At 39.0% G+C, this 144179-nt stretch overlaps 3 protein-coding genes across 8 annotated transcripts in view; 2 read left to right on the top strand and 1 right to left on the bottom strand.

Moving 5' to 3' along the window:
- The window catches only part of LMO3 (LIM domain only 3), a 64713-nt gene extending 57466 nt beyond the window's left edge, over window positions 1-7247 (top strand). For all 5 annotated transcript variants that reach the window (XM_064654384.1, XM_064654382.1, XM_064654383.1 and 2 more), the window contains one exon: window positions 2810-7247. In XM_064654384.1, coding sequence (XP_064510454.1) covers window positions 2810-2915 — 106 coding nt within the window. In that variant the 3' untranslated portion in view covers window positions 2916-7247. The remainder of the gene's footprint in view (window positions 1-2809) is intronic.
- Window positions 7248-68447: 61200 nt separating this feature from the next.
- MGST1 (microsomal glutathione S-transferase 1) lies at window positions 68448-76071 on the bottom strand. 2 transcript variants are annotated; one of them, XM_064654379.1, is made up of 4 exons: window positions 76051-76071; window positions 73585-73732; window positions 71450-71544; window positions 68448-69064 (listed from the first exon to the last, which is right to left on the bottom strand). In XM_064654379.1, exons 2-4 carry the CDS (start codon window positions 73708-73710, stop codon window positions 68818-68820), a joined length of 468 nt encoding a protein of 155 aa, XP_064510449.1. In that variant the 5' UTR covers window positions 73711-73732; window positions 76051-76071; the 3' UTR covers window positions 68448-68817. The 2 variants fall into 2 exon arrangements, with proteins under 2 accessions (XP_064510449.1, XP_064510448.1); XM_064654378.1 differs by lacking the exon at window positions 76051-76071 and adding an exon at window positions 75829-75940.
- Window positions 76072-109018: 32947 nt separating this feature from the next.
- Window positions 109019-142413, top strand: SLC15A5 (solute carrier family 15 member 5). Its single transcript, XM_064654377.1, has 9 exons — window positions 109019-109454; window positions 111117-111339; window positions 115834-116003; window positions 119833-120053; window positions 122526-122715; window positions 127445-127633; window positions 131991-132122; window positions 140076-140184; window positions 141936-142413. Exons 1-9 carry the CDS (start codon window positions 109085-109087, stop codon window positions 142078-142080), a joined length of 1749 nt encoding a protein of 582 aa, XP_064510447.1. The 5' UTR covers window positions 109019-109084; the 3' UTR covers window positions 142081-142413.
- Window positions 142414-144179: the final 1766 nt, after the last annotated feature.

Genomic DNA, 144179 nt, shown 5'->3' with positions numbered 1-144179 from the left:
GGAAGGTAAATGATTTGTGGAACTGTGTATGTTTAAAGCCATTCATGCATAAAGCTGTCAAATGCCACGTAGACACAGGTAGAGCATTTCTGGCTCGACATATTAACACTGCACAAGCAAAAGGCATTGACAGTTTTTATTAGGAAAGGCGTCCTGACACCCCCAAGTAGCTGGTGCAGTTTAATTCCAACTGTGTCACTTCTCTGAGGGCTGAGAAACGAAATCCTCCAGCCAGGATTTTGCAACATTGTAGGAAGTCACACGTGTGAGTAGTGCCGGGCAAGTGAATTGCACTTTAGCAGCGTCTTTTTCAATTTGCTAAATATTTTAAAAAAATTAGCCTGCTAAGCTTTTTATTACTCTGGAACACAAAGGAATACATAGCTGAATAACGTTCACAGTTCAGAGTTAGGGTTTTCTGCTGCATGCAGAGGTGGTTTTGTCTCCCACTGGTGACTGACCCAGCAGGAGAGACACCTTGCTGTGCAGTAACCCTCTGATGTGGTGGGCACTGCCAGCCTGGCAGCTCCTGCTCAGTCTCCATCATTAATTCGTGGGCAAACTGTAGCAGAGTGACTGATTTGTCACAATACAATAACTTTCCCTGATTTTAGTCCATATTAATCCATATGTTTATTTAAGAGAAACTAAGAAGGAGTGGGTTTAGGGGTTCTTTGTTGTAGTTAAATATTATTTCTTTGGGAAAAATAAATTTACATATGGGCACTAGTTAAGACTCTTTTACTTAATCTTGTGAGATACACAAAAGAATTTTTTTTGGCATTGCTGTCAATGGACAAAATTACAAAAGACGGGAACTAGAAAAAATGCCAAAGAATGACTTTTCTGTATGAGTTCTACATTTCAACATAGCTACTCAAAATCATTTGTGTTGTTAGTAGTCTGGTACACCAGGATTGGGGTGAGAAGAATAACAGGAACCTTTAAATTCTGTAAAAGAGTCTTGACCACAAATAAGTTAAAGATTTCGGGATCATTCCCTAATCTTTATTTTCAATCATCATCAGCAGCAGGCAGTAATTCTACACAAAAAAAAAGTCCACAAATAAACAAACCAATTTTCCTTTAAGAGCAGAGCTAATTCTTTTCAATCCACTTTTTTATTACACTATTTTCCCTCTATCTATTTAGCTAGCATAAGGATAAATTTCCAAAGCTACCCAGTTGGAAAATAAATGGGTTCACTGTTTGTCTAGCATTCCAATCTTCACAAATGTAAATCAGTCCAACTGCTACTCATTTAAACCTCCAACTTCACAAAACATTAAAGGACTGCTTTCCATACACAATTTAATCTGTGACAATTCACCAAGATTTCTGCTTGAACATCATTAGAGATTGACTATCTGATAAAGACAGACCGCTATCAGAGGTCGGGTGGGTCAGCCTGTGTCATCTACAGAGTTTTACTGGGTCAGCTACAGTAGGCACCATTGTTTGAAGGTTAAATTGTTACAATTAAATACATATACAGCTATTCCCACAGCTACTCTGCTGTTAAATCTACCGTAAACAACGCAAGCATTTATATCTGACCCTAATTGTGTCCAAGATGTCACCATTTGGAAATTATACAAAAAAGGACATTATAATCCATTACACATTAAACAATACTTTATGTAGTGAGATCCATAATTAGCTGGTAGAGGCTGGTTTCATTTATTCACATCAGTGTTAAGGGGTTCATTTAGGTTACTTTCTTTCATTTTAATTGGAATAACGCGAGCAGTGCCTCCCAATATATTTTATAGCTGGAGAGTTCACTATAAACAAAGGCATGTAACCCTGCCAAGGCAGTCACTAGGGAAACGTTTTCTCTGTGTTGGCCCTATTCACTTATTTCCTAAGTATCTTCAAGAAGACTGGCTTTGTCAAGGGGAAGGGTTGAGGGCATGTCAGGGAAGAGCCTTCTTAAATTCAAGTATACTGCTTAGCTGGGAAATCCTACTTTACTTGAAGTTTGAAGCCAGCCAGCCAGGAGCATTAACACTGTGTGACTTTCCTAGTCATCAGAGAAAATCAAATGAAATCTCTCAGAAGCGTTTTGTAGCAATCAGATCATTCTCATGCACGTAATAGTATAACAAGGTAGGTACACTGATACCACAAGAGAGAGAGTAGTTAGCTGTGTAACTAAATTTATGATCAGCTCCTAGAGGAAAAAAAAAAGGTTTCTCTGCATGCCTGTGTGCTTCTGGTTTGCACCACAATGTATGTAAAAGTTGTGTGCTAGGAACGGTTCTCAGAACCACCACTTTAAATCAAATCTAGCGAAATATCCAACCGGAATGTAAGGAGAAACTCTCACTGGCACGCCCTCACAGGGCAAATATAACGTGTCTCAGACAAGCTTTCTACTGCATATGATCACTTTGTTTTCTTTGCTTTTCTTCTGATTTGTACGAAAGCGGGACATTTACTTTTCGCTCAACTCAGTAGCCTGGGATATTTGTTGTGTTTTATCTGCGTGCCAGCGACCCGATCCAAGACTCCCACAGTCTTCGGTGGGCTTGGAATGAAGTCTTTGGCCGGGGAAGCAAAAGTGCTCGACTGCACTAGGTTTTGCTGAAAGCACAGGATTAATTCTGGTACCAGAGCAACTCCTCTGCTGGGCTTTCAAACGCATGCACACGTCTGTGTGTGCTGTACAGACAGCAGCGGCGTGAGCCGGGCAGTGCAACACTGTGAACACTTGCTGTACCATCCTTACGTGTAAGATCGTATCACACCGTTCATCCTCAGACTATATCTCTTCTTTTTTTTTTTCTCTTTGTTGTTGTAATTTCAGATTTTGTGTTGGAGACAAATTTTTCCTGAAGAACAACATGATTCTCTGCCAGACAGACTATGAGGAGGGTTTAATGAAAGAAGGTTATGCGCCCCAGGTTCGCTGATTGGATGCCACACCACTAAGAATAAAAAGCACTATGTTCTTTTATCTTTTTTGCTCAACATGTATATAAGAAATGACACAGGAACCTACTGAATAGCATAGATATAGGGAGACTGAATGGTTGCGTGACATAAAAGGTGGACTGCATCTGTATGTAGTGAAAATTGCTCCAGTTCAGAGTTGAATGTTAATTAAAAAAGTACTGTACATACAGCTGGATTCTTTTTGCTTGCTCTTGGGGGTTTTTGTTTGTTTGGGCTTTTTTGTTTCTTTTTGTGTCACTTGGCATGAGATGTTTATTTTGGACTATTGTACATAATGTATTGTAATATTTGAAGCACAAATGTAATACAGTTTTATTGTGTTACCATTTGTGTTCCTGTTTGCTTCTTTGTATTGTTGCATTTAGTACAATCAGTGTCTAAACTTACTGTATATTTATGCTTTCTGTATCTACCAGCTATTTTAAATGAGCTGTATCTTTCTAGTAAAAAGCATTAAAGAGCAAATCCCAACCATTATGCTACACTTAGAGCTTAAGAATACTGTTTACATTAAAACTATTTAGAAAATTAATAACTAGCAGCACGTGCTGCTAATGATGCTATGGTTAAGGGTCTATCAGCACTTCTGTTATAAGCCTCTATTTTTCAGGGGTTAAGCATCTGCTGTTTAATTGCATAGATTTTCCTCAAAGAGCACTTTTATTTTACTACAAAATTTTGAAAAGCAAATCTGACTGGTTTGGGATATATTATAAAAGGTGCAAAAGTTAATGATTTTGGGTGCTGCTTTTGCACCCTGTAGGCATTCCAAATGCCTGGATTTGATTTTTAATTTAGCTGGAAATTAAGCCCTAATGCAAACCAGTGCCTCTGGGTATCTTATTTTTTATATATATATAAATATATATATGTTATTTTCTGAAATTATTTAGTTTGGGGGCAGGGGAAAGGAAAGGGAGAAGACTTCTGTTTACATACATTTAAAAAAATTCTTAAAATTTGACAGGTCTCTCTCTCCCTCTCTCTGTTTCCTTTTTCCCTTCTTTTCTTTTTCTTTTTTTTTTTTTTTAATCAGGGCTTAACCCTAAAGTTTTCTGGGGCTGTGTGCTCAACAAACCCTGGAAAAAAGTGAAAGTAGAAGGCACTGTAAACAGCCCCCTCTGAGGGTCTATTTACATTAAAGAAATGACCCTGAGCTGACACTAGGAGAGTGACTGGTTACTAATTACCCATCTCAGTGAAAGCTGAAGGTAATTTAAATGCTGATGTGGATGGGACAAAACTTTGCAATACCAATACAGAACGGGAGAGTTACCTCTCTCGACTGCATAGGTACTTTGCTGTCCATGTCAACATCCTACAGGTTTGTCCCATCAATACTGGCAATTAAAATCCTTTAGGCAGAGGTGAAATCACTGCTGACAGCTCCTGTTGGCAATCAGTCCATTTTCTAAGAGAGGTGGACCTCTGTTTTTAAAGCCATGAAGCTATTGCATCAGCAGGATGTCCCCAAGTGCTCGTGCCCTGACAGAGCTTACAGGTGTTTAGCAAAGGAAGGCAGGATGAATGTGTAAAAAGTTGTTAAATACATAATTAATTCTTGTCTGTTTGTCACTGTAATCTGGCTCGCTGGAAAAACAACCTGTATTAAAAGAAAAAAAACCAAAACAAAAACACCCAAACAACAAAACAGTATTAAGAAAGAAATATACCTGAAACCCACTATACCCTGTGTTGTTATGAAGCTGAGCTCTTGTTTTAATTTAGATTGAGAACACTCCTCTCTGCTCAAGTTGAGTGCTGTCCTTCCCTGCTCTTCCTGTCCTACTGCTCATTCCAACATGTTTTTCCTGGGGATGGTGAAAGAAACTTTGTAATGCAGTGGGGTAATTCCTCTAGTGTATGTTATGAGTACACTGCACAGTGGCTTGACTTAGAAATGGATATTTAGTTCTAATGACTATTGTTACAGTGTGGTTTTGTTTCTGGCTGTGAACCCTTTTAAAAATAAGCATGGCTTACAAAACTTGACTTTGACTCATACAGGACCAGTAAGAAATGCAATGACTCCTCAGGCTGTTCTTGCTAATTAGACAAAATAGCTCCACATAGCTTTTCAAATTAAATTTAGCCCTCTTTTGTGGACTTTCTTCCTTCCTAACCTTGAGCACAAGTCTCTTTTCCGCTCCCTTCCACAGTCCCTTAATGTCTTTGGGATAACGAAACAGTTGGTGTCAGAGGTATTATTAGGCTCTTCCAGATCTACTTCAGTGCAATAAACAAGCTGTCCTTTCCATGAAGGTCAGGATGGACAGAAAGGGAAGAATCATATTATCTTATTTTGAGTCCAGTTTCAATTTTCTCCTCCAGCCTCTCTTGGGTCTTTCTGTTTGAAGTCAGAAAGATATCTCTTCTGATTTCCACTAGTAGACTACAGAATGGATAGAAATCCCTGGTTCAGCAACAGGGCCGGAGAATAGGAAAGAAGGGACTTGGGTTATGGTTTTGACTTCCTGTAAGCTTAGGCAAGTCATTCAGCTTCTCTGTGCCTCATTTGTCCCTGTCTGTCAAATGGGGCCAATGCATACACTGCCTCTGTAAAGCATTTTTGGCTCTTCAGGAAAGCAAGAGCCGTGCATGCAGGTGTTACAGGCAGCGTTAGGACATCACGGGAGAGGAGGAGCATTCACAGTAGGTAACCACAGATCTGAGAGCACCAGGACCAACCAAACCTGTGGAAGGCTTTGTTGGGGGCGATGGCAACTACACACTAATAGTGCTGTAAATGCTAAAGTGCTCTCTCATTAACACAAAGTGCCACTGCTCAGCTCTCTGTAGACTAAATTAAGACAGTGCAATGGGAAAATAGTGGTTTGTTATAACACGCCATGTTGCTCATATGTGCATGTGTGTGTTTTGTAACATAGGCCAAAGTGCAGAAGAGGAAGGTGGTCCTGCTATGAAGAAATAAAACAGTCTCACCATTCTATCAACCTTACCTGATGTAAGGAAAAAGAAATATTGATATACACATTTGCAGTGCTGCAATGGTATGGCACTGCTTTCAGCACTTTAAGCTCATATATCTTATTCACATACATATCTAAAATTTGTATGTAAAGGATACAGTATAAACTTAGATTTGATGTAGGTCAAAGATAAATTACACATTTTCCTGTATTTCAAACTTCCATCTTGCCTGGCTGTTAAAATAATAACTGGGAGTTGAAATATTTAGTGGAAACATTTACAACTCCAATAAAGTATAAGAACATAAGACAACACTGAAGAGAGATTATCTGCTAGGCCACTTTATTGATCTTTTTGACAGAGGCCTAGACCATTCTTTTGGGTTGCTTTTAGTTATCTACTTTGGTTCTTCTTCTCCATCACTGTCTGTGTCAACATGCTCTGTCTTCATAGAGCAGAATGTTCTGCTAGTGACCAGTACTCAGTGTGTGCTCATTTGCCAGGCAGGAATGCTTCCACTTGTGTCTCCCATCTTTAGAGTATTTTATCTCAATATGTACAAATATCTAAGTTTAGCCAGACAAAAAATAATAATAACAATAATTTAAAAAAACCCTACTATTCTTGGGTGGCTGGTGTTTGAGTCACATGGAAAAGTACAAATTATCAAACCTACATTTTCAACTGCAAAAAGCTCTTCTGTCAACCGTAACCTGCTGTGTCTGTTATCTGCCACTACTGGTGATGAACCAAGACAGCCTGGATTTGGCAGAAGCAGTGACCAGGGCTAAAACTTGATCTGTTTCATAATTGTGTTTTTATATTTTTGGTTTGTTTTTTTTTTTAAGCACACCTTCTTCTGTTTTCTTATCCTCCCAAGATGCTCAAATTTTTGCTCCTGTAATGTAAATAAAGGAAAATCATCCAACAACCCCTGAAACGTTCCTAATTGCCTACATATAAAATGACTTGAGGAAAATAAATTGAAAAGTGGTCAGTGAGAAGGGAAACTGTGGGGAAAAGAAACAAACAAGGACTGTGGCAAGGTTTCGCCTGTATAGACTTTAAAGTACTTTAAAGGCTTTTTTCAACGTAATATGCAGCAGCTTCTTATAATTTTCTCAGCAGTAGGTAGTTTACAGTCATCGGTACCTAGAACAAATCTTGTCAAAAATGAAGGTCTGTAGTGATTGCTGGGTATAATTTTATACATTTAGCTGATTTTACTGAAAGCTTCCACTGTGCTGCTGTTGTCAGACTAAATTATCAATTTAGCCATTTGTTGTTTAATGAATAAAAACTCCTATGGCATTGGAGATGTTGTGGTTTCAATAAAGCAAAAGCTTTAACAACTCAAACTACAGAAAGCAAAGTGTGTACTCTATATAAGAACAGTGTTTTTATTCTTTTAAATACCACTTTAGATAAAAAAAGCCAATTACATATTCACTTAACACATTTCTCCTACTTCAGGCCAATGATGCAGACCAAACCTGTTTACTGTTCAGTACCTTGCAAAAGGAAACCAAAATACAATATGTGCAAGGTAATAGGCCATTAGCACAAACATGCTCCCAGTAAAAATCTTTTGTGTAGGCACCTTTTAGAAGCTGCCAATTGTGGGTGAGAGAAAGGAAATGATTTTAATACTATTTAAGGCATTAAAAGCTGAAGAGTATCTGTTTAAAGCCTTAAAGTAAGAGCTGCATGTATCTAATACCTTTCAAAATGCCCTTCTGCTGATTTATATTCATCCTGAACCTGCTAATAATGAGTGTACATAAGCAAATACCATCTTCCACCTATTCAGCATGTCATTGATATGAAAGCCCCAGAAAATATCTCACGTAATCAGTGTGTTCAGAGAGTTATCTAGCACAAATTACTCATTAACTCAATAGCACATAATAAAAAAGAACATCAATTAATTAATGAGTCACCCTCAGATCACTTTGATTACAACACAGCTCTGTTGAAACAGCAGTTATAAATGGGGCTGCCTCTCTTTATTCATTGTTTGCAATTGGCCCATTATTTTGCAGAGACCAGTGTCATATTTAACACATGCCTGCAGGTAATTGTGTGATAAGTTTCATAAATGAAGATGCAGAGGGAGAACACGGGAGTCTCTTGCTCTGCAGCTGAGTCTGAAGATGCAGGAATCCACCTTACCTCCTGCAACCTGCCAAGCCAGCAGACCCCTCTGCAGTGGCCACAAGGCCAGCCTGCCTCCTGACTGCAAGGTCCTAGTGGCAGGACAACACTCAGAACCAGTCATACTTAGCTCTACTTTAATCTAAAGATCTCAAAGCCCTCAGCAAACACTTTTGATTTGGGCCTCCCCCCTCTGTGGATGTCAGTCTCTTCTCCCAAGCATCAAGCAACAGGACAAGGGGAAATGGCCTCAGGTTGTGCCAGGGGAGGTTTAGATTGGATATTAGCAAAAAATTCTTCACTGAAAGGATTATCAGGTACTGGAACAGGTTGTCCAAGGAAGCGGTGGAGTCACCATCCCTGAAGGTATTTAAAAGATGTGTGGATGTGGTGTTTTGGGATATGGGTCAGTGGTGGATGCGGCAGTGCTGGGTAACAGTTGGAATCAATGATCTTAGAGTTATTTTCCAGCCTAATATATCCTTGTGAACAGGCCACATTGATGGTATTTCAGCTTAGAAGAACAGGGAACCAGGGAGATAAGTGGGCTGCCCAAGGTCAAGCAGCTGCATTCCTTGAACCCCACTGTTAGCATGACTTGTAAGACCTCACACAGCCGCCCCATCCTGAGCCTTGCCAAGATAGGCTCCAGTGCCACGCTTGGAGCAACACATGCAAACTGCTCTTCCACGCTCAGGGATGGACTGAGGAGCAGGGAAATGCTCATCCAAAGCTTCATTGTGGTGAACTGTGCTTGGTGAATATGAGCCGGGGAGGCTAGTGAGGAGGGCTGGTTGGTTGGGTATTTTTTTTTTAATTTTTTAGAGGAAAGATGAATGAAAGAACACAAAGTCACCACCTAGAGTTCCTAAACTATCTTGGTTAAATGCCATTCCAATAAGCGTATAGTGTAATTATAACAGTTCCCTTAGGTAAGTAAGAAACATCTGTTAGTAACACATAGCAGGTGTTAGCAATTACACATACTGATTTTTTTAAAGTGTTTTTAATTAAAAAGAATTCTGTTTTCTGAAAAGGAAAGCACGGTAAGTCCAAACAAGCTTTTGTTTGCGCGGCTCTAGATCATGTAATATGCAAAACGATAAAGGCAAAACCAACTGAAATTAGCAAGAGTTTGCACGTTTGACTCCAGTTTATTGCAATCAAAACCAAATTGGGCTTCACTGCATTACTGCAAAGCATATAAACATTAGTATTCTAAGCAAGGTCTCGTCAAATGTATGAAATCCATACAGTTCGTGTAATCGCTGAACGCGTCTAAGCAGAGCGTTTGAACCTGGAAGATTGCTATAGTTAAGCAAAGTGTGATAGGTATTGTAAGAGAGGAGCAAATTGCAAGAAAATTCTGTATAATAGTTTCTTCCCAATCCCTTTGTCCCACTACTGGGAAACAATGTTGTCAAATTTTTTGAAAAACTAGCCAAGAGCAATTTACATCTAGCAATGTGATAGGCTGTGCCACTGAGAAATAACAAGAGCCACACTAGAAGGCCAACTATTTAGAGGAGTTTTTAATCCAAATTAGAAGATAATGAGATGACAAATTTGTTTCCCTGTCCTGACACTGTCTTTCCATGGATGCCAAGATGAGGATATCACGATTTAAATCTTGCCATAAACTATGACTTTCATTTTATATAAAATACATAAGCAAAAGAGTTGGCAGGGAAAAGAGAAAGAAGCACAAACATTATTACTACAAACTATGGATTCGTCTTTGTATCCAGCTGGGATCCAGATTGTGCTTGTTTGTAATATACAAGACTGTGGTTCCTTTCACAAAACTCCCTACACTCCAACGTGGAAAAGTAGCCTTTCTACCTATAGTCTACAGCAATACAAAGGAGATTATGTTCTTCCCAAGAGTGGGAGATTTATGAGGAGACACATCTATAAAATAATGGGTATGAAAAGCCTTATCAATAGACTGTTATGCCAAAGAAAAAAGTAATACATACATATCCATGTAACTGAATGCACAGATCTGGAAATTAAGAACAGATTTTTAAAATTTTTCTGCTTTCAGGAAATTTAGGTTTTGTCCTATGTTATCCATAAGTATTTTTAAGCATCTTTATTTCTTTTTCAAAATATATGATATCTTTTTAAGTCTTCTTTTATATCAAGGACATTAAAACTACTCTCAGTGGCATCCAACCAATACATTGCTAGTGTAAACAGTTACATTAGTAAGAAATTCTAGGTACATACTACATAGCTTTATTAGTTATTCACAACTGCAGTATAATATCCAGGTATCCAAACCAGATGCCACGCTGCTAACCAAATATATGAGCTGTGAACAATAATCATATATCATTAGCCATAAAAGTATTTTGATGGGGTTTTTTGTTCAAGTTGAAGCACAGCATTTCAGTACTTATTGTACCCAACGCCTTTCTGGAGTACAGTAGCCCTGTGACAATGTGTGCATATTAAAAAGGAAAAAAAAAAAAGAAAAAGTAAGATAAATGCCTAAAAAATGTCTTTAATTTAGAATGACAGACTCACATTTGTTCCTACAGTCTCTCAAAGATCATATAAGGATAAAATATCACCACTAAGACTGTAGCAGCGAGGAAATTTCTGCTTTGGCCTCTCATCCCAGTTTATTTTGAGAGCATTACAACAGGTTTTTCCACTCTCTTCCCCTCACAGTCCTCTTAAAAGAAGGGAATCACCTTTTCTGTGTCTTGTATGGCCAGCTGGAAGATCTGACAGGTCTACCTGGAGGCTGTGAAATGAGCAGGACACAAGACACACATCTTTCTAACTCAAAGTCAAGCTTAGAAACATCTACTCACAAATGGCACATGGTAACCCTGGAGACATGTACCTGAAGGTGTCACATTGTGGTATCAGCAGTGCACACCTGGACCCACCAGTGTGGGCTTTATTCTCTTTATCCTCCTGTCCATCTAGAAAATAGTGCTCAGGCCACCGATGCATCTTGGAAGTGGTGTGAACACAAACACATTAGTGATACTGAGATGTTAAATTAATAGTGATGGAGAGGGCCACAGGTTAACCAAGCAGGACAGAGGACTGAAAATTTTCCACAGACAGAGCATCAGAACTGTGCCAAGGCAACAAAGTCCAAAAGAGAAAAGAAATCACCTTATTGCCTACAATCAGCTTAGGCCTCCTGGCATATATTCTACCATCTATCCAAAGTCTTTCTCACCTATAATTGTTTTAGCAGCATGATGTCACAGTGTCACAAGCTATTGACATTTTCAACCATCTGAAAATCCCTTTAAACAATCTGCAAATTCCTGATGAACATCCCACACATCCATACACCTTTCCTTCTTTAATTGGGAGTACCTGATCTTGGAGTCTGAAAGTCACCTGAAGCAACTCTGTGGACCGCCTTGCTGGCATTTACTGGGAAAGTGAAGCAACACAGAACTATCATAAAATTTCAGGGTTGCATTCACCCTTGTCTCATCGTGTAGTATTGTAATAGGAAGTTTATAGAGAGGTTGGATTTTTAAGGACAGGCTGCGTATCAATTTGTTCCCAAGTTTTTATTGTGCTAATGAACTGTAACAGCTCTAATCTATTTTTAGGTGGTGGCATTTCAAGTCTCTCTGCTCCTCAGTTCAAAATCCATAATGTGGAGATAATATACCACTTTTCTACCTCGCAGGATGTGTGATGGTAGTAATTGTGGGATTTTTCAACAGCACCAGCTAAGCATATAAAATACCTAAGCAGGAGAACAGTGATATATACAAATTGTAGCTTAGGAATTGTCTAAAACGCTAATTGCTAGATACTAGAGAAGTGCTGGGAAAAAGATTGCTCTGCCTTTACTTTTTCTTATCACAGTTCCAAACCACTTTTTAATAGTCCCTGTCAAAGGCAGATACTTGGCTAGATGAGAACTTTGCACAGATCCAGAATGGCCATTTTATATTATATTCTTCCCTGAGGTACTACAAAGACTAATATGGTGAAAAAGAACGAGAGGCAACGAAAACAATTACAATCTCTACAATTTATTTTCACATTCACAATTATTCTTTGACAAAGCATATGCCAATTATCCCTGCCTGCTTCTCAAGCCATTATTAATTGGTTGATTACATAAAGCAGAAGTGGACGAGATGTGATCTGAAAGACCTGAAAGAGAGTGAATAAGATCCTTCAGGCTAAATTCACAGAGGAAGAAAATGTTGCAGCTGTAATTTAAAAAGATAGTACCTTTAGACCTGTCATGGCTGTGCTTCCTTATGGTCCCTAGGAAAAAGAAAACCAAACCAAACTGAGCCCATACCGCAGGGGTCCTTTGTGTCCAACCCTCTATGGACAAAGAACACTGGGAACAAACAGGTTTTGGCTCTGTTGGAGAACGAGTACCCACTACAACAAATCTTTTTCATGTGCTCTTTTAGCCAACTCTACTATTCCCAAAGAGATGATTTAGTTCTTTGCCCACTATGTAGCATCGCCCATAGAAGCAACTTCTGCTACCTCCCTGAAAAAAATGAAGCTTGTTTAAGTTCAATTTTTCCAACCATATTCACACCACATTCTCACCCAAACCCCAAGCTGGCAAATCAGAACTCTGAAGCTTGCTCTTTCTTTGTTATTGCTCCAAATTAGTTAACTAATTCAGATACACCAAAAATCAGTTACAGAGACCTGATTTGGTACACACCTCTGATCATACACAAGGCCCACATAAATCAGATTCATTCTCGCTAAAATCAAAAGAATTGCTGCTGCTGACAGCAGCAGAGAGATAGGATTTTACCTCTGGGAAGAATAACGGATAGCAGGAGGCAGCCCTCTGCCACTCTACATCAACTGCTTTCCACAGCCCTGGCTAATCTTCTTAGCCAGTCAAAGCACAGGCCCGTTACTGAAGGTCTCTGAATGACTTGACTGGAAGCCAGCTCAAGATATGGCAAACTGACTTTCACTCAACACCTTAGCCAAAATTCAAATATAGATTTTGAGCACTGAAAATGTACTCTGGTAACCTATAATGCCCCCTGGTCTCTCTTAAAGACACTGAAATATGGTCTTTCTTGAGGCTTCCCTCCTGCATTCACATATCTTGCTCTCCATCAGGTCATCAGTCCATCAGGTATTACTAATCCACACACATCTGTGAATGGCAAAATAATCTATTTCTACAAGCAGCAAAGCAACCCAGCAAGAACTTCACCACAAAAAAAAAAGAAGCACAATCAATGCAAAAAGGGGGAATTTTACTTTCTTACCCTTTAAGCAAGCAAATCAGTGAAAATAAGGTCTTTCAAAACCAAACCCTGACAGACTTTGCTGTAGCAGTTCAAGATCTTTTCTGTCCATAGCAAAGTCTTCTGCCTTTATCTGTCAGTCCTCTACCACCAGACCACAAACAGCCCAGGACCTCAAGCCACCAGTGGAAGTGTTGACAAGAAAGCACTGCAGAATGGATGGGGCTACCAAGGTGAGGCAGAGATGAGGGGCAGACTGCTGGGTAGAAATGGGTAAAATGCAGCACTATATCCAGCCTTGTTCCTCTCTCAGAGCCCACTTATATACCTCATGGTTTCTTTGATGGGTTTTTGACCCTTTCAGCCCAGACAGGCATGCCAGCATCTCACCATTTCATCCACAAGAACTTGAAAATGCTGGGAGACAGGTATTTGTTACTGATGCAAACTCAGAGTCCTGTAATTGTTCCATTTTTGGCCTCAAGATATTAGTTTGGACCTTTTCTCCCGAAAACACTGGTTTGCACCTCTGCTTTTTTCTGCCTTTTATCATCCTTCCTGATGTCTTTTCCCAGCAATCCCACAGTTCTGCCAGCACACAGGTAAAATGCTTAGGCAGTGTCAGTGGCTGTTTAAAATGCAAAGGGACAGAAATGATTAGTGCTATCAAACTTTTTATTTTAATGGAAGTTAGACAAGCCCCAGGCATATTTGCACCTGCAATTGCTTGCTCCTTGCACTGTTGTGCCCCATAGATCTGCTTGTTTCAATTGACCCTAAGGCAGTAACCTGCAGAACGTACCCATATCATTCTCTCCTTTCTGCTGACACATTTTCAAATCACAGATTTAATGGTCATAATTTTCACATTTAAAAACTCAGACAGTGCAGTCCAGTCCTGTATTTATTTCCAGACAGAAAAACTAAGTCTTGCATTGTCCAAATCATCTAAGGTGCAGATAAATTAGCTGAAGGAGTGTGTGGGGCTCCTTTTTCCCCCCCTAAACTTTAATATTTTTATTATTTACTAGCAGCAATGGATTTACATGTGCAGTTGTGTTATTTAATCACCAGCAAAAAAACTCCAGGTAAAAAGAGTTAACAGAAGACAGGTTTGGTGCGGGAGGTGATGAGGGAGGAATCATCATCACCAAGGGGGTGAAATGGTTTCCCCCAAATCATGTAACTCAATACCCATGAAAAGCTAACTCATGGGAATCCCTTATCACAGACCGTGGTAAAGGTCCTGCTTCTCCCAGGGTCAGATTGTACAGAATTGTCCTCAAATAAACAGAATAATCCCACAATTTATCATTAAAGACATAAATTCACCATCAGTGGGATCATATACAATCATTATTTGCAGAGCAAATCTTTAGTCCAGTATTGAAATCAGTTTTACTCTGTCAAAAATACGAGTCATGCAAAAGTTCCTGACTGATTGCTTTGTACCTGTCTCAAAGGAATCTGCTGTACAGACATTTCAACCTTGAAATCCCCTTTCCACTCCTTTTTCCCCAGCTTTGCTTCACTACCATGTGTGAAACCTCACCTCTTGGTCAGAATTGCTCCAGCTGAAGAGGACGAGAGATGACTCTGCCCCTCTGGAGCCAGTTAAGAGATATTTTGACTGGAGCATCTTGTAGTACTTTTTTATTTTTTTAACTGTGCCTCTGCATTATTGATTTTGGGGTTTATATGTTACAAAATAGAAAGGAAGAAAGGATATTTTTTTAAATGCCAAAAAGATTACAATGTTTTTTTAGTTTGTTTTTCCTTCGTCAGAGGGACAAAAGTGCACGTTCATTTCTTCTGTTTCTTGTGTTACAATCTGCTATGTTGTTACTGAAGGCTCAGAAGAAGCTCCTGTTTGCATTTCCTTAATCAGCCTTTAATTTTTGTGAAGGCAGAGAGAAAAGATTTCAGTAAGTTTTAAAGACTGCTATTTCTGTGGTAAGAGTCATAAACGAGGAGTACACAGGTGACAGTAGACCTTCAGAACAGATGTGTCCTCTGGAAAAATAAGCAATGGTTTTAGTGCCAGAAATTATTTGTAGGAGATTTGGGAAGGGTTGCCCTTTACCCATATCTTCAAAGGGGATTGTATGTGAATACAATTGATTAATAGATGGGCATTTGATGGAACTGGTACATTGTTCCTTTTCAGAGAAGGCAGTCTCAGAGCCTAAGGATAGGAACATCCTAATTCACTGTACACTCAAATAACACTTATTGTGGATTCTTATTGTGGATTCCATGAATATATTCATTTAGGCCATCAGGCAGCAGGGTATTTAAGTCCTAAATCAACCTTACCATGTGAAAAGTAACATTAGCTAGGGTTTTACTGATAACATCAAAGTAATGTATAAAGTGATATAACTGGCACAAACTGGAATAGAGAAATTCACCATAGTGGACCAGATTTCCTCTCTGCCTTCTATCCTCCCCTTTCCAGCTCCTCTCAGATGCTTTCCAGCAGTCTTTCTCATAGGGTCGTTCACAAATCTAAAGAAGGTCAAGAAGGATAAAAAAAAACAAAACTTTTAAAAAACAATTATAAAACGGAATTCTGAAAGGAAAAGCAAAGGATAAAACTTAAGAAAGTTTATTGCTGACAGTAGGTCAGTCCTCACGGGTGGTGGAATGAAAAGTAGTTGCAATTATCAGCTCCACATGTTTGCAGTCATTAGGGATTGCTAAATACCTTTAATCATGGCTATGGTTCAGTTCCCCCAGGGCAAGGGAGCAAGCATTTACACCTGCAGCCAGTAATTACAGCGACTTTCACTCCCCTGCCATGAAGGGACAGAGCTGCTGCTGGCAGCGAGCAGTTGGGAAAGGTGGCTCTAGAGAAGCTGCTCATACAGCCCAGCCCAAAGGATGGATGCTTGGCAGAACGGTTGGGATGCAGCGCTCTAAAACATGGGAATAATGTAGGGATGAAAGAGTGAGACAAAACATGCCTCACCATAAGTCTCTTCAAAACCTCTGAAAATTAAAGACAAGCTAAAGCTGTGAATTCTGACATTGTTTCAAACAGTGATAGGCTATGTTCCAAACACAATATTCTTAAAAAAAAAACACCAAACCCCCATAAACCCAAGAAACAGAAACCCAAGAAAAACAATAACAACAAAAAATCCACAACCAACAAAATTCTTGCCCAACAAAATTCTCGTGCCCTGCACAGTGTTTGATAGTTGTGTACACACAACCCTTTGTTGAGGCAAAAAATGTTAATATATTTATATTAAAAGATCCCGTGAAAACTGCTATTTTATTTTTCACATAAAAATAACATTTAAATGAAGTTTAATATTCCAATTATGAGATTTTCAATTTAACTTTTTATCAATCAGTGGGTTTGATTTTCATCACAATTTAATTATTATTATGTGGAAATCACCATGGGTTAATCAACCTTTTGTCTTAGATTTCTAAGTGCCTCAAAGCAAGGTGATGTCAGTTTAGCTGTAAAAAAACCGAAAGCATATTGAAAAGTTTTCTCACATAAATTGGCCAAAAAATTTTCCAATCAAACCTCAATGAGCTGAGTTGAGGTTTTTTTTGCCTTTCCAAGGTGAAATGGGCAGTCTTCTGCCTCACAGCTGAGAACTTCTGGAAGTGATATGAGTTAAAATGTGCAGAAGGGAGCAGCTAGAAGAAACAAGACAGGTGATCTTATTTAAGGTACAGGGACCGTTATGAATATGTATGATATGTATATGTGTACCTATATTTATTCATGTATACACATACATACTGTTATGCATGCAAATACATACCAGCGGTGCCTGCGGGATCCTACGCCCATGTCACAACTGTCACGACTCTGTTTGATCTCTGGGCTGTGTGTGGAGGGGCAGGTACACTCCTCTGTCTGCCAGAGATGGACTCCTGCTGCTGCTCTGCTGGGGTCACTGCTGTGGAGGACCACAGGGCCACGATGGATCAAAGGGAAGGATCAAAAGGCTGGATGGAGATGCTGAGCGCTATGAGCCTTCCCTTTTCACAGGTGGAGGAATTGGTGAGGCAACAGGAGATCCACGACATGACTGGGAGTTAAACTGCCTTCTCCAAGTCAGTTGTGGGTTAGATAAGAGGACTGTGAGCAAAGTTAGGCAGTGGCAGCCAGTATGTGTTTTTCATCCACAGAGGAGCATCCTGCTGAACTGCAGCACCCGCCGCTGTGGTAGCACTCATACCCCTACAGCATATGTACATCTTGTGGTAAAAACCACCAGGGAGGGTTGTGCTGGTGTGTTGCCTTAGCACAACCAAGCAGGCATGCTGCAAGCTGAACTGTTATGTCATTTCCCGGGGGATTTGGGCAGAAATAAGAACTGGTGTGACTCAACCCCTTGCTTCCCATGGAGTTCACAGGAGTACCATGACTGCAGTAGACACCCTATGCATACACAATAGAATGAAAGCACTTATCACACTGATCTGCTGAACAGGAGGAATAGACTCCTCATGGTGTCTCTCTGAGTCATCATACAATACATAAAGTAGGCCTTCCTGGCCTTGAGTCTAAGGCAATATGAAATTAAAATATTTCTGATTATTACCAATGGGCTATTTGGAGCCAGTGTGATGCAACAATAGTTTAGCAACTTCCCACGACAAGATAACTTACTGCTTCTAACCATCTTTCACTAGTCACCACAATATACAAATATTTGTAAGTATATACATATATGTTGAGTCAGTAAAAATTAATAATTGCAAGATTATTTCATAAACTGTTCAGAGTTGGGCCAAGGTTAGAGGATTCCCCTTGAAATGTAAAGCAATAATGTATAAACCTTTAGCAAAGGTTAAGTAAAGTCAATTTTAATTTGAGTGAAAGCCTTTTATTTTTTATTAGCAATATACTTGGCAAAATGTTCACTTTGCTTCTAAAACAAAAACAAGAGGAAAAAAACACCAGCCTCCCCAAGAGAAGAGCTTCCCAGGCAAGTCCAGAATGCTGTTATTAAGAGCTGTTCCAAAAGCTAAACACATAGATCACAGCTTATTGAGGAAGGGGACAAAAAATGAACCATCCTGAGCAATGAAGGGGTTAATTATAAGACCTGAGTTAAAGGTGTCCTCACAAGTAGGCACTTCATCAAGCAATGGAGTCAGGAAACAAGGGAGAATAGATGAAGGTGCTAGGGATAATAATGATGGCAAGTAATGATTTCCCTAGAGATGATCTGATCTATGGCCACAAGCAAAGAAAAAAGGTTAGAAAGTACTATAACATTACCTTGGAGTACTTAACAGACTCGAAAGCAGTAACCTGGTGTCAAAAAAGGCCCATCACCCTGCTCATTTTAGGTAAAAGAGTTATGCCAAAGTACAAGAGGGGAATGCAAAATTCACATCTGAAATTAAACAGCTGAAAGGTATGATTTAACAATGCTCGAAACTCAATAAGCCAAAGATAAACAGCAAATTAGATGACTCAATGTCAGGAGGAAAAAACATCTTCCATCGATCCCATCGTCAAAAATTAATCTGCCTGAGAATGCCCTCTGCTCCAATCCCAGAACTGATGAAGAGTGGAGGAATAGAGTAAAACCTATGTACTAGTGCTTCACCTTCAGGCTAGACCCTGATTACAATCTCCTGTGAGACATTTCAGCATGAAGCGCCTCTCATGTTGGGACTGCAAAATTAAATTGCGATCAATACTTTACAAAAATAATTGGGGAAAAATGTTCAGAAGTCGGAGCTGTGCTGTGTGGCCAAAAAACATATGAAAGTTGTTGGCTTTTTTTTTTTTTTTTTTTTTTTCTGCCTTCCTTTCCTCCTCACCTTATCTTTCTGGGGGTTATTCTTCAGGATAGATCAGTTCAAAGGTGTCTCTTGATAATAGTGTTCTTAGAATAGTTTCACTCACCTTGTTAGGGAATTTCAGAAGCAGCCAAAGCATTTACAGTGTACTAAGTACATTATACTAATGCTGTGTTTTGAATCTTTCCCTTGCCCTTTATTTCTTTATTGTTGTTTCAATCTAAATTTTGTATGCTTTTAATTACTTTTTAAATGATTGACTATATTTTTTATGGAAAAACAGTTTTTATTTTTAGTTTATACTGTTAAAAAGAATTAAATTCAGGCAGAAATAGGAACGCCTAAGAAAACACTGAATATGCCTTGTGTTTCAGTAAAATTTTTCAGGAGATGTTAACACTTTCATCAACCTAAATGTCAAGATATGGAGTTAAATTTAGAGTAAAATATGTGTAAATAAAGCCATCCAAGTCTTCAGCAGTTCCTGCTACAGATTTCTCTGCTTTTCCTTTTTTGAAGTGTCCCTATCTTTGGTTATAGGGAATACTAGAATCCAAACAAACTGGAAGCATGCAGTCATTTTTAATTTCTGGCTCTTACAATTAATAGAAACCGAGAGAAAGTGTGAGCAGAATATGATGCCGTTCAAATTATTGCAGGATTTGGTGTGTGTGCACAGTTGGCAACAGATACTCTAGAGCTTATTGGCAGGTTTAGAAGTGTATTTAGGATAAGCCAAGCAATTTAAGTCTTAAGATGTGGTACAGGATGCACCAAAAAAGGAAGTGCTCATAATATGTTGCCGTAATGTTACTGCCCAGCAAAACACATCAAAGTGGGAAGGCAAGGCGAGGCAAGGGAACAACAATGTCATTAATTCATGTTGGTGAAGGGTGCTCAGCCTGGGATGGATGCTCAAGAAATATTTTGAAGAAGTCATCGGCCGCTTGTTTTCTCCTGGCCCTGAGAGCTCCTTCCAAAATGGGAATAAAACCCCTTTGGTTTCTTTAAAGGCACAATCCAATGAAACAAAATAACTCAATGTAAATAATATCTGTACATTACAATCACAAAACCTGTATTTTTCAACTCATAAAACACAGCAGGAGGTGTGGTTATCTTAAGGAGGAGGGAAAGGGGGAATCAGTCCTGAGGGATTTTATGAATCATAGCCAGATGCCTATAATCCCCCAGAGGTGTGATTATCTCATGACAGCCATTTTCATTGGAGTTGTCTTATTGCAACCACCAAAGAGAAAGGAAGGGGGGGGGGGGGAAGAGGGGGGGAAAAAAAGGCATTATTTTAAGGGAGAGAGGAGATTTCATGTTGGGGAGGGAAGGAAGGAGAAAATGGAGAAAACAGAAAAAAAAACCACAGAAAAAAATGGCAGATTGAATGCTGAGCATTTTCTTCAACCCCTCAACATAATATTTTCCCTCTTCTTTTATCCTTGATTCCAACAGACAAAATTTTGCCTAAACCTAGCTAGATTTATTTGTCTCTAAGAAAAAAAAGTAAGTAACTAAGTGTCACAATTACCCCAGGCCTGATTCTCAGCCAAAATCTTGAATCAGAGTAAGTGGCACTCACACCTCTCAAATCCTCTGGTTGCATCTAGCAGAGATCAGAACTGAAATAAAGTTTGGTAACACTTGTATCCTGGGGACAGAGCTCAGCTCAGCAATGGAATTGGGTGAAGATTTCACATAAAATATACACGTAAAGAGCTGTGTCTACTCAGTAATTTTGTTAGAAGATCAGAATTCATCAGAAGAGTTGAAAATCTTTTGAGAGTATCTGGGCTTCATTCTTTCTTGACTTTTATACTTTTGTAAGATACTAAAAGACACAGGAAGACCTTCATCGTTCTGAGCTACCCAATGCTAAAAAATGCAATGTTCATGAACTTATATATACCCAGAATTTGGGTATGTGTTTGGAAAGAACATTTTTGATTATCCCTAGCAGATCCCAATGACTCATCTTCTCTTTGCCAAGAGAGAATGCACAAAATCTTGTCATAGAATCATAGAATGGCTTGGGTTGGAAGGGACCTTAAAGATCATCTTGTTCCAACACCCCTATTATGGGCAGGGACACCTTCCACTAGACCAGGTTGCTCAGAGCCCCATCCAACCTGGCCTTGAACACTTCCAGGAATGGGACATCCACAGCTTCTCTGGGCAGCTTGTGCCAGTGCCTCACAATAAAGAATTTCTTTCTAACATCTAATCTAAACCTGCTCTCTTTCAGTTTGAAGCCATTCCCCGTTGTCCTGTCGCTACATGCTCTTGTAAAAACTCCCTCTCCATTCTTTCTTGTAGCTTCTTCAGGTACTGGAAGGCCACAACTGGGTCACCCCAAAGCCTTCTCTTTTCCGGTCTGAACAATCCCAATTCTCTCAGCCTTTCCTTGTAGGAGAGGCGCTCCATCCCTCTGATCATCTTGGTGACCCTCCTCTGGACTTATTCGAACGGGTCAATGTCCTTCCTGTGCTGGGGACCCCAGGGCTGGATGCATTTTACACATTTAAATGAAGTTGTACTTACAGCCTTCTGCAGAAAGGCAAAAATCTTCGCAGATATCTGAGACTGAATCTTTTCTGTATATTAAAAAAAATTTTTTAGAACTCAAAGGGGACAAGATCATTTGGCAATGCCTGCCAAAACATAATTATTTAATGGATATTTTATAGCTGTACACAGAGGTCCTAAATGATAGCTGAGCTTCTCTGTGGTAGGTGTTACATGTACTAGGAGATGATCACTGCCTAAATAAATAGGACAAAGATCAAGTCAAGAGGAGCATTATTATCTTGAGTTTACATACGGAGAACCGAAACACAAAGAGATAAAAACCTCCAAATTCCACAGTAAGCCTGTGGCAAAGCAAAGTTCTCCTAAACCCTGATGCATTGCTGGCTCCTTCCTCTCAGCCATGCTCTTTTTCAAAACAAGAAGCCACTTGAATTCCACATGCAAAGCGAAGCCCGGGTAGTGAGTGACACAAAGAAACATCCCTTTATAACTGAAATACGTAATTTTCAACCACAGATCTCAAAGAGCATTAGAGACAGATAAGTCTCTCCTTTTCACAGGGTGGGTTGCTCAGGCAGAGGATATCATCTGTAGCTTCACAGCCAGTTTAAAAGCATAATATAGGTGAAGTCTACTGTCTCTGCATCTAACTGGGTAGTCATGATCTTCACCACCTTGCAGAGTCTCACAGCAATAAAACAGCTTAGCCGTGGTGATTCCTGTAGTGCTTTCAGTAGTCACAAGATGCAGCCCAGAACTAAGGAAGAGGGAGCAGAGAAAGTAATATTTCACATCTCCTGGACACTAGATCTGTGTCTTTCCCCTTTCCAGTATAAATTAACACTCCTTGGAATGGCCTCCCTAATTTACCATGGCTTTGAGTGACTTGTGATCAGCCGGAATGGTGGAGTGCTCTGCCCTCTCCCTCTGTCCCAATCAAGGGAATAGTGTGGGGTCACCATGCCAAACATATGCTACATCCTTCTTGTGAGGTGTATTCCACACGGGGTGATCAATCTAACTCTGTGGCTCCTTTCCAGCAGCTGAGCCAGCACAAAGAGAGCTACACCAGGGCCCAAAAATGATGACGTCTCTCATTGTGGCCAACTTTTGTTCAAAGGGACACGACAAACTTCTGGATTTTCTGTCTGTGTTACACAGGGACCTGATCTCATCTACCTTGAATGGTCTCTGTCTTTTAAGTTGACTATATTCTTGATGTTGCTAGAGGCAAAAATGGTAACAGCCAATTTATTTACTATAGAAGGTACAAATTAGAAAAAAATCCTGCAACTTTCTATTTAGAATACTGGATATAATTACAATTCATTTTTTGAAGAAGCCACTGCTATATGCCTATATCAGCTACAGTTCTCAGATGGAGAGATGTCACCTCTTGGTTTATTTTCCTTCTCATTTTTCTTCCTAGTAAAGAGCTTTTATGTTCTGTATAAGCTGAGATCAGAAAAAAAAAAAAAAGGAGAATCAGAAAAAAAAATCAGGAAATAATAGCAGCAAGCATCACTCCGTATTCTTTCCTCAAAATTAGCTCTAAGTCACACATTAGCCATTAACTCCTTTGACCTGTTCCTCTTTGAAAGATAGGTTCCACTTTAGGTTTCAACCTCAAACTTCAGTATCTTCAGCACTGACATAATCTTAATTGGTTTCTATATTTCTAAAAAGACATAAATGGGTATTTAAAAGCAGACTATAGAAAAAATAGATTTTCAAGGTAAGCCAAATAATCATAAAATCAGCTCTTGAAAACCCCCAGAAATAAGATAGTATTTGGTAGCTGCAGTAGTAATGATCTGAAACATTTAAATTAAATATATGTGCTCGAGAAATCACTGTATCATGTGCTTAAAGTGTTGGGATCAAATGCTAATTGGAGTATAAGATGAGAAATCCAAACACAAGTCAATTTTGGTAAGAACGTGAATGCATTTATCAAAAAGATTTCAAAATGTTGATGTGAAGCCTCCTGGGATTGTTATGGATACACAGAAGATATGAACATAAAAACATAATTCATCTGTTCAAATTTCGATTCCATTCTGTTTATTACAAGATGCAACAAATTTCTGCTCCTTTCCACTCTTTTCTTCATTTTTTTCCATGAGCAGTATCTACTTTTTAAGTGACCCACACAGGCTTTCTGAGTCCTGCCCCAGGGAATTACAGTGAGGAAACAGTCAGGCAAACACACGGGAAGCAGAGGATCACTTCTCTGATGGAAAGGTTAGAAAGAGACAACAGACCTGGAGTGTAGTCATGACCAGCACTGCAGTCACAGAGGAAGGTGCAGTTTGGGCACTTTCCAGGCTCTTGCCTCCAGGAGAGGTGGCAGCTCACACCTCTTGCTGGGTTTGGGACTCAGCCCATTTGCCACCCTCAGCCGGACCGCTCAGAACATTCAGCGCCGCAGTGGATGTGCCAAAGCTTCAGTGCCAGTGGCCACATCCTGCAGAAGCAAAGAGCACCACTGGCCACATCCTGCAGGGTCCGGCAAAGAGCCTGCACTGACCTTTGTGCTACCAGTGCCAAGACTGATACTGCACATCAGCTGGCAGTGACTCCAGACTGGTCATTCCCAAACAAAAGTCGTTCGCGAGGCAAAGATTTCTGTGGCCACACTCCTAAAAGTAGCTGCTTAAAAATGGATTTATCCCCCTCTACAGCCCTTTGCTTCTCCAGAATATGTTTTTCTTTCAGAATGGGACAAAGTATGAAAATGGCTGCATTTCTTACAGAACAAAGGGCATCCCAGATTATTTAACTGCAAACACCAGCTAATGTAGTGCAGCATGAAGGTCACCTCTAGCTGAAGAGATCAGCATCCTAAAAGCTATATGGTGGCTGTGCAAAGGCAGAGAACTTTTACCCTAGCTGGAATGAAAAGCTTACTTTAAGGTTTCCCAGTGGAAAATTCAACTGAAAGAGTGTTTTTTGTTTTAGTAAAAAGATATATGATTAATATGATTAATATTTTCAAGAAAATTATGTTTTTCAATTAAAAAATGTTTTGAATTTTTTCAACCAGTCCTACAGTTATGTGAACACTGCTTGGTACCTCTGTGTTCTTTCCATCAATGAAGCAGCAAAAGTTGAACCCAGACCTCCAAGCCACAATAGTAACTGATGTATTTCCTGGAAATACACATTGTCCCCTGTACATCTAAAGGATATCAGATACAGACACTAAGCAATCCAGAACTACCTCCCCATTGAATAAAAGATGGTATATGAGACACATCTTTAGGATATGGATCAATGCCTTCATGTGAATATTCATACTCATTCAGTGACTACAGTACATCATTTCCAGTGAACGAGGAAGAGCTTCCATGCAAAAACTGATGTGATCAAGCCCAGAAAAAAACACTTCTTTGTGACATCCATCTATTAGAGAAGTAATGGCTGCATGAATTTTCACAGAGTCCAAATACAGAGCACTTGATCTTGTAGCTTTAAAGTTCTTTCATGCAGGGTTGTTGGTGGTTTTTTTTTTTTTTTGTCAGTGAATATGTATACATAGCTTTCACAGGGAATACAGGATATAAGGGACAGTAAGTATGCTTCAGCATATGGTGAAACCATATGGTTGGCTGCTTTTCTGCCTATACCACTTTTATTTATTTATTTTAAAATATGTGATTCACATTATTAGTTGAGACCTTTCTAATTTACATGGCTATAAATATGATAGATTAATTATGCTTAATTTTTAAAATATTATTTATTATTGTCTGGGGTTAAGGAGTGTGCACAAGACAGGAAAAGAAACGGGCTGAATTGCCTGCTGATGTAAATGAACAAAGCAATAGCAGTACTTTAGATCAAAGAACTACCATTTCTATCGTGCAGAAATCTTTGATTTGTCAGACAGATTCTGAATCTGGATTCCTTCTAATACACTCTGCATGATTCTGCAGGAGTTAAAAAACAGAAAGCAATGAACATAGAGATCTGGCTTCTTGGTTCCTTGTCCAGTAAGTCACCAAAGAGTGAAGAAGCACAGAAATCCTGTCTACATGATGCTGAGGAGCCTGCAGAGAGACGCAGGAGGAAAAGGAAAAATCGTAATTCCAGAGAGACCAGCGTGTTTCTATATAATTGTCATATTTTAGAACATTCCCATCATAAGAGTTGAGAGCAGTGATGCAGCAGAATTTTTTATCTAATTTTCAAGCTATTTCAAATTCAATTAGAAACACACTCCAAAACAAGGGATAGTCACATGGCAAAGAATTATAAAAAACATGCTAAGTGTCATTATTTACTGTCCTATAACAAATAAGCTTGTTTGATCACAGTCCAGTTGCTAACACAATGGTGTCAGCCACCTCACACTACCCTCTGTCTTGACTCTTTTCTTATTGTTTCTCTCCTGAAGGGCCAGGGACTTGATCGAACAGGGAAATCTCCCGTCCTTTTTGATCAGAGACTTTCTGTCTGTCATCACTTTTTCTGTAGGAGAGAGGTGACAGCTCCCATTTGGATTGCTACCTAAGGAGATCAGATGCCTGGTCTGAAATCCCCGCTTCAGCACAGACTTCTAATGTGAGCTTAAATATGTCGCTTTGCCTTTTTGCACCTCAGTTCCTCAATGGTAGCAAAGGAATCAGAGCACTTCTCCACCCCTGAGGGCTAGACTGTGGGGTGCTCCAAGGCCAAGGGGACATGTAAGTAGCTCAACCAGCTGTAAGACTTTGATCTCCAGAGTTATCAATCCAGCATTTCAAAAGCACTTAACTCACAATGAGACATTTAATATTTTCAAGAAACAGTTCACTTTTTTTTTTTTTAATAGAAGTTTTATCATTATTTCCTTAAACAGCTTACAAAATCCCACTTACAATTTGCAGGACTTGATCTTATTATCTGTCTTTTACTGTAAACTCTCTGTTTTGGTGCAACATGAAGTTTGACCAAGAGGCATTATATCTATGCTGGCAGCAAGTCTGTGGATGTTGATATGCCAGGCAGGAGGTAGGTGATTTTTCTGGAGACATCGCTCACTTTCTCTAAGGGAAAACATGAAATAAAAAAGTATAGAATGACCTTGCACTAATAAGCCTCTGCCTCGAGACAATGATTAAACCTGGTAGCGCAAGGGTTGGTTTATGAGTAATATCAGCTAAGGCACTAATGAAAGTATCCCATTAAAAAAATGTATAACTTAGGGACTCGTCTGCACTGAGAAATTTGGTCACTGCTGTTGCTGCATTAATATGATCTGAAGTACAAACAGGGAGATATATCCAGGTATTTCTAACTAAACTAATCAGCTGGAGGTCCTGCATAATTTGTCAGGAATGAAAATCTCTATGTGAAATCTGCACTTCAAACCTAGTTGTAGCTCAAGGACTTCATTGTCCAAAGGTTTCTCATCATCAGTGTAGCTGTAATACTACTGCCAAGTGCTGTGACTGGTATGTTATGACTTGAACATGTTTGTCCTGCACAAATATCATTGTACTCATCCAAAACGTTATCCTTATACTCAGGAAAGCATAGGGAAGGATGCATTTGAAAATATGTGCACCAGCCTGGGTCAGAAATTAAATCGTTTATTTGTTTTCTTCATTAGAGTTATTCAGAAAGCAAATTAATTTTCCCCATTGCATTTGAAAATTTCCATAGGAAAAATAGACATGGATACTTCTGGTAGTGACTCACACATACCCACAGATCTGTTGAGCATGCACAGCAGGTGTGATGAGACCAGTCCAGGCCAGGGTTACTGTGCAACGTGCAAATCAGCTGCTGTGCACATGTACAGCAACTCTGACGCATCCAGTACCTCTAAATTGGGAAATTCTGCCAGCTTGTGGGCAACAGTAAAATCAGACAGGCTGCAGAGAAACAACTTGAATCACAACATACTCATCTATGAGAATAAGAGCTCAAGATAGGTAAAGTACAGTTCCTTCAAGGTTTGGTGGCACCATGTTGAATTGTAGTATTTCAGTGGCCCACTTAAATTTTTTTAGTGAATGATTGAAAAAAAAACCCAAGAAAAATATAAATCCATTTTCATATGTGCAGAAAATTAGGGGTTTTTACTTGGGAAATTACTTCTCTCTCTGATTTTATTATTTTTGATAATTTTGGTTTTAATTAGAAAACTTTTGGTGGGAAATTCCAAGCAGTTGCAACAGATTGCCTCTAAAAACTGTTATACAACTGACAAAAAGAAATAAAACTATATCATTAAAGGTAGCAGTGGTCTGTGCTATAATATAGGTTATGTATGTTCCTTCCCCATTGCAAAAGTTTAAAAAGATTGCTGTAACCACCAAATACCTTTTTATTTTCCAAGCTATATTAACAATTAGACACCAATGAAGGTTATTGAGTGGTTGTTTCCCCACCACACCACATTTAACCATAAGCATGTTAAAACTATATTTGGAGGAGGGGAGTAAGAAAATAAAAATATTCATTGCAGGAAAAAAAAAAGGTACATTAAGCTCTTTTTTCAGAAACTTGATCTTCTATACAGTAGAGTTCATATATTAATTTAACAGGGGAAATTTGATGTTATCTATCCTTTGCTAAAAATATTAAAGCCATTTTTAATGTGATCTGAGATACAGCGGAGTGGAAAGGCATCTATTTGAAAAAGTAAATGAAAAGCAAAGAAGATTTCTCTATATAATTCTGACTCTTACCCATGACTTGGACATATCTTTTCAAATAGTGAAATGAAAGAATCTGTAGTTTCTGAGATTTTCTACATTCAGTTGCAGTACTAAATTGCTAAAGTAGAAGAGTATCAAAAAAGAAAGAAGATCAAATTTATTTTCTGACACACACAAGGACTCTTTTTTGCTCCTGGCCATGAAAGTTAAAGCAAAGCTTCAACAAAATATCAGAATGAGACACAAACAGCTGCTGCATTTCAGGCCAATCTTACAAACTGAAATCAGTGGTTTTCCTACAACTATATAAAATAAACTTCAGAATGTGGATTTTCTGTGTTAAAATTTGATTTGCAGGCAATTCCTCATGCTCTTCTACTTGCTAAGGGAATAAACTTTAACTCCCCTTTTTTAACTTGGTCCTCCACAAGGTATGACTTCATATTTTTATTTCAACAAGAGAGAAATTTCATCAAGAGATATTCCATCAATAAAGAAATTATCAGATAAACACATTAGTTGGTACTTTGTACATATACCCCTAGGTCACTATGAAATGTTTCTTTCTACCATGAAACACTTATGCTTTTCCCAGCCACTGTGAACACACCAGATCATCCTCGCAGGGTCACTGAACACAATCCATACCTTGGAGAACAGGCAGATTATTGGGATCTGTGTCATACTTTCCCCTTTACCTTCTTCTCATCCCCACTGGTGCTTGACAAAGATTTGATCAGTGGGACCAAAGTGGGTAAGGGCAGAGCAAAACACTCTGGAGTCTCAATGTAAAGCCAGAGCCTCAAGATCTCCCAACAGAAATCAAATACCACTGAGTTGGAACAGTTTTGGCTGCTGCTGGCTCCTGGTGGGCTGCTCCAGGGACACCCACATCTCCTCACAGAACTTGGCTTTCACACACAGCCCTAAAACCTATGAGAAATGGGAGCTTCACAGCCCAGTGTGGGCTGCCTGGTCAGAAATCCCATCCAGATAACCTGGAACAACAGGAAGGAGAAACCTTTGCCCATGTCATGTTGTCTGTCAGCTGGAAAGGGATGCAGAGGGAGTAGTGGTGGTGCAGCCCTGGGTATGGCACCACAGGGATGCAGAGCTGCACCAGTCCTTCACTGCATCCCTGTCACCCCCATGACCTGCTGCAGGGATCAGTCCCATTCCTCTGGCCAGATGGCACAGTGTGGCCCCCACACCACTCACAGTTAGTGCCATTTACAGGACTCTGCCCACATGTACATTTGAAGGCATCTCTGGCTAAATATTTACCACACAGACATTTGTACCTACTATCTTTCAGGTTTGTAGCAGACTCCTTGTGCTGTGCTCAACACTTGTCCATGCATTGTTTGCCACATGGTCATAGCCTTCATATTCTGACCATGACTCTTTATCTAGGCTACTTTATTTTTATTTCTAGCACCATACAAGACTGTGTTTCAACTTCTCAGCGTGCAGAGGGCCATCTCTACATATGCCCAGGAAAATTCCTGCAGCTCTAAGTGGTCTCTTTCTGTGTCTACAATGACACAAAAGGGTTAGAATCACAGAATATTCTGAGTTGGAAGAGAAGGATCATTAAGTTCAGCTCTGAAGTGAATGACCCATGCAGGGGTCAAACCCACAACAACCTTGGTGTTACCAGCACCATGCTCTAACCAACTGAGCTAATCTCAGGCCCAACATTTCTGGATGCACGTGACTGTCCTTTCGGTCTGGGACTCTTAAGAAATAATATATTCACTGAAAATGACTGTGACAATGAGGGAGCTCTTCTGAAATCCAAATGACAGTGACAGCCCTTGCAACAGAAGGGTGTGAGATGCTTTCGGGGGTGCTGCGACACTACTAAAAGATTGGGTTGGGCAAAGGGAGTGAGGTGGTGCCTTCACACCACGTGTATTGGCTCAGTCCCCAAGCTAATGCACCTGCCAATCCATTCCCAGATTTTCTCCAGAGAGAGATCTAGTTGATCCAGAAGGGATCTCGGGAGCAATCTAATATGTTCGTGAGCAGTGGTGTTACTTAAACTGGCAGCATAAACACACTCTTCTGCTAGGATAAAAACCTGAATATTAGTCAGCTAATAATGCAAAACCCTGGCAGTATGCCACTGGAAAGAGGAAATATATGCCTTCTCCTACCTAAATCTTTTGACTGCATCTGCACATGGCTGTTCTGCTTGAAAGTAATGGCACTTGTTTCAGGAACTCAATGAGAGCCAAGGAAAAACTAGATCAAGCCCACAGCAACTAGAACTAGTAAAGTACACATACATCATGCAGAAATCTCACTGACAGCATGTGCTCTGCTTCAGTGGACCTGCACCCCACTGCAGAAGTTGTTTTGAAAACCCAAAACAGATAATTGTTGATTAACTGATAAAAAAATATGAATTAGCAATTTTCAACATGTGATTGAGAACCTGGAAATCTGTGTACTAACAAAAAAATGCCTAATCTTGGCAGGTTATCAGTCCTTGTACAAGAATCTACAGCTTTATCAGATAATTCTTTGGGATACACTAATTATCAATATTTGAAAACGACTGCCTAAATATGATATGAGAATCCAAGCATTTAGAAATTCTTCTCTCTATGCTACAGTTAAATATAATAAATATTAAAACTTAAAAATACACCTCCCCATAGATAAGAACTTTGAAGCTATTGGTGTAAACAGTAGAATTCTTCCTTATCTTTAGGAGACAAAATTACAGCCTTATTGTTTCTGGCATCCTTCAGGCTTCTTCAGTTTTTCCTCTGTTATGTTTTGCATACATGAACATCTATAAGAGGATGCATATGCAGCAGGAATGTTTAGGAACATGTAAGAACATGTTGTAAGGTGGTGGTAGTTACATCATTTGAGGCATTTTTTCCACATGACTTCTGTGGGCTTCTTGTTTTGGTTTATAATTTATTGTCTATATTCAGCTAACAGGCCTAGAGGCCTCTAAGTCTTCGATGTTACAAATATAAAATTAGGGTACATTTTAAATGCTTTTCCATTCCGATAGTTCAGAATATCAGAGCCACTGGTGAAGATTATCAAGATTATCAAGAACAGCAAACTCCAGCTTTGCAGGAGGATCTGTCAGGATTTTTTTAAGCCTCCCATTTGGTCAAAAAACTCCCTGAGACTTTTTAAGTCCTGTTTAAGGAGTATAAATCCATGTAATGAAATCAATTCTGTTAACAACCACAGCAATTATTTTTGTATTTGAAAACACACAGTACCCTCACTGCTACCTGAACTGCAGCCACTTCTGCACTAGGATTGCTTTTTGTTTCAAAAGAAGGAAAATGCAAAAGGGAGTGGAGAACTATGGTCATGTATTACTTTTTTTGCACCCAAAATGAAAATGCTATGTGCAGGCAAAAGTAAGTGACAACTCCCATTCTCCAACTCCCAATTTCTGTCTTAATAGTACACAACGGGTTAAAAGAGTATGGAGCAAATACTGTATTATTCAATCTTGTAATAAATTTCTGCAGGCAATATTCAGTAGCTCAGTTCAACCACCAGCCCCACTGGAGAGTTTTATTGCTCTGAAGATTAAGATTAAATTCAGAAATAGCAAAGCAAAATTTTCTAGTTTTTCCAAGGGGCAGGAAGAGGATTATATATCCCTCTTACGTGTACAAAATAAGTTTCCATTATTCAAGAGTTGTTCCATGGATCAGTCACAAAGACAAGAGTGTTTCTTCTGCAGTAAGCACAAACACTACCCTCATGACACAAGGAGGTTTTGATAAACAGAAGCCTTTTAAGTAACATTATAGAAGTAACCATTTTTCCTCCATACCCTTTCAAAGGGGCACTGGCATTTTCAAAATGGCACACATGAATTACATACCAATCTAATCATCATACAGCACATTGGAAATTTACTCCTAAATGGCTTCTGTTGTAAAAAGGCAGTCAATTTACATGTCAGAGTAAGGAGGTCTGAACAGAAGGAAAGACTGAATATCCTCACTTACACCACTTTGCCACCACAGACTTCACTTTACTTACACCACAAACTCCATTGATGTTACTCCTGATTTGTGCCACTTGAAATGGAAAGAAAATCAGATATGAGGCATTGTAATGAATGATGATGTATTGGTGATTAAAGTTGAGTAGCCTTCCATCAAACAATCATAAGATCATTTTGCTGTATTCAATTACTTAATTCTTAGAAGAGGAATAGTTCCAACCCAGAGAGCTAAAATCAGTTCAAAAGTACACAATAGATTAACACATACAGAAGAAAAATGGAAAAAAAAAAAAAGAATAAAGATCTGGCATTTTTCTCTCTCCATCTAAAGATCTCAACACAATTTACCATCTTGAATTATGTCAGCCCTATCCCATTCCTTTAAGGAAAGCATTATATCTATTTGGAGATAATGAGAAGGCAAGATGTAAAGATTAAGGACATAATTTTCAGAATCACATAAATTATTTGGGAGCCCCAGTTTTAAACCATATTGAAAGAGCCAGAACTTCAGAAGAGCATTACATTAAAAAAAAATCCAGCAAATTAATGGGAAGAATGAACATCCCCAGTTTCTGAAAAATCTGGCTAACAATTCCCCTAACTGGGCACCACGAACTTCAGTGGCTACTTCTGGAAACGCTAATCAGATCCAAACAGGCTGCACCACAACCAGGATGAGGGTCTGGATGTTTTGATCCAGTCTTGCATCTTTATCACAAGATATTTTATCATTCTTGTTCTTGTTCGGAGATTTGAATAGGGCAATTTTAGAATTTGATGGACAGCTACCACATAGGTAGAAACCTCAGCAAGAGTAGTTTGATCAGCAAATGAAAAAACCACAGTTTTCCAGTTAGCTATTTTCTCTGTTACTTTTTGTAAATTGGATAAATTCATTATAAGCTCATGATCTCATGAGCATGTACTTGTCACTGACCAGAACACACAAAACTTCCTGTTGTGCAGAAGCAGATGACTGGACAAAGCCTTCATTTAGGCAGCACCAGAAAGGACTGCAAAGCCTGTTTTGCCTCACTCATTTACCTGTAAACTCTGCTGCCTCTGTCATCACACAGCTCTCAAGTAGACACCAGAAGTACATGATGCTACGGGGTTAATGGACTCAGTTGCCAAGATTCAACAGCCAGAGATGGGTGTCAGATCTCTCCATATAACCTCCCATGCATCCAGAGCTGGAAAATGGAATGTGTGCAAGTGAGAGAGAGATAAAACTAAACTAAATATGCCCTTTATGTTAAGAGCCTCAATCAAGACAATAATGCCTCCGTTTCATAACCACAGGTTTTACTTTACTTTAGCACCTGTTTATTAAACTCTTTGCCTCTCAAGTTCTGAAATGGAAATAAGGCAGTTTTTGAAAGCAGTGGTAAAGGGGCTCTAGGCATGGATGAAGAGAAGTATGCTGATTGCATAGCTCACAATTTCACTTCATTTTCTATGTGCTAATTGTACTGCTCTTTCCTGATTTTGAATGGTATAGTTGCTTTGGAGATGTTTGAGTCCACTGCCTCTGAATATTGGACCCTGAAATGCTGTCACTCCTCTCAGTTTAAATTATCAAGATGTAACAAAAATAAAATCTATATCTGATGGGGAAATAAGATAATCATTGAATCTTTCAGAATTATACTGGACAACAGACTAGAAAAGATTACAATGAACAGGAGTAATTCTTTGCTGGCAGGGAGATGAACTAGGTAAATGAATCAGTCCTTTCTGTATCTAAATTCTATGATGGCAAGGCATGAACACTCTGACCAAGCAATTTACATTGATTTACAAGTATAATTTATAAATCTGTGGGTTCATACATCAGGATTTTGTATCAGCTTATATAATGTGTATAAATACATTTTCACTTTATTTGTTAATGTATTGCAAATGAGGATATAAATCTAACATGAACACAAGTTTACCTTATTTTATTCATTTAAAATGACAATCATTCCTGTACAAATGGGTAGCAGAGGACTACAGCACGGGCTTTGCTCTGTACTTTAGCTCAGGCTCAAACTTGCAAACTAAATTTGAATCATTTACTTGTCTTCTGAGATATTTCCTCTTGACTGCTTTCTTACCCTAAGAATGCATGCATTCTGAGGGCCAGATCCTCAGCTTTAATCCAACTAGAGCATCCTTCAGCTTAGTTCATCATCTTCAATAAAGTTATGCTAGCTTTCAACATTTGAGGATTTGAGGTGAAATCTTTGTTCCAATTAAATCAATAAGAGTTTTCCTACTGAATTCAAGGATTCAAGGATTTCATCCTTGGCCTCTCTATGTATACACATCTTTTTAAGACTAAAGTGATATACAACAGCTCTGCATAACATGCATGTAGCAGATCCTTTTACGGAAAGAGAAGAAAGCTCCTCAGACAGTGTACATCCTGTTTCCTCTTGAATAGTTTCAGAGTGTTTATAAAACAAAATATAGGGTGAGTTATGTCAAAGATTCATATAAATTTTCACCATTTATAAATATTTTGGACATATTTTGGGCATAAATTAACATTTAAAATTTCTTTAAGCCTATCAAGTCTAGTTTTATATCAGCTAACCCACAGAAAACCTTTTCTTCAAGAGTCCTTCTTGTCTGTGATCATATTTTTTAAACGAAGGGTTTCACATAAAACCAAATGACAGTGGACATTTTACAGGAAAGGGCTGTAGCAATAAATGTCCAAAGACCAGCTGGACTCTGTTTCAGCCTGCATGAGCTCCACCATATAATTGACAGTCTTATTGCCTTTCCATTTTACACAAAACTACAGTAAAAAAGTGGTTTCTTCTGGAAGCTATTCCATGTGGAAAGTAACTCATATTCTGAGCAGAGTGAGATTTTGTTCGAATAGCAGATGGTGGATCCATAGGTGTATATTTTGAGATAAATGTAGTTGTGGAAATTAAAGACAGGAAAATTACATGTAGGATCCAGTTCCACTTAAATCCATAACAGTTTTTCTATCTGCTTCCACGGGACTTGGAACAGGCCTCCTGGGGAGAAATCCTGGTTCCTTTCAGCTTCTTTTAACAAAAAATCTCCAGGACTGTACTCTGAGTTTAAGCTTGACATAATCATGGAGACACGGAAGGAGTGCTGTATACTTACTTGTTTATCAGGTAGTGTTAACTTAAAGTTGTTTTATAAAGCACAACATTTCTCATTTAATACCTTGTTTATTTTATAAACTTTATATCAATTTTCTAGCTGCAACGTGCTTTTCACCCCTCCTCTTCTGCAGTTCATATTTCTAGGGGTGTGATGTAGCAAGAATAAGGACTTGATCCTGTACGACCAAACACATGGAAGTCTTGCCCAGGATCAGTGGGTGTTTAAGACCTATAAACATTTACACATGCTAGCACCTCCATAGATTTAAACAACCTTCCTCCCTCCCTAATTTCAACACCTGGCAGAATCAAAGCAAGCTGGAGAGAAACAGGCCTCACAAATTTTCACCTCTGCGCTTCCGCTCATATCTTATTACTCTGCTAATTTTGTCGTGAAGCATAAAGTAAACTCTGCATTCCAGTGTAATATAAATGATATCATTTAACGTGACTAAGAGATATACAGATGGCACTGCATTTCCTCCACAGTGTGGAGAGGTCAGACAGCAATTGGCTATAACACAAACTAAGCTAATACAGAGTTACAAGCTGCCAGATCTTGGTCCCGCTCGCTAACAGCCCGTGCTGTGTGAAGTAATTGAGCTTGCAGCAACTTTCTTAACTGTACTTAAGTAAGGGACAATGTTGGAAAATGTCAGCACTCCCACTTAAAATATCTTCACATTCATAGGAAATATTTTAGAGGATTTTAATGATAGAAGGTTCAGAAGGAGCAATAATTTTCGTTAAGTGTGCCCAGGTCTATGGCTCATCCACAGTGATTTTGTCTTATCTTCCTTAAAAAGCTGCAAAAATTAATCTTGAAATTAAAAATAAGCCACTTCCACTGATCACTTTGGTACACAAAAAACTTAACAATAACTAGTTCTCTAGTTTTTTTCATCTTTTAAGTGTCCACAATATAACCTGCTACAAAATTATCTAGTTTTTAGTATAAATTCCCTCTTAGAACATGATTCTAAGTAAACTGAATTTAATAATTTTTCAATGCAAAATACCTATACAAACTGGACTATGACTCCATCTACAAAAGATTCTGACTGGTTTGTTTTTCTTCAGAAATGTAAAAAGAGGCTTTAAAGCTGCCCCATCCATCTAGCTAAGGGAAATCCTACCTCACAACAAGTTGTCGAGCAAGGTGACTCCAAGCAGAGGGAAGGAAGAGGGTCTAACAATACAGATGACCAAACTGTACTGCTCTCCCAAAATCCCTAGCACTATAATGTACTAGGATGTCCTTAGGAGATGCTACAAAATAGAATAATAAACAAACACTTCTCTGAGAAAGGAATTCAGATTAAAATGGAAAACAGCATGATTTAGACCCAGTGTAACCACATCTTGATTGCTGCTTGCAATTCTGTTTCTTTCCATGTCACACAGTAGAACCACATAAGATACCAGGAAGAACACCTATCATTCCTGCGGTTATGAAACACCTGATTCACAAGTCTAAGTGAGGTTGAATAAATATCAGGTAAAATTAAAACATTTCCTGAAAAAGTTAGATGGATTTACCGTCACATTTACCACTTCTTACATGCAATTTTGTAAACATTGACAAACACATACAATAACTACAAAGTTTTTTTAGATAAACAGTCAAATCCTTCCCCAATGCTTACTCAAAACACAATCTAGAGTTATGTACAATTTACTCATGCCAGGAGTACTTTTCATGCTGCTCTTTAAAGAAAGAAGCCCTTCTGCATGATTTTCCTGACCCATCATAGCTCAGATAGTTCCAACTTTGAGTAACAGTTGGAAATAAAAATATATTTTCCAAGTCATTCAGGCAAGAAGTGTGGGCAGTGTTTCACTCCTGAGGAGTGGGTGGCAGATGAAATTCTTAAGTGGAACATATGCTGTGCTTTCTGTAAAAGCAATGCATGCTGCTTCCGTGTGCCAGACCGAAGTCCTTGAGGCACCTGGGCCACCAAACTCCTTGAAGGCATTCAGGAATGCCTGTCAAGGATACAGCTGTAACAGAGCAAATCCTCAGTCAGCTTGGTGGACAGCAAGAGTTACACACCACGAATCTAAGCGGGACAGGTTTGATCCTTGCCTGTCCCTCATTCTATTCGTCTGCACACACCAAGTGGCAAATTTGACTTCTAGTTCTCTTTTTTCCTTTTGATCTTGTTGGTCATTTAATGGAAGACATCAGTCCACTGCCTCTTCCAAGGTTTCATTTTGCTACTGCGATTCCCCTGGTACAGCAGTTTTGTCTTAAACCAGAAGCTACTCAAGCTAAATGCTAGTCTTCAATTTTCAAATTTAGAATCTTTTTGAGGTGCTTGCTCTTAGCCTGCATTAGCTGGCTGCACTGCTTGATTAGCAACGCTTTTTCTGAGTGGTGTATTTACTCCCAGGAGCACTTTATCATTTATCATACTTATGTTCATTTTACTCTTATCCCAATCACGCCAGCTTTCATGTAAAATAAAAAAAAATTTAAAAAAAAGAGAAAGAAAACAAGATTAAAATCTATTTAGTACACCTTTAATAACACCTTTAATGCATGCACACACTTCAGAGACAAATGTGTTCTGTGGCTTCTTTATGTTTGGGTCTTTAATTTTCTTCATCAGAGTTATCTGAATGTAAATTCTAGGCAATGCAGTGAGAAACTATAAAGCTATATAGAAATCTGCATATCACTGGAGAGCCAAGAGGAACAATGGAAATTCAGGCCAACCATCTGGTCCAACACAATGCTCCATTTCAAAAGGTACCTCTTGGAGAATCCTGTTACTGAATTATAACGTGATTTTGGGTCACAGTCGTTCTGACAACGCTGTTGCAGAGATTGTCTGTGTATGGTTGGGTCAGATCTCCAGAATGTAATCTAACTCAGACAGACATCTTCTTTTAATCTTTTGTCTTACAGGAACAATTGACACCATCTGTTTTCATAAGAAAGTGCTTTAGTAGGCCTTCCATCAGTGCAACTAAATTTGTTGTGTGTGACAAGACACAGGAATCACAAAGCTATTTAAGCATCACAGAAGACAACTGAGGAGAGGTACCTCTTCATATAAATGAGTAAACATTTAGAGGGCAGGCTGAAAAAAAGTAATAATATTAATTTCTCAGAAATTCCCCTAACAAAAAGAAAACAACATTTCAATATTTAGGGGAAGACCTTGTTTCATTCTCCTGAGTTTGCAGGAGAAAATTTTGATTTAGAAACTTCCCATTGAGTAAATTCTAGGGTTTACTTATTATTTCAAATCTGAGTTTTCTGGGGTCTTCTTTTCTTGTCCTCCAGGCTGGCAAGTTGTTAGAATACTATAATAATGAATTATCATTCATTAACAGCTATCTAATTATGTAAGTCATCAAGTTATATTTCAGATTTATGACTTACTACAACTAGCTTCAACAAAAACTGTGTATCTTACTACCTAAAATAATGTCGTGGATTGGTATTTTTTTACATATAATAAAAACAGAATAAGTGCTCAGCAAATGGAAAGAAGGTGAATACAAAATAGTTATTTTATGACTGTGAAATACAAGGGTGAAAGTAATCAAAGTAGATTTGGGAAAATTTGTCAGAGAAGGGCAGCCTTGTGCTTAGGAGAATCAACAGAACCCATAAAACAGGAGTTCTGTGGTTGTAATAATCACTACTCTGTTCTGGCAACCATTGCCAGAAAAAGATGTTAAAAAGCAGTTAAGACAAAAGTAATGAATTTTACTCTTCAAAGGACTGCTGTTACACAAAAGAACATCAAATAGGTTATTAGGCCTATTTCATGGGCCCCAAAATTACGTTCCATATCGTCAAAGGGCAGAAATTATCACAATTCCACGCAAAATCCGTCACAGTGTGTACCACTTCAAGTGTTACACCACTTCAAGTCAGTGGAAAATCATAACTAATATCTCTACTAAGATATGATCTGCACTATGGAAGAAATTGTGTTTTCATTCTACTTCACCATCCTCTTTGTCTTTCTTTTAGACATTGGTTGATTGGAGAGGATATGACATTCTCCAAAGTTCGCTCAGCTTGTTTTATTTTCCATCCTCCTAATCTTTCTTACAGCCCTGAGGTCTACCTTAGGGGACACTATAGTGACTAAAGTAAATGACATAAAGACCCCGCTAATGCTGGCAATTTCACCTTCAGAACGTGCAGCCCCTCTGGTTTCTTAAACTTGGAGGTTGAGGTACATATCAGAGGAAGCCTGAGTGGCTGCTGAGTGAGCCAGATGGTCCAGCACTGGGGGATGAACACACAGGTGGGAAGTCATCCTCACAGCACTTTCCAGATGCTTTTGTTGGGTTCCCCAGCCTCCTACTGAACAGAAAGCACCAAAATGTGGATCTTGAGCCGTACAGAAGTTACTTGGAAATAAAAACACCTATAAAAATCCACACCAGCTGAAAGTTGGGGCTTTTAGAACAGGCTCAGACTTTCATTTTCAGAATTTGATATATGTATGTATATATAAATAATCTAACATCTCATATATTATTATTTATCTAACAAATTATTAAGTGTTTTATGTGAGGTTATTCACAGTTATTCATATACAGACACAAGATTGTTTTGCCACACAAATCACAGTACATAAGCAATTATATATTTTAATATTTCCATGTATAACCAGACACTGTGTGGCATTATAACAGAAAATAGTGCAACAACATCACAAATATATTCAGAAACTTCTACCTGGTTGGAAAAAAAAAAAGCAGCAATAAAAGAATGGATATTTCTGCTCTCAGAAATATTTATCCAAATAAAATTTAACTCACTGCAGAAAAAAAAATCAACTTAAATTTTAAAAATAAATCTTTTTATATATTTCTAATAGCAAGAAAGAAACCCTCTCATGCCTGATTATTTCAATCTGTTAAATTCTGAGACAAAAAAAAAAGAGTTCAAGAATTTACATGCTTATGGTTTGGTCAATAAAATGAGAGAAGGCCTGTAGGTTATACTGAAATGAATATTAAAAGTGAACCTACTACACAAAATTCAGTGTTTCTGTGCTTGATCACTCCATATTCACAATCAGTGCTCTGGATTATTTAGATCCATAATTTTGTTCTGTCTATTATTATAAAAGAAAATAATCTTCATCTGGCTTCAGACTTACAACACATCCTTCCAACAAAATGCAAGTAAGTGACCAAGGATTAAATGTTAACTGAGATCAAACAGGAATCAAACACTGAAACACATCTGAAAACAGGGGTTAGATGGATGCAGTCCATGAGTGTTTATGGGAATTTTCAAAATAAGTCCAGTAGCTTAACTGCTGTTGCAGTGGCTAAATTTGAACATTTTAACCTGTAGTCTCAACTGATTAGACTCCTTAATAAAATACTAGCACAGGAGGGAACTAAACTTGAATGTCCAAAAGACTATATACAAAAGCCTGTACCTTACTTTTCTCCAAAACAAGTATGAAACTTGGTTTTTCCCTGGTCTGCCTCTGATATTTTCTAATGACTTGAGTGAAAAAATTATGAAAGCAGTTAAATTTGACAATGGTTCAATTGTGGGAAATTTCAGTTCTGACTCTGAAGGGAAAGTAGAGAGGAGATGAAGCATGGCAAGCTTACGGTTGCTGGCCAAAACAAATCTGGGTTCACACACTGATGGTCCATGAATGCAGGCCTTGGACAGGGGATGTTGTTGAAACCTCTGAGGAAGATGCTGGGGAATTGATTTGAATGCTATAATGAATATATCTGCCCAGTTCCATGAACAGTCAAAAATAAAGTTAAAAGAAAGCGCAATCAAGAATCTTTAATGATAACATAAGACTACGACTTATCTTCAGTTTTGGTTTTGCCAGAGAGTTGGAAGAAGAAGAATAGACTAGGACAAATGAATAAAATAAAATGAATCCACAATTTGAACCTTATTTCTCTTTTCCTCAGAGTTATTTCTTGTTCAAAATTATTTTCCCCAATGATTCTGGCAAATCTTGATCTCTAGATTAATCACAATGTTAATTGTTATGAAATGTTATGTACACTCAAAATGAGGTGTCAGAACTCACAGATCAGATCTTTGCTGAAAATTTTCATGTCACCAACTTTTAAATTTGCTGATCAAGAATGCTTTCTATTATACACCCATGTTTTGTTGTTTCCAGGAAATTTCTGGTCAACAAATAGAATAATGGGAACATTTACTGAATGATAGTACAGACAGAGTGGAGTTTTAAAACACCTAATTAAGTAGCTGGAGAGGGATAAGTAAGCAGTCAGAAATTCAGAGGATTACATGGCATACACCAGCCTCTTCACTTTCCCTCCTGCCCTCAATACTTGGGAGGAGTTTTAGGACCACTTGGAATGTACGAGTGATCAGAATGAATCAGATACAAAACACTGGTTTGCAGTCATACTCAGCTGAGGAAAATTACTAGCACAATAATCAAGTGTTATGGCCACACTTAAAACAATGTTTGATGATTTTATAGTTGCTACCAGTGCACTCAGAGCTTTTTTTAAATTTTCTTCACTCTATTTGTATGGTCTTAGTTCTGCATTAAGCTCATACAGACCTAATAGAGTCGACAAGAATTTTGCAGGTTGAACTGTTCAGATGAGGTCATTTGCTCATGATGTTTCAAATTTTGCAAGAACAAACGAGCTTATGAATTGATTCCATTACAGAGGTCAAAAGTCTCATGAGAAGAACAACAGTAAATACCTTTCTTTCTTTCTTTGTCCATAAAATGCCACCAAAAAGTATGCAATATTTTGAAGGAAGCCAAGGCAGGAAAAAGATAAGAAGAAGAACTTGTCTTCCCTTTTATTTCTACCCTCACCTCTTATGTCTACCATGTAACACTGCTGCAAATTCACAAGGGAAAGGCTTAATCTTTATAAATTGATTTGGAATTCCTGACATATTAAAAAAATACACAAGAAGTCTGTAAGGGAGGGAGCACAGGTTGCAACTCATGGGAAGGAGGTTCCATGCATACATTGTGCTTTTCAGAGAATGACACAGAGCTCATTTTTATTTTGTGGATGAGTTAAAAACTGAATACAATCAGCTCCCAGACCTGAGGTTTCCAGTACTATCTACAGAGGGAAAAAGAAAACTTTTTTTTTTTGGTCCAGGTTAATAAATGAGTTAATTTTTGCATTACATATATCCGCAGAAAATAGGTGGAAGGAATTCTATTTTCTTCTGAATGGTCTAGGTGTTGGTCAATGTTATGACTGGAGGCCAAACTAGACTGAAGATGGTTTGCTCCATTATACCTGCTGCTGTATTCTTACCTTGAAATGACAGCAATTACTCTATGTATTTTAACTGTATTCTTCTATTACGGCAATACATGATTATTTGAATGCCCTCAATTTCAAATTACTCCACTGGAAAGTACAGCAGGGAAAAGTATCAAAGACAAAGAACTTTTAAATAAATCTCATCTTCCCACCTGCCATATGAACCAATTTCTATGCCAGGTGGCAGATGTTCATGATGGTGCTCAAAATAAGTAAAAATTAAATGGATCTCAAAATTTAATTGTTTTTTTTTTAGTGTAAAGGGCTCTCAATTAAGGGAAAATTTATTTTATTTTGTTGGTTAGAGATCCTATCAGAAATGACCTGAAAAACTCTTTAACATAAAAGAGATGACAAAGAGATCAGAATCTCAAGCATTAAAAGAGAATCTTCTTTTCTCAATGTTAATTTAATATAGAACATCTCATAATTGATGAGACAGAGAAGACTCCATCTCTTCAATGTAACACTTAGACAGTACATATGAAATTTTCTTGATGCATGACATTTTATACAGGATATAGATCAGATATGGCTTTCTCAGATTTTCTGCAATAAATATATTAGCAGTAGAAACCATATACAAAAATGCCTATTGAAAACTGAGTATGTATCTGATTATCAATTTCACAAGTGATCTTATGGTTTATAAAATACTTAAGTCCTCTTCTAATTAGTATAATTTCTTATCTGAAGAATTGTAATTTCCACAAGGCAGTTTTCACTCGTAACATTTTTCTTGCTGATGCTTCCTATATAAAGATAAACTCTGTCTTTTTTTAGGGCGTCTTAGAGTTGTAAACATGTTGCTATACTTGCAAGTGACCATTCACATTAAGCTTTTTATGAATCAATGTCATATCATACCTTGTTCTGTGTCTGCTCTGAGTCAGAAGCTGGTATGGAAATTACATGTAAGTTGTATATAGTTTTGTTCCACATGATTTCACCAGGATAACAACGCTGCCTCAGCTGAAGGAATGACAAAGGATTTATGTGTTCTTTGATTCATCCTCTGCATGAGTTTCATAAAGCAGATGTGGGCCCGAGAAAGGTCCTTACATAAACCATACCAATTGAATTGCTGAATGAGAGAGGAATTCCAAGAGCTGGATCATGGTACACATAGAATCATAGAATCATTAGGGTTGGAAAAGACCTCCATGATCATCAAGTCCAACCTTCAAATGAATGACACCATGCCCACTAAACCATATCACAAACGCATTACTTTGAATCCTTGAGAAACTAAGATCTGGGGAAAAAACAGTTTACCATCCCAGTGAGGATACAGCAGAAAATCTGGAGAAAATAAATTCCTGAGAAGGCAGCAAAAATATCATGAAGTTCTTTTACACCTGTAGGACAGACTAAATTATTTGATTTTTTTGTTATAGCTGCAAAGAACTGTTTGAACTTTCCTACACTAAAAACCATCTGATATAAAAATTCAAAAGCCTATTTCTAGAAAAGTGCTGAGTATTCTCTTCACTGTGGGATACCTACAGCCTTTAGGATGCATGGTCTCACTGCTTCGAAGTATACGTCCTAGACTACAAAACCTGACCTACTGCTAAATTTTAAGGAATGAGCCTTTATTGCAAACATAGTTATGACAGGCCTGCATGGATATAGGTCAGGCATTTTGACTGTGGAGTCTTTACAAGACCACAAATTCTGTAGTACCGAGGTGCTGAAATTATAGTTCGTGTTCTACAAGGGTTATTCAAGTCAAGAAGGGTATAATGGTTGCTCTCAATTCTGCTACGTAACGTCATGGCCAGAGCTGATGGCATTACCCCTCTTCAGAGGCATGTGAATCCTTTCACTAAGAGAGAGAAAAAAAGTAACTATATTTAACTGCAATGGTTTTCATCAGTGTCTAAACTAGGCCCAGTAGTGGCTTTCATTTCTTCATGAATGTGTTGCCACTAGAATTGTCTGGGATAGTATGAAATCAGCATTGCTTTAAGTTGTAAAGATAGATAAATATAAATAATTTTTCAACATAAAATGGATCTTCTACTATTATTTTGATGAATAAAAAGATAGCACTTTTCCAAATCCAAGTTTACTCAACTAAAACTACTCAATTAACACAATACCACTGCCAACTAAGTCAAGCAGTATTGGTTCATTTCTCATTTAAAACTTAGTATGGAGGGAAGGGAGACAGCCTGTACTGTAGCAAGAGCTTTGAGATACTACAGTAAAGAAGATTTTGAAAAGAATTAAAGTCATGACAAACTAAGACAGTAGATATAGTAAAAGCAGAGATAAAGCACGATGGAATACATGAAAGATTTAGTCCAAGATATTTCTGTGTTTCCAGCCATGTTTTACTTCAAATGGACCAGTTTGTATATCTTCTTTCCAAAATTTTGATTCACAGGAAAAAAATGTTTCACAAAATCCACACAGATCTACATCCATCTCACTAACCCCTCCTGTGTTGCTTCTACTTTATGTAAGAACAACCAGGCTTTCTCTGGTCACTGTTCAAATCTCTTCAGCAATGCTGAATTTTGAAACTTGGAGGCGGGGAGGTTGTCTAGGAGGCTGATTGCTAAACTCCACTTGGAAGTTCCAAATATATATAAATTACAAACTCACTATGTGTCTGTGTACTTGTTTGAGACGTGACCTTTTGTCTGAAACCCACTAATAGCGAACATATGTCACGGTAGAAAACTCTTTGGTGCCCAAGTTATTTCAGTGCATCGCAGTTAACAAATTGTAATTCCACTTCCATAGTTCCTCTGCTCATAATAAAGCAAATCTGCCACAGAAAAAAATAATCTTTCTTTCCCATAAAAAGACTCATAGTTGAAGCATACAGGATTATCATTATGCAAGCTCATTAGGCGTACACAAGCTATACTTTTCCCTGTACAACTGAAATTCATTGATAAAACAATGAAGTGAACTAACACCCTTCCTAAATAAAGTTTCACCAGTAGCACTGTATGTTAATGGAGCTATTTCATTGTTAATGTGACTGACTGCTTATTGATTCTTGCAGTAATCCAGCAAGGGCTTCAGAGTACAATTTAGTTTGGAGAGCTACGGGTCCAACATCTATGCTCAATTACAACTTTCAGAAGGGTAGATCAATAAAATTTAAATTGCTTATGGTAATCACAACTTCAAATCATTGCGATCAGCATAAGCAATCTGCTGACCTCAGCCAAGCTCCTAAATTGAAACTTGTAATGAGTGGTCATTTAGTTTGGGTCCATTCATATTATTTTGGAGGCAGGTGATGAACAATTAAAGATCAGTCAGCACCTTCCCTACCCAGCAATCCCCTCTGAATTCCCAAAGTACTAATATGTAGTAACCCTAGGGTATAGGCCTTTGCACTTCTTTAATGGGTATTCTGTATGAATAAGCAATTATATTTTCTATTAAACAATTTCAGTGTAATTGAATTAGCAGTTATAATATTGCTCGGGCAAGCAGAAGCTTTCCTAGGGAAAAATTAAGTGATATTGGGTAATTCAAATTAATTTATAAGCCTGAAAAATGTAACCATTAAACAGAATTGTTCACCCTCCCAAAAAAATTACAATTAATGAGCATATTGTTTCAATACATAAGTTTCCTAACAATTTGCTTTTTGGTCATAATAGCTTTTTCCCAGTTCATTATAAAAACCTGTCTATTATAATGAAAATTTCATAGGCTGTTTTCTTTGACAAAGCGGGTTGCAAGTTTAAACAAAGATAGCCTGCAGATTACTTTCACGATAAGGAGTCACCTTAGAATTACATTTTAATAAATCATTGACAATAAATCTTCTGTATTACAGCACTAGGGTTTAGAGAAGGAGGAAAAAAGGCAAATACAGAGAAAACGATCAATGAAAATCCCCTTCTGCCAATATGAGAATAGATTGACCAAGTCTAATGTAAAGTTTGCTACACACAAAAATAAAAGCTCAAAAAGCTTTAAAAAGATGCAGAGCAAACAGCAATAAAGTCTGTAAACGGATGCAGATTTAATTAACATATTAATTTATTAATACTCACCTAACAGCTTTTTGCAAATGGTCTTACTCAGGGTAGAAGTTACTGAATATTTAACCAAGCTAACAGACTCTGATTTGGGAATATTTTCATTAATAAAATGCCAAACACACGTGATTCTGGTTCATGAGATTACGTATTATTCACAGGCATTTGAAAGACGGATGAGCATTTCTATTTGAGATTCACAAAACGTTACATGGGTTTGAGCACAAACAGTGCTTTGCCTGAAGACTATTTAAACTGGTTTAGTCATCCAAACAGAGAGGAATAACAATTCCTGTACTTTTACTTGGAACAAGAGGTCTTAAGGCCAGGAGCATCTATGCTACATGGAGTATCTCACCGTACTAACAGTGCAAAATACACCTTACTTATACCAGTTTTTGCACAGCTATGCAGAGAAAACTCATATTTTGGCAGAAGTGCAGGGAGGGAATCTAAAATAAACTACCCAGACAAAAGACTTCTGAATGTGTTATGCAACACATGGATGGTTTTCTGGGACAAATCTACCACAAAATTCTTCTGATCACAACGATGTCTCATAATGTCCCTCACTAGCCTTCACAACCACGGGATGGTCGGAGTAAAAGGCAAAAACTAGAAGTGGTAAATTTGGAATTCTTGATTTAGCAGAATCCAGAAGAAAACCCATGCCTCTGCCTATGAGTCTGAGGGTTATTTACACGGGAAAGGGCTTCTCCCCTCCCGCCTGGCCTGTCATTTTATATGCAGTGTAATGCTTCTTAAGAATATCAATCTTAAAAAGTATACTGATGTTTTATAGCTGCTCCTGTTTTGCAATACAAATGATATAATTACTTGTTTCTCGCTGGAGGGGGTCCGGTTCTTTTAGTTCATTTTTTAAATGCAAATCTTATTAAGCATTTTATCCTAAAATGTTTACTGCAAAGAGGGCAGTATGATCCCAGACAAAGATGGACAACATACCTCCAAAAATAAATGCTAGGCAAGGAATGAAACCTGAATTAAAGCAGCATACCAAAAACTGAATTGATCACTTACTGAAATATGTTAACATGATGTAATGGGCAACTACTAAAATCAGATGTGCAGGAATATTCCATGAATCACTGCTAGCTAGACCACAACGAACAAAGACATAATAAAGAGCTATGCTCACCAAAAATCTCAAATTTTATAATAGCTCTGAAATGTTCTGTTTACATAGTGTAACAAATTTCTCACCACCTACAGCTTCACATTTGTTACTGGGGGCAGACTTCAAACTTTCTTACAGTGGCGAGCAAAGCATTAACTCATTGCTGCGAGTAACTGCTCACTCGTTTGGGCTCGCTAATGACACCCTACTCCTGAGCTGGAGACCACAGCCACTCAGAAATTCCTGGCAGCAGCTGAGCTTGAAATTAGATTCTCCAGACCCAAAAGCACAAGCCCTTACTATTTAAGTTAAAGCAGATTCGGCGTGAGTTGTGCCCTATGAGACATGACAAATGACTGAACAGTTCTGCTTCCATCCATTAGAGGTCAGTGGTACTTGTAAGCCAGCCAACTCATTACAGAACAGCAGAAAAGGGATTAATTAGTGTCCTAGCTTAGCTTCGATTATGGAACAATCCATATTCAAATTGCCTGTTGAATATGGTGGCCACTACATGAGAATTCTGGAAAATTTAAAGAAAATTATGACATTGCATTTAAGGGGAAAAAATGCAGACCAGTGACACTGACAAAGTAGGGAATGGCATTCATCCTGTGTCCCTCACATACTTTCAGATCAGGAAGATGTTTCTATCCTCTCCAGCTCCTCTGCTGGGAGAGATTTGTTCATGTCTTTATGGAAGAGAACTGAGACAGTGTTGCCCTGTTTGTTCTAGCACATGAAGCTCTCTTGGAAATGCTGAAAGGAAAAAGTCATTCTCCCCTACTTCTCCTAACACAGGGAAGAGCACACTGACAAACAAGAGAGATATGGGTACGTAACAGAGTCTTCATATATAGACGTGTCTGTCCAAAATAATCCTAAAAGGCAGAATTTTCAGCCTATATAATTAGCTCATAAATTAGTCTATAATTATCTGGGGCTCATTGTCACCACACTAACAGATTCCTAACCTGTAACTTTCCTTTGATTTTTTAAGTCCTTCAGAAACCACAGCTGTCTTTTTCTTCCAGTAATTAGTAGATTTAAATATTTGAAGTCAAGATATATAGGAAAGTCATAAATAAGATGCATCCTTTCCCTAGGTAGATCTTCAAGACATTTTACAGCATAAAAGTAATATGACATTTTAAAAGTTTGAGAATTTCTTGAAAGAAAGCTGCAAAATTGGCCTGACAAATCCTTAAGCCATTTATTCAAAGAGTGAAAATGTAGCATTTCTATTTGAAAAAGAATAGCAGAATATATCAATTCTCTGTGTGAGCAGAGTGGATAAACCAGTGGAATATTCAAAGCTAGGTTCTGATACAAGTTGTGTAGCTATATATCAGAGATAGATTGATTTTAATAGTTATTTCAGATTTTCTGTAAAGAAAATGTTTATGAGAGCTTTAGGCTTCCTATCAGCATTGTGTCTAAAAGGACCATTTTCCATGAAAATTTGTATTTGCTTACTTCATTGTACTTTTCACTTGTCGGGAATCTTGCAGTGATGTCAGCTCAACAGAATTTTTGAAGCAATTACCTATGAGTTGAAAGCCTTAGGTCATAACTAAAACCAGTGCACCTAAACCAGGTCTTAATCAGCCAAGGACAGTGACATTACAATAGTGTAAGGACATCACTTATTGGCCTCAGGGAATATCTAACAGCAAGAGGTACGACTGGCACTGTTGCAAAAATAACTATGCAATAGGATTGGCAGTTTATTAGAAACTCTCATGGTTTTAATTAGGATGTCAGAGGAATGGGGGCCTATTGACACCGTATTCTGTTGCCCTGTACAAGTGGGAGAACACGACGGGACAGAAATTGGCCCCCCTGTAAAGCTTAACCCCGAATTATGTCATTACTGGGAGCATGAATGAGCTGACCCACAATAGCTGTGAAATTGCACAGCAACCTGTGCAAAACTTAAGAGAATTATTATTTATCTTAAAATTCCCTCTCTGAAATTTAAACATTGTCACACTACTTTACATTTTCTTATGGGACAAATTTGCTCCAAACTAGAACGATCAGGCTCAGCTGAAAACAGTAACCCTTTTAAAAATGCAAGACCTGGTTTAGCCTTAAAATTCTTCATATAACAAAGCTCTTCATATCAGCAAAAATATATGGATAATACAGGAGATGGTGAACCAAGAACAACCAACTGATTGCCAGGAACTCTTCTAAACATACTTCAAATACCACAGTACTCAGTGGTACCTGATAAATCCCCTGCATCATTCAGCCTCCTCCTATGACATCGTGATACTTCGTATTCTACATTAAGGCATCTTGGAGTCATCTGCATAAATAACAAAAAATTACAAGGGAGGAGCATTTGCTTTTAGTTATAGACAATAACAGGAGAGGGCTGAAAAACTGGAGAAAAAAATATCCCATGCCGTGGCTGGGTTTCTTTGCCCTTGAAAAAAATGTATTGAAAATGTCATGGATCTTTGGTCATGAGAGTTTTCTGTGGACAGAGGCCTGATTTCAGCCTCAAGACACTGCATCTGATAGCCCATCCCCTTATATCTGCTCTATTAAAAACTACCCCATGGACAAATCATGATCCTAAGAGTTAGTTGAAAGTAACCTCAAACCTTTCACCCTTTTTGTACTCTCAAAGTAATCTAAACCCAGCACATTAAGAGAGACATCAAAGAGTTCCCACTGTTTTTTGTAGGTGCAACTTCTGAGTCTCTCACTTCGTACTTTAGAGATAAGCCATGCAAAGACTTCATCCTGGCCTTTGGCCCCGAAAAGAGTTTTTACTGAAATGTGTGTTGCAGCAGAGAGATAAATAGTCAGAGTTACAGAAATCAATACAGCAAAATTCAATAAATAACAACAAACATCCACTAGACAAGACCTAAACTTTTAGTGTGAAAGAAGTCGCTTTACTTTCTTATGCTTGTACAATATAGACACTTCTTTTGTACATTTGTGCTCATAAAGAATATTACATTTGATTTTAAAGATTCCAGCAAAATGTGAGGTATGCATTCCATTGCCATCACTGTTTAAGAGACCTTTGAAACCAGAACCAGCAACTCAAATGATATTAAACTCCATCACACATATAAATTTAGATCTCAAATTCACTTTAAACTATGGATGCAAGCTACAAAATACAGATCCAGATCTCATTAGCCTGAAGGTCTGCAGCTATCTGAATCTGACATTTTGACTTGGAGCCATTTCTACTGAAAGTCAGAAAAAAATTTTCTCATTTTCCATTTAGTCATTCCCAGCATGTTTTGCTTACAATTTTTTTCACTCTGTCCCTGCACTAAGAAGCCATTGAACCATCTGTAGTATTCAGATAATAATTTTCTTAGCTCTAACTATATAATTCCACTAATGAGAGCTACTGGAGAGTCTGCTATCATCCATTTCCAAAGACATTATTATAGTTTGATCTTTTGCATATGCAGACATCACTCCACCTTATAGATGTAGCTAAATGTATGAGAAACTATTTCTCAAAGAAGCACTGTAGTGGAGCAATGCATATAAATACCAATGGCATAACCACCAAGAAATACCATTTTAGAGAGCACGAAACTGTTTAACAGAAAGACAGAATTCAGATAGCAGTTTTGGGTATAAGAAAATAATTTTAAAATAGCCTGGAAAAATTAAAAAAAAAAATATAGTTTTAAAATTTTTCAACCTTTTGTTTAAAAGTTATATTTTCACTTTAAAATTCACCAACTTTTATTATTTATTATAAAAACTGAAGGAGCTAAATTCCTTTTTAAAAAGAAATTGCACGTCTCTTTAATTTTTTCTTTATAGTAGGAACACCCGAATAAAATTCCCTTTGGTAATTAACCAATATTTGTTTCCATTTCTCAACTGACACTGTGAACCAAAAGACCACCTTTAGATCACAACCATCCAAAAAGGCAGAATTACTAATCACAGCAATAGATCAGACTCTCCAAAGGGCCAGACCTCACACTTAGTTTATGGAGGTCTATAAGAACTTAATATGATCTTGGGCCACAAGATCAAGATAATTATTCAGCTAGTAGCTGGACAATTTTCCAATGTAGTCTTCACACTGGCTTTTACAGGAATTGCACAGCGCTCCCTCCACAGAAACAAGGAGATGCAAGAATCTGCTCTGCAGCCTTCCCAAAAGGGTCCTTGAGCCAGCACTCTACGCTGAGTTCATGTTCACCACCTTCTCAAATAAAAATTATATGTTACACGTAAGAGATTCCTGATAACTCTTCATAATATGACCTGACTGTGCCCTTTACAAGCACGCAGCCTCTGTCATCAGCCTCTGCCGACACAATAGCCTCTCCATTCATGTCTGAAGTCCTCCAGCACAGAAGTGCCTTCTTAAATGGAGAGAGCATTTTGAAAATGCATTCTTCAATTTGATGATGAAAAATGAATATGAGAATAAAAGAATTCCTGGTCTTTCCTTGTATACAAGACTCTCCTTGCAAAAATCAATCCGTGCCATTTTGGAAGAGTATCACTAATGAAATTACCATAATCAAGAACTGCAAAGGCATTGATTACTAAACACTAAGCTAATAACAGCCTTGAACGAGATTCTGATGCCACTGAAGACTCACAGAATCTGGCCAGGATTTCACTCTCTATCATTAAAAAATCCCACTGAAAAGCTAAACTTCTCTAACTATAAGCAAATGATAAATCTGAGATCATGGTTCTACAAGACAGACTTCTAATAACATAACAAAAATGCTGTGGTCTCTGGACCCAAGATTAACTTGTCCTGCCAGTTAAGGTGCACTCAAAAAATCATTCCACTATACGTCCTGCCAGATCACTTGTCTTTTACCTTACAACCAGCATGAAGCACAAACCTGGTAGCTCTCACTATTTTATCAGAAATAGCACTGATTGTAGTTTTGTGATGGATCCAGACCAACTCTTTACTGACAGACAATTCAAAGCTGTGCACAGCCAGTATGGATGAAGCTGGAACTATTATTACCTCATTGCGCTGAGATGATGAGTGATGTTAAATTAAAACACTCATAGGTTTACTGGTTCTAAAAAACCAAGCAGGGAATTTTTCTTTCCTCTGCATCACCATGAAAGAAGGATGCTGAATGGGGGAGGGTGGTTTGGCTAGGGTGATCGACACACACAAAAGAAGCTGCCAGAAGCTTCTTCCCCCATGTCCAGCAGAGCTAATGCCAGCCAGCTCCAGGACAGACCCATGGCTGGCCAAGGCTGAGCCCATCAGCGATGGTGACAGCACCTCTGGGATAACGGATTTAAGGAGAGGGAAAAAACCCCACAAAATAGCAACTGTACCTGGAGAGACGAGTGAGAATATGTGAGAGCAACAACTCTGCAGACAGCCAGGTCAGTGAGGAAGGAGAGGCAGGAGATGCTCCAGGCACCAAGCAGAGGTTCTCCTGCAGCCTGTGGTGAAGACCAGGGTGGGGCTGCCATGCCCCTGCAGCCTGTAGAAGTCCGAGGCTGAGCAGAGATTCACCTGCAGCTCATGGAGGACTCCATGCTGGAACAGGTGGAGGCCTGAAAGGGGCTATGACCCCATGGGAAGCCTGAGCTGGAGCAGGTTTGTTGGCAGGACTTGTGACCCTGTGGGGAACCTACACTGGAGCAGCCTGTTCCTGAAGGACTGCACCCCATGGAAGGGACCCATGATGGAGCAGTTCATGAACGACTGCAGGCAATGGAAAGGACTCATTTTGGAGAAGTTTGTGGAGGTCTGTCTCCTGTGGGACAGAGCCCACACTGGAGCAGGGGAAGAGTGTGAGGAGTCATCCCTCTGAGGAGGAAGGAGCAGCCAAGACAACATGTGATGAACTGACCACAGCCCCCATTCCCTATGCTGCTGTCGGGGAGGAGGTAGAGAAATTGGGTCTAAAGTTAAGTCCAGGAAGAAGGTTGGGGGGAAGGTTTTTTTTAAGAGTCAGTTTTATTTCTCATACTACTTTGATTTGATTGGTAATAAATTAAGCTCATTTCCCCAAGCTGAGTCTGTTTTGCCCACAACAGTAACTAGTGACTGATCTCTCCTTGCCCTCATCTCGACCAAATGAGCATTTCATTACATTTTCTCTCCCCTGCCCACCTGAGGAGGGCAGTGATAGAGCAGCTTCAGTGGGCACCTGATGTCCAGCCAAGGTCAACCCACCACAGTCCTTTTTGGTGCACCAAGGCTCACTGACCTTTTAATGTTTAGGGAAGTCTAATATTCCTGGAATTGACTGTCCCAGATGGGGAAGCCCTACCATTTGCCATGGGCTAATCCAAACTGTACTGGAACAGGGTGAAGGCCCCAAACACCTACAATACATAATGATACAATCATGTGGGTAACAAGTCAGAAGAAGTGTTTGAAAAGGGAAAATTTCAGATTCTTCTGAAATCTGGTTTGGCCATAAAAAAAGCAAGGTCAAGGCATCTGCACAGGACATTACATTCTTGAGAATAAAACAGCAGGGTGAATGCCATCATGTGCCTCTGGATATGGTCAACATGAGAGCAACTTCATCTCCACCAGTTAACAGGATGGAAACACAAGCTTTTCTAGGCCTTGTGGGATTCTGTAACTTCATCTAAGAAAGAACATGCACCGATGATCCTTCTAAAGAGTTCAGTCATGCAACTGCGTGTGTGGGTAGATTTGTACTTAATTTTCATGTGCATCTCCTAGATTCACCTGTCAGGTGCCTGATAGCTTAAATTGCACAGTGTCAGTAAATGTGCACGTAATTTTAGATGCAATGTTTTTGCCCGGAACACTTAAAAACTTCACAGATTCAAACCGTTTCACTGTTACTGGAAATTTCAGGGGTCCAAAATGTCTAAATCAACGTTCCTCTGCTTTCACATATTTTCATTTTGCGAACCCATAAAAGATTAGCACAGCTGAGGCCCCTCAGCCCCACATCTCAGGGCCGTACAGTAAAAGCTGTACCCCAGTTATACCCTGATTTAAAGCCAACCCACATGCAATGAATGTGGATTCACTTGAAGTATCAGGGCTGGATTAGGTAAAGCAAATAAAATGGAGTACGTAATTAAGAGAAGGATGTATTAAATGAGACCCTACAGGTATTTTCCATCTCCAACAGCCAAGAGTCCTTCCCTCTCTCCCCCCAGTAAGATCTGAGGCAATAAAAAGCCTCCAAAGACCTCACTCTTTCAGTAATGTCCAAAATGGTCTTTGTTTGCGTAGAAATAACGTAGAAAGATATAAAAATAGGCTTAAATTAGCATATTGCCAAATTGGTCTACTGTAACAAGTGCTTTGAAGTCTGGCATGCTGACTGATTCCCCACAGGAAGTTGAGTACTCTGAAAACAATTAAGAACAAAAAAGGGGCGGGGGTGAGGAGAGAAGGAGCAGGCAAGTACAGGAGTTAAATTAAGCAAAGTGAGCCTTGGAATAGTCAAGGGACTAAACAAGCCATCGAATCACTTAATAACAGCTCTTCTTTAGCAGTGGAGATAGAAAACACCAACTGGATTTTTAGAAGCTGAGACATTAAGACTTGAAAAAGCAGAATGACAGAAGTTTAAATTAAATAAATGAAAATTACTTCAGAATATAATAGAAGGTAATAAGGCACCAAAACTGCCAGTAGTTATAGTAGCTAATCCTGTGTTCTAAAATTGATCCTAATGTAAAAGCATTGTGCAATTTAAAAGTAATGAACATAATAATCCCTGCCATTTTACATAATAAATAAATCTTAACTACGTTTCCTGTTTGTATAAAGCCTAGTGAAATGATGGGTTTGGTTGTTAAAAAAATCCAAATGTTTGTTTCACAGGGATATTATGGTGATGCAGTGGAATATATTTTGAGGGGGAAGGTTAAAATATGTTTTATAGGCAGTACCGAGTAAACATAACTATATCTGAAAAACCCCACATGCTGCACAAAGACAGACCTTTCAGATTTTACAATAAACCTTTTACACTGTGGAATACCTTCTCTATAGCATTTTGTCTACACTGAAATGCATAATCAGATGCTGAAAGATGGTTACTATTATTATCATTAATGTTATGGTAGCGTGCAGGGGAACTACTGCATAATTAGCAATAGTATCTGTTCCAAAGATCCTGTGATGCAGATAAGCAAAGCAGGTAAAGGTTTCACCATGTGTGTTTTACCAAATAGGAACGAGGTGCAGAGAAGATTAAAGGCTTCCTTCAATTAAGTAGTGAATCTTCAAGTAACTGATGGTTTCTGGATGAGGTCCTAAATTACTGGTCTAAGGGAACAGAAGGCTGTGGTTCAGCTGGGACCTGAACCTACATCCTTGTCTTCCCTATGCATGGCTTAGCACAAACTCAGAATTCTGTTCCTTCAGACCCTCTCTCAACAGGCCTCCCCAGCAGGAACTCCTGTACCTCTGTGGTGTGGCACCCAAGAGGGATTACAAGGAATGTAGTCTCCATCTCACAGCAGTGCATCTCAAATGTCCAAGACAGGGCTTTAAGCCTCCAAAAATTCACTGGCTTTTCCCCCTACCACCTTCTGCCCCCTCCTTTGTACACACAAAGCGGTGCCTCTATGTTTCAGTCACCTCCACTACAACTGTTAGGACAAAATTACACTGGTTTTCAAAAACTTTGCTAACTAACTTTTGATAACAAGACTTCAGAAGCTAATCCTTCTGGTTGCCAATGAAAGTGTAAAGACTACATCCTTTGCAGCTGTTCAAGACTGGCTGGACAAGGTCCTGATCTGGCTGACACAACTTATCTTGCAACTCAAAGCCCATTCAGTCTGTGAGAACTCTAAACACTCAGGTTGTAGGACAAGACAGGAGACCCATGCTGACCTCAACAGCCTAAAGAATCACCCTCATTGTACAGTAACTGTTCTTTGAGAATGTGTTATTACGGGTGCTATTATAGAAGATCAGTAAGCATTATCCTGTCAGAATAGCAGCTTTGAGAAAATCCAGCTGCCTTGAATACTGATTTATGGTTCTGCATTCCCAAATTTAGTAACCAAGGAAAAGCTGGAGAGCTTGATACTGACATTCACACTTCTGGCCAAAGTAACAGGTATCAGAAAGAATAATTTGAAGTGGGAGAGCTACAGAACTCTCTTAGAAGGGATTTTTTCACAAGTCTTACTATATTTCAGTTCCTCTGTGGACTCTCTAACCACTGCATAGACTTTAAAACAGCAATATTATAAAATGAAAGAAAACTAAGTAGTACTTCTCTGTAACTAAAAAAACCAGTCTATAAAAGATAAATGAGATGGAAACCTGCTCAAGGTGAGACTGGAGAAGGTTGCGGAGATTAAATCTTATGGATGAGATTCCATTCAAACTTTTTTTGGCTCCCTATGTCAAGAACCTTCATTTTGAAAAGTATCTTCTAACTTTCACGCTTTATCTCAAGATATCCTTGTCGTCTTGAATCAATGTTTTTTTCAAGTGTTCAGGGTTTTTTCACAGGTGGGGAGAAAGGAGCAGGGTGTGGACTAGCCATGGTTCTGCGAGCTTTGGTGGAAGAGATCTGAAAACAGAGTAAGTATCTAACAGACTTGCACTATTCAGTTCAAAAGCCACCATGTCCCCTTCAAGCTTAAAAATCAACTCAGCTGGAACTGTCCTTAGTCAGTAAAAATCATCAGCATTTGCTACCATTCATTTTATTGATTGTTCTCACATTTTTATTATTGCCTCTTCTTTCTTTAACATTGTGTATTATTCTTTTATATTATGTATTAATATTACAGTACCACCTATAGCAACAAATTAAAATTGCAGCTTCCATCAGAAATGTGATCCTGTTAAAGTAGGTTCTGTATAAAGATAGACTCACTTGCTCAAACTGGCAAAAATAAAGTTGACAGAAACAAAATCAAAGCAAAAAGAAGTGGCCCGGATCATGTCACATGTCAGAAGTAGAACAAGTTTCCTAATTCCAAGTTCAAGGTACCATATTGCTTTACCTTTTTCTCTGGTATTTTGCCTTTATGTCTCTTCTTCTCTTACCTCACAGCTGAACATTTATTCCTGACTATGAGAGTGTGTGTGATATACAAGTCAGCCACCATGTATACAGGCAATTTCAGTAGTTAGCATTTGTTTAAGCTTCAATTCTTTTATTAAAAGGAATTTTGAGAGTGGAAACAGAAGTACAGAGATATTATCTGACTTGGTCAAAAATAAAATTCAGTGTTCCAGTTATAAAACTTTAGTTTTTATTAACAAAGGCAAATAACTGCTACTCTTGGTCAGAGCTGTCTGTAACCTGATTCTCACACTGTCAAGGTCCTGCTAATAAAACCTATCTGGCAGCATTTGGTACCTCCCCAATATGTGGGCCAAATGATCCTACATGTCTGTAAAGAAGCTTCAAGAGCCCACTGGATAAGGCTTCTTCATTCACTAAAGTTAGTTATTGTCCTTCTGGGGGGGGGGAAAAATCAAACAAGGTTCACTTTGTATGCATTCCTGAGCAGCACTAAACATCGTTCTGGGTAGCAAGTGAAAATATAGGAGATTTTAAATGCTTTCTCTGAAAGTAAAAAAATATATCTTTTAAGCAGTCAAGCGTTAACTGCAAGAATTAAAAATATCTGTTCCATATGTTCAAGTTCCAAGTAAAGTAATATTAAGTATGTAGAAGAAAGTTCAGGTAGGAAGAGCAAATGATTAAAATAAAAGTCCCTTGGGTCAAAATGCAAGAGTAGCAGACATAGATAAAGTACCAGGGAAAGGAGATGAAATACAAACAGGATGTGCTGTGGTGTCCAAATGAGACACATTACTAAAAAAAGTGTTGCATCATTAACCACTCCATCAACTGGCTCTGCCAGGGCTGCAGCAGACTTTCTATTGCCCACACCTTGGAGAATATGAGGATCTCGGATCCCTCTGGTGTGTCTGCTGGCCTCACTCTAATGCTTCAAAACAGAGGAGGGAGAAAATCCGTGATCAAACTTGAAGAGAAACAGCAGTTATATTCAGGAGTTGAAAAACAATTTCAGTTCTGTGATGGGCCTCTCAATATATGACTGAGTAGTCGGTACTTTCTGCATTGGTATCTCTGTGATCAGTTAGTCCCTGCTCTTCAGTGGATGTGACACGTGCTGTCCACAGCTTGGGTTGCTTTTGTCGCTGGTGGTGGGGCAGCTCTCCAGAAGTCATCTAGTGCTCTGAGCAGAAAACAGCCCAGAGTCTTTCAGTATCCCAAATCACTATTTCTGACCTGAACCACACCGAAACTAAAGTGCTGAATGCCACCAATTTGCCCTGCAGCCCATGGAAAACAATGATCTTCAATACCTCTAGAAATCAGTCCCTCAGTGACGAGCCCTGTCTGGCCTCCATGGCATTCCCCAGTACATAGCCCACTGTGTGACCAAACACAGACCAAACAGCACCTCCAGACTTCAATTTTAAGAAGTGTTGGAACTATTAATTCAGATGGAGTAGTCTTAGATAAAACAGAAGTTTGTAAAAACTGAATTAGGTGCTATCTGCAGGTTTAAGTGGACAAAAAAATCCATTGTGTCCATTATAAAATATAATTATGTATCATGTTTTACCAAAAAAAAAATTTATTTCTCCAATCAGAGAAATTTTAATGATTTGTTTAAAAAAAATTTGTTTAAAAACATGTTTAAAATGTTTATTCAGATCTAACAAACTTGATTCAATTTCTAAAATTACTATTTTTAGAAGTTGCCATAAAACCCACTCAGTTTGTCTCTTCTACTGCTAAGCTCATTCCATGCAAATTTTCAGACAAAACTTTTAGTAGCCGAAAGAGTTAAAGGAAAAATACCTTTTATTCCCACTTTCTGAAATGCACAAAGCAAATGTGGATTATTTGCTTTGTGTGCTTTGGCTTTAGTCATCTTCACACTTTTATTTCCATGTCAGTGAAGTAGCCAGTGACTCCTGTAGCATGGTTTATACTTTTATACACACACCAAAAACCACCAACAATAACGAGAAAAACATGGTTAAAAACAAGACACTCTTCATTGCAATCCCACAGGAACTGGCAAAAGGACTTGGGGACATGGAGGCTCCTATTAGCCTGTTTATTTTTAATTGACCAGGTTTCAAGTTGAGAGTGGCCCTTTTAGCAGTGTACAGAACAAAACAGCACCACATGGCCAGCAGGATCCATTTTAAAGTGGTGCTCTCTTGTGTCCCCTGCTGAGGATTGCACCATATGAGCCATCAGTAATGCCAAGTCAAAGGCCAACCATCAATAAAGCTCTTGCTGTGATCAAGTGTATGTAAACAATGGACCAGCCACTTCTAGGGTAGTTGTAGCAGAGTTAAAGCTCAAGTAAGGTGGCACCTACTTGACACGTTTTTTCTCTGCAATTTTACAAAATACAATATTTTATCTGGACACTTTTGCCTGCAGTAAATATTTTAGTGCAGACTGTACTCTGCACATACTTAATTAAATGACTGGAATATGATAGAGAACTATTTGTCCAGACACAAAGCCTGTGAAAGGTAGTGGGAACAGTTCTGTTCAATTCACTGGTTGCTGAACTAAGTCTCTAGTCGATTCATTGTAATACAGATATCATAGCAATGAGAACTAAACAAATAACATCCAGGTGTGTCCTCTCTCATTACATACACTTGTAAAAGTACACTTTTATTTAGTACAGTTCAACACATCAGGACCAAACCTTTTCTTCATCAGTGTACACGCGTCTGGAGTTAAAAATTCCTACAATGGAAGTTCGCTAAGAACAGGCTATTATTTCAGAAGGAAAAGACCTATAGAATTTCACAGGGATTGTTGCTTTATTTGTCCTTCTTACATTCCTGCTATAGGATGGATTAAGCTTTCAGTGGGAAGGCTTTACTTATATATATCCTGGAAGAGTTTCCCTAAATCTCGTTAGCTCCTTTTGCAGGGTGGATTTCTCCATAATGCGTGTAAAACCCAACTGGATAAATTAACAAAATCACATAAAGCCCCTTGCAAGGACATTACTTTCTCCGACCTTAAGCAACTCTTTGTTGCCACCAGTCCCTGTACATGATTCATCCCAATCTGTCACATTACCATTGACAAGGACATATAAAGCCACAAAAGAAGCTGATGGACATTCGCTCCAGAGCATTAGCTACCTTGCTCCGTGCTCCTGAGATCTGGCTGAGCCTTTTGACAGGTCTCCAAGCACATTTCCCCATTTCTAGAATGAAACTGAACCTTTGCACTTTATTATTATTATTATTATTGTTCTCTTTCAGCAAAAAGGTAATTGGGCATGAAAAGTTCAAATCCATTAAATAAAAACTCAATTTAAAATATTTTCCATCCACCAAGCAAGCTCCTATTCATTATGCTGACACTGTACTCCACCTCTGTGCCAAGTGGATCACTCAAAGATGCCCCCCACCACTTCCCTGGCATTTTGTGTGACAAGTAAATCTGCTGTGCACATATTGCTTTATAGGGCATCACAGTTTTTTTACAATTTCAAGCAACATTTTTTACAGCACCTTTAAATTCCCAAGTTGAATTTTGTAACTGTTGAGCTAATTTCAAGCAAACTATTTGCACTGAGTCTCTCATTGGATATTGTGGCAGACAGACACAGCTTCTGAGTTTTATTTTTGCTTCTTTACTCACTTCAAGTTTTTGAACAGCCTCAGTCCTGTACTGTTTACTCTACTGCTAAATACAAACCATAAAATGTGTTTACCTATCAAAAACAATAGCAGGCAATTAAAATATAAATTGCATAGTTCTCTAGGAACCTCAGTGGAAGAATTCAGATGTTGCAGCTACCTGGTGCCTTAATAATTTAGAAAAGCAAAACAAAACAAAACATTCTAATGCTTCAGCCACAAGTTACATACTCTGTTTTCACAAAGGTCACTTTTTCCATAAAGCTTTTTAGCACAAGTTTACTGTACGGAGACACTCTTTTGCCTTAATATCCATTATAAACGTCTTCTTTAAATCTAGCAAAATATTTTCCCCTTACAACTTAATCTGCCAGCGATGCAGAGCACAGCTACTTCATTTTTCACAGGTCCAGTCCTGAAATCTAATAAAAAAAAGCCAAAGAGGGACATCTAGTGGTACCATGCATGAAATTATGACTGAGCAGAAGGATCCATGCCCATGGATCTGAGAGAACCACTGGTTGGTTTCTCATCAGGAATGAAGAAAGGTCTAAGGGAAGACTAAAATTACAGAAAGGAAAAATCTGGCCGTTTTATTCTTTTCTAACACATCATTCACAATTGGAATAATGTAACTAAGATGCATTTGGTCAAAGCACAAAGATGAAACGAACCAAAAGGATAATTAACAGTCGTTCTTCTAATAAGTCTGATTTGTTTGAAGGACGCCAGATTCCTCAAAATGAAGTGAATCTAAGCAAAAGTGCCATAATCAAACAACACTGCCACAGAACCCCAGACTCAAAGAAGAAACTGCATCCCAGCTTTCACTTGCAAAATAATCCTGAGGAAAACCAAGAGGACCCACAGAACTAATTTCATTTACCTTGATAGTACACAAGTATGTCAAACTCCAGTCAAGGCCTGAGCATCAAATGAAATTACATTCCAGTTTGACAAAACCTCTGAACACTCACCCAATGAGCAAACTGTAAGATATAGTGCTTATCACTTATACTAGCAGTGAATATTTTATCATAATCATCCTGCAGTACTCATGAAAAATTAGTGGAATAAGCCATCTGTCAACTAACAAGGCAGATCAGCAGCAATGGACCCTTCTCCCAGCTGAAGACAAGGAAAGACCAACAGCAAACAACAAATTGCTGGAGAGACAACAGAAGAGCTGAGTAGCATGAGCTGCGTGGTCCCAGGTAACTCTAGTACCAGAGTATTCTCAACAAACTGAGCCTTACTTATGAAAACACCCCTTTAAAAGTACAGAAGGGACACTCACATGAAGAGTACATAAGTTGCCAGCCCTGCTCTCCGAGAAATGCAGCCTGCAAGGTGGACCACACCTCCTTACAGGCTTGATGTCAAAATCCCACAGCAAACGACTTTGTGTTGAACAGATGCCCAGCATTAAATAAATGAGGCAGTCATCCACATTAGAACACTCCTCTTTGAGGAAAACTGACTTTTTATTGCCATTTTCTATCAAAAGAGGAAGCAGATGAAGTTCTACCTTTATAGGAATTATATAGGTCTCTTAGACACTCAAGATCTAAACCTACCTTGAGCACTTCCGTGGCAATTCCACATACACTGATCCCTACAGCTCATACAGATAGGGTTAAAGAGATGAAGCTCAGAACTTCTTCCGTGAAATGTGGGGCAACCTACAGAGCTGAGCCCTTCCTGCCCAGGTCCCAAACTCACCCCTCTGAAGGTCCTTTTGATTTCCACTAATGTATTGCAGTGAAAAAGGACTCTTTTCCACGAATTTGAAAACAAGTGTCATATATGACTTTCCATGCAAAAAAATAATAATCCTCCATGTTGTAGGTGTGATTCCATTTGGGGGGAAGTTTCATAGGCCATTCTTCATAGTCACACAATGTCAACTCTCACCTCCCACTGCATGTGCCACACATGCCTTAAGAGGCAACTGATTAAACAGAATTAGTTACCCAACCTGTAGATCTTCTTCATCCTGATTTGAGGTATTTTTAATCCTCTTTGCAGATATTTAATGACTGCATACATAAGGAAAAACATTGTTAAATATTACAGTAAAGCAGTTCTATAAGGCAGGAAGCTACCTTCCTCTCTTACAATTCATCTACTAGTCCTCATCCAGTTTGCTCCTTGATGCTGTGCTAAGCTATCATTAAAGCATTTCCCTCCTTTCAGTTCTCCTTCTTTTTTTCCCCCCACCTTATTGTTTCTGCAGGTCTGCAGTACTGACACTACCTTCTGAATTTATTCCCTCTCACCGGACAAGCAGTACCCATGAGACAAACACTCTTCTTTTTTTCTTGTTTTGTTTGTTTCTGTCTGTCTGTTTGTTTGTTTGTTGTTGTAATAAAAAGACAGGTTTCTTTGAACTTCACCTTCTTAAGCACATGTGAGACGTAGAATACAAGAAAGATGCTGTCAGTGGTGATGTGCACTGGGGTCCACTAGCAAAGAACTAAGCGTAAAAGCATTCAGTTGTGGAGATCATATGGCCACTGCTAAATAATGTCCTTTAATGTATAAAAATAAATTACTTTTAAATGTGTTTCCACGGTAAATGCAGCCACCTGGCATGCAGGTCAGTACTTGGAAATGCTGTGGCAAGGAATGGAGCTGACTAGTTAATAGAAGTCACCATTCCCTTGCCCACGTTACAGCTCAGTAGGCTTTGAAGAAAGCATGCTGGAGATGCCATTTTCCACGGTTTTTTAAGCATCCACTTCAAGACACTTCACTCCAGGCTAGGAAGGGATGCCCTCCATCGCTGTAGTGCTACTTACAGAACTTATGGCACACAGTTGTGGTTACAACTTCATACACTGCAAGCATTTGTGCAGAACGGAGTCCAGTGTGTGCATATTCACCACAACATATTCCTAAGAATGCTCAGTTATCATCTCCATACAGAAAAAAACTTCAGGCATTATGCCTTGCATTTCTCACGCCTACTTTTAAAGCAGAAGAGCAGTATGTTTTTACATGTGGAAAGAGGCTCTAAATTTTTCTTTTTTCTGAGTAGAAAAGAGTGTTTTGTGGGAGGAAAGCTTCTGACTAAAATATTTCATATTCCTCCTTGCCCTGCAATAAGAACTGCCTCAATTAAAAAACAAACAAACAAACAAAGCCAACAAAAACAACCTATGCTGGTTTTAAAGCTTAAGTTTAGCGAGAACATATTCCAGTATTCCAGAGAGAAACAATGTCATAGAATCAATGGCTACCTCCCAAAGTTTCTGAATGAGGATCACATACCTTCCTGGAAGTCATGCTGTGATTAAACTAACCTCAGCAGAAGGGCAGCCAATTCCATGGCAACTTTTCCACTAGAGGTCAGGCTGAAGGAGCTAATGATCTATTTTAGCCTTCCAAATCTATGAGTGAAGTTACTAATCGAGATTTGGAAGTCTGAATATTACTTAAAGTGAATCACAAAGAGGTATTAGATTTCTAAGTGTCCAACAGCCAGAGATATTTAATCATGAAAGTATTTTAATGCCTGTCAATACAACCTTTCACAGAGCACTTGATGTGCCATCTCAGTTGGCAGGACAACATTTGGAACAGAGAAAAGTTCTTCCTAAACTTCAACCTTGAACTGAAAACTCCAATAGCTTGAATAGTAACAGACAACCCTTTAAAAAGGGTATTGTAAAAGTTTTGCTTCTTATTTTTTTGCTTTTTTGTTTTAAGTATTTTCCACCAAAAATCTAGATTGAATTTGTTTCTTTAAATAACTAGGAAGAAATGCAGCTAAGCATGGAGTACATGACCACAGTGGGCTTCAAGCAACTAGAATTTTTCAAAAGCCCCAAGTGATTTGAATTCAGAGCCCAGGCTTTTCTTTTCCTGTATTTTGGTGACATGCAATTCCATCACTTTCAGAAACAACTGACCCAACTTCCTGAAATAAATACCTTGAAGGCAGTGAAGTTCAGATACACACTTGTTTCTGAAAATTCAAGGAAACATTTCAATGTATCATTTATAGTTTTAAACACTCACTTCATTGCGACAGGAGGAAATGTCATGCTGAAATGGCTAGTCCTAGCCCAGAGCTCTTTGCCAGTCACCAGCCCTCTCAACAATCCACTGCCTTCAGTGTATTTGTCTGCAGCCATGAAAACCAGGACAAAGTAATTTTGGCCAAAGGCACATAAGCATTTACCCATACAAACAAAAACTAAACCCAGGAATTGCCCACATTTACACTTCTGAAAACAAAGAATCCCTTTAAATTCACACAGACATGAAGTCAGCTAACCAGGTCACCTTATATTAGCTGGCATTTTGAAGTTCTTCATGGCCAACTATTAGAGCCACTTCAAAGATACACAAAGTACTTTGGGAGAAGAACACAAAACACCAGGAATAATGAGCAGAGAGAAGAAACCCTGTAAGTTTCTCCAGTCACCTAAGATTAGTGGTGGGAATAACAGGCATAATGAACAGAGATGAAGCAGAGAAGGTGATAGTTTGACCTCTTTAGATGTCTCCCATGGACTAGCCCTTTCTGTACTTTCACCAACCAGGTCAAAGGCAGCATACCTGTTGATAACAGCCAGTTGCTTCATCAGTTAGAGGTTACTTCATTTAATGATTTTGTAACAGGACCTGGCAATAGCAGTGTGAAATCTACACGTGCATGTTTTAAAAGGTGAAAATTCACTTCAGCTCAGTAATAAATTCAACTAATACACCCTTTTTCCTCTGCTAGTTCTCCTGAAATATGCTAACCTTTTAAAATTAACAGCTGTACAACAGGTAGAGTGCACCTCCCGAGGGCATGGACTGGAGAAATGCAAGAGCTGTTTGACAAGGACCACTTCAACACACTTATGTGGAGCTGGCACTCGGAGTTTGACTGAATCTGGTAAGGCACATTTCCCAGATTGAGCACGTACCCCGCCCAGATGCACAGATGGTATTTGTGGGAGCAAAGGAAAATAAAATATAGGTTTAAAATAAATGCAAGAGAAACACAGAATAATATTGAATCACTCTAGGTATTTCTAAGGGTTTCCATTTATCTTTTCCACTTCTCAGCACATAGCGAGTGTATGTTCGGGGCTTTGAAACCACCGAGCAAATGGAAAGGATTTAAAACTAGTTTTGTTTCAAATGTAAGATCACAGAACTAAAGACAGGCTCCAGGTATTTCTCTTCAGAATGAGATTTCCATACAGAAATTTGATGCAAAAGGAGTTAAAAATGCCGTTCCTGCATATGTCTGGGAATGACAACTACACTTGTCAGAAGAGCCTTTTTGATGCTAAAGGAGAGGACTCGCTCTGCTGCTGAATTTCAAATGGGTCCCTCTCCGTGGTGGCTACTTCCCCTTTGTTTTGAATGGATAGAAAGACACACAGCTCAGAAAAAGAGGCAAGCTACAAAGCAGTGAGAGAAATACAGGTTTATCATGATATAAGGAAGCAAGAATAGACACAGACCGAGTAGACACAATCTGAGTTGGCAGGTTGACTACAACAACAGCTGGTTTGGGCCACAGTTCAAGGCTGCAGCCTCAATCCTTCACCCTCCATCACTAGTCCTTCTTAAGCTGGAAGAGCTGATGGCCTTTCTTACAACGATACCACCCAAGGTAGCTGTGTCAAAACCCAATAAAAAGCTAGCAGAGGAAGAAGGAACAGGTAGAAAATGGTGGAAAAAGAGAAGAAACATGAAAGCTCATATTTCCCACTGGAGTCTCTGCTAACCCAGAGGTGCTGACATGTGCATACTCTGCCATGTCAGGAGTTAAAGCTCCACAATGCTCTGTCTTTAATCCTCCTCTATTAAGCATCCTCCTTCTAGAGGATGCAGCTCTGCATTTTGTTACTTGTTACTTAGATTTAACTTTTGGTAAATCAATGTTAACTTCTTGATTTCAAGTCCCACGCTCTCTTCTTTAGCAGACATGACTTAAACTTGAATTGCAATAAAAATTCCTTCCCTGCACCCTTCCCGACTCCTGCTGCTACCCTTCTCAGCTGCAGACTAACACAGCACTGCACCAAATTCCACCTCACAACTGTGGTTAGATAGGTAAGCCCTCCAGTATTATTTCTTGCAGTACAACTACTTCTCCTATGCAAAAAGCAAAACAAAGTCTTTGGCATATGGAGGTGGTAGAGAGAACTCTGTAGCTCCTGTCTGGGCCATCCCTGGGGTAGGAAAGCAAATCAAATGTGTTGTGTTCTGACTTCTGCCATTTAAAATGTATCAATGACCATCTCACTGGATATAGAGACTCTTTTGGGTCACTTCTTTTCCTTGAAATCTGTGCTGTTATTTGACACACAGCTACCAAAAAAACCCAAATCAAACCAAAACAAAACCCAACAAACTAAACAAAACAAACAAACAAACAAAACTCCCCCCAGGAAAAGTCTTTAAAGAAAACATTTCAAATTAACACGTCATAGAAAGACACAAGCAAAGAGCAAAACTTCCCATCACCAACATGTTTAGGACAGTATGACACAAAACACTAACTACATATGCACATGTGAATTACCTGATATCTACATTTGCAAGTGTCACTCATTTTATGCTGAATTTATTCAAAAACAAAAACAAACTTCTTCAAAGGGTCTAGGTTTTATCCAGTCAGGAAAACTAAGTTTGCAGTAATTTCAACAAAAACAATTACTTCAAATTTTCACCAGTATGTCCAAAGAGAATTTAGCCCAAATATTTTCTTCTTTTTTTTTTAATCTATTCAACTGAAAGAAATGGAGCTGCAACAGTTTAGGTTTTTTAATCCCAAAGTGGATTATACAAACAACATTTTCATCAAAGACTTTTTACAACAAGCCTAGCATTACTGGTTTTATCTTATTATTAAGGTAAGCATTCTTCAAAGAACTGTATGATTGGAATCTCTTCCTGATACACAGTGACATGCTATTTGCTGGCTGCAGTGAGAAGAGTCAAAATGAAAACGAAAATACAAACAGGTTTTTTTTAAACCTTGTCTTTATTGATTTAGACTTCAGAGCTACAGCCAAAAATAGTGCATCTGTAGAAAATTATCACACATTCTATCAATACAGCATCATCACATGTTTAGAATTGTAAGCACTTGACAAATTGCAAAGGGAACATCCAATCTAGTATTCGGCAATGGAAGGCATGAACAGGGAATACAGGGAGAAAGATTCTTTTTCCTCCTAAAAGAAACATTTCTGAACAGGAATGAAAAGCTTCTTTTAAAAGAAAAGAATTCCAGTCACCACAGAAGACTCATATTGGCTCAGTCAGGGCACCACCACACACCGCTGCAAACTTTGTGTGGAATGTCGAATCGTACAGAGCAGCCAAGACTCTGCTACAGGAGCAGCACTGTCTTCAGCACTCTGTATGCCATCGAGAAGGTCACTGCATAGCCAACTGCCCAAGACAAACCTCTGCCAGGCTGGGGAAGAGGGATCAAGTATGCAAAAGTGTGAAGGATCCTCGCCCCAGTGAAGATCCTGAAATGCAGCAAGGCCGTGGACAGCTCAGGGCCACTAAGGGCATACAGCAGTCCAATGCCAACAAAGGGGACAATGTTTTCAAGGTCATTCAGGTGGCCTCTGGAGAAAGAAGAAAAGTTTTTTACAGTGTTACATTCTGTTGAATAAACCACTTCAAGCCTCATTATTTTTTCAGCATCTTCAGAGCATGCTGCTGTTCAGGCCCTAACACAACTCTGCTTCCTCTGCAGTGGGGACTCTATCCAGCAACTGAAACAATTTTGGCTTGTTCACCTGACATCCCTCTGGTCTCTCTTGCTTCTGACCTTCTGTATGAAAGGTCTTAAGTTTTCTCCCTGGATCTTGGGGATATTAGAGACTTACTGGGTGTACAAGAATGCAAAGTCAGGGAAGAACAGAGAGAGCTGTTATTTTCTTGCAGCCTCTCTCAATAGAACATCAGCTGATGGATGGATGACTGTGACTAAAACTACTGGACTTCATGGCCCAATGGTCTATTCCAGTCCCACAAACTCAGTTTGTGGTCTCTGCAAAGAAAATATGAAACATCTACATATGAACCACTCTATCAAATCTCCATGAAGTTCAATCATCTCTAAGGTTATTTTTGAACATCTAACAGGTGTGACAGTTACGCTTTTCGTTCATTTTCTTCACTCTAAGCACTAAAATAGCTGAAAAATGTTTGAAATTTTGAAACCATAACATAATTTACTAAAAATGTGTTGAGACTGAACTCCATATCTTGAAGTATTCTTTCACACCCCTTCCTAAACCTTCCTATCTTACTTCACTTTAGATAAATTGTACTTTCAGCCAAATTTACTGATTGAAACAATCTCTAAGCCTTACTAATTATGTCATATTTCAGAGCCAACTGGAATCAGAGCATGGCTCTGTCTTACAGCTGCCTTTTAAATCTATTTATCATTACAAGGAAACATAGCCCTCCAGCTTTTTAATTCCTGTTCCCCCAAAAAGTACTCTGAAGAAAGTAATCATTTTCCCATACCCATAAACAGAACACATTCCAGTCACTTATACAGAAGAGAAACCATTCTAAATCTATGCAGCATTGTCTGTTGCCAAGAAGCTTGCAAAATACAGTACACTCCCATTAAGAACCACTGCTGAGAGGAAAGTATGGATGCTTCAACACCAATGGAGTAACTAGAACCAAGCTGACTTACTAGGTCTGGGGATGTATGAAAAACTCTGCTAAACAGAAACACAGGATTGGATAATACAGTGTTTTAAAAATCTAATCTCTGTAAATGAGTGAGGAAGTTGTCATTTTTCTAATGTAACAGTCTGAGTTAAATGGGCATCTGGTCATAAAGTTAGTCTCAAGTTAGCTGGACTTTTAGAATCTACAAATAGGAAGGGATTACCCCTCACCAAAAAGTTTCCATTTTTATGTAACATCCAGCAAATTAAGCAACAACTTCCTGAACTATTCAGGGGCAGAAAAGGAAAGAGCAGAGCATCTTTACATCACACTGTGATTAGAGTCTTCTTTTAGAGATTTTAATCTGTAAGACACATACAGAAATATATTTCATGAAACCACAGTCATCATTTGCAAGGATGCAGTTCTTAAATCAGAGCTGGTACATACTTTTAAGATCTTCCCTACTGCTTGTTTAAATGAGAAGAGTTCATTCACATTCAAGTTTTTGCCATAAAAATAAATTTAGCTTCATTAAGGAATTATCATATGGAAAGCACTCCATTTCCTTGTTAGCACAGGTGTATCAAACAGCATCTCAAAAGTTGAGATTTTGGCAACAGAAAATTTTGCCATCGGCTGAATACAATTAAATAAACTGCAGTATTTAACACACTGAAATACAGTTTACATTCTGCCACGGATTTTACAAAAGAAAATACATAAAATGCAGGTTGCACATTGCCATTCTACTGAGAGAAGAAGGCTGGTCAACTCTCCTGTACTCCTGAGTGAGCGACCTCGATTCAATCTGGCAGAAAGAGCACAGGCTCTGACTCCCACTCTGTACAATCTGCCAGATTAAAGCTCTCATTACAACTCTGGAGTTCCATGGCTTTAACATAATTTTACTTCTCCTTCCCCTGTTATTTCCTTTACACTTTGGGAAAAAATGTAACTATTCCAACTGGTGTTCAAATTAGATAGAAAGCCAATTTAACCTAAATGGACACTGCTTCATATTAAATCAACTTATGGTCATATTTTACAATCTTCTCACCCCTTCCCCCATGCATACAGGACACTACCCAAGAGTTAGTTATTATAGCCAGACAATGGCTTATCATTTTTAGTATGCACGTTGACCACTTGAATGTGGAATGGTTTGTTCATTTAAACTAATTAATGTATTAGATTACTACACAAAGCAACACAAAACATCCACAGGCTTGCCAGAGAGAACGGGGTGAAATTAATTCCTAGGTTTAGTATTACTCTGCTACTTGAAATAGCTTTTAAAGACTCCTCTGCAATACCTGCGTACACGTTCGACATCCGCATCAGTCCTCAGGTATTTCTTGGCATTGTCACCTTTTCCAAACGATGCTGTATCTTCTGGGTTCACAAATGCCTGTTTCAAACAGAAGCACACAAGAGACATTAAAAGCCAAAATGTTTTATCCAGTCAAGGCAGCTCGCTATAATGGCCACTCTTTTAACCAGTGCCTCCATAGCCTCACATAACTTACCTCAGGTTAAAATGCACAGGGAATAGCAGAACATTCTCTGCATTATTGCTTTCTTAAGCACAGCCTGCATGTAGCTTGCATGCTGACAAATTAATATAATGCAATTTATGCATGTAGATAAAGCCTTCTTGTAAGATTACCTGAAGTAATGCCAGTGTGCAGAGGGAATGTAGGCACCTGGAAGGGAGAAGGTCTGTACTACCCAAGTCTGTTTTCCACCATTCCTGACAAATTACCTGAAAGCCCTTTTGGATGCCTTCCTTCTTCAGAAGTTTATACAACAATACCATCCAAGAATCTTATTCCCAACCTCATTTATGAGCAAGTAAGTTTCTCCCTTTCCTCTTAGGTACAAATTCTTCCACTTATATGACCCATTATTATCCCCAAATACTGCAAAACACTACTTGAAAACAACATTTAATCCAGGTAGTGCAGACTACAGTAGATCTCTCCTTGCTGATACATGTAGTAACACAGGTTCTGCAGACTGTCCAGGCTATGAAGATGTAAGTCAAGAAAATCTTTTAATTTTAGGAGAGCTACATGATTGCTTTCCAGGGCAGCCTTGATCCCTATCTGTGAAATATCCTCAGCCTCAAAATTCTAGACATGTTAACAGTATCAGCAACATTTTACCCTCTCTTGCTCCACTAACTGCTTTCCTCCATTTTTTCTAAGCATTTTAAAGACTTTTTTATATCAAATAGAAAACTATTAGTACTAATTTTTCTGGTTGTAATATTACTGTCATAAAAAACCAAAAATTCCAAATTAATGAAGGTCCTGTTGTAACCTGCACCCACACGGATCATAACACGATATCAGCATTAATACAGGACTCCTCTGGATCCACATATAGGTCCACTACAGCTGATGTGCAAAAGGAAGCAAGGTTATGACACAAACATATGGCTCCTATTTTGAACACACAGGACAGGTTTTGTGCTCTACTAAATTTTCACCTGCACCAAAGACCTTAAGAGCCATTAGAAACCAGCAGCAGCTCAAACGCTGTGCTTTTAGGAACTCATGAACAACAGAGTGGTTCAAGCCGGGTTTTCTTGCAAGCAGCAAGAACAAAAAGCAGCATTTCAGTAAAAGGACTGCAACAAAATCCTTGAAGCACACACCATATTGCAGAAGCAGATCTCACAAGAACATGGAGGCAAACTCAGGGCTCTTTCAGCCCAGGAGCAAGTGTTTCCAACAGTGACCATGAGCAGATGCCTAGAGAAGATCAGGAACAGGGCAAACACAACACAAAGGCTTCCCATAAGCACTCTAAGACAGATTATCTTCTGCAATATTTAGTAAAGCTCAGTGGATGTTTCACGTTCTTATCTAACCTACACAACAATCTATGTAAATTTTCAGCCTGTCTCTCATGCTAGAAACAATTTCAGTTTTTTTAGGTAACGACCTACCTGCAATGGGAAGGCTAAAACAATTAGGGAGCATAGAAAGCTTTAGAATTACTGGATTAAAGGGTTATAGTTGCATAAAAATCTACCCCCTCTTCTGACCCTTAGTAGTTGGTTATTCATGTAATATGGCTCCATATCACACTTTATTTGCTTTATAAACTGGGTACCCTGGACAGGAGCTTTCTGCAGAAGACAGTGGAAATTATAGACCTGAAAAACTTTTATTTAAAAATAACAGAAATATTTTACAAGGGTAGGGTTAGTCAAATACAACTATAAGATACAGTCTCATAATTATCTCATAATTAGGTTAAAGATATTATCCATTTGAAACCAACAGGACACCAGCATGCCAAACTCAGAATATCTTTAGAAGAAGGAGGAGGAAGAACACGAATAGCAGCAGTTTTGAAAGCTGAAAAGAAACACGTGATATTTCTGTATTTCAATAGAAATTTCAATTTATTCTACCAGACAGTATTCCCAAATTCCTACCTTTCTTGTCATCCTGTAGTATGCTGTTATAAGACTCATCAGCATCATTTTCAGAAGAACAATAGCTGCGTAAGTGGCGTAAGCCCTGAAGACTTCATTGTCAGCTAACTGGGTCGATTTAGCCATTTCTCCACTTCTCACAGACGACCTTTAGAAAACATTAAAGTTAGGCTAACATCATTGCAATCCAAAATTCTGACAACAACATCCTCAGAATAGCCTTGTTTTTCAGCATCACAGCAATGGCAGCACAAGTTTGCCACTGTGGAAGAAGTTTCTTTTCAAACAATTTTTCCTCTGTTTATTTTCACAATGGCCATAATATAAAACTTTAAGATTATTTAATATGTTGCTTCCATTTTAACTGCTTAGTAAACTGTCAAAGTACAAACCACCACCAGAATATTTAATATAATGGCAGAAACAGCATTTAAGTCACAGAAATTAGTACCATTTTGAAATAACACAAGGAGTTAGGACAATTTTACACCAATTCATTTGAACTAGTGCATTTCCTTAAGCAGTTACCAGGGTAGAGTGTGTGACAATACTATGAATTCTACAGTATGTGAAGAGGAAAATTAATATTGCCTTTTTTTTTTTTTTAAATATCACAATTATAATTGCACTTCAGCTTTCAAACTAACCAATATCTTCCTACCCAACAATAACTTGTAATCAAACTGAGTTAAACATGCATTTTTCTCCTTTGAGACCTTGTTCTTAAAAATTGCTTTTAGCATGATTCACGGGCAAAGATTAAGTTGTAATGACAAAAAGGAGAGAACTATTTCTGCTTTTATCATGGGAGGTTTAAGCTAATGAAGTCTCTTTCCAATGAGACCATACCAAACCCACAATCCTGTGGAAGCAGTACCTTTTATCAACACCATAAAGTTGAAGTGGTGAGGAGCACATAAAAAAGAAAAACATGTCTCCTTGCATATTAAATTTTTTCTCTGCACAGAACAAGGCTTTTGCCTCACCAAGTGCTTTAACCATTCCTAGTGACTAGGAATCCATAAAATTAGTATGTCTTAGAGATGAAAATAAATGAACTTTTTGCTACAGTGAAGTTCTTTCCTGTTATATAAGTTTAACAATAGGAATAAAAAGGTTAATATTAACTTGATTACAGTTCTAACAACCCCTCATATTGCTTTTAGCACAGTCACTGACAGCTATTGCCAAACAAGGGTAACTAGATGAGCAGAGAGCACTAGAAGACTTGCTCTAAAGGCACATCCCGGGTGAGAAAGTGGGCAGGATGGAAGTAAGCAGCAGTTTGCTCAGAGAAAACAAATCTAGCCTTGCCAGGACCTGTCTGCTGTGCTAATGGGATTTTGCTCCCTCTTTCATCCTTTCTACAACTGCGTTTGGGTCACCGGGCCTATCACAGGGTCTAGGGACGATGGGAAATACAGTGTAACTCTCTCTTCTCACGTTACAGCACAGTTCACAAGATAAACCCTGACAGAAACTGTATCTTTTAACTTATCTCAGCAGAAAGCGCACACAGTTTCACACAACAAAAGGAAAGTAAATCCATGGCGTCAGAGCGTTTTTCATTACTGGATGTTAAAGCTATGCTGAAAAGACATCCCAAAACGATGCAAGGCCATGAGAAACTGTTCACCAGCGCCTCTGAACCACACATCTACTCATTTTCCCTGGCTGCAGGGCTGGCCTCTCCGAGCGCCCACAACGCCTTCGATACGAAACGAAAGCAAAATCGGAGAACTCGTGATTTCAACAACATGCGAGCAGAAACGCGAAAAAAATAAACGCCACGTTCTAAAACAGCGCGGGGCTTTACGCCGAGATGTGCTCGGCGAGATTACAAACAGCTGGGTAGCAATAATAATAATAATAATAATAATAATAATAATAATAATAATAATAATAATAGCAGCGCTCTGCAAAACACGTGTCTGGCAGGGTCGGAAGGGCACAGATCCCTCGGCCGCTCCCGCCGAGCGCGTCCCGCGGGCAGGGACAGGAGCGCGTTGTTTGTGCGTGTTTAAAAACGCGGCCTCTCCAAGCGCTGCCGCTCCAGGCTCCGCTTCCAAAGGAGCCCCGGCCCCGCGGGGAGATGCCCCCACCACACCAGCGATCCCTAAGGACAGCCCAGCCCAGCCCGGCCCCGCGCCCCCCCCGCTCCCCGCACCGCCGGCGGGGTCGCTCCCGGATGGCGGCGATGGGAGAAGCGGCCCCGGGAGCCGCCCCCGCGCAGCGCCCACACACCTCGCCCGTCCCGCGGCGATCCGACCCCGCTGCTCCCGCCGCTCCCGCCGCTCCCGCCCGGCCTCTGCCTCCCACCGACCCGGCCTGGCCCCGCCTCGCCCCGCCGGCCGCGGGGGCGGGTCCCGATCCCGATCCCGATCCCGGCCGCCTTCGCCGCTGCCCCCTCCCCGCAGCCGCCGGTGGTCAAAGGGCAGATCAGGGCGAGACCCCTGCGAAGAGTACCTGGGGGAGAGAGAAGTAAAAACTGCGAAAAGCAAGCAAGGAAAAGCCCTCCTGTCCGAACACCCTTGGGTTTAGAGACGGGGGGGAAGCCAAACAACTGTGGCCCAGCCGGGCGTGGGTGGTGACACGCCACGTGCAGCGATTGTGCACACTCCTAAACTTACCTAAAAAACTGTGTGAAACACGTAAAATAATCAGCACTTCGGCCCCTGCATTGCTCTGGTGGGTCTGACCTTCTACCAAAGGAAAAATATGTAGAAATGCTTGCATTGCCAAGCCGTCGGTGCTGTTCCACGTGCACCACATCGCTGTGCAAGGTGTGACGGAAAATAAAGGAACTTCACAGCTGGCCACAGACTTTGCCTACCGGTGTGCTAGAATGTGCAGACAGGAGGAACCCTGGTGTCTGGACTTCCCTCTGCTTCTTCAGAATGCAGATATTGGTTAGTTTGAAAGCTGAAGTGCAATTATAATTGTGACATTTAAAAAATAAAAAAAAAGTTAGGCAATACTAATTTTCCTCTTCACATACTGTAGAATTCACAGTTTTGTCACACACTCTACCCTGGTAACTGCTTAAGGAAATTCACTAGTTCAAATGAATTGGTGTAAAATTGTCCTAACTCCTTGTGTTATTTCAAAATGGTACTAATTTCTGTGACTTAAATGTTGTTTCTGCCATTATATTAAATATTCTGGTGGTGGTTTGTACTTTGACAGTTATATTTCTTATGCTATTCCCACACCACTCCTCCTCATAACTGGACTTGTGACTGAGCAGCTCATGATAAACTGGACTGAAGAAGATAGAGATACATGTACTCAGGTGTCCAATAAAGATTTCAGAAATAATCCTAAAGATGTGCATGGAGACAGAAAGGGAGACAATTTTTAAAGCTGAATCATTATGAAAAAAACCTAGGCTTAGGTGCATGTCTTCAGCATTCATTGGTGTTACTTCTGTGCTTCACGTTCTGTTAAATACCTGTGTGACTCTTATAAATTACAAAACACAACAAGAACTTGTTTGAGCAGGAACTGTAGTAGCAGATCTGTTTTTAGAAGTTGGGTAGAAGTTGGGTTCAACAGCCTTTGTTCTCACTAAGGACACAGCAAATAGAATTTCTGCTGAAGTCAACAAAACAATTCATATGAGCATGGGTCCATCCCAGGGAGCAGATTTCCAGTTCAAACAACATGGAAGCATTTCTGCAGCTCATAACTTACTTCAAGGCAGGAATTGTATCTTTGTAAATTTTTTTACAACACCTAACACATATCACAGTCACATGGTGTGATTAATGCTACTGAAAGAAAACTATAATTATCTTCAATTACCACCTTTTTGTTTGTTTGACATTCTAATCCATATCCGAAGTCAGTTTAAAAAGCAGGTAAACCTATTGAGTTAACAGTTAAACTAAATACACATTATTATACCTGAGAAGAAAAGCTGGTAATTGATTTATACAGAGTTCTCAGAACTACACCTGGAAACACTGGGAAACCAGGAGGGAGGTTTTTTTCATTAGTTGTAGGTAGGATATAAGAAGAAGCAGAAACATAGCTAGAAATTCTACAAATTTCATGCTTTTCTTTGGATTTCACATTCCAGTTTTACAGATTTTAGAAATTCAGATAGATTTATGTGACTTTAAAAAACACTTCTGAAATTGGGAAAGCTGCTATACTCTCAGTCTTTGAATTTTGAGGCCAACACCTTGTTAATTTTTTCCTACTCTCTTTGAATTCACCTAATTCTGAGGAAGGTACAGGTAAGAAGATATGAGGAAGGGAAGAGGTCAGGAAGAGGGGGGAAAAGAGGAGGGAAGGAGGAAAGAGAAAGAAAATCAAAAAAAAAAAAAGAAAAATAGTAAAGAGACAAATATAAAAAGAAAGAAAAGAAAGAAGAAGAGGAAGGGGAAGGTGAAGGAAGATAAGAGAAGGGATAAAAAGAAAAGACGAAAAAATGAATAAAGAAAAAAGGAAAATAGAAAACATGGAAAAAGAAGAAAGGAAATAACATAAGAGAAAATTAGATAAAAGGAAAAAGAGAAAAGGAGAAAGACAAGAAAATTAAAAAAGACAGAATTAAAGAAAAAATAAAGAAAGATGGGGGGAGGGGCAAGAAACAAGAAAAGAAACCAAGATTTCTTGCAGACACTGAACCACTTAAAAGGTTCAGGTTCCTAGCCTCTTCGAGGGAAGAGTCTCAGAAGAGTGCAAAGTGGGCCCAATAGTCAGTAAAGCAGAAATTAACTTGTGCTCAAGGTCTATTTGCTTCTCAAGGTTCAGTAGCAGCATAAAGTGCCTGTAGAACATTTGAAAACTGCTGTGATCTAAGTGAGGTTGGATACATAACTGGTGATAGTTGCTCCTGAGGGGCCCATTCTTACAGTCCTTACTCATGTGAATTGTCCCTTGGATATTAATGGGATTACTCTTGTAAATCAGGGATGCCATATCAGCCCAGTGCCCAGGGTTATACTGATCATGAAGGGCTTGATCTTGCAAACCTCATTCATGTGAGCAACCCTTTTTCATGACAATTTTCCCATCGACTTGAAGAACTACCCATCTAGCCAGAGACAGTAGAATCAGGACGTGAGTTTAGGGTCAGCATAAAAGTAGGAATAAAAGAGTTTTTCATTTAACCTCCAGCAAGGAATAGATACTCCCCAAGAAGGCCAGATAAGTGCAATCATTCTATTTTAACTGCAGGGAGGGCAAGGGATAGGTATATATTGATCAGCCTTGTTCCAATCCTGTCTCCTTCCCTGGCTCCATTTATTTACCATAATTAGAGTGGTAAAGAAGGCACTGACAGTACATTTTCACCATACCTCAAGGTTTTGCTCACCATCCCCTTGATAATATGAATTCGTGCTTTCTTCAAGTAAAATTGACAAATTATGCCTCCTGCGTGAAATGAACCAATGCTTTGCAGAGAAAAACAAATAATGAACACTAATATTCAGTCCATATTTTGTCTCAAAATCTGAAGTACTGTTTAAATGCCGAATGGAATGTTTAGTATAACAGGCCAGAGTCAGTTTTTGTGCTACTCCATTAAAACCTACACGTTCTGGTTTGGGAGAACTTTCACTATATCAAGTGTTGACACCTGTGTAATTTCGCTGTGATTCACACACTTCTGCTTCAGAAGATCTCAAGCTGCTGCCTGGTTTCTCTGGGGAACTGCTTCAAAAACAGCAAGAAAGGATCTTTTTCTTCAGTCGGGAACACTCTCTGCTGGGTATAGCTCAGCGACGGCTTCTCTAGCATAAGCTGCCTTTTGGTTGAGCTTCTAACTCCAAAAGAGCAGTGTTCATCCATCCACCCCTTTTATTCATGCCACTGTTAAGAGGAGAACAGTTCTCAGTATTGCAATTTGGCATTTTTTTCAGAGTTTCAGGTGCTCATTTGTGAGACAGAAACAATAGCTTATGATTTAAGTGACCATTCACAGGGAGTGGTGACCAACAAGCAGTGAGAGAAAAGGATACAGTCTCCACAAAACACAGGAGTGGTCATATCTGCTGATTATATGCCCAGTTATACATAATTTATACATTATGCAGAAACCCCACAAAGCTCATTTACTGGCCATTTAAAGAGACAAAAAGTAAGGTTTTCCTTAGTCTTCCAGATCAAAAGTCAAGTGCAGACATATCACAAGCAGTACTCCAATACAGGAAAATTATCTGTTGCCCTACCAGCTTGATGTCCCACCTGAGGAACAACTCAGAAAGGGACTGGCATGCACACAGGCAGACCTCTTTAGTAGGTCTGTATATCAGCACATCATGGACCTTGCCTTGATTCCACTTTCACTGCATATGAACAGGTATTGCTTCTGAAAATAAGTCTGCAGCATAGAACCACTTTGCAACTGATGGTAATGCATGTGCAGTAAGGTCTTTAAAGTCTCTTGCTGAACTGAAGGGAAAACCTTCACTCAGTTTTGTGACACAAGTGTTTTTATTAGGAAAGTAGGATATTACCATTAAAGGGCATGAGAGAGTTGATATCACTATAATGCTCAGATGTGCCCATAAAACAGATTTTGCAGACACCACAGTAAGTTACTTTTACACTAATCCAATGAGAAGAGTTATTTTTTGAGCATTATTACATACAGCTCATAGAACAAAATCTGATCCTTTAAAATGACACTGAAGTAGCAGAAGGAGAAAGTATTCACTATTGAAGCAGAATGCTTTTCAAGTTTCACTTCACAGGTTGAACAAAGTATTGGGAGCAAAATGGCTTTTGAGATGCTGAGGTTTTGATCATTAATATAGGATAATATAATGATATAGGAGTCCAGTAGGTTTTACTTGTACTACTGCTCTGCTCTAGAAACAGAAGAAAAATATATAGCTGGAGACCAAACTGGAAGATTTCTTGCCATAGTGCCTCTCCAAGTGCACACAGAAGACTCACAATCACTTGGATTGAAGCTACTGAGAAGACAGAGATAATAACAGGCATCTAGGAAGTGGTTGCCGAGTTATCTCTGCAGGCAAGAGATAATAGACGGACCTGGTATGTCTGTAGACAAATAGGTAAAGTTATAAAGTTGTTTTCTGAAGTTCTCCCAAATCATACAGTGAGCTTTTATACTCAAGTAGATGTAGGTATTATGTAAGGCAGAGAAAGAGCCAGGCCCTGTGGACTGAAGCAAGCTCATTTTTCTCTGAGGGTACTAAACTGCTCTATGACCTTTGGTCACCGTTAATCTTAACTGGATTCATATCACAGTTGAATGTCCATAGGCTAAATGGTCCTGGCACACATTATTAGTCATTCAAATTAGAGTTTCTTAACACTTTGTATATATATGTCACTGATGGGATGTGAACCATCTTAACTAATGGAGCAGCTTCTGCCTGGCAGTTTAGTGATGATTATAAGAGCTGAAGGCAGGGAAGGAAAGGGGTACTCCTGCCTAGGTGGTTATTTTTGAGGAGTAACCATCTGAAAGAATGAACTTAAGTGTTCCCTTTAAGCAAGATATTGATCAGTAGTAATCACCTGTCCTGTCAACAGGCACGTATCACTGATCTGACGGTAGGACAGTGCGTGGGATTCAGTAGAAGGACTGCATCAGAGGATGTGGGGAGAAGAAACAGGCCCCCCAGCTTCTGGAAGCCTGTTTTCATCCTGCAGGAAATGCAGGCAGGAGATTTCTGCCTTTGACAATTCAGCTGTCTCCAACTCAAAGAGTGAAAGAAGTTGTGTAATGAATGCTAAGTGTAATTCTGCTAAGTGAGGAAAGGATGTCTAAAGTGTGCCTGTCTGGGAGTTACATCTGTGTGTGAGTTGTTCTTATGTAAGGGTCAGGAGGCAGACTGTGTACTCGGTGTGAGGCAAACATAATTGTTTTAAAAAATCAATTATCTGCAATTATAGGGCCTACTCAAACAGTACCTTTGTAGCATGCACAGCTTCCCCAGGTAGCACAGCTATTTTTATTAGTAATCTCCCCTCCTCCAGCTTTCTATACAGAGCCAAGTTTAGAGTCAGCAAAATTACCTGGAACCAGCACATTTTATCCCAACAGGCCAACCAACCACAATTAAACTGCATTACCATACTTTAGGCTTTAAAGGGGTTCCTTTACTGCAGTGTATAAAAGGCCATAATGAGTGACAGAAAGGGAAAGGAGAAGACAAACATTTCACGTGTAACGGGTTAAAGTCTTCCTCGATGTATGTCCATTGACTTCAGCTGGCCAGGGCTGAATACAGGCAATTCAACATTTAACAATGAGCAGCTTTTGCTTAGTTGGCAAGGAAAGAAACAATTTAAGGTCCAGAGCCTTCCCTGTGCTCTTTCTGTCTTCCTGAATCTTCACTTAGTTGCGGTAGCTCTCTCCTAACTGGAATGACACTCTGCAGGGTTGGCTGTGGGATATTTTCTGCTGCGGTGCAAGATTATTCCTTGTGGTTTTATGGTGCAGTAGTAGACTTTAATAGTCACCCGAGACAATTATTCAGATACTGTATTGTGCAATAAGATTGCTTTTGAACAGCTGCAGAAATAGTTAGCAGAAACTCACTCCCTAAAGCCCTGGGATGGGAAATAAAACCAAACAAACCACAGCAGCAAGACAAGAGTCTGCATCTTACTTCATCATTTAGCTTGTAGAAAAAGGAGTTGTGTAATTTATTTAAAAGTTAATTGGGACAGGGACCATTTTTCATTTCATGGTCCATATAACGCCCAGTAATAATAGGCTACAAATACATACTCAGTCACTACTCAAACACAAATCCTCTTTGGGCAGAGTTGTGACCCAGTATATGGTGCTTTGCCAGGCAATTCTCGTTAAAAAGATAAAGAGCTGAGAAGATAGGGATGCAATTATTCTCTCCAGTAGTGATGTTGTTCTTTGGTGCAATCCCATTTACAAAGAATATCACAAAATCATACATTCCTCTGCTAAATATGGGCAATTTTCTTTCTCATAGTTTCAGTGTTGCCATTCTGAGGAGTGCTATGCCTTAACAAAAATACCATTTCTTTTTATTTCATGTCCAAGTCATGATAACCAGTGTTTCTGTAACACTTTGTTGCAACTAATTAATTTGCTTGCCACTGCAATTCTAACTAGTCTTGGTGAAAATCTTTTGGCTGATATAACACATTGTGGCTTAGCTCGATGCTCTCTGTTGGTTTAAGTCTCACAATACAAAGGGATATTCAGCTGCACTGTCTATTTAGCTTGAATAAAGAGTGCTCATAAACACATAAAATTTTATGGAATCTGCTCATCAAATCTTGCCTCCGGGTCAGGGCTCAGGAGGATCTGACAGTACAGCAGGGGAGAGAAGTACTCTTGCTTAGTTCAGACTCTGAGAAGGCTCCCTGTTGGCTTTTTTCTTTATCTGGGCAGTTGGTGGGGGCTCAATAGGCTCTGCTAACCCACTCCTCTGCTGTGTCATAACCACGTTTCTCTTAAGAAACACTTTGAGCATTTCCTCACCATTTTCTCCCAGAATGACTGTGCAGGCAAAATCAAGCTGGGACAATGTTTTGTACTAAATACAGTGCATGATATGTTGGGAATTTAGTGGCTGAAAGACTGCTTTTTCACTTTTTACTGATGTTGCTTCAGTGAAGTTGCTCTTGATTTATAGCTGGATCAGCAAAATCAGAATCAGACCCTTGCTGCTCATTTCTGTGGGAGCAGTACTGGGCCTAACGTGCTCTCGTGCTCATTATATATCTCAGTACCAAGTCTCTCAGCTTTGATTCATAGAGTTCTCTTTAATTTGGTACATGCAGGCTTCCAGACTAGATCACATAGCAGCAGGATAACAATCCTCAGGAGAGCATTTCAGTTTGAGAAATTCATGAAGAGGGTGACTTTGCTGCTTACCTTCAATGACACTTGTGGAATAGGAAAGAGAAGAGTGAATGAAATGGAATTGCCAGCCTGTTTCAAAATGTATGCTCTATTATACAGAGGATGACAAATAGCACCCTCAATAACATAATTCTGGTAGCTGTGCAAGTTTTTGTTGTGTTGTTGTTTTTTCTGCACTGTAATCTGTCTTTTCACATTTAGGCCAGGCTTTTCTTACCTGTGCACGCTGCACATGGGAGCTCTGAAATACTCCACTGTGCCCTTCTGCAGAGCAGGGATCCACCAGGCCTTGCCTGGGGTGAAGGCAAGCAGGAGGAACAGAGCCTTTTCCTGCCGTGCAGCAGGGAAAGACCTTGGGTTCACCTCTTCTCTCCTCTCATCTCCAGCACTCTGACCAGGAGTGTTGAATTCAGAGTGGGAGAGGAGTCATCACAGTGTGAGATGGTACAGATCTGGGGCAGGTCACTTCCTTATGGAGCAAAACCTGCTGCTTTTCCAAGCCATGAAAAATTGTGTATGTAGCTCCTTACATGGGAGGGATGGCAAAGCAGTAATCTTGCCTTCTTTCAGCAGGAAGGAGCCCCTTTCATATTAGTGAAGGCATTTTACTATATATTTGGGTGTATTGAAGTGGAGGGGAAAATGTGTCCTTGACAGTAGCTGTAGTGAATCATCAATATGTGTATACATGTATAGAATGAGTGTGGGAGCTGGCAGCAAGAGACAATGAGAAAGTGTTCCTAAAAAAATATATAATCATCTTGTCTCTTTGAGAACTTCAGGATTTTGCCCCTTTCCATGGAAGATTGACTTCCTACCCTGGTGGCTACACCAAGGCTGTTGGGAATTGAGCCCTTGCTGCTTTTCACCCCATCCTAATTTCCACAGAGGTGCCTATTTGTGAAAGGCAGTATTGGCCTCTGATGGTAGCACTGTCTTTGTACAAGAAAAATTACTTTCTTTTGAAGCTGAGTAAGGGATTTTCATGGGCTTGCATGCTGAAGAGAGTTGGAGAAATGTGGTTGACTGTATCCAAAGAAGAGAGGAAAACAAAGAGACCTGACATCTGCCTCCTAGCCCATGTCCTGTTGCCCTGGGAAACATGCTCATGGGCTTCATAAATGTCTCTGTTTGCAGTAGTTTTTGATCTTTCTGACTGTGATATGAGGTCTGCCAAAGCCAGAATCACAGAATACTCTGAGTTGGAAGGGACCCACAAGGATCATCAAGTCCAGCTCATAAGTGAATGGCTCATATGGGAATCAATCCAACAACCTTGGCATTCTTAGCACCAGGCTCTAACCAACTGAGCTAATCTCAGGGTCAAGGGATGTCCTTCCTTGCACTGAAACTCGCTGTTCCTCCTAGGCAAGACTACAGGACTTCCCCTTAACTTCATAACATGTATTTAATTAACTTTGAACAGAGTTCTGTGACTATCCCTGCTTTGGGGGTGTAGTTTTTTACCATCCCTTTTTTTTTTTTTCAGCTGTTATCACTGCACTGCATGATGCACTCAGACACTTCATTGCCTTCCCAGTCTACAGCAGTCAAAGCAAACTGCTGTTCAGCAGCATAAGTGAACCCTCTTATCTACCCTGCATAACCTTCTAGGACAAGGGCAGATTTCTAGCCCCTTACTCTGAGATTATATATATGTTCACCATCACTCTTAGTTCACATTTTCTTTACATTTTCAATGACGTTACTTCATTACGTCATTTAATTCTCAATTTTCAGGTTCACCAGCTCATTTTCAGCCTCTGAGAAACATCTCTGAAATTGTGCCCACTCTACTTTTGAAGCCAGTTCAGGGACTCTTATCAGGCCTTCTTACCACTCAGTATTCCCTCTACTCTTCCCCTGACAGGGCAGATAAATTGATATTAATGGTACATAAGGGAGGTCGAGGACACATTACAGTGTCCTGATTTTCCTGAATGCAGTCTTTCTGCTACTGGCCTTCCACATTAGGTCCTGTTAAACTCTGTGGACATTCCATTAATTCCATGAGCATCAGAACAAGCTCCCTTCCTTTAATAAATTGTATTGAATAAACAAGCCACCTAGAAAGTTTTATGACCTTTTATGAAATGTTCAGAAACACATAAAATATAACTATTGCTTAGTGGGCTGATACTAACTCACTTGAATTCAAGTCCTTTGACCACCATTCTTGCAGAAATAAGAGTAGTTGATTTGTTTCTTCTTCTTCTGCAATAGACCTGATCCAAATCCTATTGAAGCCAACAAATCATTTTTTTTTCTGTCTTGTGGGACACGGCTCACACTCAGCTCAAGTGGCTCACAAGGATTTCAATTATTTTCATGCTTTTGAAAAAAAAGCCCAGTCACAAGTAGTGACACCTCCTTTAAACCTGAGTTTTCCCATTGAAATAGAAGATTCATAGAGTGGGTGTCGAATGAGCAGGGCCTGTCTGCAGCTTACCTCTCACAAGTGCAGAGAGTGATGGCAATGGCATATATTATCCAAGAACTTTACCCTACAACAGCTGATGATAACTTACCAGAGTAAACACTGATGGGACAAAGTTTCCACACCTAGTAAGTCCATGCCAGCCAGTAAACTTGGCATCTCTGATAAAGCAGCAAACTGAATTTTTCACTTCTGCACTTTCGTGCCATAGTTCTAACAAAGAATCAAAGTTCATTGTGTGACACTGGAAGGAAGGAAAATAGTGTAGTATTGTAATGTCTTTCTGCAGAATGAGTGGTGGTTAAAATGTAGTAGCCAGGGGTTTTCTTAGAGTCTTTTGTCAGTTTGATTTACATATTGGGAATGCTGGGGGATTGGGACAGACTGTAAAAAAACGTGGTTTAATTTCTCCAGTTTTTTGGTGGTATCAGTGCTATAAATGTATCATGCTGTATTAAAAATAATAAGTAGTGCTATTTGATGTTTTAACTGGAACAGTAACTACATGTTCCAGTTTAGCTATATGCTTCAAAAGCATAAAATAAAAGTCAAACCTGTCAAAACACCTAAAAGTGGATATATATTTTTAACTGTGCAGTTGCATTTATATCAACAATGTGTATATTGTGGAAAAAATTAGACATAACCGTAACTCATTGCAACATTCAGGCTTATTGGAGCAGTAATTTTTTTTTTTTATTATTTTTTATACTGGTTTAACAAGCAATAAGAAGAAATGGTGATGGGAAGATTCAAATGTTATACGTGCTGAGGCCTGATTTTGTCCTGCACAACCTAGTGAAGATTCCTGTTCCATTTGTGGAAATATATGAAAGAAACTACAGAGGGACTTGGGTAGAAGGAGTTCATGTATTTATGGAAGCTCCTTGTGTTGGCCTTGTGGGCTCTGGGTGAGTTGAACTTTTCCCACAGTGCTTATCCTCTTCCTTGCAACCTGCAGGTGTTGTCTTATGCAACTCAGCCTGGCTGACTTCTTGTGATCATGTTGCAAGTTCTTTGATACTTGATGTTCTTTCTGAAATCCGAGACCTTCAGGCAGGTGAATCTGTGAGAATTTCTCTTGGTAATACTTTGTGCTAGTAGGGGAGGAGGGAGTTAAAAAATGTGGCTGAGTACAGCCCTAAAGGTCAAGCCAACAACACACATAACACTGAGAAACATAACTCTCGTTCAAAAAGGGAAATTCCATTATAAATATTTTCACTCATTGCCTTTGCTTTTTCTGGACCCCATTTTTTAAAAAACATTGGTTTACTTCCCGAGTCAGTTCCTTTAATTTTAGCTTGGGTAAAGGGTTGGCAATGGTTTCCCCTTGCTTTTATTTTAATTAGACTATCTCTGATTTTTATATTCTCTATTGAAACAGTATTTAAAAGCTGCAAAGTCGGCAAGGCCCACTTTTCTGGTCGGTATCGAGTGCCCTCACATAACATTGCTGTTAATGGAAATTAATTGTATCGTGCCTATAGACCTTGGAGCAGTTTTACAGATATTAGATTCTTAGACCTCTGTGGTGTTTTATTATTGATTAAAGAATGAGAGGAAATCTCATGGCTTAAGACCTTGTACTGGGATTTATGAATTACTCTTTTTCCTATGTGACCCTTGGCAGGTCATTGAATCTGTCTTTCAGTTTCCCATCCGTGAAGCGGGAATAATGATGATTTTCTGCTGCTGCTCTTTGTCCATCATGCCTACTTAAATAGTTCACTCTTTGGAACAGGACTTTGCTAGTGCAAAGAAATTTCATTCTGAGTTAGGATCTAGAGCTGTAATACAAATAATTAATATTAGCATTAAACAGTCAAAGGTATTACATCCAAGATGCATTTGGCCTGAGGCCCACATAGTTCTTAAAATGATGGATTTTTAATTGATTATTTGGAATGAGACCTTTTCTCAGACTAGCTAAATTGCTTAAGACCCACGCACACCAGCTATATTTAGAGGCGAGGAGGTGGCAGAGTAATTCTTAAAAGTGCTCTGTTTCTAATAACCCAGGTGAGTGACAGTCTGTGAGTGCTGCCTCTTTTAAAGCAAACATGACTCACAGCCCCCAGGCAGCAAACATGTGCAGGTTAGAAATTGTATTGAACTGTCCACATTCAAGAAGCAGTGAAATACAGCCAAATTCATAATCATTTAATTTAATAATTCCAGGTTAGTACAACAGGGTAGGCATACAAATGGCTTGGCATCTGTAACAGCAAAATGCAAAAGGACTGTAAAATCAGGGGGGGTTAAGGTGGGTCTGGAGTAAACAAGGCAATATCTTCATCCCACAGCACATGTTGATGCTTTCGGAAAGCATTCTGGAGAAACTACATCTTTATAAAAGTAAGATTATATCCAGTGTCCAAGTAAAAGGCAAAATGAAAATGGGCTTCTAGATGCATTGGTATTTAATTCTTGTTGGAACAGACATCCCCTGCCCCCCAAAAGGCTGTGTCCCAGACATTTCTTCTCCCAAACTATTACCAGTACCCATGAATGCTCTTTCTAGCTCTCAGAGTGTACATGGTGAAATAAAGCTGTGCTCTTAGAAACTGCCAGGGAGGTGCATGGGAGGAGTGAGTACCACCCCAGCCTTTTCACATCTCTGACCAGCTAAACAGGGAGAAGCTGTTTTCCCAGTGGGGGAAGAATACTGCTGGCTGCTTGAAAGACACTTTGTGTCACTTGTGCTCCTGGAGACAATGGGCCCTACTGATTCTGATTTTGTGTCCTAAGCTTCTCACTGACCTGGGCACTCAGCCACATTGCACTGTTTCTTTTTCTGTGAGATGACCAAAGGCAAGCTCATCTCTGGGAATCTAAGTACTGCCAGGAACTCCCACTGATGCAACAACTTCCTTTCATCATAAGCTGCAATGTTAAAAGCAGACTTTGGTTGTAACTGCAATAACAGTGCTCGGCCAGGCTCTGGAATAGCTGCATCTTGGTTCCATCGGATTCTCATTAAAGAAGTTAATGGCTAAATGAAAAAAGAAGCCAGTTCTAACTACTTTCCTTCGTAAGGTAGTTTCACTAGAAGTCAAATATGGTCCTTCTTCCCTCAAATCATTGCCTCTTTTTTAACGGTTCCCATGTTTCATTTCCAAGAATTTACATTCAGGAAGCACCAAGTTAGGTGGAAGACACAACACAGAGGCTTTGGTTCAGAATTTCCTTGCCTCTTTGCCTCCTTTAGAGAAAACACAATACTGATTCTTTTTAGTTGCCTCTCAGTTCTGTTTCCTGGAGTTGAACCTGTGACAAGTTAGAACTAGGCAGGGTATCTGCTCAACAGCAAGTGCACACCCAGCTCTGCTACTGGAAATTCCTCATGTCAAAAAATCAGGTAAACATTACTCAGTGGTTTTGCACCAGACTGGGAATCTGTGCATTTTATTACATCTCCTTCATGTGGACTTGAGGGAACCTGACAGGTCTGGAAAATAAAGACCCGGTACCACGTAGCAAGGATCTGGTAATGGGAGATACTCAGTGTCCTCCCATCTGCCTGCAAACACGCCTTCAACTCTGACCCACTTCACTGGGTGGTGTCTCAGGTAGTCCTTTGTCTTTTTAAGATTTAGATGTGTAAATAACTGTGTAATACTTAAATATAATATCTTCCATCAATGTAAAAAGGCTGCCAAGTTCTGGAACTACCAGGGTGTACCAGATACAAGGTTCATCTGGTTCCTGGGGGTGTTGTACAAGCTAAGATCAGCTTAAAAGGAAGACTGAGAATTAGTAACAACTGCAATGTGTAGTGCCTTGTGTAATATCTCTTTAACTGGAAGTATTTTGTGCAAGTTATTGCCAAATTATTATTATTCAGGTCTTGTTCTACTTTCAGAAGTTCCTTTATTTCCACACCACTACAGTTAGCTATTTAGTTGTGGACAACCAAATTGAACTGCTCGTTGCCATCATCAGTGTAGACTGCTCGGTTTATAGCTGCCAAATATCTGAAGTACAAAATTAAGTATATTTTCCTAACATTTGTTACTCAAAATTAATAATTATATAGATAATTTTTGTTGTCTGCATAAATATCCAGTCCCTTTTGGTATCTGTCAAGTTCTTGGCTTCCAAGCGAAATTAATATCAAAGTCCAATTATAGGCTGAGTAAAAAAGTATTGTTTTTTCAGGGTTGGATTTTATTCTTCCTAATGGCATCGAGCTGAATTTGTGTTATGAGACAGTGAGAAAATAAGCTCCCTATATCTTAGTTACTGATACACACTTTCAGGATTATCCGTTTTACAAAGGACAGTCTTATTATCCTTATTTAACTAAGAGACAGCAGTTTCAGGGATAGATGCAGTGATTAGCAGATGAATCATACTTATGTTTCAAGTTAATATTCTCAGTTTTTTTCCTCCATAATATTTGCTACTATCACAACCAACTTCCAAGACAGGCTTTCCATCTGCTGCCTGTGACCCGTCGCTTTACCTGCTATAGGGAACCCTCCTCTTGCAACCACACTGGCTCCAAAGTCCAATAGAAACGGTTAAAGATTTCTATTGATTGACAAAAGTCTGTAATCAGGTCATGGGCAAGTGCCACGTTAAAGGGATGGCTTGCTTCCTTTCCCCACCCCCAACTCCCTTCTAACTCACCCCGGGAAGATTTGGCACCGTTTCCAGACTGCTTCAGTTTCTCTGCCCAGGATTAATTTTATTTTTGTATGTAGAAAAAGTATAATATACAAAGTGACCTTTTCTCCTAAACCCAGGATTCTTTTGGTGCCTGTTTATTCCATTTAAGTTTCTAGTTAATAGGCTGTTGCCCTGAGTTGTAGGTTCTGTTTACTACAAGATCTAACTTGCTGCATTTGTCTGCCTCCACGACACAGGACTTTAATGTTGAAATCATATCCCCTATAAGCCATTAGTCTAATCAATCCAGCACTTGAGGAGGCTGATAAATGAACAGTAATCTGAACCCCAGCCTCCCTTCAAGGACCCTATGTCAAAGGGCTTTGGAGTTCATATCATTCTGTGTAATGAGCTCTGCCCTGGAAGGACAGAGAAAATATGGCTTGATAGCTGATGAATGTTTGAGATTCATTCTCCTTCTGAGCAGGATTGTGATTTTCCTACATTTCAGTAAAATACTTAAAAGCTAATTTAGTCAGTGTGTTGGTGGTGGGTAGATGTGGATGCTTGACCACTAAAAACTGAACTGGCAAGCTACATGCTCCTTTCTCCTTAAAGTCACTTAAGAGAAGGGGAAGTGATTATCTAGAGTGAGCTGTCAACCTTTATGCCAGCTTTCCTCCTGATATGATTTATAAAACAGCTAAGATAACCTCTGGGGGGGAGCTTTGCAATGGAAATAGCAAGTGATTTTTATTCTAATGAACATAACACTGTCACAAGTTTAAAGTTCAAATCTGAGGTACGAAGGTTTGGGGGAAAAAAAAGAGCCCGTAAAATATGAATGTGACAGCACATGTGTTCCTTTCCTGCACAGTGTATGAAACAGGAGAAATAGGCAAACTTTATTTTTCTAATGAGGTTTAAAATATTTTTCAGTCTTCGTCAGGCAGAAGGTTCTCAATACTGCTTGTTTTTTTTTTTGTTTCTGGGTTGGCTTTTTTTTTTTTTGCTTCCTGAGGTCCTTGATAAAGATGAGGTGTTTTTTTCAGAGCAAGTTGTGCTGTGCCCTTTGGTCCTTCAGCATTGCAAAATGTCCTGCCACGACTGGCACTCAGTAAATAACCCTTTGTTGGCAGCTGCAGCCAAGAGGCAGAAGGCTGAATGGACTACAGGAATTTAAACTGCTGCAAGAGTCTTGTCCTGGCCAGCATTTAAAAACACCAAATAAGGATTTATTGGAGATCTTATTTCTTTACCATTAAAAAGAAAAAAAAAAAGAAAAAAATTTTTATAAAATAATTATTAAAAAAAAGAAAATAAAGAATCCCATTCCTGGGTATCTGACAGCTTTCATTGACATCTAACTTACTTCAGAACTGCTTTAAAAATAAAATCAGACCCTTTGAAAGAAACTATTACACGCAAAACAAGAACAACAAATTCGAAAGTTTATACATCCTTTGATGTTATCCTGCCCCTGAACTTGTCCAGCATATTTTTTATGGTGAGAGCTGCATGCATGCCACTTAGGCAGTGAGCCATAGTATCTGCAGGCTTGCTGAGGCTGATAGCTTTCCACTTTCTACCTGGAACCTTTCTGTCTCAAGGCTAGAGTTGCACTAGATCTTTGCTATCAGCTGAAGTAGAAAGAATTGGCTCAGTAGAAAAGGAAAGTGAACTAAAAACTTTTAAAAAAGCTCTAAAAACACTTAAAGTGATTGTGTTTATTAGCCTCATTTCCTGAAGGTATAATCTCACCTCGAAGCCCTGTACTAGTAGGAAGCTCCCATTTCATACCAGCTTCTGGGCACACTGCCTTGTTGGAAAGGGTGTGGTGGTGTCTTGTGGGATTCAAGAATTCCATGTTGGTCTCCTCCTCAGTGGCCCAGCCATCCCCAGGCAGGCACAGAAGAGGACAGGCATTGCCAAACTCCGGCTTAGTAGAAACATGGAATTTTTCAGAGGTGCATCAGTGGAATGATTAAGACCTGGAAGCAATATTGAATGTATCAGAAATTTTAAAAAAAAAATGCTTCTGCTGGTTTGGTAGCATTTGTTTGAACTGCACAGAAGGTGTTCACAGCCAGTAGGAATTCATGCCACTTGCCTGCTGTGGAGTCCTACCATATTGAAATTCCATAACTAGCAGCAATATTAATTTGATCCCCTTATTTCTCCTTCTGACACAAAAGCTGTGTGCTTACAAAAATGTACTGAATAGCCTGAAGATAAGGAGTTAAAAAAAAGAAGAAGTGTAGTTACGTTTTCCAATGTGTCACATGATTGCAGCTCACTTTTCTGTGTTGTGAAAAACATAGTCTAAACTACTTTCAAAAAAAAACCATGCTTGGACACAATTTTCGTAAGCTTTGTCTGCTTAAGTAACTATCTGGTGGGGCAGGTGGTAGATAGAAGAAAACTAAATCTCCAGGAAACCCCAAAATCCCCTTTGAAATTTTGAAAAAAAAAAAAAAAGGAAAATTAACAAATCCTTTCATACTCCAGCTGTTCCCAAATGATAGACACTACCACGGCACTAGGAGGTCTCTATTTATTTTGGGAACCTGACTGCATATGGGACATACCTGACATTCGGGGTGGTGAATGTCAGGCAGGTGACAAGTACCCTGTCTCTCTGTGGCAAAAAATGCACACTGAATGGGGACAATGTAGCTCAATTTTTTCCCACATTAGTGTCTCCTGAGATATAGTCAGCACAGGTTTGGGTTAGACAACACAAAAGCTGAGTATCACAGCTCGTTGAAAAAAACCAGGAAAGCACTGGAAATTCTTTGTCTCTGTTTTTCAGCAAAGTTTGAATTTCCACAGGGGAAATAAAATCAGTAATTTCTGATACATGCAAAGCTTAGTATCACAAAAACTTTGAAGGTAATGAAAATAAGCAGCCTCTCTATTTTCCATTAGCAGATGTCTGAAGCTTTGTTGAGACTCTTACTGGCACAGAGAGTTGCTAAATGCAGTATTTTGCCACCATCATGGGATGATTTATCCATGGAGTATATTTTTTTATGCAGCTGTTATACCTCAAGTGGTAAATAAGGCTTTGTCTGTGCTCCAAAATTGTGCCACTTTAAATATACCGCTGTAGTTAAAGTAATACAACCCGTTGCTTGTTGTTACAGCCCTGTAAAACATCACTCAGTCATGTAGTTGTCCCTGTATAGCAAAGGGAGCATATCTGTGGTGATTTTGTTTTGCATTGCACACTGAAGTTTTTATTGGTGTTATAGTAACATCTAAAAGAAAGAAGGCAACCAAAATATTGTGCTGGGAAAGCTCTTGAGCACAAATGAGGTCTAAATCAGAAAGATTGTGAGCAGCTTCAGGTACAAACCACATTTTCCTGTGGTCAGGGATAATGGTAGCACGTTATAGGCTGCATTAAATATCATTAACAATAATGAAAGCATGGCAAAAACATTTCACCAAGACAGGAAAATACAAGGTTTCTGGCAATAGCATCAGCAGCCTTACCACTGAGCACAGAATAATTTCTTAGCATCAAACTCTAGAGCAGAATAAGACCATTTTATGTTTTGTAGCTATCAGAAGTCACATTGTCACCATGTTATGAAGTCACTCCTGAGAACTGAAGTCTGTGCCATTGTAAAAAATTGCTAAATATCTGGCAATACTTGGAGTGTAATATTTGTTTCCTGATTTCAAATGAGCAGTGAAAAACAATTCTTGCCAAAAGTTTCCAAAAAGGATTGCAGCTGGGTAGGGCTTATTTTAATGTCTGATTTCAAAAAAATCAGATTTACTTAAATCAATTGCCTCTGCAAGGCAGAGCAATTTAGAGAATGTCTTGCTGGAAAACTTTTGTGGGTTGTCATGGTTTGAATAGCCCCAAAATCCAATTCCCTGGCTCCATCCCCCCTCCCACATCTCAACCTAATGTGAGATGGGCTTTTCCAGACAAAACACACCAGACTCAAAGTGGGGGGAAAGGGAATATATTACAATGACTGTACAAATAAATATAACATCACATTATACACACGATCACAACTATCTCTACCATGACATATGTATTTACAATGATCAGATCTCTTCTCCCCTCCAAATAAAAGTCCAGGAGGGAAAGAAGGACAGATCCCTTCCAGTCTTTAAGCAGCAGCATCTTCTGAGGCAGCAGGTCCTGTCTGTCTTCTCCACATGCAGCAGCTGATAGCTGGCTTTCTTCCAGCACTCAACGAGGGAGATATCAAATTCCCTCGGCCCCATCGCCTCAACCGGGGGGTCTTCCGTGGGCTTCGTAACCCCAGACAAGGTCGTATCACCACGTCATATCACGAAGACACAGGGGGGTCTTCGTGACTGTCTGGTATCTTCAGGAGACTCAGCTCCTTGCTTGCAGGGCCTTTGTGCCCTGTCTCTCAGGCTGCCACCGCGGCAGCAGTGCAAGGGGGGGAGCCAAGGTCAACTCCCCCTGCATTCCATCTGGCCGTCCCGGTCCAGCTCCGGGACACTCTGAGCTTCTCAGCTTCTCTCTCTCTCTAGTGCTACATGTCCAAGGCTCCTCTAAAATAGGAGTCCATGTCCCTCTTCTCCAGGAGGGTCTCCAAGGGAGTTTTGGGGGATCTGGTACAGTCTCTTACCCCAAACTCTGTCTCTCTGCTGCTCTCTTCTTCTCCTCCCTTTCCAGGAGTCTTCTCTCCGGTGCTGCATGTTGTTTCTGCTGCTTCTTCAGTTCAGGTCTTATCTCTGGCTCTCTGCCACCGTTTCTCTGGTCAGTCCCGGCTGCTGCTCTGCGCCCATGGAGAGAACATCTCCCGTCTTAACTACAGGCACCTAGCCCAGCTTTATGCTGTTCCAGGTCCCTGCAGCCCCCCAGCCAGGGGCTGGGAGGGGGCCAGAGGCCCCAAGGGGCACAGAGCCCCTACCTCGTGGCTCACAACATGGCCACCACTTCTCCAACAATCAAAACTACCACTCTTCTCTTCCGGTCTGGTTGTGATATGTTTACATTTCTGCAGGAGCGCCCATTGGGCAGAACTTCAAAACTTCCAAGGGTTTCCACCCCTTGGGGTCTACCACTTCTCTTGGCCTCTGGGGGAAAACAAGGTCCAAACCACGACATGGGTTCAGAGTAGAAGTTATTCTCCCAACAAGACAAATATCAACATAATATTCAGTGTCAGTGACAGAAAGGCTTTAAATGGTGTGCCCCACACATCAAGCCCACGATCTGATTGTCACACTGTTGAATATTTTGAAAAGACTTCTTTTTTTTTTCCCCTCACATATGAAATTTGTAATGGCTTTGATTCATCCTTGTGTAAGTAGAGTCTTTATTTAGGATCTTAGTTTTTCCTCTGATCTTATTTAGGATTCTTCATTTCTATATTTGGCCCTGCTGTTAATTTGCAAGGGAGCCACAATTTTTCTGTACCATAATTGACCCATCTCTAGCGTGGAAAACAACATTCCCTGCCTATCTGACAGAAACGTGCCAGACTTAATTAGCAACAGACAATGCTTTCAGAAGTGACTAGTTAGAGACATCCTGTGAAAATTGAGGCTCTTGAAGACTATCAGGTTGAGCCTCTGGATACACATTCACACTGGAAATTCACAAATAAGTTGTTGAAAAACAGTTGGTGAGCTGATAAGATGCATTTCAAACACAGTAAGATATATCATAGCAAATATGTTAATGGCTACTTTCATACACGTATTTTGAAATCTCTTTTCCTTATTCAGTGCCCAAGACTTGAAATCCTACCTGCTCTTGGTTGGTGTATTCCATTTGGTCTCACAGAGAAGGGCAAATTCTGCCCATCCCACTGAGAGTTACCTGCAAAATCCAGAGGTGAAACACGCTACGGACTATGAGAAGGAAGAATTTTAGAACTTCATGTTCAAGCTTAGCTCTGCTCAGGATTTTACAGCTCCATCGGGCTTTTACAGCTCCAGGAAAGCGTGCTTGTGTGACTGCCAGAGTCTTTTATTGTGAAAAATATGTACTGTGATTTCATCTCCAAACTGGAAGCAGCAGCCACTCGCACAGCACACACAAGTGCTGTACAGCTGTTTTATGATGGATCTCTTGCTTGCCGACCTGATTTCAACTGGTGTTAACTCAACACAACACTGTAAACTCCTTCTGCTGATTAGAAAACATTCCTCTGAACTGTGTGAACAAACATGAGCTGCAAGCACTGTGTTGGAGATCATCTTATAAATTTAACATCTCTGCACCGGGACAATATAACTGTGCTATTTTTTTCTTCTGTCAGCTGCCTGGATTTTAACAGTTAGTTGCAATCGTATTAAACATCTCCCTGCCATTTTTTTTGAGCAGGAAGCATGATTCTTTTCTCTTGGAAGGAGCCAGACCAATTTATGTGCTCTATCATCCATAAGTAAATGTAAGAACTGATCTGAATTCACTGTTTATTTTCATGTAGTGCTGTGTGGTAATCTGAGAGACGTAAACTCATCGCAAGTCTTTCATGGAATATGAACTGTAAATTATGAAAAGGGATTGGAACCCAAGGTGCCTCCCTTGTCCCTTGAAACACTTGCCAAACATGCTAAACAAGTAACTGTTTTTAGCAGCTATATATTCCTCTGAAATCTTGTTTTGTATGCCCTGGAAGAATTGTTGGGTTTGCAGGAAAGATTTGAGAGATTCCCTTTGCACAGAGCATACTCCATCCTCTCCTTGCTCCTAAGCGTGTACCAAACTGCAGACAGCAAGTACATATATTTTAGCTGGTTTTAGTGCTTCTGGCCATCAGAAGCTGCTGAGGATTTGGGCACCGGAACATGAAGGAGGAAAACTCCATTTCCCGCTCTCCCAGCTAGTCTGGAATGTGAAGAGCGTTAAAAAAAATAATCATACAACTTCATAAACTTACTCAGTATTTTAAAATTGCGTTTGGAAAAAGACTCCGAATTTTTTGAGTTCTCATCTGTGGAAACACCCATGCTTGTGTGTTCCACCCATTCCACATTCCAGCTGTTGGCATGAAGATGGCAGATGAATAAAGAGATTTAGGCTCTGGAGCATCTGTCACTCCTGACTGGGAGGTGGTCCAGTCAGCAGGCAGCCATGGCAGTGGTACACAGAAAGGCAGGAAAGTCTTGCATGAGTCTGGCCTGAGAAGCATGAATCAGATGGATTTTTGCTAATTTGGACCCATAAGTGTAATTGTTCAATTTTTAAAGAACTGGCACATTCTAAGAAAAATAAATTCTCATCAGCTTCTTTGGTTTTTTTGCATTTTTCTTTACCTCTTCATCCACCTCAAAGAAAAGGCAGCAAAACTGTAGAAAGGGAGAATGAAGAAAAAGGTAGTGATAACAAAAAGAAGTCTGGAAACAAACTGAAGAGGAACAATGATACAGAAATCTCAGTTCCAACTGCTCTCTGCAGAGGAATAATGTGAGACTGCAGGGACAGCAAAAAAAGTAAATAAAGACCAGGTTAAATTGGAGATAAGTAAAAATAACAGAAGGGCAGAATGATGGAGGGGGTGGGGTGGAAGTTATAGCAAAAGGAAAAAAGGTGGAGACTGTAAGGAAAAAGTGGAAGCCAACCTGATTCCTCAGCTTAGCACTGGAGTTAGTCATAGTCTGTAGTCCTACCCCTCTACTTCATCCACTCCACACTTTCCACACTCTACAAAAAGTAGAGTTTTACAGAAACTCTCATTTCACAGCAATTATCCCCTGAGTAAATCCATCTTGTGCTTTGAGATTATTAGCAAATTTTATTTTCTAATTAAAGACTATTCACAATTCAAGAGAAAAAGAAAAAAGACTGAACAGATTTGCACAGGTCATCCAAAGTTTAACACTTTCTATTTTGAAAGTATTTGTCTTAAAGTTTACTGTTCTCCCGAGTATGTTTGTAGTCTTTGCTTGGGAATAGGGAGTGAAGGGAATTGTGTATAGCAGATAGAGAGGTACCATGGTAGTAAAAAACTAAATATGATCTTTACTAAAACTCTGCCAGGTGGTATCAATTCCTTTTACAAGTCTGTGGACCGATCTGTTGGGCCACTTCCAGACTTTTTTCTGTCACAACTTGAGGTCTTCCCTTTGAAATTTATGCCCACATGGAGAAAGGCAAACATTTTGGTGCTATGGCTGTGTCACTGTCAAACAGTGCAGCCTCTGTGGTTCCCTCATGCATCACTTGACACATGGCTTCTTCTTCACCATTCCAACTCAGGGTGTCCTTGGGTCCTTTCCTTTTCTTCTCAGATCCAAGAATGATAGCCAAAACCCGTTTTGCATTCCTCCACCTTCATCTCTTCTGCCACAAATATAATTACGTGAAGTATGTCTCGCTAAGAGATTTCATATCTAAGATCTTCAGAAAGTCTGTCAAGGAGAAAGCAACAGGAAAGAAAGCTGAGAAACTCAAATGTGGTTTTAGGTCAATGGGTACTACAAATGTGACAAAACTTTACTGATGTACAAATGCTTCCGTGTCTAATTATAAAATGTGAGCACCTGATACCAAATTTATATCACTATTATTCCATTTCTGTCCTTCTTTTCGAGTTTGGCCTTTCTTCTTGCAACAGTATCAATTATTTTTCAACAGTGTCTTGCATCCCATTCTTTCTCATCTCTTTTTCAGTACTACCCTTTTCTCTTCTAAACCATCAAAGATATTTTTGTTCTTTTACCTATTGTGGCAGAGTCTGTAAACACAACCTTAGAAAGAGAATTTCTAAGTGCAAGCATTTGTGATGCATTTGCACTAAAAGCTTTGAATTGCTATCTTTGATAAAGCTATTTGGTCTGATTATATTGTTTTGGAATCACACATTCAAGCGCACCTCTCTGAAAAAAATGAATTTTTCAAAATGTAGTCTATTGCAAGTCTCAAAATGGAGGAGGATTATTTTTAAACACAGTGTAATCCATTCAAGCAATTGTATTTCTATCCTGAAATTCACACACCAGCAGTTGAGATTGAAATTTACAGTCCAGCGTTTAAAATCCAACAACTCCTAATCTTAAAGATGTATCAAATATAAAAAAGTTAATAATAATTATTCTGGGTTTCATTCTCTTAAATTGCTTCTGTGCTTTGAAGACTGCATGGACAGATGTTGCAGGCAGCTCTTGTATTGAACATGACAAGCATTCTGCTTGAGCACTGAATAGCAGGTGGAACAGGCACTGATGGCTGTAGTGTGTTTTTTTAGTGGAAATTGAAAACTGTGTTTCCAGATACATAGGCTGAAATCTAGGTGGGAATAACTGTACTTTCGGAAATTCAATGTTGTCTTCAAAGATCCATAAGTAGTCAGGAAGAAGTGTGTTCACGTCATCAAATAGCACAGGCCCAAAAGTACATGGGGTATTGTTATCAGCATTTGAGGCATGGGCAAACCTTCCCTTCATAAACCTTTGCAGCTGAAGGCATAACTAACCTGGTACAGACACCCATTTCATCAGTGGAAAGGATTATGTGAGCCTTCTTTCAGTTGTTTCAGCCAAAATCAGCCAGGTTAAACAGTAACTGAAGTTGGAAAAGTTAATCCGGTATATTTAAGCTGAAGTTATGAGGGGTTTTTTCACCTTCCATGTTCAATGGCAAGACACCCAGAGAAATTTAATATAGATGCCACCCACACTTAACATGTTACCAAAATGTATTTCCTTTCTCTCACCTGTCATCAGTGCAAGCCATTGAACATCCTCTGAGTCTCATAATGTCTATTGATTTTCAAAAGCACCTTCTTGATGGAGCTGAGCACCCTCCACAGAAAGTGTCAGTGGGCCTTTAAAATCATGCTTCTGTAATAATGATTCCTTTGCCATGTTGTCAAAAATATTTTTTTATAGCAGCATACTGATTTTATTCTCTATTAGGGATACTCTGGTATCCCTCTACTTTTTCTATGTGTTGATGGTTTTAAAACAAGGAATTAAACTTTTAATAAAAAGCATGCTTTGATTGAAATTAAAAAATGTAACAGACACTAATTTGTCTTGTCTCAAGTAATAAATCAGTAGCATATATGCTGCCTTATCATATTTAAAGACAACTCAGGGTACTTTCTTATAAGCTGCACAGGGGTTTAATTCTATGTTTTACTCCAGATAACAAATGAAAGTTAGAGAGAAAATGAGCAAATTCAAGGTTTCCTTCCCTTTTTGCCTATGTACAGTGTACTTAACCTCTCCATTACAGCTCTTTCAAGAACTGTAGGAAGAAAACACTACTTTGTATTTAGTGACAGTATTTTCGGACAGCATTAGTGAAACTCATAAACAATCAGCTGAGTAGTAGGGTTGTGTTGAAATCTGGAAGCATCAGTGCCAGAAGATTGGTGTTTGGGTACATCCCATGCCTTTTTTTAGCCACCAGGCAGCCACAGCTTTTGTGGATTGATAGATTGTAAAGACTGGATATGCTGAATACTTCTGGTAAGACAAGTCATTCTGCATTGAGACTCTTATCTGGACCAAGGATTCTGCCTTTAGCTGAGGTGCCTGTGTGCTACTGGGCTGACATTTGGAGGCTGTAAAAGCCTTAGAGGTAGATATAGTGAGAGCTAAGCCCCTTCCTCAAGCCATGGTACAGGGGTGCTGGAAAAACAAACAACAAGGAAGAGAAAATGGAGAGTCTGTGGCCCATACTACTGACTGAAAATTATGTGCTCTCCCAAGCCTTGGCTGATGCCCTTGGAAGCTAGTACCCTTATTCAGGCTTACTTTTCTTCACAAAGGTTTCAAAAGTTCAGAGAAGATAAATTAAGAGCTCAGCCTGGATTGTCTTGTCTTGTAGTATCCCAAGAGATCTTTGGTTTCTTATTTCCATAATTAAAAGCACCACTGCAGCTACATAACTGTTCTTCCTTGTACAGGATTATATCCTAGCAGTAGCATTTTGTAACACTGGCAGCTTGGTAATCCGGTGTGCTGGGACACCAGTCAAAGATGATTACAATAGTTAGATCCAGGTGACACAGACCCCTAACATAGTTGTGTGCCAGAGATGAAAAGAAGCAACATGTGGCTTCTCACTTCAAAAGAAACGTGGCTTCCACATTAAATGTCAAACATAAGAGAAAACTTGAAGAAGTGCCTGTCCTTGGGTCATCACACTGGGATCCAAACTTGCCCAGACTTGTTCAGATTCTCAGTTTCAGTTCAGACCTGTATCTAGAAGATATATCCTGAATCCTTGGCAAATAAAAAAAATAAATCTATGTTTGAATACAAATTTTAAACCTGTCTGTCTTCACTGCAAGAATAAGGGCTAATTTTGAAACTGCTGAGTGGAAGATCACCTCTTTTAACATGCTGGCCATGCTGACACATTTCATAAAGACTGGTAACTCCATTAAAAATCAGTTTGAATGACAAAATATTGGCCATCTATATTCCATTCTTCCAGTTTCTCCCTCAGTCAAGCCACACAAGGTACTGTAAACAGGATCTGTAGTAACTCACACAGTTTTCAGCTTGTGTACATTCAAGTTTGAAGCTGAATAAATAAAATTATGTTACACTATTTCCTGTACCAGTTTACAGGGCAGAAAAGTGTATGAACAGATGAGGGAAATAAAGATGGGTTTAAGATGACTATCTGAAACTTCCTGCCATCAAATTTTATGTGATCAACTGTGCATGAGAATTTTATATGGACAGACAATCTGGGTTTCTTATGGTCATTGACTCATCCCACGGAAATTTGTGAGATTCCAGATATTATTTTGTGGACAAAACTGAAAACTTTAAAGTATCACTTTTCCCTTTGTAAAAGGATGCTCTGCTGGCTCCAGCATTCAGCTCTCATTTTCCACCACTCTCCTACATCCAATGGGCCAAACTGTGCTTTTCTCAGATAGTATCCTATCTGTTTAACACCTCTTCTGCAGACAAAATTAACTAATTGACATAGAGCCTTGAATTTGCCTCTTCCCAAATTCCAGGAGAGTAGCCCTAATCTCCAGGTTACAAAGTCAGCTTCTGTACAGCTCACAAAACTTTACACAAAATGTGTTACAGCTCCAGCAGGAGAGATTAAGAGACTGTCTGGGCACTGCAGTGGTTGAAGAGCTCTTCAGTGAGGTGGGAGATCTGCTGTCAGTCTCCTGCTCTGATGAATATTTGCTTCTAAAAAAGATGCTGACATCTTTTCCTTGCTTCTCTGAAACCAGTTATGTTGGATCAGGGATGAATTTAGAGCAGAAACTGCCACCATGTAGTACTTATATATGTATTTTAGAACACTAACCACAGTCTACTAAATGGACTTGAATATAAATGGACTGTCACTATTGGAGAACAGTTGAAATCATCTTGGATGTACAGATAATATTGTCTCAACTGTGAACCCTGCTTTAGAATCTCATTTCAGCCTCTACCTAAAAATCTATATGTCAAAAGAAAATATCCTGAGTGCCATCTACAAACTATAACATGACACAAAAAAGCCATCTTTCCATATGATAGAGCTACTTCTAATTTTCCCATTAGACCAAACGACATCATAAAGAATATCTGCCAACAACATGATATAAAACCGTAATATGCATCATGAAAAATAATTGCGATTCAATTACTCCTGAATTACAGAACCGTCAGCTAGGTGCAATAAAGACAAAAGCCTTAGAACATATGATAAACTGCTTAGCATAGGTAATTATATATGTTTGAACCAAATCCCCAAAATAAAGCATGAGCAGTTTGAAGGAATAGAGTAATCATGCCAAAATAATTCTCGTTTATAGTTACAGGTTTGAGGATCAGCAATTTTAAAACCATCTCCCTGGGAAAAAAATTATCAAAGTAAATTAGCACTCATAGAATGTAAAGCAAATTCTTCACTCATAGAGGGCATGCCTAGCAACTGGGCAAGAAACTGCTTTCTTTGCCTTTATCATCTTGCCTAGACTCTGCTTTGCCAAAGTATTTCCTGAGCTTCTCAGAATCACAGAGTGGGTGAGGTTGGAAGGCACCTCTGACAACTGTCTAGTTTACTCCTCCTACTCAAAGCAGAGTCACCAGCAGGTGGCTAAGCACTTGTCCAGTCAGGTTTTTAATATCTCCAAGAATGAAGACTCCACTCCATCCTCTCTGGGCAACCACTTTCAGTGTTTGACAACCTCAGAAGTTTTTACTTATTCTTAGATTGTGCTCCCTGTCTTTCATTTTGTGCCCATTGCCTCTCGTCATGTCCCTGGACACCACTGAAGAGAGCCTGGCTCTGTCCTCTTTCCACACTCCCTTCAAGTATTTTTATACATTAATACAACCCCCTGAGCCTTCTCTTCTCCAGTCCCAGCTCTCTCAGCCCCTGGTCCCCTCATCATCTTCATGACCCTTCACTGGACTCACTCCAGTATGTTCATGTCATGTACTTTCTTGTACTGGCTTAGGTACTGTGGAAAAAGCTATGGAATTTTTGCTTCCTGCTACACTCCTTGCTTAAATAAGAGAAACAGAGAAGAAAAAAAAATCTAAACTGGAGAAAAAGGACAACTCAGGGAGAAGACAGCCCTTTATGCAGAGAAAAGAAAGCTTTTAGCAGAAGAAGTTCTATCTGCACTCTCTATCAGGACCTCTGGGGCATTCTTGAGAGAGGAGTTTGATTCCCTCTCTTGGGATGTAACCTTTCAGTAGAATGAAGAATCACAGAATCACAGACTGTGCTGAGTTGGAAGGGACCCACAAGGATCATCAAGTCCAAGCCTTAGCCCTCCACAGGACCATCCCCAAGGGTCACACCGTGTGCCTGAGAGCACTGTCCAAACACTTGAACTGTCAGCCTTGATGCTGTCACTACTGTCCTGGGGAGCTTGTTCAGTGCCCAACCACCCTCTAGGTGAAGAACCTTTTTCCAGCATCTAACCTAAACCTTCTCTGACAAAAAGGCTTTCCCACGATATTTTTAATTATGACTCCACAAGGAAAAATTGGATATACTTCTTAAAACACAGTTTTTCCCTAAATTCAGTGTCTCACCATGGTCTTGTACTTTCACAGGCAAAAGTTGCCATGGAATAAGATAGGTATTATATCCATCCTGCAGCAATGCAGAATTGGGTAAAGTTCCCAGTTACATCTTGCTAAAGTCCTGAAAGTTTTTAAAGAACTCCCTTACCAAAGGGAGAATAAAAGTATTCAAAGATGATGTCGTACCATACTCCCAGAACTTTTTAGAGAACTTCTCATATAATCAGTAATTTTAATAACTGGTTATTTCATACATGCTATTTTTCAGCCTTCAAAGTGTCCTTTTAAAACATTTAATACAGCTGTTTGAAATATAAAACAATTTTATTTTAGTAGATTTGGTAATATAACAGATTTCACAAATTAGCCTTTTCAAACTCCCAGTGACTACATTTCAGTTTCTTAATTCACCTTTTACGTGATTCACAAAGCACTTGGGTTTTGCATGTATTTATTCTTCTACTGTGTTATCAGAAAAGTATTAGCCAGCATTTTTACTGATGCTGATGAAGTTTTTCAGAAGCATCAGCAATGGGTTTGAAATGCTGTGGACTCCAAAAAAAGCACTGTCATATTCTGTCCCATTTCTGTTTCAAGCCAGAGTACTCTGAGACTACAGTGACAGGCAGTGCAGAAATCACTGAAATGGTTGTCTGAGGTAACATTTTAAATAGAGGAAGTTTCATTATTCGCCTGTGAAATAGGATATAGGGCATAAAAAATATCATGTTGTCCAAAGTGACACCTAAAGATGAAAAAAAGGGGACAAAAAAAGAAAAAAAAAGTTAACAGAAAAAGATAAAATTCATACTAGAAGCAAAATTTTTCTTTTTTTTTTTTTTTTTTTTTTTTAACTATGAACCTTTTCTTTACCCCTTCTACAATTCAACTCTGTCCTTGCAGATATTTTGAAGTGCTGGGAAACATAGGTGGCAGATCTTCTCCAACGTGTGCAAGACCTCAGCTTCTGGTACTTACTTTTTACGCCTGAAAAGACTTGTAATTTGCCTTTGTTGTTTTTTTTTCCTTACTAGAGATATAACTACGTGAAGGAAAAAAGAAGAGAGAAGCGTATGCCTTACACCAGAGTGCCCAACCCTTTCCCCGAGGCCACACACTGTGCTGGACAAAAGCAGCAGGAGCAGTTCTGCAGGGAAGGGTGGTGGGCTGCCCTCACCGAGGGACATCCTGCAGGGATCAGGATGGTAATCTGATGGCCTGGGAACTGCTGTCCTGTGTTACACTGAGCATTTCTCATACACATAAGAGAAGTAAATAAAGTGCTGATTTTGAAAAGTATGAAGTCTAGTGTTAGCCCGTGCTGTTACCGCGTCTGTTTTTTCTGTCACTAACCCTCTAACTCTTCTAGTTAGTCACCTGTATCTGTAGCAAGACACTTGGTGCCAGAAGCAGCCCCCTGAACTTGTCTTTGCAGCATTACCCTGCTTTCTCTCTTTCTGACACCCCACTTTGAGCTGTGTTTCTTTAATGTGGCTGACCTGTGTTTACACCAGCAGGCAGCAAACCCCAGGCGTGTTTGCCTGTTTGGCTGTGCTCTCACCCAGAGCTTTTGTTCTGCATTTCTTCAGCCTTCCAAATAGCAGTCCTCAGGTCAGTGGTCGTTGAGCCAGCTTGGCAACCCTTGCAAGTTAATGGGAGCTAACTAGGAAGATTTGACCCATGTAAATTTTTATTTACGGTGTCAAAATCCTCGTGTTGCATCGTCAGTCTTGTCCATGTCAATTATGTTTCCACCCCAGATATTTAGCAGGAGCCACAGCTGCTGCTATGATGAAGGGTAACACTTCTCACATGTTCTTTAGAGAGTAGAGTAAAGCTGAATTAAACTTCCTAAAACATTCGAGGGACTGACCCTTCTAGAACATAAACAGTGCTGGGCACTGAAGTTCTACCCCTCAATTTCAATAAACTACCCCTACAATGAAAACCCTTTCTTCTTGTCAGAGGAAATTAGTAAAAAAATTTCAGTTCTAACCTGTCCAACTTAAAAAATTAACCTAGTGCTAACTTACAGGTTCTAGCATGACAAGAAGTAATCTTTTGCCTTGGGTGGTAGGGCACCAAGTCTTTTATTAATGGCCAGACCTCTAATGAGCTGACACTGTCACATGGGAAAAAGTACTTTTATAAACCTCTCTCCAAGATTTGACTGTCACATTTTCACAGCCATCCTCTGAAGAAGATTTGTTTAAAAAAAATGTACAAAGTCCTTACTGGCAGACAGAGGTACTGCCAGAAGGGCTGGATTTTGAAATAGCAGTTATTTTGTGCATCTGGTTTCTAGGAGCTTCAGTATGTATAAAGCTCTACATATGTCAATGTAAATAATAGACTTTTTCATCAGGCATTATGCAGTCCTATTACTCTGTGTAAGAATAAGTAAGAATAAGCCAAGTGAATGCCAGCTGATTCAACCAGAATTCACCTGAAATCACGTCAAGTAAATAGATTTACCACCTGTAACTGCTGCAAGAGTGATTTAAAAAATAAATCCATAAATATCACCTTGTTGTATGAAGTTGTGTATTTTCTGAGCACTGAGCATGGTAATTCATTGATCTGTGGCTATCATCACCACCACACCTGTATTAGTCACATGAAAAGGCAATTCAAGGTAACAATGAGAATCACCCACTTCCTGCTCTCCGTGGCATTTATAAGGCTCAGCCAATTACTGCTTTTCCCCAGCTGGTAACCCAAAATTAGGGTAAACGAAGCCACATGAGGACTAAGAAACAGCCATCCCAGCTAGTAGCCCTGCTCTCTGTAGTAGTTACCATGATATAGTTCACTGTGACTTGCTGTCACCTATGAGAACAGGTAAACTTTGCACTCTAAAGGAAGGCCAATTATTTTACATTGAAATTTCTATGGGAGGAAGAGTGTATTTATCATTATGCTTTCTAACTGATGCTAAAATTCAGTTGTATGTCCTTAAAAAAAAAATTCTTCCTGAACAGTTAGATGAGAGTAGCTTCATGCAACAGGAGGTATATGCACCTCTGAGTTAAATTACTTTTGTCTGTCCTGTTTTAACTTAAGATTGGCTTCTTTAGGCTTTGATTGAGAAACTGAGCTGAGTTATAAGTGATTTCTACTTTGGATTCCTCAGGTTGGTTTGTCCAAATGAGGATCATTTGAGCTGTCATGGATTAGAAGACAGAAATAGTTCTTGGCATGCTACAAATCACAGCTGTTTTCATCCCCAACTGTACATCTCTGAAAACTATAAGTTCTTTGCTATCTGAGTTCTTGCTTTAGAATTATACTAGATTAAAAATATGTATTTTTCAGAATTGTTTTAGGGAACAGTCTATTACTACTTAGATTTCAGCTTCAGTGTTTCTAGGTTGTGTGTTTGAATCACAGTTACCTTTTTTTATTTCAGGTGATTTTGAAATCTATCTTTACCCATACTGGTTATATACTATTGTGCTTCTGTTTTGTGATGGAGTAGTTCTCATACTCTAAATAGATCTGAAGAGGTAAAATTTGAGTAGTTATAAGGACAGATGGAAACAAACAGCAGAGCCAAAAAATGCTATCAGAGACATTGAGAGCTCTATTTAGGGAAGCTGACCTGATTTACCACTGCCTTGCAACATGTGTATGCATTTACATTTGTACCAAATAAATGAGGAATGCTTCTCATGTGTAATTAGAAGTATTTTTTGAACAGTTGTTAGTGATCTTAATGAGTTCCGCAAAATGAAGAAACTGATCTGGGAAATCAGAAAACTTCTCTGTGGATAAAGTAACAGGAGCATTGCAAAGCACCGTAAGTTTGGCTCTTCCTAATTTCCTCTCAAGGTTGTAATTGCTTTTGTTTGATATGAGAGAACACATCACCTGTGCCCCTGCCCCTTTTGATGCATTGTAGCCACAGTGCTATATCTACCTAGAGACACAGTTGTGGTTTAGGTTGCTTCTAGATTGCTTTTTTTCTTTAGCTAATAAATTCAACTTACTTTCTTTAAAAATTTGCTTTTCTAACTTAAATGTAGAAGCATTACTTATTTTTATAATTAACTTTATCTGAATTTCAACCAAAACTAACAAGAAGTATCATAATGATTGGATAGTGTTTACCTTAAAAAAAAAAATCCCTCTCTTTATCTTCTTGCAGTTTTTCACTAGTTGCCTAGCTAAAGTATTGAATTATTTTAACCAAATTATTTTCTTGATCTGTTGTCTGTATTCTGCTGAAATTGTTAGCTTTCATGTGTATTTAAACCTTTATCTTTAACATACAGATAGGGTTGCACATGCAGTATTGGATTCACATAATTTAATAGGTAATATAATTCTGGGGAAAAAATCTTGTTCACCCCCAAATGGACTAATTAAATAAACTAATTAACTTCCTGAGTGTTTCTAAATTCAGAAGCTGAAATGTTCATATAGTTGTTTGATTATTTTGTTTTGGCTTTGTTTTTTTTTTTTATACTCTTTGATCCCATACGTAATATCTCAAAAGTGACAGGTGCCCTAAGAAATTGTAGTAGAGAAGTGTGGAATTCAAAGCAAGAGTCTTACCAGTTTGCTAATTGCAGTGGAGGAGCACAGAAGTGTACCTGCAACTTAAGCTGCTCTGCTCAGTCATACTCAAAAAAAAAAAGACAAGCATGCCCGATGCAGACAGAAGAGATGTGCAGGGGAAGGGATTTTTGAACCACATGGCTGACCAGGAGCAAAGTCCCCTAGCTGGGAGAAGCAACCACGATGGAAAACTGTCTCAGCCTGAGAAGAAGCTCCGAGAGGCAATTTGTGTGCTGCTGGTGGAGCTGTGTGAGAGGTTCACGTTCTTTGGCATCGTGTGCAACATGATCCACTTCTGCACCGTCAAACTCGGCTACCGCAACTACCAGGCAGCCATGGCCAACATGTGCTTCGTGGGCACCTCCATGCTCACACCGGTGCTGGTGGGCTGGATTGCAGAGTGCCTCGTGGGCAGGATCAAGCTTGTGTGCATCTGCATGTTTCTACACTTCCTAGGTAGGTGACACCCCGGGAATATTCCATGTTTTACCAGCTCTCTTGCAGAAATGCATTCCCGAGCGTTGTGTTTGAAATCTAACCATTTCCTCCAGCCTTGTGGCCACCTTCTCTAACAGATAATTACTTAGTTCCTCCTCTACAAAATGCACTGCAGTATTTTTACCTTTGTGGTTTTGTGAGGTAGTGCTTTGAACAAGACTAAGGAACATTTGTGTGTGTATCTTGTGTGTAGTTGGTGCACAAACCTGACTCCTCTAAAGTGGGTTAGCTATTCAGAACATGGATGCTCAGCTCTTAAAATTGGTCCCTTTGACAAACATCTAAAGTTTTTATTGGTTTGCATTGTTTGACACCAATGCAAGGCTTTAGTCAGAGAGAGAGAGTTTGGAAACTGTTTCCCAGCTGTTGGTAGTAAGATTGTATGTGATTCTTGTGTTTGGACAAGAGGAAAAGTATTTAAGCACATACCAGCATAAACAAACTTTGCCTGAAGTATAGAGAGTGTATCCAAATACCTGCACCCAGGGCCTGCTTTCTGTTAGCACATTCTGAACCTTCCCTGTGTCTCATTTTTGAGATCTTTTATATAAAAGCACTGTTCAAATTAAGTGTGACTGTTCTGTAGCAATTAGTGTCTCTCACAGAGGGTGGTTACTCTGTCAACTTAAACCAAGTTGATAGAAATACTTCTTACTTGAACCAGTTACTGAGCATAAGCAAGTCTGATTTCTACAACAGCCATCCACGTTGTAATTTAGACCTGCAACAAAGCAAGTAAAAAATCAGAGCCACTCCTGAAATGTTCTTGAGCTGATTACAAACCCATTATGCAAGCAAAATGATTGTTTTGTGTCCCACTGTTTCTCCTATGGGATTCTGGTTTAAATGTCCTTCTACCACTTGTCTTTGCAGTGCATATCTTAAAGTAGAAGACCAATGACACAAACAGAATTTGAGGTATTTGGATATTGGTTTAGACAGAATATTTTTTTGTTGAAGATGGATAATTAAATATTCCTGATGCATTAGAGTCTGATGAGCAATCATAGTCTTAGTAGTGGCTAATGTTTGTGTTGTTGGGGCATTAATATATTTTAAGTTTAGAGTCCAATTACAACTTGAAAAATCTGTAGCTGATTAAATCAGAAAGACTTGCTTTACAGACTAGAGGTGACAAATGCAATTCATGGCAGTGCTTCTATGGGTAAAGTTTCTGAAAACCATGTGTTTTCCATGAAGGTGCAACAGAAAAAAAAAAAAAAAGAAGAAAAAATTTTCCACAAAAATTTTGAGAATTTATTTGTTAAATTTCGATTCCTGTCACAATTCTGGGGTTTATAGTAAAAAAGACTGCACTCCACAGTGGGGTGTCTGGGGCTTTTTTTGGTTAATTGGTGGTTCAGCCGACAGAAGAACCTGAATCCTTACAAGCATTTCAGAGAAAGTTTAGTTTCTTGGAGGCCCATAGTGGTTTTGCCTTACTTTTTATAGCAACATCCAGAAAGGTTCTGCCTCTCTACAGGATTATGACTGTCCCTCTTTGCACTTTTCTGTTGTGCATCTCTGATTTTTTCCATCTGTCTTTGCAACGTACCTGCTTTAAAAAAATATGTGTCTGATTCTAATTAATTTCAAACGACAATTTTCTTTCTGTTCCAGGCACAGCTCTATTACCTGTCGTGTCATTCCCCTTTGAAGACATTTACATTGACAGGCGACATGTTCTTCATACACTACCCAAAAGGGAGCAGAAAATAGTGTTCTACTTTGCACTGCTCACAGCTAGCCTGGGAATAGGAGGCATAAGAGCTATAGTTTGCCCACTAAGTGCATACAACCTTGAGGACTGTGGACCAAAGGAACTTCTTTCATTTTTCAACTGGTTGGTAATTTGATGTTGGCTAAGTATCTGTTGGGAATGACAGAGCATTGCCTTGAAATGTAGATTCTGTGGGTGGTGGGTTTCGTGCTTTGTTTTTAACCACAGAACTTGTAGATTTTGGAAGAGTTTCCAAGAGTTTTAGTTAAGACCTCTCCTAACTTTTTCCTTTTGCTAGTAGGTGATAGTCTATTTTAGCCTCTTACAGAAATATGCTGTCAGAGTATTGAGGATCAAACAATATGCCCAAATGCTCAAAGATTTGACCATCCAGTTGCTGTTGGAACAACATATTCCACTTGGTTTTCTGCCTTTAGTATGGATATCCCTTTATGATATTTTCCCATTACTCCCTAACTAACAGTGACAAAATTCAGTGATATATTGGAATTTGTATCAGAGTAGATTTTTAGCCATGAGAGGCAGCAGTAGAGTCTGCTGGTTTGCTGGAAGTAGGGGTTGCTTGTAGTCTGTGACTGCTAAGCTCAGTGGTAGGGAGCTGCCACGTTGTTTCAGCTCTGTTTCAGCTGGGAAGTTCTGGCATCAGATAAACCTCTTGACATTTGTGTTTTGGTTTGGTGTGGTGTTTTTTTTTTTTAATTCTCTAAGAAAAATTGATCTTAAGATGGTTCTTAAAATTCAGGGTGGTGTTTTTTTGGTTTTTTTTAATATTAATTATTTCTTTCTCAGTGCATCAGGGAGATAATTTGTAGTGATTTGTTTGCCTTTCCTTACCACTTCTGTAGCCCTATACAGAGTGCTATATTTTCTGGTTAAACTGTCCAGTGAGGAAGTTGCAGTGGGAACCTCCAAATCCCTGCTTCAAGGCAGAGTTAAAAAAAAAAAAAGCCCTGAACTGCCCTCTTTTCTCTCCTTTACATGCATGGTTATTAAAATAAAAACTGAGCACATTTGCATATTAACAATGCAATGCTGAAGAATCAGTGAAGATCTTAGTGAATCAGATCTCTCCTCCTTTGGGGATGGCTTTCTTGGCTATTCTTTTTTCCTCCAATTATGTTAATATCAAAGAGTTTTGAATTAAATCCAAACTTCAGTGAATAAGGTAGCTTTACCAAAGGTGGATGAGACTGTTTAGTTCCTGAGAGCAGATTCTGCCTCCTTGACCTGCCTATAGGAGAGAAGAGAAAAAAAGTCCTTCCTTTTTACTCTATTCTGAGTTTTAATCCTTAATTAGCAACATCATTTTGATTAAATAAGGCTCTGGGGGATTAAAACTGGAGAGCAATCAGTTGTTCTGAAAGATAGCTCTGGAGAATTTATTGTACTGTGGTCTTAGCCATTCAGAATTGTGTTTAATCAAAGTGACATTTCTCAGTGTTGATTACAAAGGAGATATAATGCGAATAAAAAGTTCCTTGGGGGAATCCAAATGGGTCAGTTCTTGGAACTCTGGAAATATCAAGAAAGGCACATGTGCAATTAAAAAAAAAAATTTAATAATTTTTGCAGTGACACCCAAGGAGGTGCTCTTGGAGTGCAATCTCAAGTTCTAAAAAATGGAGGGTTCACTCTTAATCTCATTAAATGTCTCAGAATATAATCACTTTTCCTTGGTAAGCTGGTTTCTCTTGGTAGTTTCTTGTCTTTGGATTAAATTTTAAAATTATATACAATGAGATGCTTGCATGCTCTTGCTAAGTTTGAATCTACGTTCTTAGCCAAGTTCTTTTTAAACAATCAGAATTATTGAATTAAAGATTGGGTTAAAAGACCTTGTAGTTGCCTGTTTTCTAATTCAAAAAAATTGCTTTGCACATCCAGGGCCTCGTTCTAACCCCTGATATGTGCTATGGCTCTGACCTTCTAAACAAACAGAATATACCAATGCTAAGTGAAGAAGGGCTTGGATTCTGTTGGACTAAATTTCCCTGAGACCTTCTGCATTTCTAAGTGCTATTTTTGCATCAGGAGATATACATTCTCTCTATGGGAGCAGGAAATGAGAGCAAAGAGTGCAATCTAGACTAGGGGTGAGAGTTAGCAGAGCTGTATCTTGTCTTACAGATTTGCTGTAAAAAAAAAAAATATCCAAAAAAACCCACTACAGAGAACATGGTACCAGTAATATTTTCCACCCTGCCTCATTGTTTTTCTTTCCATATATTACAAATCAATTTCTGCCATTATCCTGAACACACTTTACTTTGACTTTTTAAAATGTTTTTCTGTTTCTCTGGAATTTTTTCCTCCACCTTGTTTCTGCAGAGAATTCTGTAGCGATAATGAAAAAATTGACATCCTCCTACAAAGCTCTAGTACAGAAAAGTATATAGCTTGGATTCTAGTCTGTGCATGGAATATCTGGGCCTGTATTTGGATAAATCAAAACTTAAATTTGTGAGAGCTAGGCAGGCTTACAAGATAAAAGCAAATAATCTTTCAGGTGACGAGAAATTTTCTGCATCTTCAAAATTAATTGAGAAGGTCTTTTTTCATGTATTTCACTTGATCTCAGGTTGTTTCATTCAGCGGTTTCATCTCAACTGTTACATTAAGTAAAAACCTTTTGAATTCTTTATAAACATAATACTTTTCAATAAGAGTTGCTACTTCTTTAAAGTTATCAAAATGAATGCAGTTCTGTAAAGTGTTATAAGAAGATTATTGGGTCTGTGTGGCTTGTCACAGTAGCATTTAGGTTTGTGTCTGGACTGCATTCTTGAAATGAGCCTCTCAAGTTGGCATTTGGCTCTCATTGTGAGGAGACCTCAGAGTGCTGAAGCTCCAGGAAGGAGCTGTTCCCTGCAAAGCTGTACATGATATTCATTTTGGTGTATCTAACTAAACCCACTATGTCCTAGTGGGGTCTCTGAGACACTTTATGTAATGTCAGCCCAAATATTGCAGCATTGGGTAGCTGTGATATGAGAACTGGCCAGGTGTGTTGTCTGTTTGTGTATGTTCTGATCTGCTGCTGTCAGTGTGATATGAGCATGTCCCTAAATTCTGATCTGTGTATTGAGGGTAGTTTATCTCTCTTGTTTGCTAAACTCATTGGGGTTTTTTTCCTTCTCATTTTTGAGAAGGACAGGAACTTTGTTTTGGTCTCATGGTACAGTGGTGAAGAACAAAAGTGCTCTCCTGTACTGAAGGGTTTTCTTTGGATGCCTCCTGCTTCCAGGCAAACACTCTTAGAGCCAAGAAGAGTGTCAGGACTTCAGGTAGCTCCAGCACACTTTTTTAGAGCATTTGGAAAAGAGCCACTGAAACTTCTAACTTTAAAACATATCAGGAATTCATTCAAGAAGTCCAGACAAGTTCTAAGTGAACTTGTGTCTAACTGTATTTTTTTTAAAGCTTTAGTTGAACAGCAGTCAACGTGGGTATGTGCAAAATCTGTCCTACTATATCATCATGGAGTAACATAATTCCAAAGTGCCTCTTGTTTTATGATTGAGAAGATAATTCTAGATTAATTAGGAGACATAAATACTCAAGTTCAAATAGCATACAAGAGGCAGAAGTGCCACTGAACAACAAAAAAAAAAAGCTTTGTTTCCTCAAGCAGTATGTATTAAGCTGTCTAATTATGTGTCAGTCTATATTTCACCTTTAAATGAAACCATTTTGCTAAGGTTACAGCAAAGGCAAAGGAATCTCCTCTTCCAGATTCTTGCCACACAAGACTGATACACATCTTGAGAGCTAACCTGGAACTTGAAAGTTTAGTCAAAATTTATATTCTTAACTTAAAATTTCAAAGGTTGAGTCTTCAAGCCAGAGTCAAATTTGAAGTAAAAATTGCTGAATTATCTTTTGCTGTCCTCCTAATTCCTTAAAGAATATTTATTGTGCTATTTTCGAGGGTTCCAAACTGCAGTAGGGCTATCACTAGTGGTATGCCATCTGCTTCCCAGAGTGTGTGATTTTCCTTTGAATATATTCTGTGATTAGGAAGGGCCCAACACTTACTTGGGAAGCACCTCTACCACCAAAGACAGTGTCAGAGAAAAATGTGATGGGGAACCTCCTTATTAAGATATTTTCAGAAGACAACAAAAGTTCAAGTTGAGCCTTGCAACTAAGGACTGATAAACCAAATTATAATATTTCTTAAATTTCCTAACATGTAATATTTTTTAACCAAAGGGTGGTGGCATTAAGTCATTTCTCTCTTAAGCTTGAAGCATATGATTTGATGATACACAAAACTTATGCTGCCAGATATTAAATGTGTAAGTGTTAAATGTTGATGTATTTAATTAGCATCACCCACAAGAATATTTGCAGTACTAGACTTGATAATTTGTTCAGCTCTACTGCCTTAGTACACTTACTTTAATCTTACACCTCTTGGAGCTGAGACATTCAAGAGAAATTCTGTTTTAATTGGTGTGTCAATGTGTTCATGGTACTGATGCTGTCCATGCTTACTATACTTAACCATGCCTTTAATTTGATGTTTTAATCTTCTGTAAAAGCCTTATATTATTCAGCCTCTCTACTCTTCTCTCTCTTGTCTCTGTGTACTAGGTTTTATTGGCTGGTTAACTTAAATTCAGCGGTTGTCTTTGTCAGCATTTCTTACATCCAGCAGTCTGTGGCCAGGAACCTTGGTTTTCTGATCCCATTTGTGTCTGGGATTATGGCTATCATCACGATTCACATGATGAGGGGTGAAATGATTTACAAACCCAAAGCAGGTAAGAGGCAACTTAGGAAGTAACTCTAGAGATTATTTTCACAGAAGAAATCAGCTTGCATATCTAAAAAGAGTTTTTGCATAACACTGCTCTGTTTGGTTGGAGATCCTCGGGTTTTAGCTCTACAATATCTTTTTGTAAAAGAGAGAACATCCATTCTCTGTAAAAATAGACCTGGAGATTCTGGATAGGCTGTAAAAGTGGGAAGCAGCCTGTGGCAAACTTATGCATGTTTTCTGACGTGTCAAGGCAGTTGTCAAAGAATTTGCCTGTGCAGGAAGAAGTACAATATCCACACAACTGGTGGAACTGATTTTGTCATGTTTGGTTCAACCTGTGTTTTGGTCAGTTGAAGCAGAGTTTGTACCTGTGCTAAGTGTGCTCTGTTGTTTCTCCTGAACTCACAGCTGGGCAGTCAAGCACAGTGGTTAGTCAGCTAAACAGGGTTATGCACTAGTGGCAAAGTAATTTTAAAATGCCTTTATCTTGCAGAACATCTGGTACTTACTGTTATTTCAACATGCTTGCTTACACAGCCTCAAGTGGTTTTACTCATTTGAAAGTAACTAGAAATATTGAATAGCTTTAAATAGTTCCTGTGCAGACTGTGCAGATATTTTCATACAGAAGAAGTTCTTAGGCTTCTGAGGCCTCACCAGTTGGTACCTGAGCTCTACAAAATCCTTTGATAGATTGGTCCCTCTCAATGGACCAAGCACAGAAATGTAAGAGGAACCAAGGTGGCTTGAAAAGGGCCATAAATGGCCAAACCTTCATGTTCTTTTTTTCAGTAGAACCCAGGGACTGAAAGCAAGTTATTACTTCAGTATTTTTGTTAAATATAATCAAAGAAAAAATATATTAGCAGTGAGTGAATGAATGCATAAATTAAGTGTTTGGTAATATTGTAGCGAGAACATCACTAGAGAGGTTTATTCTAAATAAATAGAGCCAAAGAAATGCATCTCCACCACAGTGCTTCCAAAACCTCATAATAATATGCAGCTGAGGTAAGCAGTGACTACCATCAAATTAACTACCTTGTTATGGGGAGGCTGGGGCTCACTACAGTTTTACAACCTGAGAAGGTAAAAACATTTAGTATAGTCCTGAGCTGGACAATTAAATATGCACTAATTCTGTAATTTATCCTTTAACTAGTTTAATCCTACTAAGTGGAATAACATAAATTTGTAGATTATGTCTATATTGACCATCAATCAAACTAGTAGAGCATTTTTTTCTTTGTATCAAGTGTTTTTCCCTATGACTGTTGCTAGAATGATCACATATTTTCCAAGTCTTTGCAGAATGACAATCTCTACACTAATATCTGCAAAGTTTTTTATTTCCTTAGTGAAAATAAAAGATAATATACTTTGTATCATCCAGCGAGGTGATGAAATTAGAAATTCCTCAGAACTGTAATTCAAATCTATAGGTGACCTTAAATGATTTTTATATTTACTGCCTTTTTTATCTTAAGGTAATTCTTCAAATGGATGTTGCATTCAGTTCTGTTTAGCTATCAAGCATGGACTTTGTTTGCATTTCTTCTCACTGCTATAATTTTAAGGACTGGTAGGTGAACAGAGATGAGGACAAAAATGTCTACCATTTAGGGTGCAATATAAGCTTTTTATTGCAATTAAATAGCACAGATATTTATAATTAGTTTAGAGTGAAAGAAAAAGAATATGAAAGCAAAGTATAAAGGAAAAAGTAAATAATTTTCTTGCAACTTAATATCTATACCAGTTGGAAACTTTAGAAATAAAAATATGGAGTGTATGATATTTAGCTACGTAATGTGCACTGATATAAATATTTGTGCTTTTAAACATGTTTCCTACTAGCTGATCAGATTTGTAATCTAAAGAATTCAGCACTATGGATTTCTGTGGGGTTTACTTATTTTCTTTTAAAGAAGGGATGACGTACTTATTCTGACTATATCATTGGCAAAATCCTCTTGATAATAATTAGGTTTATGTATCATTGAAGTTGCTTTCTGCACTACAAATTTAAGCAGCTTTATCTTCCTAGCTTACTAGCTCTTATAATCTGCTGGAATTCCATGAAGAGAAACACAGCTAAATAATGTACTTGCCTGTTTTGTCTCGTGCAAAATAACGTTTCCAAAGTAGCTGACTGAAATTAGGTAAAGGAGAGCCTCAGTTGATCCATTAGGAAAGGCAGGGAAATATCAGGGTTTTTGTTTATTTTAGTCTTTTTTTCCAGTGAGAGTGAGAAAGAAGAGTGCCCAACACCTCACATTCCAAAAGAAAAGAGATGGCCATGACCATCTTCAGGACTGGGACACATGAACCAGGACACAGCTGTGTTGTTGCATTGTTGAACTGTCTGCTGGTCTTGTCATGGGTTACCCTGTGCATCATCAAATCTGAGTGGGCTCAAACCCTGGCAGAGTAGTAATACCACATAACTGCTTCTTATTTCGTTTTTTGAATGTCCAACCTCTAGGGTAGGGCAAAAAAAAATATTATTATTTTTCTGATCTGAAATATTTAATTACAAGCTCTGCCAATGAATTGAGCTGAAACCAAGTTTTCTGTTATCTCTCATTTACTTCTGAAACTGCCTCTGCTTTGAGAAGAGCCCTAAGTCCCATTTGTTTTCTGGTTAGCTTCTTAGTCAAGTCACTCTGGAAGTCTGCAGATTTTTTACTTTTAGTCTTCAGATTAGGTCTTAAAATAATCTAAGATCTTAAACATCACTTACAATGAGTGGTAAGAATAATTGCCTAGTACAGTCATACAGAACAATAAAAACTGTACCCACTCTCTGTGTTTGCAGGCTTTAATAAGCTATTTCAGACTTTATTCCATAGTGCCAACAGTCCTCAAATTGATACTAAAGAACCAGAGAGTTTTAAATGTTAGTTTATCTAATAAGATGCCCTTACTTAGTACTCTAGAACAAGTGCTTCCAGCAAATGCTAATGGATATTTCTAGAAAATAATTTCCATATCAGAGATAGTAGGGAGACCTTTTCCCTCTGCAATCTTCCTTCACCTTAATATTTGGAAAGAATTTAGTTATAGATACTCAACTTACTGTAGTGCTTCAGAACTCAGAAAAGTAGAGAAGTGCCATAACCCTTATTTGCATGGATGGCAATTTACCAAAGGTAAATTAGTCTGCATTCCCAAGCCTGATGCTAACAGTTTTGTCCTCATTTTACTTCTATTTCCTCTGACTTTGAGAACCAAGTTAGCAATTCCTGAACCTAGTAACCAGTGAGCAAGTTTTAATATGCCAACTACTGAATTGGAAACTTTTCTGTCCCAGCATGCTACTTGGAAGTCCTGAGATAATATTTCTGGCTTTGAAATTCATCTATGAGAATTCTCTCATCTCATCAGCTGTTTCTTAAAATCCTTTTCCTTCTCACTTCACTACTGCCCTCTCAGTGCTGCTGGACTTCAGCAGATATGCAATATTACAGTACTGTCTTGAAATGAAAACGAACAACATTCAATAAACAGAAGGAAAAAGCAAAGGAAATTAATGCTTTACTTGCTCAGTCTCTGCAACAAATTGTGGTGTGTTAAATAACTGGTAGCAAAAGGCAATCCTCTCTGTGGATGTTTGACAGGATTGCCTCTGTAACAATTAGGCTGTGAACCAACTGGGTCCAAAAAAGAATGTTTTGAAACAAATCCAGGCTGTTATTACCTTTCTCCCACCCAAAAAAGACACAAAGGTGAATATATCAGGTTACCTTTTCCCTTCCAAAGCGTTTTGTCTCGTCTTATTTCTTTTGGCAGTGAATAAAAACATACCAATGTCTGCTGTCTCCTTGCAGAGAGTTCCCTGCTGACAACTTTTGGGGTGATTGGCAGTGCCCTGAAAACACGCTGCGTGCGGCATCGCTACCTCAGCGCAGGAGTGACAAACTGGCTGGATCATGCCAAGGAAAACCATGGTGGCCAGTACAGTGAGATTCAGGTGGAAAGCACCAAGTCCCTCACCAGACTCTTCCCATTGTTTACTTTCCAGATTCTGTACAGAACGTGCGTTATGCAGGTGGGTCACACGACTTTTAAACAAGAAAGCTGAAATCGGCTGTGACACGTGTTTGCTACTATATCTCTAGGCATGTTTGTTCTAGTGGTTTTAATTACCTAAGAATAGTCCTTGCTGTAACCTCTAGTCTCATCAAATAATGAAAATTGACTTGGTCAAGACTCATTAAGGAACTTGTGTGACTCCTTTGTCTGAACCTTTACTGGTTGAAACATCTTGTACTGGAGTCCTGTGCTCCACATGCTGTTGTGTTGCAGTTATCAACACAGACTCAGGCCTTCTTGAAAAATGTAATTTTCCTGCTTATTAAATGTTCACTTACTTCTGGAGAGTGGTAGAAAATTTTATTTGCTGTTTTGGTTGCATATTTCTCCTACTGTTTTGACAGGCTTATGTGGCTGTTGTAGCTACAGTGGAAGTGGGTGGTTTTCCATTTGTGGAAAGAAGCAGTCCTTTCACAGCCCCTCTGTCAGGCTATCTGGTTCTTTTCGCTTTTGAGTGTGTGTGTATGTTATATAAATGTAAATGTGTCAAGAAGCCACTTAAGCTGACATGATTCCTTCAGATTCCTTTCTGTCTGGATGATCCTGGCTAAGCAGGAGTTCGAGGTAGCTTACCCTTTGGCAACTGGAATAACAAGTTTATGAGCTGGCTCGGAAATTCATTTTTACCTATTGCTGTTAAAATGCTGCTTAAGGAAATTCGTACAAATATGTGGCATATACTGCTTCACTGACACTTCCTCTTGCCATCATCCCACGTTCCCATCCATCTGCCTTATTTTATCTCCTCTTCCCTCCTCAACAACCCCCTCTCCCCAAAGGCACAAAAAATCCCCAGCGAACAAAAAAACCCTACCAAACCAACAAACACATATATTTGACCAAGGTTATGCTTTAGTGACTAGATGAAAATTAACCACATATCATTAACCACATTTATAATAACCAGGTATTTATCTAGAAAACATAGAAGTATTTCCACTGCTGAAAGAATGTATTTACTCCTTTAGCAGAATTTCCTGTAAGTTTAAGACTCTTTCTCAGAATAAGTGATAGATTAGTATCTTTTTTTGAAGATTAAGAGCGTTTTCTTCATATTATTAACAGCTTCCAGTGCCTGTGATTCATGTTGATGATATTTTAATTCCTATTAAGAAGTCAATTCTTATTTGCAGTAGGCATTGGAAAAAAAAGGAACCAACAAAATTTGGCTCAGTTCTAAACTTGCATAGTTCTGTTGCTATTTATTCTCCCTTTTCAATTTATATATTCTTTTGGAGGTGAAATGTAGGGTTTTTTCATATTTTTATTAAGATCTATCATTTAAGTAATTCCTTAGCACTGAACAGACTCCCAGTGAGCAGGGTCAACTATAACCATTGATAAGAAACCCTCAGTTTCTAACTATACATTAATTTTCAGACTGCTACAAAGCAGTAATATTCTACCTGGGTTTGAAGTTACCAGTTATATTGAAAAGCTGTGCAGGATGCTGCAGGAATCCTGAACTGACTAAAAACAGAAACAGAGTAAAGAAACCAGTTCTACATCAAGCTCTGTCATGACAGTACTCTGTGAATTGCTCAAGTTGGAGTTTGCCTTCAGTAAAACGCAGTGGATTATGGCTCCCTGCTGCACATGAAATTAGTTAATCAAGCTTCCTTAAAAACAAGCAAACAAGTAAACCCCCACCAGAACTGAAAAATCTGTTGGTAGAAGCCATCGGGGTTTTGATTTTATTCTTTTTTTAACAAACTCAACAGATCTTCTGTAGAGCCTCACACAAGCAGGAGAAATTATCTGCTTTTGTGGTGAAAGAGTCTTACAAATCTACTTAACTGCATACCCTGATGACTGCCATTGGTGGGTTCCTCATCTGCCTCTTTTTGGGTTCAGTTTTCAGTTCCCAGGAGCAAAAGGAAGTCCTCTATATAACTGCTATGGCTCTGAGTTGCATTAAGCTGGTTCTAAGGCTGTGGCAAAATTTTCATTCCTCATAACTTTTAAAGCCATGTGCTGGCAAGAGTGTCTTGAGGAAAAACTCTCACCTTGAGCACGCAATCGGAAGTTCAAAATTTGGCTATTCTAGGATTAAATCCTCTGCATCTTGCTATTCTAAGATTCTGTTCTGTTAAACACTGTCTGGGCAAAGAGACTAAATTATTAGGCCATTTGCTATATTGACTAACAGTTTTAACAAAGGGTGGTCAAATAAATTCACCAACTGTTGCTTTGAACTCTTAAACTAAGGAGAAAATGTTATAGAGGGACAATGTTACATTCTGGCAGAGAATGATTTTGTCAGTATCTGAAAGGCTTCCTTCATGAATGGCCATTCCTTTTGGCCCGCAGGTGTTTGATGTGACTTCTTCAGATGGAAAAATGTCAGAAATTTCCAAATACAGTAAAAATCCCAACCGTGAAAGGTACCTGGTATACTAATGGAGTGGGGTTCTGTCCTTCAATACAGATTCCTTCAGGATATTATCTCCAAACCATGAATTCCAACTTGCACTTCAGTGGATTTGTCTTCCCAATTGCAGCAATGAATGTGATAAGCATTGTGCCCCTACTGATTCTTGTTCCTGTATTGGAATGCATTAACTCCTCGTGTCTCTTTAGTTCCAAGGACACTGGACATTCTCCAACAGTTTACATTGGTATGTATAAAATCCATGTGTTTATACAGTTTTACTTTGTTTTCTGTTTCTGAAAGAGAAATTTCAGTATGATGGATGATCCTATACAACTATTTCTGGCTATAAATATTAAGATGGACTTGTTTTGGGATGATGCTCAGAGGTAAATATGTTTCAAAGGAATTATTGAAAGTCCTGGAAACACATACTAGAAATCAAGAAAAAAGAATGCATAGCTTTTGTGTAGGACAGAGACAGATGCTTCTGACCAATAAAAAATTTTGAGGCACACAAAAAATAACTACAAGTCATCCTAGTATTGGAGAGAAGTGATATTAACTATTTTGTCTTGAGAACTACTCTGACTTGGTTATCTTCTATATGTTTGTTTATCCATTTTTGGAAAGTTAATTTATGTTGAAAGTCTCTTTTGGAAAAGAAAAAATCCTTTAGTTAATTGCTCTCTGATACTGGATAAATGTGTGTTCCTCTAAATGGTGAGTTTGGATTTAAATAAGTAGGTTATGAACTGAGGCTTTGTTTTTCTGCTATTTTTTACACTATAACTACATTGTTGTTAGGACTGCAGCTCATAAGAGGGAAATTGTATTATCACTAGTACAGTTTCTTCCAGATTCTGCAGTTGTATCACAAGTGAAACAAAAGTATCTAGTCTAAGTGTGTATCTGCAATGGGTGTTTTTAGAACTGATGAGCAAAACAAAACATGCAGACAACCATGCAGGACAAATAGGTGTGTATCTCTAGGCTGCTGTTCCCATTGGAAAGGCTGAACATTTCACAGGTGGAAGGTTACTTGGAGAGGCACAGCTTTCCTCTCCAGTACTAGAATTTTCGTTAAAATACCTAGTGTGGGATAATTGTTCAGGTGTTTAGCAATTTGATTATTAAAATCCTTAACTGAAACATGCCTAAAACAAAAAGGGGTCTCCAAAGGTGAAGTTATCTCTTTTTCTCACAGTGGTAAAAAGAAGTCTTCCCTGTTGTGAGTCCCAGTGCTTCCAGCAGTAACTGTTGTAACCTCAGGGTTGGAGTTTGGCACTCATTTCAGGGCAATTCGTGGTCTAGGAGCAATGGTCACTTTAGTAGGGGTTGGGCCTCCTTCTGTAGACACTGGTGTCATTTTTTTAATTTATTTTTATTTATTTGGCTTTTAATTATCCCCAAACCTCTTATGTTCTACAGAACAGAAGTGATTTGGAGGGATCCTCTGTGACCCTTTTCTGATGTCAGCTACGTGTAGTACCACCAGAAAATCAGCTTCCATTCTTTATTCACTTAAAACTATTCCCTTTCATAGACACTCTCATTAAACTTCCTACATTTTTTATCTTCCAGTCTGCACTACAAATCTCAGATGAAAATATTTATAAACCACTATTTTCTCAGTGTGCTGCTATTAATTCAATGCCCCATGGCAGGCAGCACAGTGAGTACTGACACACACAGAGGTATTAATCTGACTAAATTAGCCTAATTAAGAGTGTTATTAAGTTTTATACAAACCAGAAGCATATAACACAGCAGGTTGCAATTACCCTAGTTTTAAAAATAACATCTGCATTAAAACACAAAAAGCACGTTCAGATAATCATTTTCTTTTAAACTATGGAAATTTCCAAGTTAGTATTAATGTTCTATCCTCTTATGTTGAACAGCAGTAGAATATATGCAGTGGTTTATTCTTAATAGCTTCATTTATTAAAATAGCCTCCTGTTAGAGGTGATAAATTACCTGAGGCATAAAAATACCTGTGAGTACAGGCAATGGCTTCACATATCCAAGTATATGACTGCACCTGCAAATATGGTAGACCTCTAAGTGCCAATATTTTTGCCAACAGTTAATTAAGTTCACAATTATTTTCAGGAACAAAATTGGAAGTATAAATAGGCAGTTGGTGTTAAGCCAACCTATAACTATATTTTAATTCAACTCTTGTAAGAGGAAGGAATTTCAGCAGTTTTCTGGAAATTCTCAGTATGTTAAGAATAACAGTTTTCAAGTATGAACCACATAGACAATGTTGAACTGAAATATCTGATTGTTCTGTTTAAGGGTCTATATGAAAACTGTAATCTGTTACTTTCTCTCTAGTTGTTGATTTATTTGTAAATTAGGTATGACCTAAAAAAACATTAAAATCTTAACATGAATTTAGATTGTGTCCCAAATATGTTGAATATCTGGACCTCTTTACGAAAAACACTAATAGTTGGTAGACTTGGTTTTTTTCCAGTTTCTTAGTTGTCTGTGGGTTTTTTGATTGTTGAGATGGGTTTGTTTGGTGGTTTGTTTTTTTTGTTTGTTTTATATTTGATGCTGCTTGATTCAGTCAATAATGCAGAAGATTCAGTAGAGAACTGAAATTGTGTGTCTGGTGTGTGCATCAGCTACAGGCAGGAGGTTCTAGACAAAACACCTGAGCCATAGAATTCTTTCTATAATATTCTTAATGGCTGACTATACTGAAATGTTGTCTTAGTCTTGGATTTACTCCATCCATGAGTGATATGGAGAACAGCTCTCCATACAGGACACAAAAGCAAGCCTCCAGTCCAGTGTCTATTTGAGGTGATTTGGAAGTTCATGATGACCATTTATCCCTAAAGACATTCTAGTTTGAACAAGTATGAATTCTAGGAAAGCTTTTTAACCTGTACAATTCAGGATGTGAGATCGGGACTCACAGAGGTCCAATACAACCTTAGTCCCCAGATAACATAAAGAACCTTGTCCTAGAATCACCCCCAAATATTACTAAAACTAGAAAGCCAAAGCCTCAAATGGTCATTCTAGCTGCTTGTTTCAAACAGAACTGAAGGGAGAAGAGTAAGGAAAGCCAGATCTCCAAGTCTCTTGGTTTCTTCCTCTGCCACATAAAGCCTTAAAAGATTAAAATTAAAATTGTTGGGCATTCACAGTTTACTTTTTCTGAAATGAATTGGCTTTTTGTAGGGAAAAATGCTTCAAGTATAGAACTGTGTAGTAATACTGAACTGCTTCAGGTTTCTTTAGTACCAACATAATTTTTCACTAGGAGAGCTCTTGCTTTGGAAGGTTACAAGAAGCTCCTTGAGGGCTTTATACCTGGCTTTGACAAGCTGCATTGGTTAGAAAATGCTGTTGAATTCCCTCCTGTCATCAATTTTCAAGCAATAATTCATTGATGTTCTCATTAAGCACTAGAGGAGCCTTAACAGCAAAACAGCTTCCCAGGCTCAGGTTAGGCATTGGGAAGGATATTTAAAGGTGTGGAAATGCAGGAAAACTGTGCTGGTGGAAGGGTGTGAGTTTGGTGCTGAGAGAAGAAATACAGAGGCCTGCAAAAACACAACAAGGCTAAGGCCAATTAGCTATATGAGTTTTCCACCTCTTCCATACTGACACCCAAAAAGCAAAAGTTTATATTGTTATAAATATAATATGAAACAAAAGCTTTTTAATGTTGACATCAAATCTAATAAGCGTAACAATTATCAGTCATGAAGTCAGAGGAGGCTTTGAAAGAAATAATAGTCCAAGTCTTTGAGCCAAAACTGTCAAAAGAAATTAAATTCTCCTCACATTATGGCTTAGAAATGCTGACAAATCAGAAATTTGATTAAAATAAGTGGGAGTTCAAACCATAAGAAATATACATGTTTCAGGTTCAGAGACTTATTTGAAAACTGTGCTTGCTTTGTGTGTTTCTTTTCTGAGAGGCTACAGCCATTTCATACTGTCAAGGTCAAGAAATATAAAAAACCACATTTAAATTGCATCCTCTATGCAATGGGCAAAGAGTGCATCTGAGTTTTAGAACATTTTATCATGCATTATGAGGCTGAACACATAGGGTTGGGGTTTTTTTCTGGTCCTGTGTGCTTGTGCAGTGCTTGCACTTTTGCCTTACCACTGAGGCAGGTGTAAGACTCCATGAGTTGGATGTGCAGTGGTATATTGAAATGTTTTTGGGATCCAGTGTATTACGGATCCTGTGGCAATATTGCTTCAAGACAGCTGAGAAAGGCAGGAGGCAACTGTGGTCTCACAGCTTATGTGTAAACACTTAGAAAGCTGGAGATGAACTCTCCCACTAAAGCAGATCTCATCCTGAAATGTTTAAAAGTCCAGCAAATGCACTATAAGCAAACTTTCTAGAGTAGTTCAAGGGAGCTCTAAAGTGGACGAAAAGGAGAAAAGGTAGGAATCCTTGATCTCCTGAGGTGTGATATGCACAACTAATCTTTTCCTCTCCTATCTGCCATGGCCTTCAGCCTTAGAAATCTAGTATTTTGAGTGCCTGCACTGCTTCTTTTTAAATAGAAAACAAATGGTTAAAGTTTACCATGTATTTCAGAATCTGACTGCTGCTTAAGTAGGAGAATTTCCTGCTGCTTGATAGTCTTTCCTACCCAGTCTCTTGTGATATCTGGAAGGACATTTGCCTTTTCTTTCTCTCCTCCTTTCTTACCTCCTTCAATCTTCAAAAAAAAAGTAAAAAGCTGTTCTTTGTGACTTTGGTCTTCAGAAAAGTTTTTCCTCTCCCTCAATTATTCCACATTCTTAAGTTCTTTCCGTGCTGACCTGTGTTCCTTTGCCATATTCATGTTTAGGTGTTCAGAAAGAATGTTTTGGGGCGGGGGAAGGAATTTATTTTTGCATTTCTTAGGAGTTTGCTTCATTATAAACACATGAAGATCCTGTACTACAGCCTTGGTGAATGCTCTCTGTGCTCTTTGCTCAGTTGTAGGTCACTTATCCGCTGCACTCTCTGTGATGGTCGCTGGCTTCTCTGAAATACACCGAAAGCATTTCCCTCAGGTGGAGCAGACGCTTTCTGAGGAGGTTCTCCTGGTCTCCTCCATGCCTTGCTTCCACTTAGCTCCTCAATACATCCTCCTTGGAGTGGCTGAAGCCTTGGTAACTCCCTCCTGTAAGTAAAACCTAGTAGGCTAAAGCAAGAGTGTCCTGACTCGTGGAGAATTATATCAGCTGCCTAAATATAGTTACAGTTGTTTGATATTTTATCTCTGGCTCTCTTCCATGGGCTTAATGAGCAGATCTGTGCTTTACCTGCTTCGGAGAAGCACAATTTGTCTTTGCTGACTGTAACTCAGAATGAGCAATGATATTGTTCCAGATTAACTGGAAGATAGCACAGTCCAGTCAGGTCCCTGGGGTGTGCAATCCACTGTTTGGCCTTGAAGCTGAACCTGCTAAAGGCAGGGGCTGGACTGGATGAGCTCCTGAGGTCCCTTCTGACCTGAACTCTTCTGTGATGATTTTATTGAGACAGAACAAAAATACACAGGACAGCTAAACTCTGGTTATGGTCTGTGACCACCTTAAAGGCCACAGTCAAAGCGAGGTGAAGCAATTTAGCTCAACACTTTCCATTTGTGGACCCAGCAAATAGAATTATTATGTGTTTTTCGCCAACACAGAGAACATGTGGGCAGGTAACACAATTCAACTGACTCACCTAGAGAATGTTGTAGGCAGATGCAAGATTTTTGTTAGTGGTCCAATCAGGAGTCATCAGAATATGCCTCCACAGATCATCACACCTTAACTTGTGACATGCAGCCAGAGATAAACACTCCTGTTCTTCAGAGCACAGGCAGAGCTCAGCTTGTCTGCCATCCATACATTATGTAGTCATCCTCTTGATTGTGAGTCTGAACCTTTTCTACCTTCCATTATTTACTTTTCCATGTCTACACTGACATTTCTGAGGCTTATTTTCTTCTGAGGAGCATGAAGAGTGTTTACCAGTGTTTTACCTTGCAGAGCTTCAAAAAAAAAGTTAGTATTATAAAAATAATGTAAGCAACATTCACTTAGAGACACAGGTAAAGTAATTGACTGGCTGATCTCTGCAGGCATTTAATTCGATGGATTGAGTGTCTCTTGTTCCAGTACAACCCCAGAAATGTTCAGCTTTTTATTTAAGAGCAGGAAATAACTTCAGTGTCTCAGCTTCGTTCTTATACTCTAAGACTACTGAAAGCTGTGGGTCGCAGTCTGTCACTAAAAAGGTAATTTTCCCTAGTTTTAAATACTTAGCACTTTCATAATGCCTCTTCATCTGATAGCTCTCAAGTACTTAACTGAGACAAGTTTCTAGGCAGGTAATTTGGTTTCTAGGTTACAGGCTAAGTGTAACTGAAAACTGTGACCTTCTCTGTTTAGCTTAACAAAAAAAAAAGGTTAGAAGGTGACTTGCTTACAGTCTTCTCATGCAAAAGCATGAGAAGAATACTGCTGTTAGAATAAAGCTTTTTAATCCAGCACACTGAGACACAGCTGAAGTCCAGTGACTGGAAGATGACATTAGCCTTTAGAAAAGAAATAAAACTCCATCCTAGGCTTTTTTTTTCTTTTTGAGAGATCTTTTTAAAGGACTGTGATTAGAATTTCTTAAGAAGAAAAGCCATCTTTACCCATTTAAGTAAAGATTAAGCATCTTGCTAAGACCTGCAGTTAGAGGCGTGATTTAAGAACCCAGGCAAATGGGACTAAGTCTAAACTTGAGACTTGCATACAGAAAACTAAAGGTAGATGCCTAAAGCAGATTATTGCTGTAGCTGATGGGGATGCTGGCCTCCATTCCCTTGCCCACACAGACGTCTGGCCCCGTTTGTCAGGGAGTATCTCGGCCGTGCACACTGGACAAGCAGGATCTTCGCAGTCTCTGTTACCCCAGGTGCTGCTGGAGAAGAACATGGTTTTTCCCACAAGTCTTGCACCATGTCTGATCACACCCCCAAGCAGATGGCTGAGGTTCACTGAAGCACATCTGGCAGCACTAAGCATCTGTGTTCAGGCTTCTGAACTGAGCTCCAGGTTTCTACTTCAGTGCGAACTGAATTGGCTTTCAGGAACCATTCAGTGGATCTCTGTGGATGTTAGTGACAGCCTAGACACTTAAATAGTTGTTCCAGCTTTCCTGACATTTTACTGCCTTTCCTATGCAGAAGGTCAAATTCAATTATCATAATAATTTACTTGACCTGAAAGTACATGATCCGAGTTGAAGACAGAAATGTTCACACTTGTAATCAGAGGGAAGAAAGGAGTTATCTCATTTCTGAAGTGCTTGGTTAGAGAAGTTAGATTTGGCATATTAAACTCTTTATCTTCATTAGCACCTCTTTTATTAGGACTGTTCAGACTGGAAAAGAGAAGGCTTCAGGTTGACCTGATTGTGTCATTCCAGTATTTCAAGGGAACCTACAAGAAAGATGGAGAGAGACCATTTACAAGGGCATGTAGTGACAGGACAAGGGGGAACAGCTTCAAACTGAGAGTAGGTATAGATAAGATGTTAGTAAAATATTCTTTACTGTAAGGGAGGTGAGGCCTGGGATAGTATGCCCAGAGAAGTTGTGGATGCTCCATCCCTGGCAGTGTTGGATGGGGCTCTGAGCAACCTGGTCTAGAGGGAAATGTCCTTGCCCATGGCAGAGGTGTTGGAACTAGATGATCTTTAAGGTCCCTTCCAACTCAAGCCAATCTATGATTTGGTCCCTGATACTTAGAATTATGTTTATACAACATATTTCATTATCCTGTTGACAGGAGTTTTGTAAAATCATCTGCTTCAGGTGACACGAGCATCTCTTAGAATAATATCATCATTTAATGTTCCCCTACCACTAAGGTAGTATTTAAAAACAAAATAATGATATTGCTCTCCTCCACAGTGCTAGAATGTAAGATCTCACAGTCCTTTGCCAGGCTGAATTTGTAACCCTAGTTTTAACTAGGAAACCAGTCTTTTAAGGTTCAACGATTTAAAAGAAATCAGTGCTTGCTGAAGTGCTGCAAGAGTATCACCATCAACATGTCTTAAAACACTTAGAAATGGGAAGCCTTGTAGCAAACAGCTCTGTTAGAGGCTATATTTGGGATTGCTTTGCCCACCAATGAAATGCAATAGTCTCCAGGGTGACATGCAGCAGCTCTTTAATAGTTTTACTGCAGTATGCAACTGAAACAGCAGGGCCGATTTAGGTAAGGAGGATGCAATTGCCCAGGGTGAATTTGGCCAAGATGCATGTTTTGCACCCTTGTTTTCAGAAGAGAGGTATAACCAAAAACTTCTTAGTCTTAGTGATTCAAATTAGCCAGGACACTGATTGTGTGATGTTTCAGACTGTGTTGTTGCATCTACAGATGATGTTGCAGGCTCACTTACTTTCACTTGCCCTCAGGCTTTTGGTTCTTCTTGTGAATAAGGAAGAAAACACTCTCCATGGTGTTTTTTTCTTTAGCATGTTTCCAAAGCTCTTATTTGGACATTCAAGTTATAAAGGGTGAAAGGTGGTGATTGCAAAGTTTCATTTGTATTCAGAGATGTTTCAGGCGACTCAACATCCAAAGAGGATCCTCTACAGCATGTTTTTCAAGCTAGAGGTCATGCAAATTCAACTAATAAAGCAGGTTGGGAGACACTGGGGCTTGACAAGTAAGTGTGGATGAGGGGTTAAGGTATGAAATTAGGAAAGAGAGGTTAGTGATAATCAGGGGAAATTACTTGAAAAAACCAGCTATTATAAAGTCTTTATAATAGCCTACTTTAACCTATTTTAACCAAATTGCAGCTGATGGGATTATTTGTAGTCATCTATGCTAGAACAGCATGCTACAGCTTCTCCTTGGTACCAAAGCTGTTGCTTCTTCTGGTTTAGCCTTCTGGCAAAAAAAAAAAAAAGAAGAAGGATGTCTTAAAAATTATCCTGTGAGTCTGGGGAAGAAGAGCATTGTCCAGCTTTAAGGTAAAGAGCAAGGTAACTGCCCAAGTTAACATAGAGCTCTAGATTTCTGAAGTATTTAGTAGGGGCAGCTCTGCATTGGCTCTGGCCTAGGGGTTCCTGGTCTTCTGCAGTTAAATATCACACCTCTTGTCTTCATGCTTACTGACCATGGTGGTGTTTCTCTGGTCTTGCTTATGCCTGAGGTTTTAAAAGGTGAAAGCAGCTATAGGGGTGAAAAATCCTTGTGTACTTGTGGAACACTGGTAGTTGTACAAGCTGTAGTTTATTACAGAGATTCACTTAAACAGTTTAGATAATGCTTTGTTAATAGGGTACATGCTAACACATCTGATTGCTCTTCTGCAGCAAGTACATTCTCTGTATAAAATATGGAAATTCTCTATTACAGATGCTTCGAGATATTTTTCTGTCTTATCTACCTTCTGACATAATTTACTTCTTTCTTTCTTTTTTTTTTCTTTTTTTTTTTTTCTTTTTTTAACCTGTAAATGTGTCTGTTTCCTTTCCGAGGTGCCTTACTTTCATTCCGGCTCGTGCCTGAAAGAATCAGAGGGATTTCCATGCACTTTTTAGCTCTCTTTAATGGAGCTGGATGCTTTATGGGAGCTTTCTTTGTTCAGACAGCCCACGCAGGCACTCAAGGTAAGAGTATGCTCATGATCGGTGTTGCGGAGCAGTTTTCTCATATTATTGATTTGGAGAATTAGGCAGCAGAATTAAAGGAGATGCCAAAGTTTCATTGATTTGCTCTCACAATTAAGATGGAATTAAGATAGGAAATAGCCTTCCAACTGTATTCATCCAATTTTAATGAGTCATCTTAGTTTTGATAGTTGGAATAATTAGAGGATGGCATCTCGCAGGAAGTCCTCACATCCAGTCTCTGTACTTCTGTTCTGGGAGACAAGAAAATAAATTGGCTAGGAAGCACCTTTTTATGTTCATAAATTCACGTTATTCATACTCATGTGGAAGCCTCTGTCCATGAGAGGAAGATCTGTGCTTTAAAGGATGGAGAACATGCATTCCTGACTGTTCCACAGAATCACAGGGAAAAGAAGTGGATTGAGTGTTTCAAGGCTGTCTAGGGAGCTGGTTCTCCTGGACCCATTACTTTTCTCTTGCTTTCTTTACATCATTTCCCTTGCCTAGCTATTGGAAGAACCAGATTCAGTGAAAATATGATCTCGCCCTTTTGCAGGTGAATACTGCAATTCCCAGAGAACTTCCTGTTTCAAAAGGAGTTATTTCAGATTCAGCCCGTTGAGGTGAATTTAGTGTAAGCCCTGAACTGGAGTTTTTTCTGGGTTACTGACTTTCAAGATAAGCCAAGAATTTCTTAGTCATTTTCCCTTTGCTGATGAATCTTTGTTCAATACAGAAAAGACTTGTTTCATAAGTAAATTTAAAAAGTAAAGTACTTGAGCACTTGAACCGAGGGACAAGGATCCCTTTGTTCACATATGAAATAGTTCCACTTGCTGAGGCAGTACTTCTAAAGATGCTTTCCATTGATAAGCTCTTTTGGTACTGTGTTACAGAGAACTGTTCTCTGAGAGAGCACAGCTCCTGGCCCCAGTGCATGACACCACTGCAATTACCACGGCTGCAGAATTTTGCAACTGCTCAGGGTTAAGTTTTGGGTTCTTCTCTTTCCTACGTAAAGAATCATGTATTTTAAAAACAGGGGAAAATGGGTATTTTGAAAGGATGACAGGAAATTTTTATTCCTACTTGCAAGATCTGAACAAACAAATAATGCTTTGACATGCAGTGCTCGTTTTAAGTTAAAAATTCAATTAAAATTTTATTATGAGGTATAAAAACATCACCTAGAGATGGGTAAAAAACAGGAATGTTTACAGAAATGAATCAGGCAAAGAGCTATTAAGTACCAAGGCATCCAGTGTGGAGAGGTGAGCTCCTTGAATGTCCCCCAGTAGAACAGATTGTTTTTCATTGTGTACTATGGGTTCAGTATAATACAGATTCAATGAAACAAACAGTTTAAGAAAGACTATGTTGCTGTCTTCTTTACTCTCCTCCCCCTGAAGTATGGAAGTTATCAATTTCTATAAAGTTGAAATATTCAGTAAAACTGACATATTTTACTGCAGTTTTACTTTGGGTATAATTAAATAAATAACTATAAAATAATTAGGCGTAATGTCAGCACCAAAATATTTTGCCTATGTTGTGTCACTATTATGTAATTAATTTATTAGTGAGTATTTTTATACAAAGTGATAAAGGAAAACAATTTTTGCATTTGGTTTTCAATTCAGGACATTTTTGTCTAGCTTTCTATCAAGGTGACTTATTCTTTTGCTGTAATTCTGTGTGAAATCATTCAATTGATTCAAAAAAAGAAAATGCTCATTCCTTGCCAGAAATGTTGTTTTAACAGAGATTTCAAATTCTTATCCTGTCTGGGATCGAGAAGGCTGAACTCTGCAAATTCTCCACAGGATGCAGGTGCCATGTTCTAACCTCTTTCACTCAAGATTCTTGAGCACACTGAGAAGTGTTCTGGCTAAAATCCTCATCACTCTTATATACAACAAACTCCTCTACTTAGATTTGACCAAAGAAAAAAAAAGGCACTATAAGTATGTCTTTGTTTAACTTTGTCAGACCTGCTGTTCCTGTGGGTGGAACTGACCCCACCATTACCCTGAGCAAAAGTCACTCTTAAATTTCCCAGGGATTCAGTGACAGTCTATATTCAGATTAAGGTGCCCTAATGGGACTGAATAAACCCCTAAATAAGAAATGGCTTTAGAAAAAATTAAGTGAAAAATGTTCAATGTTTGCTCTGCTGCTCCAGTTACAAGAGTGTTAGAGGATGCTTTCCTTATTAGTATGTAAACAACATGTTATTAGGCCCTCACTTTTTACTCTTAAAAATAAGTGGAATCTCACAAGTTATCTCTTTCCCAGTGTTCCTTGCTTGAATAAGATTAATTATTCCAAATTACCATAATTCATGCAATTCACAGTCTGTAAAAGATGGAGATATTCCTGCATCCTCATTTGTGTTACAATGCTTCAGAATGAAGACAGTATATTCCTCTACTCATCCCAGATAGACTTTTGTCCAGCTGACTCTTCAATCAAAGTAGGTTTGGGATCAGACTTCTGTAGCTGGGTACAGACTAGGAGAAAACCAAAGAAACATTTTAGGCTTGGTTTTGTTTTTCTCCTGGTTTGGTAGGAACTATTATGAACAAAATTCTTCTGTTCCATCTGTATTTTTTCCAGCTCTTCCACTGGGCTTCTTACAGTGTTCTTAGGTGCTTGTGAGGAAAAACTAAAGATCAGAAAAAAAATAATTTTAAAATTTATAAAGTCTAATGGTTACCTATTGAACCTTCTAAGGATGATAGTGATTTAGGGAATAAAACTGTGTCCTCTCTTGGGTTAAATTACAGTCCAGTTACACAAATTAAGCTCTCATTACTGACATTTGGTCAGGTTCTTTTCAGCTTTTTTTTGTTTGTTTGTTCCTAAAAAAGCCCAGCTAGTTTATTTATATTGAAAGTTTTCTCATTTTCTGAAAGAGAAGATAGTGTTCATGCAACAGTTTTGCAAGATTTAACAAGGTTTAGTGTGTGACTCCTGGGCTATGAATGCTTTTTGTCTTGTCCCAACTAAAACCTGAGCCAAGACTATTTCTGGTTCTCCCATCTCTAAGCAATGAGACCACGTTTGCCACGTTTCTGCAGCAAAGTAGATCCTCCAATGTGTATTTTGAAGTGTTGAAGCACAGAGGGTGTTGACAAAATTTAAACTTTTTTATATCCTATCTCATGTCACTGGTTTAGAATTTTATTTGGGTTTTTTTATTGGCAAAGTTGATCAGATATCAGTCAGTCAAAGCTGCATTAATCATTTTTAACGCATCTATGGAGGATGGTGTGAATATGATAAAATAAGACTTTTTTCAAAAATCTGACGAGTGCAAACAGATGATGGGTGACAGTGATATTTTCAGTACAAGCTGGGAAACTGCTTTCTTTTGGATCTCTTACCTCTCCTAACATTTTAACGGAAGAAGATGCAAGACAAAACCTGTCCTCCTATGCCAATCATTTCAGAATACATTTCTCTAAAAATAATAATATAAATATGTAAAAAAGAAACAAAAATAAAGAAGGTCAGAGGAAGGAAATTGCCCCAGACACAGTATTTAGAGAATTGTTGGGGTTTTTTTCTGTGGTTTGGGTTTGTTGGCTTTTTTTGGTTGTGTTTTTTGTGGGCTTTTTGTGTTTTGTTTTTTGGCTTTTTTTTATTTTTTATTTGGAGCCTTGTGTGATTCTAAATACCAAAGATGATAAAGCTAAAGGGTATTTCTTACAGTCCAGATGGTGGTGTCCACTGATGCCTACTTAGCTAATAAGGATTAGAGGCAGATTGAGACTTTAATTTGGATATGATTAAACACTAGATACATGCCCACTAAGTTGATGAAATGATTGAAGGCAATACAAACCTTTTCTAAGATATGAAATAATTTTTCTCTGTAATCATAGTCTAGGTTGCTGGATAGATGCAAAAATGCAGGAATGGTACTGAATAGACTGACTTCTGGCATGAGACTGTTTTGCTTTGTTTCCAGTGTTTTCTCTGTAATAAAATACGATGGTGTCATTCAGTAAAAACAACTGAATGCCTTCCTGTGCAACTTTGGGCGTTCCCTTGAGCTCTCCAAGGGTGCCATCCTAGTAAGAGATACACTGTGTGCACTAGTATTTGTTAAGTTTGGCTTACAGCCTTTTCTACATCTTCTTTGGTGGCTAATAGTGCCAGCAGCTTGTTGCTGTCAGTCATCCACCAGAAGCAGCCCAGGAAAGTTTTTGTCCGTGTCCTAATCTCTGCTTCGCCTACACCTCTGCCTGTTTTTGGTAGGATCCCGTGTTTTGGTGTTATATAATACTCCTTTTTCTTGTACTAACTGAGCAATTTGAATACAAAATTGATAGGACTGCAAAATGTCAGTGAAAGTTCAGCTAGTACTTCATTTCCGTGATGGTAGAGCAGGCTTGAGGAACTGACAGTGCTAAGAATTAACTTCTAATTTGTTCTAAATTCGCTGTAAAATACGAACCCAGTTCACCTCTAACCAGTAAGAAAAGTCTCTTTAAAATATATATGAACTAAAAGAAACTTCTGATTCTTTGTGGTGATTCATGCTACAAAGTATTTCCATTGTTGGAATAAAAATGGAAATCAAAAGCTTGTTGTAGAAAATTAATTCCCAGTGAGCAATTATCCATGTGACAAACCAACCTTGTAATTGGCACTTCTGTTGGCAATCTCCATAGAAAAGTAAAGGATTGACAGAACCCAAAGGCAGTCCCTTTTGGGGGAAAGTGAATTGTTAGCATATCACATGCTGATTCAAGGACGAGAAAGTGCTGGACTATTGAAAGACAGCAGTGCCCAGTGCTTCACTCCAACAAAAACAAACAAGCTGATCCATTAAGTTCCTGGTGTTCATGGCTGAGAGTAAGATCCTGAAGGTATGAACCCCAGACTGACCTGGTCAGTGGAGGGTACTGGATTCTGCAGGCAGCTTTTGGAAGATGTTGGTGGGGTAAGGGGTGAAAGCATCTAGAGGGATTTTTGGTGACTGAAACACGTGGGTGATATTTTAGCACTGATGACTGTTCTCCCAAGGCTTCCTGCCAGCAGAGGAGAGGATTCTCTGTAAAGTGAGTGTAAGTAGAAGTAAATGTAGTTCAGGTTAATCCCCTCTTTCATGGAAAAACTTTTATTTAAAAGGGAAAATGGAAGAAAAAAGAGTGAGAAGTAAATATTTTCGGCCGAAAATAGGAAATAGTTACATTAATCTTTGCTGCGTCCACTGATGAAAATGCATATTGGCAGTAGGATTACAGTCTGGGTATCCTAGGACTGCTGCCATCCTTGTTCCTCTGTAGAAAAAGACAACCCTGACAAACCTTGTTGCCCTTCTCTGAAAGGAAAAGTCCTCTTGCTTTGGACAGAGCAGGAAACGAGAGAGGGAAAACGTGTGTGCTATGGCAGCTGGAGCCTTATCATGCCCAATCCAATTTTGTCCCTGCCTATGCTGTTGCTCATTTATACTAGAGGGTTTTCCAAAAGCTCTGTGTCATTATCCTGGCCTTGCTGTTTACACACTAGCTATTAGTAGAAGAAGCAGGGAGGAGACAGAGCAATGATCTTTGACCCAGGCCATGGAGGAGACTGGTGGTGAAGCAGGAGCAGAACCCAGATCTCCTGCTTGCCAGGCTGCCCTCCTACCCCTCCAACACTTCCCCCTTTCAGTGCTTCCATCTGGTGCCTTCACTAGTGGTAAGACAGTTTCAAAGGTCCGTTTCACCCCATTCTCTTAGATGCTGCTAAATTATTTTTACTTATTTGTTTGTTTTTATCGCTCGGTGCTAGTTTTTAAGTACATGCTTTCTGTTCAGGTTCCATTTTAAATGCCATTCCATTAAAGAGCTCCTGCTGCTCATAAAGTCAGCCTGGCCAATGTGAATAACCTAGCAGGCAGTGTGAACTCTGCTTTGACAAGCCATAGCACCAAAACCCGTGCGCGCTTCCTCTTCCATCAGCTCCACACTCTCCCTCCCCGACTTCTATTGGCCACCGGGGGCTGCGAAACGAAAAACTACCTGATTGTGAATTATGACAGTAAAAGTTTATAAGCTGCTAAAATGAAGTTACAGCACCTAGGAGCTCGGTCGACTTACAGTGTTAAATGACACGTTTTAAAACTCGCTCTGAGAAGGCACCACAAAGGGAGCGGCGCAGGCGGAGGTGAGGTGGTGCTGCTCTGGGACAGGCAGGAAGGTAACCTGGCACGGGGAGAACTGCAGAGGGGTTTGGGAAAACTGCTGCACGGATGGCAGTTGTTCTCTGTTAATCCCAGGAGAGCTAAAGGCGACGGCTTTGAAAAGAAACGTGTTTCCCTCTAAGATGTGGAGGGAAGATGAAAAAATGTAAATACACGAATGCGTGTTGGGGAGGGGGTTGTATTTCTTTGGCTTCAGTCTCTCCCGTGCTGTGGAACTGCTCTTTTTCTCTAATTAGAAAAATACTGACAAGTTTAAGTTGGCATTTGATGGCTAAAGATGGCATTAGTGGCCAGAAGATTGGTTAAGGCTAACAGGTTTTTGCAGCACAGCTGTGGCAAGAAAGCTGGCTTTCCTCCTGTCCTCTTTAGGTCATTCAAGAGCTGAATAGCCACACTATTTAGATCGGCAGGATTTGATACCAGACTTGGATGTAGCAAAGAAAGGTGACTTTGGGCATATTAATGGTGGTATTTTAGTGCAGATCAGGAGTGTGCTTTTAATCTGAATCTCCTGATCATCTCTGATTTGCATTGCAGAATGATCTTGGAGCATAAAAAGAAGTGCATTCCTTTTGGATGGAGCTAAAGGAATGCTCATGTCTGATATGTTCCAGCTGTTAGTGGGAACTGGTCTGATGTGAACCCCCCTGAGCTGTGGATTGTGTGGACATTGCATTTTCAGCACCAGCTGCTTCACATTCTATATTTCTTCATTAATTGCTAATGAAGACAGTCTATCTGCCTTCTTCAAAGGCAATAAATATTCTATATTTCCAAATTATGTAAGTGGTCATTACAGCACTGTATAGGTCTCTGATATTCTGTAACTTCAGTTTCTGTCTTCTTTTTCAGTTTGGTTTTATGTTTTTACTGTAGTTGGTTATGGTACTTCAGGTGCTTACTGTGTTCAGTTGCAGACTGACTGGGGCTGGCTTTCTTTTCAAGCATTTTGATTTCCATAGTTATTTACCACCCAAGCCTGTTTGCAGATCTGTTGCAATGAACACTGAAAGCAATGCAGCTGCAAACTGAAGCACAGAGGTATACAAGCAGGGAAACCTCTTCGTGCACCCAGATGGTTCTGTCCTCTGCTGAATGGAGGCTGCCAAAATGTCCCAGACACTATTGCCAAAAGCTTTGGTACAAACAGATCTGATTCATGCAAATAAACACTGCATGCAAGAGAAGAATGTGTTGCTAATGGCAGCTATAAAGAAAGGTAAAGTGTCAGATGGCTTCTTGGTAACGGAGCACCATGCAAGGCACCAAGCAAATGCTTCTCATGTTTTGGGGTTTTTTAAAAATTTTTTTGTTAAGGAGAATCTATTAAAAGCATGCAAGATGTGAATAAGGATTTCTACTGGCCACCTTATTGTAGCTCTTTCTAAAACTTTCACATTTAACATTCATTTAGCTGTGTGCAAAGGATAATACAGAGGGAAGGTGGCCCAATCATTGCAGGAGTAGCTGTGCAGAATTAGGTTTTCCAGTACACTTCAGATTTATTAGGAAGGTTTTTTTGGTTTCTTTAGGTCTCTGTTGCCCATCTCCAAATCAAGAGCAAACATACACTGTAGACTCAAAAAAACCCCACGTAGGTGCTGTGAGAATGAAGTCTGTATAAACATCTACAGGGGGGTTCAGAGCACCTGCTGGGATTGTGTCTTACACAAAGTTATCTTTGTGTCTTCCATATGAGCCATGTCTCTTGCTGCAAGGCAAACTAATCCTGCTTCAAATGTCTGCTTTACCAGGCAACTGGTTTCCACACTTGCTGCATGAAGGTAAATTGGAGAGATTCTTCTTCTTCTTGGCTTCCTTAATGATGGTGAACACCCTGGGGTTCTGGACCATTGCACACAGGTATGTGTAAGAAAACGAAAGCTTGACATTTCATTTGTAGGTGTGGGTAGAAATTCTTGTAGAATCTGTAAACCAGTGTGTAATTAAGAATTGGTAGTGATAGATATGTGAACAGAGATTTCACAACAAAAATGTGGTAAGGTTAAACAAAAAAGACTGGTGCCACTAGCCTTAAATACTTAAGGGGTCTTATTAATTTAAAAATGTCTTAAAGAAGAGGGTCATATTCTTTACAGAAAGGTGTAAATATTTTGGCATGGAGTTTAGATAGGAGCACAAAGATATCTTGGCCATGGAACTGACTTCCACTGCCCTTGGCTTTGTACCAATTTACAGAAAACAATACAGTCATCTCAACAAGCTTACACCTTTACTAAAGGACAGTAGTCAGAGGGGTGGTAAGAAAGCAGCAGACCACTACAGGTTCATGCTGTATGCAGTGGTTTCAACAGCACAACCCTGCAAGGTTTTCTGACACTCTACTGGGCATGGGATGAAAGCAACTTTCTGCTGGAGAGAAAAGAATTTCTCAGCCCCCACACAGGAAGCAATTAGAGTGTAGGTTTAATCCCTGTATGTCACCTGTAAACTGCAAGGAACTCGCAGCTGCCGTCCCCTCTTACATCCAGGGTGTTCTGAAAGTCAGCCTGCCTTCCGTATTCCAAAACATTCATCACAGTTAACTCTATTGTCAGCATTATAAGTAATATTTGAAGTCAAGAAGAGGGAGGGAAGCAACCGGTGTCACCGGGAGTGGGAAGGGTCAATGGCATTCACTCTTAGACAGTGGGAGGCAGTTCTATGGAAATCCTTCAGAAACCTTTGTGAAGCAGGGATTTGATGATGACAGTAATGGAAAACTTACAAGGGTAGTGCACTTCTAGAGCTCTTGACAAAAGCATTGCTTTTTCCATTACATTTAGCACCAACTTTGCAGCACCAAAGTTTACTGTAGCATCTTGTCAATTCTTTCAATGTGATTCTCTTCTTTTAAACGTGACCTGAGCCACAACTAAAAAAGTTTCTCCTGCATGTACTTTGTATTCCTCTTATGAAATGCGATTTTATTCTTCCGTAAGATGAAATTTTCATTTGTGACATTTACTGCTGAAAATAAAAGGTTTTGGTAGTCAAAAAGTTGACATAAAATTGGATTCAACTCAATAAAAAAATTTTCCACAACTTAACATGTTTTTGAGGAAATGTGTCTTCCTAAGAGTAAGAAAAAAAATTTTTAAAAAAATTATTTCAAATCAGTTTTTCACTTCAGAACCAAGGCACTTCATTTCTCAATAAGACAACCAAAACATTAAAAAAATAAGGTTTTTGAGGTCAAATGTAATTGTTTCATTTTGTGCTGAATAAGAATTCTCCCAGAGGGGAGAAAAAAAGGGTGAGGACCATTCAGACAAGCGCTGATTACGTGTGGGAGAAATCAGGCTTTAAAACTCTGAATTAGAAAAATATACTAAAATTTCTCTGAGGAAAAAGACATGTTTATTTTTTAAATTCATTAAAAAGGCACAGTACAGGTATTATTAACATTTGTATCCAGTTTGGCACATCTCATCCTGCAGATCTGAAAGGTTCTAGGAAAATGCATATCACTGTCCTATTTTTTTTGACTGCCTAGAACTCCAGGACTCAGAAGGCACTGTACCTTGAAAAGTAATGCCTAATAAACAATGGGTGAAGCTAATACCTGAAAGGATGATTATTTTGATATTTTCCTTCCCTATCATCTCCCCCAGATACAACAAACTGCATGAGGATTACACCGGTGAATTCAGAGGAAGTCTTTCTGGAGAAAAACTTTTGAAGCATGGGAAAGCCATCAAACATTATGGCACTGTCCTGGAAAGATCTCCCATTTTGTCTCCTATGAAAAAAATCTGATAAAATTTCACCCTTGTTTGACTAAATTTTGATTGTGTTATCCACCAACTTTCTGATGATAAATTACCTAGCACACTTAAGCGGAACCACCAATGTATTTGTGAATTATCTGATGAATAACAATGTTATTTATAAGTTTACAAAATAGCATTTGTCATGAGATTTTGCCTTGTAGGAGGCTGAACTGTCATAATTCACACTGAGGAGAAGGAGAGCTCACTGCTTGGCATGGTTAATGGGGAGAGGCTTTTAATGTCTATATGGAGATAGGTGTCCACATATATTTGTACTTAGGAATGGTTCAAAATTAATAAACATGAATTCATTTGTTTAGCAAATTACTTTGTGACAGTATTTACATTTACAAGTAATTTTGGAGTCTGGTATTGGTTGGTTGATACTTGCAAACGTGGGAGACTCGTGTGCTGCTCTTGGATCTGCTGCTGATCTGCTACTCAGCCTTCTGCCAGTTGCTTTAGTTTGCATGTCACTAAAATGGACACAGCCATACTTTGCAATCTTCCTTGCAAATTGCCTGGAGATCTACCAAAAATGTACTAGATACTGTATACCAGGCATCAGTCCATAAACTGTGCCATGAAAAATTAATGCTGAGGCATCCAGTCTTATCTGGCAGAAGCACTGTGAGATTTGCCGTCCATAAAGGATGACATAAAGAAAAATGATAGGAGGAGAACTGGAGACTAGAATTTATTTACATCAAAATTACGAATTGTAGCCCAGTTTCAGGAGCTGAATGTAATTAGGAAAAAAAAAGATTGGGAAAGGGTAGATGCAGTTGGAAATGGGGTGAAAAAATTATTAGTAAAATGCATTCTAGTTTAAAGATCTACAAAAAATCTTTGTTGATTGGCTGATTTTGTTATTGTGAGAGATGCTAATCTAGCACTTAACCTTTCTTTTTAAAAGTCATATTACTAAAAAGAGTGAGAATAGAAGTGGAGTATTTAGGTCATAAGGAAACATATCAAACTCATAAACTAAAGGAGCACTTTGATATCAAGATGTTCATAATGGAACTGGTAGTTAAGTCAAAATGCTTGCTAGATATGAGGAATGCTCTATCACAAGAGAAACTACATTAAAAGAATGTAATTAAGTGATACAGGGCAGTTTGTGAGCTGAAACTATAAAAGAGCTGGTAAAAGAAATCACTTCTCCACCATTAACCATATTTTATGCTGTAACTCTGGGTTGGTCATTGTGGAAGTGGGAGCAAAATGTAGTAAATACACCTCAGAAGTAGGAAGGAAGGCAGCAAGGAACTCTTAGTTTCATCTCACTAGTATTTAATTATTTAAAAAAATATATTTCTAGTCATGAGATTTAAAAAAAAAATGGTTCAAATGCAACACAGATGTATCAAAGGTAGATTTGACAGATTACCTTAATGTCTGCGTAATGAGAACTCATTTTCTAAACAAAACATAGTAGAGATGATGTACATTGATTTCAGTAAAGCATTTGACGTATGTCCCATGGGAAATAACTTGTGAAGATGGAGATCAGGGTCAGCAGGAGAGCTACGAGGTGGCTGAGGGACCCATTAAAGCCCAGCTGGCAACAGATACTGTAGAAAGAAGTACCCATCTGGAAGTGAGATTTTTGTGGAACTTGTTTAATATCTTTGTGGTAAAAAAAAGAATCCTGGGAAGCCCCGGTGGAGATGGAAGAAGTAAGTATATCTTTCTACAAGTTTTATCTGAAATGATCATCCCTGTCAAAGATCTGCTTTCTGACTGAGTGGGGGATGTCGTGCCTAGATGGCAGAGCTGAGTGTACAACTCCCTGTTTGCCCTGTAAGAAGTGGGGTGGGGGAAACAAGGCTGCCTGCTTCCCTTGCCCTGGCTCTTACCAGCAAGGGACAGACTCTTCCTCCAAAAGTGGCTGCACAAGCTGGGCTGGAGGATCTATTCTCTGAGGACACCACAAAGTGGGGGACAGCCTAATTTCCACATATTTGAGTAAATTTACTGGCCGCGCTTGAGAGTTGTTTGCTTGTAAGGTATTATTTTCTAAAATGTATTTGTATTGCAATAATTATTTAAGCCATGAAAATTCCTAGTGCCTTCCATGAG

The sequence above is a fragment of the Pseudopipra pipra genome, chromosome 5 (assembly GCF_036250125.1).
Source record: "Pseudopipra pipra isolate bDixPip1 chromosome 5, bDixPip1.hap1, whole genome shotgun sequence".
Classification (NCBI taxonomy): Eukaryota; Metazoa; Chordata; class Aves; order Passeriformes; family Pipridae; genus Pseudopipra; species Pseudopipra pipra.
Note: the sequence above shows the minus strand (reverse complement) of the source record. Positions and strands in the feature narration are given on the sequence as shown.

What these genes read in the sequence shown, in the direction of transcription:
- SLC15A5 (XM_064654377.1), top strand. Translation starts at nt 109,085, where the DNA reads ATGCCCGATGCAGACAGAAGAGATGTGCAGGGGAAGGGATTTTTGAAC. An exon ending in AGCCCACGCAGGCACTCAAG is followed by an intron (nt 132,123 to 140,075) that starts GTAAGAGTATGC and finishes CTGCTTTACCAG; the next exon opens with GCAACTGGTTTCCACACTTG. An exon ending in TTCTGGACCATTGCACACAG is followed by an intron (nt 140,185 to 141,935) that starts GTATGTGTAAGA and finishes CATCTCCCCCAG; the next exon opens with ATACAACAAACTGCATGAGG.
- MGST1 (XM_064654379.1), bottom strand. Translation starts at nt 73,710, where the DNA reads ATGGCTAAATCGACCCAGTTAGCTGACAATGAAGTCTTCAGGGCTTAC. An exon ending in ACTACAGGATGACAAGAAAG is followed by an intron (nt 71,545 to 73,584) that starts GTAGGAATTTGG and finishes TGTTTGAAACAG; the next exon opens with GCATTTGTGAACCCAGAAGA. An exon ending in GATGTCGAACGTGTACGCAG is followed by an intron (nt 69,065 to 71,449) that starts GTATTGCAGAGG and finishes TTCTTTCTCCAG; the next exon opens with AGGCCACCTGAATGACCTTG.